Source organism: Rhinichthys klamathensis, unplaced genomic scaffold (assembly GCF_029890125.1).
Source record: "Rhinichthys klamathensis goyatoka isolate OS25496 unplaced genomic scaffold, OSU_Roscu_1.1 h1tg000108l_1, whole genome shotgun sequence".
In the NCBI taxonomy this organism is placed as follows: domain Eukaryota; kingdom Metazoa; phylum Chordata; class Actinopteri; order Cypriniformes; family Leuciscidae; genus Rhinichthys; species Rhinichthys klamathensis.
This window is the reverse complement of record NW_026606646.1, coordinates 1,013,433-1,157,611: the sequence shown is the minus strand read 5'-3', so window position 1 is coordinate 1,157,611 and position 144,179 is coordinate 1,013,433. Positions and strand designations below refer to the sequence as shown.

The 144,179-nt window shown below is 39.8% G+C and overlaps 5 protein-coding genes across 5 annotated transcripts in view; 2 read left to right on the top strand and 3 right to left on the bottom strand.

Moving 5' to 3' along the window:
- The window catches only part of si:ch211-217a12.1 (alanine aminotransferase 2-like), a 37,891-nt gene extending 918 nt beyond the window's left edge, over positions 1–36,973 (top strand). Inside the window, exons 2-13 of the mRNA XM_056253657.1 lie at positions 2,645–2,824; positions 18,483–18,572; positions 18,661–18,769; positions 21,598–21,731; positions 22,198–22,441; positions 23,044–23,123; positions 23,212–23,348; positions 24,419–24,593; positions 24,679–24,834; positions 25,795–25,907; positions 35,454–35,544; positions 36,756–36,973. Coding sequence (XP_056109632.1) covers positions 2,687–2,824; positions 18,483–18,572; positions 18,661–18,769; positions 21,598–21,731; positions 22,198–22,441; positions 23,044–23,123; positions 23,212–23,348; positions 24,419–24,593; positions 24,679–24,834; positions 25,795–25,907; positions 35,454–35,544 — 1,467 coding nt within the window. The 5' untranslated portion in view covers positions 2,645–2,686 and the 3' untranslated portion in view covers positions 36,756–36,973. The remainder of the gene's footprint in view (positions 1–2,644; positions 2,825–18,482; positions 18,573–18,660; positions 18,770–21,597; positions 21,732–22,197; positions 22,442–23,043; positions 23,124–23,211; positions 23,349–24,418; positions 24,594–24,678; positions 24,835–25,794; positions 25,908–35,453; positions 35,545–36,755) is intronic.
- A 3,837-nt stretch (positions 36,974–40,810) lies between these two features.
- Positions 40,811–44,020, bottom strand: buc2l (bucky ball 2-like). Its single transcript, XM_056253645.1, has 3 exons — positions 43,807–44,020; positions 40,963–43,374; positions 40,811–40,873 (listed from the first exon to the last, which is right to left on the bottom strand). The coding sequence occupies exons 1-3, from the start codon at positions 44,000–44,002 to the stop codon at positions 40,833–40,835; spliced, it is 2,649 nt and encodes an 882-aa protein (XP_056109620.1). The 5' UTR covers positions 44,003–44,020; the 3' UTR covers positions 40,811–40,832.
- Positions 44,021–49,661: 5,641 nt separating this feature from the next.
- Positions 49,662–64,300, top strand: kbtbd2 (kelch repeat and BTB (POZ) domain containing 2). Its single transcript, XM_056253655.1, has 4 exons — positions 49,662–50,115; positions 55,545–55,923; positions 62,092–62,257; positions 62,617–64,300. Exons 2-4 carry the CDS (start codon positions 55,751–55,753, stop codon positions 64,171–64,173), a joined length of 1,896 nt encoding a protein of 631 aa, XP_056109630.1. The 5' UTR covers positions 49,662–50,115; positions 55,545–55,750; the 3' UTR covers positions 64,174–64,300.
- Positions 64,301–69,304: 5,004 nt separating this feature from the next.
- avl9 (AVL9 homolog (S. cerevisiase)) lies at positions 69,305–137,257 on the bottom strand. Its single transcript, XM_056253656.1, has 16 exons — positions 137,065–137,257; positions 108,329–108,449; positions 106,846–106,931; positions 106,548–106,619; positions 106,375–106,464; positions 95,966–96,032; positions 95,135–95,175; positions 94,967–95,005; positions 94,801–94,870; positions 93,708–94,174; positions 92,660–92,794; positions 90,863–91,082; positions 83,972–84,089; positions 78,987–79,040; positions 77,066–77,154; positions 69,305–69,875 (listed from the first exon to the last, which is right to left on the bottom strand). The coding sequence occupies exons 1-16, from the start codon at positions 137,137–137,139 to the stop codon at positions 69,763–69,765; spliced, it is 1,857 nt and encodes a 618-aa protein (XP_056109631.1). The 5' UTR covers positions 137,140–137,257; the 3' UTR covers positions 69,305–69,762.
- A 4,493-nt stretch (positions 137,258–141,750) lies between these two features.
- The window catches only part of sult1st6 (sulfotransferase family 1, cytosolic sulfotransferase 6), a 13,953-nt gene continuing 11,524 nt past the window's right edge, over positions 141,751–144,179 (bottom strand). Inside the window, exon 7 of the mRNA XM_056253658.1 lies at positions 141,751–142,288. Coding sequence (XP_056109633.1) covers positions 142,173–142,288 — 116 coding nt within the window. The 3' untranslated portion in view covers positions 141,751–142,172. The remainder of the gene's footprint in view (positions 142,289–144,179) is intronic.

The window sequence follows — 144,179 nt, the reverse complement described above, 5'->3', positions numbered from 1 at the left end:
AACAAAAAAAAAAACACAAAAAAAACAGCCGTAGATAATCCAGGAAAAGGCACAGTATTAAGAATCACTTGTACGTACATTTTGAACGGGGTCATTTTTATAAATTCAACTTTTATTTTGTGTTGTTATATGTGTTAACATCTTTTATGTAAAATATCTTATTCAGGACAGTAATAAACAAAAAAATAACATGAATTTTGTATGATCCCTCTTATTTTGTTAAAATAATTAACATTTTGACATTATATATACACTCACCTAAAGGATTATTAGGAACACCATACTAATATTGTGTTTGACCCCCTTTCGCCTTCAAAACTGCCTTAATTCTACGTGGCATTGATTCAACAAGGTGCTGAAAGCATTCTTTAGAAATGTTGGCCCATATTGATAGGATAGCATCTTGCAGTTGATGGAGATTTGTGGGATGCACATCCAGGGCACGAAGCTCCTGTTCCACCACATCCCAAAGATGCTCTATTGGGTTGAGATCTGGTGACTGTGGGGGCCATTTTAGTACAGTGAACTCATTGTCATGTTCAAGAAACCAATTTGAAATGATTCGAGCTTTGTGACATGGTGCATTATCCTGCTGCAAGTAGCCATCAGAGGATGGGTATGGTGGCCATAAAGGGATGGACATGGTCAGAAACAATGCTCAGGTAGGCCGTGGCATTTAAACGATGCCTAATTGGCACTAAGGGACCTAAAGTGTGCCAAGAAAACATCCCCCACACCATTACACCACCACCACCAGCCTGCACAGTGGTAACAAGGCATGATGGATCCATGTTCTCATTCTGTTTACGCCAAATTCTGACTCTACCATCTGAATGTCTCAACAGAAATCGAGACTCATCAGACCAGGCAACATTTTTCCAGTCTTCAACTGTCCAATTTTGGTGAGCTCTTGCAAATTGTAGCCTCTTTTTCCTATTTGTAGTGGAGATGAGTGGTACCCGGTGGGGTCTTCTGCTGTTGTAGCCCATCCGCCTCAAGGTTGTGCGTGTTGTGGCTTCACAAATGCTTTGCTGCATACCTCGGTTGTAACGAGTGGTTATTTCAGTCAAAGTTGCTCTTCTATCAGCTTGAATCAGTCGGCCCATTCTCCTCTGACCTCTAGCACCAACAAGGCATTTTCGCCCACAGGACTGCCGCATACTGGATGTTTTTCCCTTTTCACACCATTCTTTGTAAACCCTAGAAATGGTTGTGCGTGAAAATCCCAGTAATTGAGCAGATTGTGAAATACTCAGACCGGCCCGTCTGGCACCAACAACCATGCCACGCTCAAAATTGCTTAAATCACCTTTCTTTCCCATTCTGACATTCAGTTTGGAGTTCAGGAGATTGTCTTGACCAGGACCACACCCCTAAATGCATTGAAGCAACTGCCATGTGATTGGTTGATTAGATAATTGCATTAATGAGAAATTGAACAGGTGTTAATAATCCTTTAGGTGAGTGTATATTGTAACATTTGTGTTTGCTAGACGTTAGTGGAACATCCAAATAGTTCATGTGAGGATGTGGTTCCTGTGTCACCTTGAGGGGAACTGACTTCATATACATCCATTAAAGTCATTTTACTCCAACTGTTTAAAAGTTATTAAGCAGAAATGGCTTGAAAAAGAGAATTTAATTCTTGCATGTTTCTAGCGTGTCATGGATTGAATGGCAGATAATTCTTCCAATAATGAAAACATACTCTAAGAGAACACAACATCAACAGTTAAAGGTTGTAGCAACAAAGATTTTACTGTATAACAGAATCTAATGAGAAACACCACTTACTCACTACTCTTAGTAGTACTGTACAGTAAGAAAGACATTTCTCTCCCCCGGAAATGAACATTTCTTAGAATTGATAAACAATTAACACAGAGTGTTCACGGGACAACAGGTGGATTGATTGTAATATTAATTTTACTACATTAAGTTAATTCTATTAACTGATCCAAATATTCATAATCAATTATAACAAGTTATGATTGATTATTAATATTTCTTTAATTTAAAGAATTTGGAGCTAATTTGCTACATACATGCAAGTACTTTATAGGTACACTATAATTACCGAAAGTTATGCTGTAAATTCGTCTTAATTAAGCAGTACTTTCCGGGCTGTAATCTAAAGCATTACCGAAATTACTATTGGGTAGATTGGCAGTGGGCGGGATAACACAGACCAAAACAAAAACAGACATTCGGACACTGAACGCACATTTCAAAGTAAAATAACTGGCTGTAGCATTGTTTTTCTGACAAAACTATGTGAGCATTTTTCCTAAATATGCAAACGTATTATGGTAGCCCATTTTAGTACAGTCAAAAAAATGACATACAGCACCTTTAAAGCTAGGACAGGCAATGTTTTTCAAAAACACTTTTTGTTGAAAAAATCTTCACATCCTGATAGCAATTAATAATAGAAGTGGTTTAAATATTTAATTTTTTTATATATTCTGTGGAAGTCTCAGAAACATAAAATGTGTGTCCAATCAATGCGATCGATCCAGGATTTTAACTAAAGTCTTCTTGCATAATAAATGGCATAGGCTATTTTTTTTTTTTTTTATCATTAAGTGCATTATACGTCCCTGATTATTGCAGTCTTGTTTTATTGCACGTCTGTTATCTGCAGGTCACACCAGAAAGTATCTGAAGCATAATACACGGAGATAATATGACTGAAAACGGCTGTGAGCACCGTGAGAGGGTGCTGACGATGGACACGATGAACCCGAACATTAAACGCGTGGAATACGCTGTTCGGGGTCCCATAGTCCAGAGAGCAGTTCAGATCGAAAGAGAACTCAAGATGGTGAGTGTCAGTTCATCTACTCATAAAATCATTGAAATTGTATAGGATATTCAAACAAAGAGTAGCCTAGCCTATGTTCTCTTCTTACGGTCACAATCAGCCATGCAATACAATCAGATCGAAATTGTATATATTGTAAAGTCGCTTTTAAAAGTGGACGCGCCGTCTAAATACAGCATATGCACACCATATTCTACTGTTTATTTTCCAAATGGTATGAAAATACCATGATGGCATAGTCTACAAGCGATTCACTCAGTAGCTGACCTCATTGTTGCAGTTAACACACACAAATAATAGTTAGCCTATTATTTATTAAACCAATTTTGGATTAGTGTTAACAATAAGCATCCTGAAAGAATAAAATGCACAACATGCCTGAATGAGCATATGAAATAAATAAATACATTTCTAAGGACAATTGAGAAATAAGATTTGTAGTCACTAAATAAAATAGTTGAATATGAATGATATTAATTTAAAATATACATAGCTTACTATAGCTATAATGCGTACGAAAACACATTAGTGCATAATAAAACCAATTGAACGTAATTTCTTACACTTGATGGTCGATTATGATTTCACTTTTTAAACTTTAGATAGTGTGTAATGTTGATGTTTGAGCTTAAACAACATCTGCAAAGTTATGACACTCAAAGTTCAAAGCAAAGGGAGATATTTTTTTTTACAGAAATCACTTTTTAAGGACCACAACAAACGGCTAGTAGGGACTACAATGAGCTTCTTCACGGATTAGTGACATCACTAACCCTAAAATTTACATAAACCCCGCCCCCGGGAACACGATTTATAGATTATCATGACATAATATCAATGACTAGAAGATTTATCAGCTACATAAATTCATCAACTAACCATTCAGAAATATCCTGTTGCATTCTACATGTTGTCACTTCTTCTTGAGTCTCTCCATCTTTGTCCGACTCCGGTTTGAATATAAAAGTCTAAAAGTTTTTGAAATTTTCAGTGCATGTCTGTGTGAGGTAATTGGAGCTACTAACACACATGCTCTTGAAGCTCCACCCCTGTGCCAGGGCAGGAGCTCATTTGCATTTAAAGGTGCTATCAGCGATTGTGGGTGACGCCACTTTGAAGCGAGATCCTAAACAAACCTGTTCAGCATAATGTCGCCTACGTTAGCTAGAGCTACCCAAGTTTAGTCGAGCTTCACTCATTTTTTTTAAGAAGGATATTTTCAACACAAAAAATTCAGCATTAGCAGCTTCTCACCTGTCAAGAAGAAACCTCGGCGTCCGATTTTAAATTTTTCAATTCTTTTAGTTCTCTCCACCTTTCAAAAGCCTTCCCGATCACTATTCATGTCTTTGAATAAACACGATGGTATTCCCTAATCCTCCTCCTCCTTTTGGGGTTTGACTCAGACATGTTCACATTCGGTCGTTGATAGACGATGGCCTCTTCTTCAGATCCGCCTCCGACTTCGCGTGCAGCCGTGGACGAGCGCAAAACCTCACAACACTCACGACCTGTCGGTGATTGGTTGGAACACTGTTTATTTTGGTTTTGAGTGTTGGTGAAATTGTTTTTGTGTGCAGATTTTAGAGCCTAGGCTGCCTACAGAGACGCGGTTTTTGGACGGCATGCTTATGGGGCGGGCAGCTAGCGGATCGTTAGGAAAGATTAGATGAATGTGAACATTTATTTTTGGGCCTGAAATCGCTAATAGCACCTTTAAGGGACAAACACTGTGCGTTTTTTCTCACCCACAAAAAGTGACAAGTTTAACATGTTATAAAAAAATATCTGTGGGGTATTTTGAGCTAAAACTTCACACACACACTCTGGGGACATCAGAGACTTATTTTACATCTTGTGAAAATTGCATTATATGACCCCTTTAAGTAATAAATAAAAATATTAATAGCCTATCAAGTGAATAACTGAACATCATTATTTTTTTTATTAATTTTTGGACATTTAACACTTAATTTAACTCATAATTACATTAAAGATGATTGAGAATATAGGGCAAGTGAAAATGTGTGTAAGAACAAAGCAATTAGGCTAATCGCTTATCTGTTTGCTAGCCTAGTATATAAGCTAACTAATACAGACATAAATAGTCGTTATAATGTAGTTGAAACAGCATTTATCATAACATGATTTGGAAGATTTGTAATCAGGCGCTAAAGAGAGTACCTATTAAAAGCAATTTGAACCAATTTAATTTGAACCAATTAGGACTTGGGGTCCTAAAGGAGAGACGATATCGGGGGGGACCCAATTTGTCACTACACCGGACGCGAGTGTCGTGATGCAACACACAATAAACTGATGCCTTGTTCTGTTTCTGACATACTCCAAAGCGCCTGCGCTTCTTTTTACATGAAGAACAAATGGATTTGCAATGCAACTTTGCATCCAGTGTAGACATCCTTTAGCTTTTGCGGCAAGGTGCGACGCGATAATGGTTGCGTCCGGTTTAGACACGGTTTTGCATGCTATATGCAGCATATTAAGTAATATTGCAATGATGTTCGAATGCATCAAGTAATATATTAATGATGTTCGCATTGGTTGGGGGGTGGGGGGTGCGAGTGAAATTAGATAAATGTAAATAAATAAAAATAAATAAACCCCGGCTAAAGTGGCATAATCTAATTATGAGATTAAGAGAGTCAAAGTAGTCATAGCAAAATAGTCAAAAAACTGGTAATTTGTGTTTATTGCTGTAAATGATAGATTATACCAGGGGCTTTGAGATCAAATTTTCATTTATAACATAATAAATACAGAAATTGAGAATTTTATTGACTACGTTTTTATTATTTTGAAAAAAATACCATAGTAATATTTAAATTGCCAAAGCTTAAACTTTTGTGAAGATGCAGCGCTTGCCTGTAAACTGTCCCGAGCATCGTTTATGTTTGTTCAAGTTCATGCATTGTTAGAATAAATAAAAATGTTACCGGCCAACTGGCGAGTGATAACAGTTCATATACTCGCCAACTAGGGTTGGGTATCGGTTGGGTTTTATCCGATACCAGTACCTACTCGGTATTTTTTAAACGGTTCTGGTGCTTAAACGGTTCTTGAAACGGTACTTAAGAAAACGAAACCGCACACACTTTATCAAAAAATAATTCCCTTTTATTTACAGGGCCAAACAATATTAACTTAAATCTTTAAACAATATAAATACAAGTAACATATGGTAATAATAAAACCAATATAAAATAAAACATTTTACATTACATTTTACACATATACATAATATCAAATAAAACAATATTGTATCAAACAATGTAATAATACCATAGACGAATAATACTGGAGATTAATAGAGATTACTAGCACTAGCAGGCAGAGCTGCCAACTCTCACGCATTGACCGTGAGACTCACGCAATTGACCCTTTTCACACGCTCTCACGCCACACATCCATTTTCTCACGCAGAGAAAAATCGCGGACAAAGAGGACACCGATAGACAAGACAGAGAAGGTTACTTTTGATATGGAACAAATCCACAGCTGTCAGATTCTGTCAATATTTTTACGAGATTCACACAATAAATAACGTTTTGGCTCTTTGAAATGTGACAGATCGCTGTAGCGCGTCAGTTCAAACGGCACGTGATACAGCAGCCTACAAATCCACTGCTTCTTAGCTACGCAGCGTTGAGTGAACCTATGAAAGAGAACATCTCTGGTTACTGGTGTAACCTATGTTCTCTCAATAGGGAACGAGACGCTGCCAAGCTCCTCGCGCTGCCGACCAGCTTCCTTTTTCGGCAGAGAAATCTGAGGAGCAGATGGCGCGCGCGCGCCAACATTATATGACAACGTAAGCAAGGGGGTAATCCATCAGCCGGAAGTTGAAGCTGCCTCCGGGGGCCGCCATTGTAGCTGGCTATCACCTGCTGTTAGCATCCCATTGACTCCCATTCATTTTGGCGTCACTTTGACAGCGAATAACTTTACATCTGAGGCGTCCAAAGACTCCATTTGTCCATTATTTATTTCTAAAGAAATACGACAATGTATAAAAGGCTCCATTACTTTGTATCTTACGTTATGGCCCCGTAGAAGCCATTCTTGTAAAAATAGGCTAACGATTGCGTCATAACCACGGGACGCTCTGTCACACAGTAGAGAAGTTACCGTATAGACAGAAGTAGAAGCTCGTAGGCAATCGTTTACTGTCTATGAGGCAATCGGGTGGACATGGAGGCATAAAGTCAAGGGAGAAGCCCATAGATAGAGAGTCCATAAAAGCAACGGGACAAAATATTTCAACAACAGATTTGTTTCAGATTTCAATTCAGATTTGTCCCGGCACAGCTACTAGAAGGTCAGAACGGTTGCTCACGTGACAACTACGTCGTCAAGCTCAGTTTGAGCCTGCGCAGAACGCTTGGCTATCAGGAAGTGAGTGCCCATGTTGGGCTTCAACTCTCTCCGTTGAAATCAACGGGGTCGCTGTGTCCATTTCTTTTACTGTCTATGGACGTAAGTGCGTCGAGGCGGCGCCCGCGCCATCTACCAATTGGCTTGATTCTATATGGAATTCAGACTATCGGCACACCCAGAGGGCGTTCTGACGCGTAATTTTACACGTGAAATGCAGCCAAACCTTGCGAGCAAGAGCGCGCATGCGAGACAGAAGAGACTGTGCGTGTGTGTGTGCTTGTGTGCCTAATTAAGTCAGGCACCGAAATCAGGCACCGAAATTGTCGTTCTTATTCGGTCTGGTTACTACCGTTTACGTCGGAACCGGTTCCCTATTGGCACCGAGTTTCTGTACCCAACCCTATCGCCAACGTTAATTTTTACTCGAATTTGGCACTTTGCAAGTGTTAATTTTAAGCCCTGCATACAAGTATTAAATATGCAGCAGTACTAGAAGTGTCACAAACTGCTCTGACATGGTTGAGGATCCACATGCAGCTTTACTAGTGTAGTCTAGAATCGTAATCGTAAAACCGGCAAATGGTCAAAACATAGGGCACTGGGCAGATAATCCAAATAAACAACCAGTCAGAAAACACAGTCAAACAGAGAAATCCAGGAAACAGGTAGAAGACATCATAAAGAAAGAGTGAAAAGACAGGGCTTATATAGTCAGGGCTTCACAAGCTAATGACACACAACTGAACCTAATAACAACATAATGAATCCAGGCAATGGGTTATGGGAAATTAAATTCATGATGATTTAAAATGGTAATGGCAGCATACCTTCTATGTGTTTTATGTTTACGTTAAAGGATTATTAGGAACACAATACTAATACTGTGTTTGACCCCCTTTCGCCTTCAGAACTGCCTTAATTCTACGTGGCATTGATTCAACAAGGTGCTGAAAGCATTCTTTAGAAATGTTGGCCCATATTGATAGGATAGCATCTTGCAGTTGATGGAGATTTGTGGGATGCACATCCAGGGCATGAAGCACCCGTTCCACCACATCCCAAAGATGCTCTATTGGGTTGAGATCTGGTGACTGTGGGGGCTATTTTAGTACAGTGAACTCATTGTTATGTTCAAGAAACCAATTTGAAATGATTCGAGCTTTGTGACATGGTGCATTATCCTGCTAGAAGTAGCCATCAGAGGACATGGTACATGGTGGCCATAAAGGGATGGACATGGTCAGAAACAATGCTCAGGTAGGCCGTGGCATTTAAACGATGCCCAATTGGCACTAAGGGGCCTAAAGTGTGCCAAGAAAACATCCCCCCACACCATTACACCACCACCACCAGCCTGCACAGTGGTAACAAGGCATGATGGATCCATGTTCTCATTCGGTTTACGCCAAATTCTGACTCTACCATCTGAATGTCTCAACAGAAATCGAGACTCATCAGACCAGGCAACATTTTTCCAGTCTTCAACTGTCCAATTTTGGTGAGCTCTTGCAAATTGTAGCCTCTTTTCCTATTTGTAGTGGAGATGAGTGGTACCCGGGGTCTTCTGCTGTTGTAGCCCATCCGCCTCAAGGTTGTGCGTGTTGTGGCTTCACAAATACTTTGCTGCATACCTCGGTTGTAACGAGTGGTTATTTCAGTCAAAGTTGCTCTTCTATCAGCTTGAATCAGTCGGCCCATTCTCCTCTGACCTCTAGCATCAACAAGGCATTTTTGAACAGGTGTTCCTAATAATCCTTTAGGTGAGTGTATATTTGATCTCATTGCTCTTCCACTCAGATCGCCCGTGGGCGGGGCATAGAGCTACGTCATTATATTTAAACTTATTTTTTTATGTTTCTGGAGAGACTATAACCCCATATATAGTATCATTTTAAATCTTAAAATCTCATCTTTACATAGAATATAATTATATGTGTGTATATGGAACACAAATAATTAATATAAAGCTTTAAAAAACAATCGTCACAAAATCGCTCCTCCCCCAAAATGGCGATGCAGATATGTAAATATGAATATGTATTTTTTTATGTATCTCACAAAACAGAAAAATCATATCAAAAGAAAGCTCTCATTCTCAGAAATGTGACTATGTAGTTTGTTTTATTGTTTTAACATCATAGTTCACATTATCTCCACAAGAATCGGGCAGTAAAATATGATTTCTGTGAAAAAACAAAGACAAACGTCTCATTTCTACTTCGATTACAGGTGCTCTAAGCTAAAATCAGCCACAAACTCTATATCATCTTTTACCTTAGGATGTTATCTTTCAAATGAGCCCATTTGTACTTTTCTGAGCTCCTCTTGGTAAATAATCCACTGTTATGTCGCGGATGTCCAGAACACAAAACGCGCTCGACGGGAGAAACACGCGATCTACACATCATCATCAAACCGTGCAAGCGTCCTCTAATCATGACGATAATATACATATCAGGCAGTGGTGGAGGAAGTACTGAATCTCAGTACTTAAGTAAAAGTACAAATAACCAGAGACATATTTACTTTAGTAAAAGTAGAAGTACCAAAATGACAACCCTAAGTAAAAAGTAAAAAGTACCTGATTTTAAATGTACTTTAAGTATTAAAAGTAAAAGTACTTGCATAACAATTTATTCTCTTAATGTCTATATTCTAATGATTAATAAAACAGTTAATTCTAACTCATTCAACCTAATACTCATATAATGATGTTCAATATGATGGAAAAGCAGTTATATTTTAAGTTTTTGTCACCATTTCTGAACAAGCTTGCAATTAGGCAATATACACATCAAGCTTACTATATACCCTTACTATATACGGTATATATATATATATATATATATATAAACACACATATTATGTTAAAACGCCGTATATGACGGCGTTTGGCTGTAAACGCGATTCATTTATGGCGTAATTCTGAACCTCTTGGCTTGCCATACTAAATACACACGCACCCCACATCACTACTAAACCTACCAATGCGTTTCCTATGCATGTAAAAACTAATTTTCGCGTATAAATTGCACGATAAACACACTGCGTGCTATAGAGACGCATTTAGTGTGACCGGGTTGATATATCTATGGCAACCAAACTTCACTGGTGAGACAGAAACGTGCGACGAACGGACGGCCAGGATGACGTTTTGGCAGGGGAAAAACTGATCAGAAAATTTAACGAAAATGTAACAGAACGTTGTAGAAATGTAGTGGAGTAGAAGGTATAATAATTGCTGCAAAATGTAACGAAGTAAAAGTAAAAAGTATGCACTATTGATTCTACTTAAGTAAAGTACAGATACGTGAAAAATTTACTTAAGTAAAGTAACGAAGTATTTGTACTTCGTTACATTCCACCACTGATATCAGGCACGTGTTCAAAGCTGAGGCTGTCAGCTTTCCAATCACATGTCAATCATTTATCTAGTCCAGTCCCATGCTGAATCAGCCAACGAATCAGTGGAGTAGGTGGGCGGGATCACGACCGGCTTTTGTACATCACGACGTGATGATAGGCGCGACTCGCGCGCGAGTAGATAGTAACAAGTGAATGACAAGTGACGAAGACGACTGACAGAAAATTATTGGATATATATTTGTATTTTTCGAGCGTTTTGATAAAAAAATGGCATCTGGAGAGGGAAAAGTAGCTAAAAAGGTGTTCTCTTGCGTTGAAGCAATAGAAGAGCTTGAAAGAGAAAGTGACGGTGCATCGTGTAGCGTGCATCTTAGGCCTAACGTTATCTAGGCCTACTTTCATATTTCTATAGTCTCTCATTTTTATTTATGTTTCAATTTGTACAAGTGGTGTGTTTTAGACCACATAAATTCTACAAGACAGTTTTTTAAGTGATTAGTGTCTCCTGAAAGGAGAATAGCCTACATTTGTTGTGCTTTTATTTACAAAACACAAATGTTACTTGGTCTCATTCCTTTATACCATTTTGCATTAAACCTGAATGAAAATGAAGAAAATCAATCGATAATTAAGTAAAGTGCTTTAGTATGTATTAAAAGTAGATTTTTTGGGGTAGTATTAGTAAAAAAAAAAAAAATTGCATTTGAGTATTAGAAAAATCCAAAGGACACATATATGCACTAAAAATGATACTTTACCTCCCTTCGGTTATATTTGAATAACTCTTGCTCAGAATGTCATAGAGAAAAAATCTTTTTTTTCTGGTGGATACTGCCACCTAGTATAGTCAAACAATATAATCAGCAGGTCCCCAGAGCAAACAATACCTGAATCACAGATTTTCAAAGACAGGATTCTATAAAAAAATAAAATAAAAGTCCTATTTTTTTAATGTTTATCGTAATATTTTAAAAGCATACAATGCTATTTATGAAGTTTTGCAATCTGATTTAATAAATCTGAAGGGTTTTCTGTACAATGACACTAGCTTTTTAAATTTCCTACACTGTATGTGTCTAGGGTGAATATTTAAACTTGGGTGTGTTAAATTCAGGCGGAATTCCAAAATATGCCTTAGAGTGGAAGAAGTTAAGGCAGCATACCTACTATATGTTTTTATGTTTACATTATATATTTTATCTTGTTTCATTACATTGCTTAGAAAGCTAGACATTTGTGTGATGTTCCTGCAGTGTTCTAGAAAGCAAATGGTAGTTTATCTTTGTTTGTTGGCTGTCTGCTGTCAGACAGTTTCTCACAAATGACAATATCTTATCTGCTGCAAGCACATGTTCTATGCATGACTCCTCCTTCTTCTTACATATTATATTTAAAAAAAATAACTTATCTGTGCTTAATATTAAGTTAATATTTTAATAATATATTTTATGAAAGATATGGAACAATCATAATGCCTTGAAACACATAACATGTTATGGTTAAAGTATTTGGTTGAACAAGAACAGAAATATAAATTTACTGTGAATTTATATTTTATTGCAAAAAAAATGTTGGGGGGGGGGGGGGGGGGGTGCGACTTGGTAATAGTAATTACGTTCGACGTAGTTGAAGTGTCGACTGATTGGGATCACGCTTAGGGAGCCTGTCATCTTCGAGTACTGTTAAAACGAGCCAATGCACATTGGCGTGCGAGATCTGCATCTCACACTCCGCCCCGCGGCGCGGGTATAAATACGGAAGTGGATGCACGGACCAGTTGTCTTTCGCTTCGGAGCCGATCGGTGTCGATGTCTCTAAAGAGTGTTGAAGTGTTTCAACGAGCGAGTGTGTCGGTGTTCTTCTGGAAGACTCCAGGGCTGGTGGTTCTACAGTGTGAGTGCAGCGGTGATCGCAAGCTTCTGAACTCTCAACTGCTGTTTTAACAGCATCATCTCTGTGTGTTTGTTGACGGTTAGTTAGAGGGCAAAGAAGTGAGTGCCTCACTGTTTCAGTTCACTTTTCAGTGTTGTCGCGGACCCATGGTCATTCCCCTGTGTGCTCCTGCACTGGTGACGGGTCCCATTTCCTGAAAGAGCAAGACGGGTGCGTTTGCGTCTTTTTCGAGATGTCATTCCATCCTTGCGTTTCTGGATGTGGCCGTTCCCTGTCCCCCTCTGACAGTCACAATGGTTGCATCACATGTTTAAAAAAAAAAAAATATATATATATATATATTTATATTCAGCACGCTGAAGCAGCTTTTGTGGATAGTTCATGTTCTCATTGTGAGAACATGACTATCGCGGTGTTGAGATCGAGACTCACCTCCATTCGTGAAGGTGGAATCCCCATTACCACGCCTCGTTACGGCGCCACGTGGGATAGGTGATCAGAGGTTCATAGTGAGGGTTCCCCGCCCGGTAACCAATCCTTACTCCTCTATCACACCGCAGCCGGTGGAGCATCGGAGGGTGAGCTGGCCTCTGGAAATGATGACTCGGCTGCGTTATCTCCCACCGGGAGTGTAACGATGCCCGAGCCCAGGGCCGGCGCTAGCCATTTGGGTGCCCTAAGCACAAATGCTTGGTGGTGCCCCCCCACTCCCCCCCCCCCCCCCCCCCCCCCCCCCCCCCCCCCACTTACCCAAGGAATAACAAGCATTCAGAATTTCTTAGTTAGGTTCTCTTTACTTCCAAAATAACTGCTGCAAATAAATCATTTTACATTAACAATGGCACCAAATATGAAAAGAAATAAATAATATAAAGGTTAAAATTATAAATACCAAAAACCACCACAATTACTAAAAACACAGATTTGGAACATGAATGATATATGTGTGTGTACTGTGTATAATTATTTTGTATATATATAAATACACAATTGCATGTATGTATTTAAGAAATATTTGTTATTTCTATATAAAATATTTAAATTTATATATAATATAAATTATATATAATTATATACAGTATATACATGCAAATATTTCTTAAATATATACATGCATATGTGTGTATTTATATATACAAAATAATTATACACAGTACACACACATATATCATGTAGACACAAACTTTTATTTTGGATGCGATTAATCTTTTCCCAGCCCTAATAATTTGACAACTCTGTGAATATGAAAATATACAAACACTGAGATTGTGTTTTTTTTTTTTTTCTAATTGCAGTTTCACCAACAGATGTCGCCCTTGGGCCTTGGCCTATGAACCTCTTGAAAATTATCCGCATAGAACAACAACGAAAAAACGTATCTAAGCGGTCTTCCTTTTCTTCTCAAACAAACTAACTGCATCTTAAACAGCCCAAGTTTCAAAATTCGAGAAACCCCCGGACCCCCGTTAAAATAAAAGATTCAACATGCAGGGCTAAAAAAGGGAGGATCATTTGCCGGATCATTTGCACTACTAGCGACGCACCCCTGGACATGCATACACGACGCAAGGGCGCCCGCGCTACAAAACTAACATTTTTATTTAAAACATTGTCTTACCTGCAAGTGACGCGCGAGTATCATCCCGCTGTCTCTTCTTTTTCCTTTTTTCCGCCCCCGACTCTTGGTGCCTTTTCGAGGCCATGTCTGAGGTCGGTGTCTGCCAAATTTGACATTGATTGAGGCATAATCGAACAGACCACTGGGAGGTGGGGAAGGGGGGGCACCAGAGGGAGACTGGCACAGGAGATTCACCTTTTTCTCGACCAATTTGGTCTAGGCCTACATTACTTTTGTATTGCTTTTGTATATTAACATGCTTTAGACATATTTTATTTGTTATTTATACTAGTAGCCTATTGTGATGATTTTTCACAACCCAGATTTTTTGGTGCCCCCCCAAGCACTTGGTGCCCTACGCGCAGTGCGTGATGTGCGTGTGCGGAGCGCCGGCCCTGCCCGAGCCAGATCCATAAAATGTCAGCTATGCTGAAACGGGCCGCCGAAGCTGTTGGGCTCGAGTGAAATCCTCCACCGTGTCCCGAACAGTCTCGGTTGGATGATTGGTATCTCGGAGCGGGCTGCGCTGGTTCTCAGCTCGCCGCCCCAGTGCCTTTCTTTCCCAGAGTGCATGTAGAGCTTACCAGGTCATGGACGCCACCTTTCTCTGCCAGAAACTGCATGAGTAGCTCCTCCCCCTCACTATCCTTGAAGGAGAGGCGGTGGTGGGTTACAAGACTATCCCTCCAGTGGAGCGGTCTGTCGCGACACAGGTGCATCTCCACCCAGCCTCCACCCAGGGCTTAGCGTGGAGCCAGCCGCAGGCAGGCCGCCCAGCCTGTGTCAGACACTGCCAATCCAGGTGGCAAGCGTAAGGCCAAGTATATTTAATATTCCTAATATTTAAATGCAAAATTTTTATTCCTTTAGCATCATTCATTCAGAAAGCAAATACTGGTAGTGTTACTACTGTCACTGCTCAAACATATGTTTAAAAGTAGTTGGATCCAAAAAGGTAATACACAATTGTAGAGATTGCAAGATTCATTTGATACAATAAAACAAAAACACACATCACATAAACCCACATACACAAATAAACACAAAAAAACAACACCCTTCAAGAAAGACCCAGCAACCCCAGACACCATGTTCCGGAGTATTTCTGTGTGTAAACAAAACTATGCGGGTAAATAACATCTATTAAGCTCAAGGCTCAGTCTGCATTAGAGTGAAAATAATGAAGAGTGTAGCTCAAAGAGAGAAGAAAAAGTAAAAAAACAAAACAAAAAAAACAAAGGTACTTCACAGGCAGCATTTAAAGTAAGTCAGTAGGGGGGCAGTAGTAATCATAAGCTAGGAGGCTCTGCCACACACACAGAGAAAAAAAAAAGAAAAAAAAGGAAAAGCGTGACGCAGTCAGCTTGTGACAGCAGGATGTAAACAAACAACAACGAAGAGCGATCACCTGTTGCATCTAACTATAACACAAGAAGAGTGTCAACAACACCTCAAGAAACTTTACAGCCACGTTATCACATATTATAAAGAAAAAGCTCATTTGCTGTTCTGCAGTAACTAACGTTAGCTCATTGGCCTCACCTCATCGGGTAACTTATTACATTGAAGTTGAAGTTGACATGAAGACAGCTTCAGCGTCTTTGTGGCAGCTGAAACGCTGCTGTTTGCCATCAACAATAACACACAGCGTACAAGGATACAGAAGAAAGTACTTCATATTGAGTTCACAGAGCTTACGTTTGACAGGATCAAAGTTCCGGCGTCTCCTCGTCAGATCGGCACTGAAGTCTGGATAAATGAAGATGCGACTCTCGCTGTATTCCAGCTTCTCTTTCTCCCTAGCAAGGCGAAGGATTTTTACCTTATCCTGGAAGTTAAGCAGTGTGATCATGATGGACCTGGGACTGGCTCTGTCACTCTGTCGGACAGACGGAGAGCAGTGGGCCCTCTCAATGATTGGTGTAGTGGGAAAGTTGCTTCGTCCCAGGAGTTGTGTAATCAGCCGAGACATGAAACCGACGATATCACCACCTTCAGCGGACTCATGCACTCCAACGAAACGGAGGTTACAGCGTCGGCTCCGATTCTCCAAGTCATCAACCTTGTCCAGCAGGTAAGAATTGCTTTTCTCGAGTTGCTGAACCCGAGCCACAAACTCCTGTACATTGTCCTCATTAGCTCCTACACAAGCTGCTCTAGTAAATTAACTTGTTCTCCCAAAGTTGTTAAAGAATTCTGAATGCTGCTCAGACTACTTTGTATGGGATCCACTTTTGCATCAAATCGTGTCAGCATGTCAGTCTTGATCTGTTGAATGGCTTCCCACAAGGTTTGTAATGAAATGTGCTGCTCCTCCATTGTGGCAAAGACGCATACGTCTCAAAATAAATCTCTTGACTGTGTAGAGCAACTTAGTTAAATGCTTGACTTATTTAGATGCAAATCAGGTCACAATCATGTGGATCAGCATAAAGGATCACTTAAGAAGCTACTATACCATGGACAAACAGACTTGAGCTTGAGCTACGTTCACTCACTCGGCAGCCATCTTGACCTGGACTTCTGCAAGAACACCCTCTAACGAGGCATGCTTACGCACTGGAGTGGAACCTGTTCATGAGTTGAGTCTTCTCTCCGAGAGGAGACCCCGAAGGTGTTCGATCTCTTCTGTGCATCCTTTCCTGCAAGATTGGCTGGAGTGAGGGCTGTCTCCCTCCACCCTCAAAATGTGTTGCCTCTATGAATTGACACACACATGATGCAGTGGACACAGCTCCATGGGGAAGCACGATTGATCGTCAGGTTCCTGAGGGGAGCAAGGAGACTGGTGCTACTGCACTTCAGAGACCTCCCTTGAGCCTCTGCAGGCAGTGAGTTAAAAAATCCTGTTTTTAACGAAACAGTTCTCCTGCTTGCTGGGTCTCTATCTAGAGGGTAGGGGACCTTCACGCATATTCAGTTGACGAGGGGAGCAAGGAGACTGGTGCTACTGCACTTCAGAGACCTCCCTTGAGCCTCTGCAGGCAGTGAGTTAAAAAATCCTGTTTTTAACGAAACAGTTCTCCTGCTTGCTGGGTCTCTATCTAGAGGGTAGGGGACCTGCACGCATATTCGGTTGACGAGGGGAGCAAAGCGACTGTTGCTACTGCACTTCAGAGACCTCCCTTGAGCCTCTGCAGGCAGTGAGTTAAAAAATCCTGTTTTTAACGAAACAGTTCTCCTGCTTGCTGGGTCTCTATCTAGAGGGTAGGGGACCTGCACGCATATTCGGTTGACGAGGGGAGCAAAGCGACTGTTGCTACTGCACTTCAGAGACCTCCCTTGAGCCTCTGCAGGCAGTGAGTTAAAAAATCCTGTTTTTAACGAAACAGTTCTCCTGCTTGCTGGGTCTCTATCTAGAGGGTAGGGGACCTGCACGCATATTCGGTTGACGAATCGTCTCACACTCTCACGCTATCCTGAGACCCCTGCCTGGATATGTGCCCAAGGTTCCTACCTCTCCCTTAAACAGGACCAGGTGGTGAGCCTGAAAGCGCTGGCCCGGAGGAGGCAGACCCAGCCCTGCATGGCTTTTCTCTGTCCCGTCCGCTCCTTGCAGTTATATGTGGACAGAACTCAAAGCCTTAGTACCTCCGACCAGCTCTTGTCTGTTACGGAGACCAGCAGAAAGGGAAGGCTGTTTCCAAGCAGAGGTTGGCCCACTGCACAGTGGTTGCCATCATCTTGGTGTGTTATCCCAAGGTGCACGTGCCCCCCTGGGTAGTGAGCTCCTCCAAAGAGAGAGTATAGCTCCTGCCTAGGTGTTGACACAGAGTGCCTCGCTGACAGATGCTTTAGAGCGTATTTTATTCTTTGATCTGAAGTCTGTGTGGTGCCCTGGTGGCCTGTATACAGAAGCCTGTACAAATGTCTAAAAAAATAATTTACACTAATGTTACATTTACACTAATGTATCATTTACACTATAATGCTTCCTGACCTGGACCCCAGTTAGTGAAGTATTAACACCAAGACTATGTACCAGATTTCTAGAAAAAAGTGATGCACCACCCCAGGATGGAGACCTTCTATTTTTAAAGGGTCAAGTCTGCCCCAAAATCTTGTCCAATTACCTACAAAACCTATATTATTCTGTGGACATCACTTAGACATCCAGACATTTAGTGTATGTTGTGTTTAATAGTTATTAAATTGACACTGTATCTTTACTTTGGGCATTCTGAAAAAACACAATAATAACAATAATACAATAACATGTGCAATGTATACCACATAGCTTTGTTTTGAGAGAACACAATTAATTGGATGCAAATTCTCTAATTATTTAAGAAACCCAGTTGTAAATCTTCTGTACTTTTTCCTGTCTCTCTCTCTTTTATTCTCTTTGTTTTCCTACCTTTCCCATTAACTACTCCATCAATGTAGGGTGTAAATAAGCCATTCACAGAGGTCATTAAAGCCAACATCGGTGACTGCCACGCTATGGGCCAGAAACCCATCACCTTCTTCAGACAGGTGGGTTTACGAGATATTGTGCTTGTCATACTGTATTCTGAGCAGTAGTTTTTGTACATACTGTACGTATGCTCCATTTATTTGTCAGGTCTTGGCAATGTGCTCTTATCCAGATCTTCTTGAAGACAGCAAATTTCCAGAAGATGCCAAAAGTAGAGCACGCCGCATTCTCCAAGCTTGTGGTGGAGGAAGTCTCGGTACTGGAAAAACCTTTTTAATTAGATATTACATACTTTAAATAAACATGAAACCAAATTTAACAAACTATTTACCTATTGTCAAAACATAGTATCTTGCTAAGCCTCTGATTTTCCTTTTTGACTGACATTACATGGACGGGTTATTGCTAAATGTTCTTCCTTTTATTCCTCTTCGCCATAGTGCTTACACATAATGATATTTTATAAAGTTCAAGAGCAGTACGTTCAGATAATCTACCCAATCAGCACGAGAGGATGCATGTTTATATAGCCGACTTATTTCTGTTCCACAACAGTTTTCCAGCATCCCTCCTCCACCCAAACTCTTAATTATTCCTATCCCAGCCAGGGATGGTGTGATGGTAGGCGGGGTGCTCTGGGATCAAACCAAATTCCGAGCTCGGAGCTCTCCCCTCAGACAGCACTCCATAGGAATCCATTGCTTATATTTAAACTGTTTCTGGTACAGGACATTTGTGCTGAATATTTGTGTTTGGTGTGAAGGGTCTACAGAGTACTTTAGCAATAATCAAAAAAGTGAAAACAAAAGTAAAAAGAGGGAGAGAGATGTGCATGTGTGAATTACCAGTGTCTGTGCAGTGTCTCTACTAACCATGACGCTGTGAGTTTAATAACTTTTTTTTAAAAAGCAATGTGACACGCAAGCATTCGAATGTTTACTTCAGTATATGCGCATTGTAAATCTGTTGTTATTCATATTAAGTCATCATGTCTCGTCAGAAGGCTTGGAGTTGGATTAGACCACTCTATTGATAATTTTACAATGCCTTTATGACATTTTTTGGATCTTTTAAATTTGTGAGGAATGGACTTTAAATGGAGGGACAGCAATCTCTTAGGTTTCATAAAAAATTTCTTCATGTTTGGAAGTTGAACGAAAATCTTATAGGTTTGAAACAATATGAGGGTTTTTGCATTTTTTTTATGCATTTTTGGGTGAATTATACTTTACATACAATAAGCTGAGCTTCAGATAAAACTAAATTGATATATTGCGAATCACATCGTTTATATCAACGATACATGTCGTCACATTTTTTTTATGACGATATCTCGATATAACGATGTATCATTACACCCCTATAAGTGCTTTTGTTCAGTCAAGTGCTTGAGGAAGAGGTGTGTCTTCAGTAGTGTTCATCTCAGTGTCTGAGACCATCATGACACCAGCATTGTTTACCAAGCATTTGATCAATAATGACTGGTAAGGAACAAATAAATGCCATAAATGAGAAAGAAACCTTTGGAGAAGCCATGCTCCTCTGGCTAGTGAGAACAGGATAGTAGATCAAGGACAGAAAACAAGGACAGTTCACAAAGGTTAGTATACAGAATATAATATATAGTATACATACAGTATGTTATTAACTTGGAATAGTATTGGTAGGAATCATGTACAACAGACAGATATTAATCAAACTGATTGAATACGTCCTTCAAAGGTCCATCCTTCATTGTCTGCTAAGGTGCATGTAGATGGAGTGTAACTTCAGAACAGAAACTTCTGGCCTGATTCATATAATAATAAAGATTTATGTTATTTGATGCATGTTTTCAGTTCCATTCGACCTAACTGTTTAGGTGATGAATTAGGTGCATGCTTGGTTAAAGAGATGACTCTTCAGTCTAGACTTAAACAAAGTGTGTATGATTCATAAACAATGCTGGGAAGTCCAACATTTTAGTCTGTTAACTTTAATATCATGTTTACATGTGTGTGCATGATGTGTGAACCTCTTATTCAAATAAAATGGATGACAAAATACAGATTTTGGTATAATTAAATAATAGATAAACTAGATTACGTTTTCCATCATTTACATTTACATTTATTCATTTAGCAGACGCTTTTATCCAAAGCGACTTACAAATGAGAACAATAGAAGCAGTTAAACTAACAGAAGGACAACAATACGTAAGTGCTATAACCCCTCTCAGTTTAATTTTAGTGCAGTTTTTTTTTTTTTTTTTTTTAAGAATAGAAGAGAAGAGAAAGTGTTAATTCTACTGAATCAAGTGCTGCCGAAAAAGATATGTCTTCAGCAGTTTCTTGAAAGTCATACTCATCTTCTTCTAAAAGCAGCAATATTTTAAATGCACCCACATAAATGCAATATTTGCATTTGCTTATATTTTGACTAAATAAATAATAATTTTACAATAATTTGATGGTGCCTAAAGGAAAGGAAGTTTTTTTTTGTTGCAGTGCAAGTATCTAGGCAGTCTATCTATACTGAGGAATTTGAACATCAGTTACTGTAACTGTGAACTACTCCAAAGTACTGAAAAGAAGAAGAGCACCTTTCTAGAGATTAACATGCTTTAAATAAAGATTTTGAGACATTGCAAATTATTGCATTGCATTTGAAACTGTCACTGTTCCATGGCACTACCACAATACTCTGGTATGGTTGAAACACATGAATACTTAAATAGAATGGTAACACTTTACAATAATGTGGCATTTGTTAACATTACACTTGTAAACATAAACTAACAATGAAAAATACTTCTAAAGTATATATGAATGTTAGTTCATGTTAATTTCAACATTTACTGATACATAATTAAAATCAAAAGTTGTTCATATTTTCTAATGGACCTGAGCTAACATGAACTAACAATGAACAGCTGCATTTATTTAACTAACTTTAACAAAGATCAATAAATACTGTAACACATTTTTTTGCTAATGTTAGATAAACATAGTAACTAAAGTTAACTATTACCAAGATACTTTTAATAGGCACTGTGTTTGATGCAATTGATCAAGTGTTTGTAATTTGGCTTTTTGGATCTTTCAGGGGCTTACAGTACTAGTCAGGGAATTGAAATGATTCGGCAGGACGTCGCTCGCTATATTGAACGGCGAGATGAAGGAATCGCATGTGACCCTGACAACATTTACCTATCAACAGGAGCCAGTGATGCGATCGTGGTAAGCAGATTCTACAAACAGACAACAGGAAAAGACAAAACAAAGCTAAATGTAACATTCATAAAAAATAAAAATAAAAAAAATAGACACAGATAACATATCTTGTTTAAATATCTCCATGGCAATATACATAGTTATATGCAAATTAGGCCATGGATATTAAAAAAGGCATTGTCAGCTCCGTATGTATGGTTATTTCGTAGTGTAACCAGACAGTGTGGCTAATGTGTAGGCTATACGCATGTTCAGGAACACTGATTTATAAAGGGAATTTGCATAAATTCTGGTGTACAAATAACTTTATGAAAACTTTTTTGTTTGGGCATAACCTACCTTTATGCTGAAATCTACGTAAAGTTTTATTCATATTTATTCACTTTTCATATCATTCATATTTTTGATTGTCATTGCATTAGAGAATTCAATATCAGAATTGGTTTTAAATATCTGTGTTTGTCTGTGTCAGACCATGCTAAAGTTACTAGTGTCAGGGGAAGGAATGTCTCGTACGGGAGTGATGATATCAATCCCTCAGTACCCACTGTACTCCGCTGCTCTGGCTGAGTTGGGTGCTGTGCAAATCAGTTACTATTTGGATGAAGACAACTGCTGGAGTTTGGACATCAATGAATTACGGCGCGCCCTGCAGGAAGCAAAAAAGCACTGCAGCCCTCGAGCACTGTGCATTATCAATCCTGGCAACCCCACAGGTGTGACGACAAATCTATCAGCTTTTATTGTGGTGGCCAGTTTGGGTTTAAAATATAAGTTACTTGATATATATTTTACCTCATCTTATAGGATCATTAAAAACAAATATCCCATCCGGACATCACTTTTGGCCACTACTGTATATTCCTTTATTACTGTGGGTGCTTCTCATTCCCTTCAAATTGTCCATCCTCTTTCCTCACTTCTTCATCTTCAAGTCCACGACCCGGAAACAGATCACCACCATGATGAAGGATGTATCAGTTGTCTAAATGCACCATGCAAAGATGAGAAGTGAGGAAATAGTCTCTTTTTGTCAAAACACAAATGCCTGAAATCGGAGGCAAATTCAGAAAAAAATCTAAATAACAAATACACCTTTCACTGATTCCTTGTTTCTTTTCCTTGCATCCCTCCCTCGCATTTTTGGAGCAAGGAAAGGAAATGATGCACGATTTAAGAAATGAGAAGCACCCTGGCTGAGTATGTAAATAAGAAGAATTGCTTAAAAATTGTTGTTGCAGTGGTGAAGGCTATGAACAACCATTGGGCTGGAAAACAAAAAAATAATCTGGCAACGCTGCTTACCTTTACTCGACAGGTCAAGTGCAAAGTCGGCAGTGCATTGAAGATGTGATCCGATTTGCTGCGACAGAAAACCTTTTCCTCATGTCTGACGAGGTGATTTGTATGATAGGCCTATACATATGGTTTTTAAATATATAAAAAACACAATGATAATGTTTTCAACATGCCCTGCTTTATCCAGGTCTATCAGGACAATGTTTATGCAGACGGGTGTAAGTTTCACTCCTTTAAGAAGGTACTGTTTGAAATGGGTCCAGAATACTCTGAGAAAGTGGAACTAGCTTCGTTTCACTCAACGTCAAAGTGCTACATGGGAGAGTGAGTGTCCAAAACAAGAGAAGTGCAAATGATCTGCAGGTTTTTTGGAAGAAGTATTCCGTTGATAATATTGTAGAATTTAATGAATCTGACTCCTCCTAATAACTATTTGTTCTTAAAGGTTTAGCTCACCTAAAAATAAAAATGCTGTCATTATTTACTCACCCTCATGTCGTTCCAAATCTATAAGTCTTTCATTTTTCTTTGATACACAAATGAAGATATTTTGAAACCTGAGATTTCTGTCTTTCCATTGAAAGCTAAAGCCATCACACCAAAAGGTGACACTTCAAAAGGTTCAAGATGTCTGAAGAGACTTGATCGCTTAATATGTTGAACAGATTAATTTAGACTTTTAATCACATTTAACTCTTTCCCCACCAGAATAAAAAAAAAAGTATATTGTGTATGTTGTATATTGTCTATTTGGTTTGACCAAATAGTAGTGCCCTAAAATAGGTCAGGTAAATAGTTAAGCTCTCCAAGACTGGTTCCCCACTGAAGCTAAGCAGGGCTGAGCCTGGTTAGTACCTGGATGGGAGACCTTCTGAGAAAACCAGGTTGCTGCTGGAAGAGGTGTTAGTGTGGCCAGCAGGGGGTGCTCACCCTGTGGTCTGTGTGGGTCCTAACGCCCCAGTATGGTAATGGGGACACTATACTGTCAAAGAGCACTGTCCTTCGGATGAGACGTTAAACCGAGGCCCTGACTCTCTGTGGTCACAAAAAAATCCCAGGATGTCTTTCGAAAGAGTAGGGGTGTAACCCCGGCATCCAGGCCAAATTTGCCCAGTGGCTTCTATCCATCATGGCCTCCTAATAATCCCCATATATATATACCAATTGGCTTCATCACTCTGTCTCCTCTCCACCAGTAAGCTGGTGTGTGGTGGGCGTTCTGGCGCAATATGGCTGCCGTCGCATCATCCAGGTGGATGCTGCACACTGGTGGTGGTTGAGGAGATCCCCCCTTCTGTGTAAAGCGCTTTGAGTGCCGAGAAAAGCGCTATATAAATGTAATGAATTATTATTATTATTATTATTAATAAACCTGTCTGTCTTTCTTCTTGAAGGTGTGGTTTTCGTGGTGGTTATATGGAGGTGGTAAATCTAGACCCGGAGGTGAAAGTTCAACTCACTAAGCTGGTGTCTGTGCGGCTGTGTCCTCCGGTGCCTGGTCAGGCTCTTCTAGATGTGGTGGTCAATCCACCTCAACCAGATGAACCCTCATATGACACATTCATCAAGGTATATAATGTCCCGTTCATTGTTTCCTTGTTGAGCTGTACCAGTTAAGAAGAAAGTAATCAAACATTTTCTCCATTGTCTTCAGGAACGCACAGAAACTTTGGCCACACTAGCAGAGAAAGCCAACATGACGCAAGAGATCTTGAATCAAGTCCCAGGAATAAAGTGTAACCCAGTGCAGGGTGCAATGTACACTTTCCCACGGATCCACCTCCCACCAAAAGCCATCCTGGAGGCCAAGGTAGAATCGGCCTGTACTCAGTTAAATCTAATATCTGTTCTTTTTATGGGCATCTCTAAAGGTGTGGTTACATTTACCGCTGTTCTGCAAATTTTCATGGAAAAAATCCAAATATTTCAAAAGATTTCCCCATGAAGATTTTTCATTAAGTCTGTTGGCAATGTGAATTTGCCATGTTGACTAACAAACAGCTGCCTGGTTTGAAAATGATTGTGTGAGCTGTGCTTCATACATCGCTACACCATTGACAATGGGCCTTTTTTGCTAAAGTGCTAATGTGACTGCACCGTAACTAACCTTTGTAGTGACTTGTTTGGGATTCATGGTGCGTATTCCACTTTTAAGTTACCATGACTCACTTTAAGTTACCATGGCTCATTAACTCAACACTATCCCTAAAGGCCAATTCACACCGCACCGACAGATGGCAAAGAAACTTCGTCGGGTATTGATTCCAAGCACAACTACGCAATATGCTTACAAAATCTTTAGCAAATTTTTAATCATATTTGAATAATTTCCTAGGCCGGACATCACTTTTGGCCACTAATGTACATGGTTAGGATTGTGTGGATGTTTATTATTTATAAATACCAATGTGTGTGTGAGAAATGGCCTACGCACCTTTTGCTGCCTGTAGCACTGCACAAATCCATTTTTAGGCTTTATCAGTATGATACATGCAAAGGATTCTACTCAAGAAGAACATTATTCTCATGTCAGTATAATGTTAGAATCAGGTTCTGAAAGTGAGAAATATATTGATATATATTGAGAATTTGAGAAGATGGTTTGCATTAAGACCTACACATGACCTTCACAATGATAGACAGATAGATGACAATAAGTTAAAGTAAACGTTTTTTAAAACATTACTTTTTTTTTTACTTTTTTTTTACCTGGTTGAATTAAACTTTATTATAAAACGCTAACTGAAATCCTTCATCCCCTCAAATTTAGGAGAAGGGACAATCTCCAGATATGTTCTACTGTATGAAGCTTTTGGAAGAAACAGGCATCTGTTTGGTTCCTGGCAGCGGCTTTGGACAGCGAGATGACACCTACCATTTCAGGTTACTCTCCCTTTAAACAATCCATATGAATAAAATCAACCATTGATATGTTTGTGTTTGGTTATATTTAACAACGAATTAACATCGGAAATAAAAGGCCATACAAAGTTACAATGCCCAGCAACACAAGAGGAAAGGAACAACAATATATACCGTATTTTCCGCACTATAAGGCGCACCGGATTATAAGGCGCACCTTCAATGAATGACCTATTTTAGAACATTTTTCATATATAGGGCGCACCGGATTATAAGGCGCATAAGATACTGCAGTCAAACGTTTGACTGGGTTTGCGTTATGCATCCACTAGATGTGCTAAAGGGAATGTCAACAAAACAGTCAGATAAAGTCTAACTTTATTAAGCGTTCTGACAACTCCGTTCACTCCCATGGTAACGTTGTTCAAACGTTAAAGGAGAACTCAGGTCAATTTTAACAATGAGCTCATTTTTTGTAAATTTGGAGTGCTGTCAGTACAGATAACAACGACAAAAACCGGTGTTGCCTACACCGTGTTATCCTCTTTTTAAAATTTGCACCCTGTTGACTTAAACGGGACAAGTTTTAAACCTGCTTTTAGCCTCTTAACAACCTTAATATGTCATTACAAGTGCACAGCCATGTGAGTAAACACGGTGAATCTGACTGCAGTAAATGTGAAAGATATGAACAAAAATGATGTTTATTCAGCCAGCTCACATACCCGTATTTTCTTCCTGTTTTCGGTCGAAGTCCACAGTAGGCGATTGTTGAGTGCGCGCGCGATCATTGGTAACTAAGCAACAGTGGAGACTCAGACTGTCAGCCGATGACGGTGCTGTGTGGTGTTCTGAGAATATCAGCTCAAATGAATAGTTCATCCGAATCAGATGTTGAACACACGGAGGAGGTTTGATCGCGCTCGCGCGAACTCAACAATCAACTACTGTGGACTTCGGCCGAAAACAGGAAGTAAATACGGGTATGTGAGCTGGCTGAATAAAGAGATTATTCCTGCCTTCGTGAAAGCTCGGATCACAGTTGAGACTGATATATCAGCCCAGGCATCCACGATCCATTGGCAGATAGTGGCGTAAATCGCCCGGCGCTGTCTCCCCGTCTTGGTGAATGTGTGTTCACCATCCATATATAAGGCGCTGCGGATTATAAGGCGCACTGTCGTTTTTTGAGAAAATTAAAGGCTTTTAAGTGCGCCTTATAGTGCGGAAAATACGGTAGGTGTAACGATCCACACACGGGGAAACAAGGGTAAGTTCCAAAAGCAGTAGTTTTATTAGGGATAATCCAAAATCATAAACCAGTCCAAAGCAAGGGTCAAAATCCAAAAGGCAATCAAACATGAACAGGAACAAAACAAGAAGCAAGGAAACTGGATGACAGAAGTAGCATGATACATACAAGGACTCCGTGACACATACTGAAACAGACAGGGTTATATACACAGGGAATCGACCATGATAATGGGGAATTGGCTGAGTGCAATGATGAGACAGAGGATCGTGGGAAATGTAGTTCATAAGTGAAGGACACCGTGGGAAAGGAGGACATCTAGTGGACATCAGGGGAACACAAACCCAACACTGTGACATAACCCCCCCTCTACGGAGCGGCTACCAGACACTCCACGACAACAATAAAAAAAAAAACTAAAAAAAACCCACAGAAAACACAACACAATACAAGAGGTTCAGGAGGGAGGTGGAACGGTGGAGGATCAGGGGGAGGGAAGGTGGGCCAGGTCCATGAAGGGAGATAGGAACAAGGGGTGAGGGTTTAATCGGGGACAAGGGCAAAACAAAAAGTTTACCGGGCATCCAGGGGGAAACACAAAGTCCATCGGGAGGCCAGGGCGAGACGCAAAGTCCATCGGGCGGCCAGGGCGAAGAAGACTCCTCGGGCGGCCAGGGCGGTGACCACCCCTCGGGCGGCCAGGGCGGTGACGACCCCTCGGGCGGCCAGGGCGGTGACGACCCCTCGGGCGGCCAGGGCGAGACGCAAAGTCCATCGGGTGGCCAGGGCGAAGAAGACCCCTCGGGCGGCCAGGGCGGTGACGACCCCTCGGGCGGCCAGGGCGGTGAAGTCCCCTCGGGCGGCCAGGGCGGTGAAGTCCCCTCGGGCGGCCAGGGCGGTGAAGACCCCTCGGGCGGCCAGGGCGGTGAAGACCCCTCGGGCGGCCAGGGCGGTGACGACCCCTCGGGCGGCCAGGGCGGTGACGACCCCTCGGGCGGCCAGGGCGGTGACGACCCCTCGGGCGGCCAGGGCGGTGACGACCCCTCGGGCGGCCAGGGCGGTGAAGAACCCTCGGGTGGCCAGGGCGGTGAAGAACCCTCGGGTGGCCCCGGCTCTGGAACAGGCGACGCCGGCTCCGGCTCTGGAACAGGCGACGCCGGCTCCGGCTCTGCAACAGGCGACGCCGGCTCCGGCTCTGCAACAGGCGACGCCGGCTCCGGCTCTGCAACAGGCGACGCCGGCTCCGGCTCTGCAACAGGCGACGCCGGCTCCGGCTCTGCAACAGGCGACGCCGGCTCCGGCTCTGCAACAGGCGACGCTGGCTCCGGCTCAGGAACAGCAGAGGCTGGCTCCGGCTCAGGAACAGCAGACGCTGGCTCCGGCTCAGGAACAGCAGACGCTGGCTCCGGCTCAGGAACAGCAGACGCTGGCTCCGGCTCAGGAACAGCAGACGCTGGCTCCGGCTCAGGAACAGCAGACGCTGGCTCCGGCTCAGGAACAGCAGACGCTGGCTCCGGCTCAGGAACAGCAGACGCTGGCTCCGGCTCAGGAACAGCAGACGCTGGCTCCGGCTCAGGAACAGCAGACACTGGCTCCGGCTCAGGAACAGCAGACACTGGCTCCGGCTCAGGAACAGCAGACACTGGCTCCGGCTCAGGAACAGCAGACACTGCATCATCAGCACGGCGATGTGCTGATTCCGTGCTGGACGAGATCAACGGCGGATGGAGTTCTGGACTGGACATCACCAGCGGTGGCTGGGGAAGAGGACCAGAACCCCCTACTGCTGGAACTATTCATGACTAGGGTTGGGTATCGTTTGGGTTTTATCCGATTCCAGTACCTACTCGGTATTTTTTAAACGGTTCCGGTGCTTAAACGGTTCTTAAATCGGTACTTAAGAAAATGAAACCGCAAACACTTTATCAAAAAATAATACCCTTTAATTTACAGGGCCAAACTGGACACAGTATTAACTTAAATCTTTAAACAATATAAATACAAGTAACATATGGTAATAATAAAACCAATATAAAATAAAAATTCATATTTACATAATATCAAATGAAACAATATTGTATCAAACAATGTAATAATACTGGAGATTAATAGAGATTACTAGCAGGCAGAGCTGCCAACTCTCACGCATTGACCGTGAGACTCACGCAAATGACCCTTTTCACACCGAAAAATCGCGGACAAAGAGGACACTGACAGACAAGACAGAGAAGGTTACTTTTGATATGGAACAAATCCACAGCTGTCAGATTCTGTCAATATTTTTACGAGATTCACACAATAAATAACGTTTTGGCTCTTTGAAATGTAACAGATCGCTGTAGCGCGTCAGTTCAAACGGCACGTGATACAGCAGCCTACAAATCCACTGCTTCTTAGCTACGCAGCGTTGAGTGAAACTATGAAAGAGAACATCTCTGGTTGGTGTAACATATCTCTCAATAGGGAACGGGACGCTGCCAAGCTCCTCGCGCTGCCGACCAGCTTCCTTTTTTCGGCAGAGAAATCAAGGAGCAGATGGCGGCGCGCGCGCGCCAACATAGTATTACGACGTAAGTGCGTCGATGCGGCGCCCGCGCCATCAGCCAATGAATTGGCTTGATTCTATATGGGATTCAGACTATCGGCACACCCAGAGGGCGTTCTGACACGTAATTTTACACGTGAAATGCAGCCAAACCTTGCGAGAAAGAGCGCGCATGCGAGACAGAAGAAACTGTGCTCCAAACTGTGTAGCACACGCACGGCGGAGAGAGAGAGAGCGAGAGACCTTGTGTGTGTGTGTGTGTGTGTGTGCGCGTGTGTTCCTAATGAAGTTAGGCACCGAAATCAGGCACCGAAATTTTCGTTCTTATTCGGTCTGGTTACTACCGTTTACGTCGGAACCGGTTCCCTATTGGCACCGAGTTTCGGTACCCAACCCTATTCATGACAGAGTCCTTCTGTAACGATCCACACACGGGGAAACAAGGGTAAGTTCCAAAAGCAGTAGTTTTATTAGGGATAATCCAAAATCATAAACCAGTCCAAAGCAAGGGTCAAAATCCAAAAGGCAATCCAACATGAACAGGAACAAAACAAGAAGCAAGGAAACTGGATGACAGAAGTAGCATGATACATACAAGGACTCCGTGACACATACTGAAACAGACAGGGTTATATACACAGGGAATCGACCATGATAATGGGGAATTGGCTGAGTGCAATGATCAGTGATAAGGAACAGCTGAGTGCAATGATGAGACAGAGGATCGTGGGAAATGTAGTTCATAAGTGAAGGACACCGTGGGAACGGAGGACATCTAGTGGACATCAGGGGAACACAAACCCAACACTGTGACAATAGGAAAGGCAAGCGGAACACATGTCCAACACAAACAAAGACAAAGCTATACACAACACAAACAACACTCAAGCACAACACAAACATTGCCACATGAAACTGATTTCAATAGTTCAGGTCAGGGAAGTGGAAGGAAGTTGGACTGCTTCTAGATCAATCTTTGAGGTTGGTTCTTCTGCAAGGAGGTAATCCAGGATAATCCAGGAAGAATGCAATCCAAACGAAACTGCAAATGCAACAGCTCAGTAAAACACAAGACAGTAACAGACGAAGAACAGATGAGACGGAGGGATATGTAATAAAGCAAGGAGCTAAAAAAAGAAACAGGTGAAGACCAGTGTTGCCAGATTGTGCGGGTAAAAAAGGGTTTGGGCGGGTGGACAAAATTTGGGCTGGTTTGGGGTTAGTTTGGCGGTTTTCAAACATTTGCATTTTAAAGTCTAATTGGTTAATAAACCAAACTAAAGTGTGCATGTAGTCCATTAAATCAGTCATCATGACATTAAACACACGCCCATGCAGAGTCAGCTGGCGTTGGTGTTGACGTCGCTGACGAGCAAGCAGCCAATCAGCGATCAGCAGGCGGGCGCAATTTAGTGCGATGATAACTTATAGCTGTATTTTCAAGTCATCACTAATGCCAAAGTGGCATAAATATACAGTAAGTTGTATCTACAGTAAAGAGTGAGATGGTGAGCAACTCTACAAACGTGGATTACACATGTGGTGGGAGCACAGTTGAATGACTTGAATTGAAATCGAATATGGGTCGACTCCTGTCCATGGTCATGTGCACACTGGCCTAACCAGACATCTGCAACCTTTACAGACTGCACTCTACTCCTCCCTGACAGCTGCTGAAAAAGGTTTGAATCAATGATGAATCAGTTTTGACTGCTAAATTCTGCGTTATGTTCTGCAATGTGTACATCCGAGGATTAAAGTCATCGGTTCATTTCTTGATTGCCGTTTTAAAAGTGTCCACCTGGACATTTTAGTCATATTTGCTAATTCTCCTTAATTATTGCCCTGTTTTAGGTCAGTTTTCCTGGAAAATTTATTTATTTTTATCATCGTTATTTTGTTTTAAGGAGACAAAAATGGTACTTTTCAACCTTGAATGACATGGCAATAAAATTACATCATATTATTTTCGCAGTAAAATTTTGGTCGGGTTTTTCTTGGAGTGGGTGGGTTTTGGTGAGCTTTTGGGCTGGAAATCACTGTCCCAATCTGGCAACACTGGTGGAGACAATGAATAAACAAGGAAACCAAATGGCAACAGGAAGAAACACAGGAAGTGAGGATAACTACACCAGAACTAAATACAACTTCATGTAAAATATTAACATAAGGACAGGTGACACCTATTGCTTTCGAAGTACAAACATACCATTGGTGGCATCCCAGCTAACACACAATGTAACATAAGTCTGTTTGTTGCCTTCCATTGTGTTCAGTCTTGAGCCCATTCATCCTGTGTATCCCGTTGCCTGGCTTCAAGTTAAGTGTATCTCTTGTATATATTGGACCCTTGTGTCTGTTTTTGTTTTCACTGTTTTATGGAAGCTTGGCTCTCTTAGATTATTTGTACTTTATATCTTTTGCTTCACTAATAAAGATTACTGATATTTTTGGAAGACTCAAGTCTCCTGGTTCTTTTGCTCTTCTGCTATTGGGTTTAACTGTTGGGGAGTTAGGTCAGTGAGTAATTTCACACACTTAGAGCACCAGAGACTAGGGTTCAATTCTCACCAAAGGCAGCCCCTTACAGCAAGACTGAACCATGGAAGAAAGCCCAGTAGTAGAGTTTAAACCACCCTCTAACGTTGAACGTATCCTGACTGCACTCTCTGAGCAAGCCACAACCATTCAGCGACATGATCAGGCTTTGTAGGAGATTCTCCATCTTCTGAACCTCCAGTCCTAAACCTCTTCACTTAGAGAACCCCAACAGTCTCTTGACTTGGTCCTATATCCAGATCCACACTGACACTCCCTTCTGAGCCCAAATAACCAGCCACAGAGCAGTTTGACGGTGGACTTGAGAGACGCAGATTCATTACCCAGTGTACTCTGGCCTTCCAATTCAACCCAGCATTTTTCCCACTGAGAGCAGTAAGGTGGCCTACATTATTACCCTCCTCATGGGGAAGGCGCTCGACGGGGCCTTGTGGGACCAGATGTCTCCTCTGTCCACGAACAGTCAAGATTTCATTGGAAAGATGAAAAAGTGTTTCAACATCCAGCCAGTAGGGGAGACGTGGATCATCGCCTGCTGAATCTCTCTCAAGGGACCCGGAGCGCCCCTGAGTTTGCCATCGAGTTTCATACTCTTACGACCAAGGGTGGATGGGATCAATGAGCCCTAAGAGCGACCTTTCACCATGTTTTGTCCCCCGAGCTCAAGGACAATTTAGCATTTCGAGACCCTGCTCCTGATCTCGAGTCCCTCATTGACGTGGCCATCCAGGTCGACCATTGTCTCAGAGAATGACAGCTGGAGCGACAGTGGGATACCAGCTTACTTGAGGTTACCAGTCCTCAAGTAAGTCCTGTTAAACTGTCTCCTCCCCCTGGTGACCCAGAGTAGGAAGGCCGGGGTGAGACTAGGAACCATCCCCTGCTCTGTGACCTTGGGCCCAGGGCCAGCAACACCATCAAATATGTGCCTTTGTTGACTAAGGGGCCTCCGGGAGTTTTATGGACTTTAAGATGGCCCAGAGTCTCGCTATTCCCCCTGTGATTCTCCCAAACCCCCCTTACGTACATTACAGAAGTCGACGGCAGCCCGCTGGGGTCAGGTCTGGTCACTCAGTTCACTCCGCCTCAGCTACAGGTGGGGGAACACTAGGAATGGATACAGTTTTTCTTAATTCATTTTCTATAATCCTTGGTTTCCCATGGTTGACTGCTCACAACCCACATATTGACGGGTCCCGAAAAGTCATTAGAGAGTGGGGAACCAACTGCCAGATCTTGAATACTGCTTTCTGCTGTTCCTCTGAGCTAATTAAGACTTTCCAAGAACTCTTGCCAGACAACTCCAAGAACAACTCCATCTTAATGCTCAAAGCCCCGTTCACGGAGATCATGGCCATTCCCAGGATGGAACCTGTCACTACCAAGTCCCCACCTCACCCTCCCGAGCCAACCCAGAATACACGGCCCTCATCGAATTCTTCAGTAAAGTCCTAGCTGCCACACTGGTCGGTCTGGATCTGGTCCTCCATCAGCATGTTCCACCCCCAGTCCAATGGCCACACTGAGAAGGTAAATCAGGAGATTGAGAAGACACTGAGGTATCTGGTCCAATCCACTTGGAGCTCTCGACTTATCTAGGTTGAGTTTGCTCATAATACCCTGTACCATTCCTCTTTTTAGGCGTGTCCCCCTTTGAGTGTCCGTATTGTTGTTCCCCCCCCCCCCCCCCCCCCCCCATTTCCTGGACAGGGGCCAGAGGTTAAAGTCCCAGCCACCATACAGCTCGTCTGCCGGTGTCAAAAGGTCTCATTTGGCCAAACAAACGAACGTGGTGTGATTATGGTTCCAGGCTCCAAGTCAGGTGGTGGCTTGATCATTCAGATCATTTCATCCAGTTTTTTCTGCTTGAAGATCAGGATACATCATACCATAGGTTCTGTGCAGGGGACTTGACTGTTTCTCATTGTCTTTGCTGAGGATCTTTGCCAAGGGTTGTCTAGTCAATGAGGTCTTCGCTGGTGATCTGTCTCTAAGGCTTGTCTGTCTAGTTGTCATGGCATCCTCTGACATTCAGGGCTGCGTTGTGGTCATCTCAGGGTGCAGGTCCACCATCTGGTCTGGATACACAGACGATTTTGATATTCTAGGTGTTATCAACTGGCCAGAATTTTGAGACTGTAATTGATGTTAAGAACTGTAATCCAATAGGAGCTCGCTCAAGCACTGAGGAGCTAAACTATTTAGAGTTTTATAAGTAATCAGAAAGATTTTAAAATGTATGGCATGTTTAAGGAAACCATGCAATGTTGATAAAACTGGGCTAATACGGCCATATTTCCTGGTTCTAGTAAGAACTCTAGATGCTGCATTTTGGACCAGCTGTTGTTTGAGTCTGCAGGTCAACCACCCAGTGAGGCATTACAATATGCTTTACAGTATGTGGCTTTTGGTGGAACTACGTGTGTGAATGATAGTTCAAGTTAATAAAGTCTGTGTAAAGTTTATCGTATTCCCATTACAGAAATTACGTCCAAATTATACTCTGCAAGACCGGGAAAATCATGTGACTGAGAACAAGGCATGTTGATTAATGTGAAGGGAGGGGGAAATAATTATGCCCCTGAGCTAAAGACAATAGTTATGCCCTGAGCTGGCCCTGTTGGGCCAAACTGTTGCTTAAAGGTAGGTTAGGCAATTTTCGGAGAGGCTAGCATTAGCGGGCTAGCTTTGAAAGCACAAGATCCCACCCTCCCTTCAGTGCACTCCCGAAGCCATGCCTCCTCCAAAGCACATGAACGCGTACAGCAGGATGCAAATAAAAGCGCCACAAGAGACGGCATTAAACTACTTCGCCTCAAAGCACATAACATTACAATAATAATGCACATAAACAACTTATAGAGCACTGACCTGTACCACCCGACTGCTGCATATTACTTTCGGCGTTGATAGTGTTGCCATTGAAATGGATATATTCGAGTCATAAACGTCAGAGGTTTCCATCTCTTCAAAATTACAGTAGTTATGGTGTGAATTCAGCATAATCTCGTTGTTTTGGTTCCGGAGGTCTGTCTAACTCTGCATAACTTGAAATGGATTTATGACATTAACATATGCGCTAAAAAAAATTCTGGTTAACGTGGTAAAAATATTTAACGTAATTAAGTACCATCCGTTTTTTTTCCTGGCATCCTCAGTCTTTCAATCCATTTGTTGATTAATACCTGCTTTTTGTATTCTTCTCCTACAGAATGACCATCCTTCCTTCAAAAGAGAAACTGAAGATAGTGTTGGCCAAGATTAAGGAGTTTCACCAGCATTTCACGGACCAATACTCTTAAAGGGATACTTCACCTCTGGGAAGATGAATGTGTATTTAATATTGGTCATTTATATAGTAGAAATGTGAAATTATTTTTGAAATTGAAGCATTCTAGACTGAGAAAAGGCAGAAAATTTATTTTTTACTCATGTGGCTGAAAGACAACAACTCCCAGAATGCACTTGCTTTGCTGCCCTTACGAGTCCACTCCCAAACCACGCCTACCGGTTACAGGCGGCAGAATCTGAAAAATGGATACAACTAGGCTTGCTTTGATACATCGTGAGTTATTTGATAAATTTCCGTCGAAATGGTGCTAAATTGCGTTGTACCGGGATGTACTAGCCTAATGTATATAACACAACTTAGACTTTCACATTAAAAATATGATGCAAGGCAGGACCATGTCAACAGAGTAGCTTAGTAGCTCTGCATATGAACTGTTTTCCTCCAATTGAAATCACTATTTCTCTAAGCTAATACATTATCTAGGCTAATCCATACTCTAGTGACACTAAAGGTTTATAAAAAGAACCACAACCAATGTGAGTTATAACTTTTAATTAAAAAAATAATTAATATTAACACTTTTACACTCAAAGCTCTGCGGATTCAGCGATCTCGTCCAGAAGAAAATGGCATCGCTGAGATTCGCGACAGCAATAGGACTCTGTATCTGTTTCCATAGGCGCACAGCGAGAGCACTGACACCGCCAGTCCGCCCCAGCTCGAGTCTGGCCGGGCTCAGGTCTCGCTCCGGCCGCCTCTTGTTCCTCCATCTCCCGCAACTGTTTATCGCTGTATTGCGGCTCGTACAGGTAGCCGCGAGCATCAGATTCTCGCAACAGATCTTCGAAATCCCCTTCTGCCATTTCAACTTCAAAACTACTTTCCGCCATCGTGATTAGCCTACAAACTTTCTACACAGACCAAGAGGCAAGAGCCTATTAGCTTAGCTTCTACAAAAAGATGGCTGACACTGTCTTTACATTCTGTGAGTGAGATCCCGCCCCATATGGGTGTGGTGAAAACATGCAGAACACTGGCTGTAGTCTTTAGCCTCTGGCACAAAAATCCTCCGATGATGCAAAATGACGATTTTTGCGTCATCGGAGGATTTTTTCCAGACTAAAAATTTATTTTTCTCTCATATCTACTACTGGTTTTCAAAATACTACTGGTTTTCTACTGATACAAAGCTTAATGCTAAATCCTGAAGTATCCCTTTAACCCTTGCCATCTCATTTTCTGACAGACTTAACCAAATCCTCAATTTCTCACATAAAGCTACTGCACTTTTGGGATGTGTTCTATAGGTAAATACCTGCAATGCAAATTAAGTCCTATCTCACAGCATGGACAATGTGAGGTGAACACGAGCCATGCTGAGAGGACAGTATTTTATCCACCCCGGCTTCTATAAATGGCAATGTCAAATGTTTTTGGGGGACAAAAAACGAACTTACATTTGTGGTGAGCAATTAAAATATTAATGCTTTTTTACTAGTAATATTTTAACACAGAATTATTCATTTCTATTAAGATTGGTTCTATTTGTTTATTGAATGTTTGTTTGTTTGTTTACTGTATACTGTAGTTCATTCTTGCTGTGCTAAAATAAATTACATTGTGAACTTGGAAAGGACAGCTGTTAACATCATTTATTTACAAAATATGATTGTGCAGTTGGTTAATATATATGAGTAAAATTTTTATTAAATATGAGGAATGAATTAAATACTTTTAAAATAAGATTATTGAGCTTGTGAACAGTGGTACGATAACATCATGCATTGTCATTGCCAGCAGTTCTGCCACACTCTTAGGCCAAAAAGTTCAGTGGGGTTTATTTATAGACCCTTGGGCCAAAAAGTTTCTATAAGGAGAAATGACTTTAAATGATTGCATAATACTTTCATGTTTAACAGGTAAAAAAATGTTCTAGTTTTAAAGTATGTTACTTAATAGTTAATTAATAAAATGTGATCAAAATTTATTTTTATATAATCCATAAAATGATCCCATGATGGGAATAGGATCCCTTATTCCCTCTGTCAGGTTCTATATAGAACCTTTTCTTCTAAGAGTGTAGTAAAATGTGCTGGGATTGGCAGTTGAGCAACAGAAGATCACAGCACATCTCAATTCTTGTACAGATGCATTCTGTGTCCTCATGTCCTTCCAAGTTAAATATTTTAAGGTATCCTGCAAGTCTGTTTTGTTTTTTTGCATTCTTAGAATTGAGATTCAGCCGCAATCTGGAAAAATGAGAGGAAATGGAAACATGACAGAACTTCAAACTAAAAATCATAACAAGAGCAGTCAAGGGCTGTTATACAATATCCGCTAAGAAACAAAACTGTGGTTCCATCAACAGTCAGAGAAACAAACATTCACACCAATTCCACAGGTAACAACAGTATTAAGAATCAAGTGCATCTAAACCGTAAAGTGCATGTAGTCTTTTTTGTCAATTCAGCTAATATTTTGTCTTTTGAACTATATGTAGCCCATATAACATGGAGGGCAAAGAAGGCTGGCAGAAGTGTGGATCTAAGTGCAGGCATATTTAATAACAAAAGCAAAACAGAAACCAATGAACACAAGGGGCAGGAGAACAAGAAAACAAGAATACAAGAACACAATAAAATACAAAAGTAAGTTTTGGGAGTTCATTTTTAGTCCATCTCTGCAAAATGGACTTCAGGGTATGAGATGGACTAAAAATTAACTCCCAAAACTTACTGCCAGATTCTGGAAGATAAATTCTTCAAACAGTTGTTGTTCAAGAGGATGTGGTGCTGGTCCTTCAAGAGTCACTCTCAAACTGTGTGTCTATAAAGCCAAAAAAAAAATTTGTTTTATTTTACTGCACTTCAGCTTGTGATTCTTATTAAGTCGGGGTAATTTTTTAGGATTCTTTACCTAACCTAAGTCTCTGAGATCCTGACTCCTTGCACTTCTGGAGACTCCAGGTAGGTTGCAGTTCTGGAAAATGGTGGCGCTGGAGACTAAAGGGTTCCTGATGGTTTCACACTTTTCACAATTCTTCACCTTAATTCTTAATTATTTTGCAGTTAACATGTGTCTTTTATTATCCACCTGCATGGTTTTGAATGACCCTGCTGACCCAATGAGCATTTCACTGTCCAATGGTCATGCCTTAGCTGCAATTTCTAGTATTGCATCATTCTCATGGGCATTTAACAATTTTTTAAGACTTTTCAGTCTGAGTTAAATCTCTTTTTTGGCTTATTTTATCTGTAAAAGAAAACGTGCCTATAATTATGCACACCTGAATATAAGGCATTTTTATTTCCATCGTTCATGAATAATTACATATCACTTATAAATGATTAAATACAAAATGAATAGTAGTTATTAAGATTAATGTGGTTTGGAATTGGTAAAATGTGCCTGGAAAAAAAATATGATCAGAAAATCAACGTGTCTAATAATTCTGCACGCATGCAGTGTAGAGAGCGTGCGCTTTTTTCCTCTGGGTTCCCCCCACACAACAGGATTTCTGATCGTAAATTTTCAACGTATACTTGTACTTTTGTACTTGTACTCCATTACATTTACAATGAAAAAAATAATAGGCCTACTTTTTACACCAATACAATACAGTACACGTCAAATGTCACCATGACAAATCTTTCCTCAATGATTTAAAAATAAAACGTTTTTTTTTTTTTTCTTAATTTTATGTTACAAGCAAATTAATCATGCTCACATAAGCTTTTATTTAAACAGCCAATGAAATTTATTAATGTAAATACTGGCAACATTTTTTTAGAAGAATAGTTCACCAAAAAATAAAATCCTTTTCATTACAAATGTGCATGACTTTGCAAAAGAAGAAGTTCTGAAGAATAAACATGCTTTTCAACGACCCCATGGATGGGGACCAGGGGCTTTAAAAAAACATCATTAAAATTATCCATACAAGTATTCCAAGTCTTCCGTCATCGTGGCCGATTTTTTAGATTGCACACTAAAAAATTCAGTTTTTTCGCATATTTCCCCATTCACTTCCTATGACATTTGACTGCGAACATATAACTTTAAAAAAAGATTTATTTTTGGCTTTTTTGCCTTATGACAGGACAGTGAGCTCATAGGAAGTGAAGTTGGAGAAAAAGAGGGGGACAGGATCAGTGAAGGTCAACTAGTCGAGACTCGGCCTTGGGACGCCTGAAACGCAACTGAGCTATATGCACTCCCCGCGAGGCAATTTGCGCCGACGTGTGACCATTGTTTAACGACCATTAAGATTATAAATAGCAACTGCCACAAATGTCACCAAGTTTTGTACCATTCCGATAAAGCATCATTTTATAAAATTTTCGAAAATGACCAAACACCAGAGAGTTAAGTCACTCTAGAGTCTAGACAGCACCACTATGTCAGACTGTCTTGTTGGTGAGATGATCAGATCTGTGTGGATCATACCTTCTGTTGTAGGACTCATTACAACATTTGAAGAAAAAAAAAAAGAAAAGAAAAAAAGGATGATTTAAACTCTAAATTTCAGATTTCCTCCTGGCACATCTATTCTGCACAAGCGTTTGCACAGTACTGTGTATTACATACATAGTTATTCACACAACGTATTACAATATGATTTAGTGACATTTCATTTCAAATGGAACTTTGGAAGATTCAGGCAATATGCAGTATGTTAGCAGTCATAAGTACTTTATTAAATCACTGCATAAAAATGTAAAAACAAGTATTTGAGTGTTGAAAGGATTTGAACATTTGTGACAGTGTGTCTTCACTCTCTCCATGGGGTGTGCATTGTGTCTCCCTGTTGTGTGAGCTCTGGAGAGAGAAAGAAAGGGGGATTAACAAAATAACAGCAAAAGATTAAGTGATTAAATAAAAGGAATTTTAAATGTGCATTAAATACATAAACAGATAGGGTATAATAGGGACACAATTCTTTCAAGACACAAAATGAAGTTCAAAACGTAGGTTCGGGAGAAGCCTAAACATTCAGTCCTGTCAATCATCATTACTATACAAGCAGCAGACACCACATCATTCCATTGACAAATTCTTCCTGCAGCCGCCCTTCCCACCTACTCCTCCTGTAAATTATCTCTATCCTCTTATGCTCAATTCCATCATGGGGGGTTTTAACTCGGAGCTCAAGCCAAGCCTCAGGTTCGAGCCTCTTCCAAGGACAGCAAGCCAAGTTAGTTTGCTATTAACATTTAAGGCTGAATGGGAAGGCGAACTAGTGAATTAACTTTCTTACCTTGCGAGTACGCTTTTCTTTTCTTTTTCTGGATCCTTCTTTCAGTTTTTAGGTGCCTGCATTCTTCCTTTCCATGCATTGTCTGCCAGAAGAAGATATAGGTAACAATATAGAGTATATATATACACATATACACAGAGAATTTGGGCAACAGTCTCTTGGCAGCCCTACCTTTCTGCAGTCTCTGTAACAATCTCTCATTTGGGTTGATAATACAGTCTTCCCCACTCTTTTCCCAAGTTCTCCATTCAAGGTCAACACATTTATCTTGAGCAGCGCTGGCATTAAGGCATTGGTAATTTTCGAACAGTCCCGTTTGATCTCTGATTTTAGGCTGATAAGCAGCACAGCCTTTTGCCACATGATTTCCCAAAATAATTTTTTGGATATCATGGACTCCCTCAGTAGCCCTTTTGTCATCAAAGGTTATCATTTTAGCAATCTCTTCTCTTTTGCAACAAAGACCATCTGAAAAAGAAAGCTTTCTATGATCCTTTCCTTTCATGTTATATCTACATGATGTGCAGAAGGGAAGCTTTTTCTCCAATGTGGAATGAGAAACCCAACCACACGTCATTGCAGATCCATCAAGCCTCGGACTGCTTTTTGCTTTGCGCTTGCAAGTATGAACCGAACCATGCTTCTGATCTGAGACATCAATTGCTGGTCTTTGGTTCCTGGTGTCTTTCCCATTTCTGAGAGAAGATTCAAGACCAATGGCAAGGGACATCTTTGGTAGCCGCCTCTCTGAAATGTTAGGCTGTTGTTGTTCAATGGGTAACTTACTGTAGTAATATACATTACCAAAGTCAGCCAGCCAGCTTGTTGAGGGACGGTATGGTGAGTGGGCCTTAAGTGAGCTAAGGGAGTCTTCACGTTTAGTTGATGCACCGGTTTGTTGACTTACCCCTACTGGAATACCATTAGTGGAAGACTGATTCATCTCTGACAGAACATCACTGAATTTAATCTGTGGACTCAGAGGTTTCTGAGGAGTTAAAAATCCATTCTCAACCATCCACTCATTTGAAGGCACATACGGCATCAAAGACTCTACTGACCAGGTAGAGGCCTCTAGTTGATGTGGAAGACCATGATATTTAGTAGATGCATCAGTTTGTTGATACTTCCCTACAGGAACACAATTTGGCTTTGAGATACTATGACTGGGTTCAATCAGTGGGCTCAAAGGTTTCTGAGGGGTTAGAAGACCATTCTCCATCATCCACTCACTGGACGGCACATACGGCATCAAAGACTCTACCGACCAGATAGAGGTCTCTAGTTGATGTGGAAGACCATGATATTTAGTAGATGCATCAGTTTGTTGATGCTTCCCTACAGGAACACAATTTGGCTTTGAGATACTATGACTGGGTTCAATCAGTGGGCTCAAAGGTTTCTGAGGGGTTAGAAGACCATTCTCCATCATCCACTCACTGGACGGCACATACGGCATCAAAGACTCTACCGACCAGATAGAGGTCTCTAGTTGATGTGGAAGACCATGATATTTAGTAGATGCATCAGTTTGTTGATGCTTCCCTACAGGAACACAATTTGTCTTTGAGATACTATGACTGGTTTCAATCAGTGGGCTCAAAGGTTTCTGAGGGGTTAGAAGGCCATTCTCAATCATCCACTCACTGGACGGCACATACGGGTTAAAAGACTCTACCGACCAGATAGAAGCCTCGAGCTGACAAGGCTGGTCATGGTACTGTATGTCAAACGGCAGCCGCAGAATCTTAAAGGGAACATTGGTAGAGTTTCCATCTTCCTTCTCCTCTGTATGAAAAGGCATCTCTGATTTTTTCTTTGCTTTAAGGCTTTGGGTAACGACAGATCTGCTTGGCTTAGGATACGTTTTAAAAGTTCTACAAGATGGAGAAGTTCTCACCACAGTAACTTCTGTACAAGCAGGGAGACAATGCTTACTGGAGTATCTTAACATCCCAGCTTCAACCTTCCGTTTATCCTTCCTTACTGCTAATGACTGGTAAGAGCACAAGACGACATCCTCTGAAGATTGTACAGATGCCAAGCTGCACTGCAAAAGGTCAGTTTCGTTCTGACTAACTAGCTCCATGTTCTGAAAGATCTTAAGCCCAGAAGGCATTTCATTGCATTTGATTTGTACCCGTTCGGCTTGGAGGACTTCAGTCTTGGGAACAGCAGATAAACCAGTAATGTCAATAGTATTGGTGGCATTGCAATTTTGAGTCAGTGTGGATGTACCTTCAGGGCAAGCTACTGATTTGTTATCTGAGGAGCAGGGGGATGTTGACACTGGACTGTCACAGCCAGTACCCCTACCTGATTCAGAACAAGTTTGGGACCTTGCTGCATGTCCATGTGAGTCTATGCTATGACAAAAGGGTTCAGTTTGCACCTCTGAGCTGACCATCACACGACCAACAGGCAAACCGTTTTGGAAATGGGATCGGTGGGTCTGGTGGGCAATAATTGGAGCCACATGGGGAGTCATTCGTCTGTAGTCCAATATGGGCAGTTGAGCATGAGGAATCATGTATCCAGGGACTTCCAAACACGGGGGAAGTAGTAGTGGCATCATGCCGTAACCTTGAAAACAAAGAACAGTCATATCACGTAAATGTGGGTGTCAATGAATACATTTTAACAGACTGCCTGGTAGCATTAACAGCTGGATCCTAGTATCCTGAAAATTAAAAATCCTCAAATCACACTTAATTCATGTAAAGTAAATATCACACTTCATGTTATGAAAAATTTGCAGATTCCTCCATATTTTCAATCGAGAGCTTAATATGCTTGAGACAATCCAGAAAACCCATCAGGAAGCTTTTAGAAACACTTTTTAGGAACATCATGTTCATCGGGTAAAATTAAATAAAAGGCACAATAAATAAAGTAAAATCCTGAAAAATTGCTCAGTTTAATTCAATTGAAATCCATATCTGAAGAAAAAAAAAATAGCAACCCTAACAATATTTAGTAAAATGAGAAAAGAAACAGGTATGGTTTAGAAGATACCTGATCCATGAAATCCACCGTAGGGAGCATATGGAGTTGGCATGGACCACTGATATGGGAAGAGAGGTTGGACATTGGGAACGTAAAAGGGTTGGTTTTGATGGAGGTGTTCATCTGGGTGTAACACTCTGGAGGGCAGAGGACCAGGGAGCGGATGGGCCTGTGCATACAGTGATCCACTCAGTACACCTGCCATAGCACCAGTGGGCTCTTGGGTAGCAGTTATACTTGAAGAAGAACAACAAGTCAAGAGAGGGTTTTAATAATTTGGTCAGACTAGTCTTTAAACTACAGTCAGGCTTTTGTTTTTGAAGTTGAACTGAAGCAGTTCTCATTTTTGTTTGGGATGATTTTAGAATGCTTGACCTTTCTTATATTATATAGTTCTTTCAAAAGCAAGATGAACTTTTACTTATCAATCCACACTTTATTATCAGTTTTATTTTACATGTATTTAGGCTTTGCTAGCATTTTATGACAAACAGTTATCAAATGTTTGATAGCAACTGAATGGTTTGTTTAAACTATTAAAACTTCAATTAAACAAAGTAGGTGGCTTTATTTAGATTTTACATCGCTTACCTGAAAAGCTTTTTCAGACCAGAAATAATCACAATAAAAGTTAACCTACAGTTTTCCACAAGTTTAAATCAATAGTGTGTTGTGAACCCAGAGAAAACCACACCCAAATAATTAGACCAATTAATTAGAATGACATTAATTAGAACGAAGCATGAGCTGATTAGGCAGTCCAGCTGACTCTATTAGAAAGGCTGTTGATTCCAGAAAAGTTGTTTGGTGTTAGTTTAGTTTACTATTAATGCACAACAACTGCAAACACAGAAAGATGATAGGCTTGTGTGAGATTCCAAATGCCTCACCTTAGACAAGAGTAGATAACTGCAGTCAGGGGATCCAAAAAAATGCAGTCAAAAGTGTTGATCAGCCACCCACGAGATCAAAAGTGGATATTTCTTGATTAATACTCCTTTGCCTTGTTTTAATAAATTGGATGTGATTTAGTAAATGTTATTCAATTCAACCCCCCAACCAACCAATTTTTTTTTTTTTTTTTTATAAAGACATGTATTTTATATAGCCTATGTGTGTATAGATGGTTTGAACAACCATGATGTTTTGTTCTCTTCTAAAATGCTTGATTTTAATACACACACACATATATAATATGTATATAATAATAATAATAATAATTCATTACATTTATATAGCGCTTTTCTCTGCACTCAAAGCGCTTTACATATGGAAGGGGGAATCTCCTCAACCACCACCAATGTGCAACATCCACCTGGATGATGTGACGGCAGCCATAGTGCGCCAGAACGCCCACTACACACCAGAGGAGACAGAGTGAAGCAGCCAATCAGGCTATATAAGGGGATGATTAGGAGGGCATAATGGACAGAGGCCACTGGGGTTACACCTCTACTTGTTTGAAAGACATCCTGGGATTTTTTTGTGACCACAGAGATTTAGGACCTCGGTTTAACGTCTCATCCGAAGGACGGTCCTCTTTGACAGTATAGTGTCCCCATCACTACACTGGGGTGTAAGGACCCACACAGACCTATATTTGGAGATGCCAGATGAAGCCTTATATTAAACTAAGCTTATGAAATGTCTAATGATTTAAACTTCACCATAATGCACACCGCACATTTGACACCTCAACAATATCTTGTAGTTCCAGACATTAACTGTTCTTTTGTCTTGCACTCTTATGGAGATTGTGATCTTGTTGCAACTGTAGCACATTTGAAGTATTAGGATAGTACAAATATAAAAAAAAAACATAACATCACTGACATAAAAAAGAGCACTGAGCACATACTATTTCATCATGTAACAGAAAAAACAGACATAAAGACATAAAAAATCGGAGATGAATGCATTGTACAACACAGTCACAGCAAACAAGAAGGACCCAACTGCGACAAACAGGATGTACAAACAGGATGAACTCAAATGTTAAAAATGTAGGCAGGCGCAGGCCACCAGAGCGGACATAAACAGGAAGATGAGGTCAGACAGGACCCGATAGCCTGTGTTGTGAGTGCCACCGTCTGGACAGAGCAGGTAGTTGGAAGAGAGAGCAGTGGAACCAGACTGGGTAAGGGGATCACGTGTCAGTGCCCCGCTGTGGTTTGCTGTCGCTGCTCTCCCACACAGAAAGCTCAAATTGTTCGATTGTTAAAGCAACATACACATACAGCCAACAGAACATGTGCCATATGGTCAGTCCTCTCCGCTGCTCTCCTTTGTCTGTTGAGCATTAAATCTCATCATCTGGTAGCTGAGATAAAACCCATTTAAACCAAACTCTCTCCAAGCACATGAATCTTTCATAGCGGTAAAGATGAATGTTTTCACAGTGTCTTCTCATGTTTTTCCGCTATCATCTTTCTTATCTCTGTGCTCAGGCGATGGAGGAAATGATGTCAGCACGATCCAAGCAGCAGACTGTGGTATTGGTATTGAAGGGAAGGGAAGGTATTTCTCATTAACTTAGATTGTCTTTTCCTGTTGCTGTAACTTTTCAATTTATCTTTAATTAACCATATTTCCCTCCAAATACATTCTCACTATTTGTCTAGGTGTTTTACTTTTTTGCATCTAATTCTTTTTGCCCCATTATTTGCACCCATTTGGGACCCACATGAGCCCATATAATGAACATCTAAATTGGTCCTACTTAGAGCCAACTATGGACCCAACATTTGCCACTATGGACTAACATTTATGGGTCCCACGTGGAGCCAATGGACACATTTCCAATGGACAAATTTGGGTTGCAAATGCAGGGCCTCAGTGACAGCCCATCAAATACCTACATGGGGTCCACAAGGAAATGTTGGCTGGGCAAGAACCACAGAGAGAATAAACTATACAAGTTTTTTTTGTTTTGTTTTTTGCTTAACTCATAATTTAGTTCAATTAATTAATACCACCTTAATCAATTCAGAATGATTCACTTTAAATCATAATAAAATGCAATTAGATTTGAATAGGATTTAATGCTTTCTCTAATGTGACTTGAGAAAGAAAATTAAACTAGGCCTACTTTGTTTATTGCACCAAAAAGTAAATTGAAAGGCAGCATTTACTTTTAAATAAAAATCTAAGAATCATTTTAGAATAAGCTATTTCACTTAACAGATGTTTATATATTGACCACAGGACAAAATAATAACTGAATTTATTAGGGGTGTAACAATATATCTTGTCACAATATATCACAATGCAAAAATGCAATAATATGTATTGTGGATATTGACATTGACATATGTATTGTGTATCGTTTACCCAGGAAAAAAATCTAATTTTCAGTTTTAGTGTTGGTAATACATTACACTGCCATATATAAACGTGAATATATATATATATATATATATATATATATATATATATATAATGCAATGGGGGAATATTTGTGGGTCCTGATAATGGCCTACATTATTTTAAATACAGTAAATCTGGTCAGTGACAGAGTGCAAACATATTCGTCTAAAATAATTCTTTATTTTCAGCCTCAGAATCATGAATATTTTTATTTTGGTGTCACCATTGTCCTGTGCATTGGGTTACTAGCACCAAGTCCAAACCTATTAATTTAAACCCACACTGTAATATCAAATTTAGCATTTTAATCAACAGTAAATTTTTTGTTAACCTTTTATCATATTGGAGTATCGCAATAATATCGTATTGTGAGTTTAGTATCGTGATATCGAATCGTGACATGAGGGTATCGTTACACCCCTAGAACTTACACAAAAGACCTAGTGTTTAGAAATATCACAATTAGGCTACATTGTGTCTGTTACATATGAACTAACAAATAGACATTTAAGTTTATTTGGTACTTTCCTGTTATCCGGACCCCACGATGGCCTACCCCTAACCCCGCCCCTAAACCTACCCGTCACTGGGGTTAAGACCAATCAGGGACGATGGCCTACCCCTAACCCCGCCCATGGTATATGGTGGGGTCCGGATAACAGGAAAAAAACATTTTTTCAATCCTAATCAAAAGTTCTACACTGGTCTTCACTCCCATTTAAACACTTGGGCCAAATACAGGAAATACAACCTCGGAGGACAAGTGGTCAAGTGCAAAGACTGCATGTATGGGTATTGAGACAGGCCCTCTCACAGAGACTTATTGACGTTAAGGCTATAGAGTGCTGCAGAGAAGACATATTTTTGTAGGCAAAAATCTGAAATCTGGTTATCAATTTAGCACTTCCGGTTCCACTGTCCTGAGGTCAGTGGGTTTTTTGAATGGGTTTTTGATTAAGTGCCGTCTTTGGTGGACACAAGCTCAATATATTTGCACGTTTTATTCGACGACATAAAATACATTAGTAATACCCCTTGTGATTTAAAAAAAAAAATTGTCTTGAAAAAGGCAGTTACTAACAAGTGGCTAAATGGGACTACAGAGGTTGTCTGGGACATTAAACGTCATCGCGCTGAACAGGATAACCCATCTATCTCAACTAGTCCGCTTTAACAGCCTTATTGTGTTTATAATCATGCTCTACCTCCATCTTTCAGGGAAAATGTTTTTTTTTTTTTAAATAAAGACTGAAAAAGTTGTCAGAATCTTAAGGATGGTGACATTGAAGTCATGAGACTGTGGTTCCGAAGTTATACCCTATGTTTAGCTTTTGCTTCAAAATTAATATAAGTTGTGTTAATTTGTGAAGATTATACAAAACGTGTAAGTATCATAAACTTTTGTTAGTCGCAGATCTTATTTTCTGCATAATCCAAAAGAAACTGGAAAAATCCTATTGGGGTCCATTCTTTGTACCTCGCTTAATACATCTGAGATGATTTGACAGCTGCCAGATCTTCTAATCGTGATAACTGATCTCTGGCTAATATCGTTCTTCAAATTAATTAAGTTCAAATTATCAAGGGCTGATATCGATACTCAAAACCATGATCAGGTAACACTTTATTTTGTCAAAAATAGTTACTAACTCTCATTAGATTATTAGTAGGCGATCTGCTTAATATCTGCTAACTTGTTATTGTGATGCTCCTCCAAAAGACATTCTACTGACTAAGTAATTTTGCAACTACATGTCAACTTATTCTACTAACCCTACCAGTCTACTAATACTCTACTCTACTAACACTCTAATGAGAGTTAGTTGTAGGTGCAACATTACTTATAGTCCATATAATGTGTTAAATGGACCATCAAAATAAAGTGAAACCATATAATGTAATAGCCTATATTACAAGGATTTCTGAAGGATCATGTGACACTGAAGGCTGGAGTGATGAAAATTTTGCTTTGCATCTCAGAAATAAATTATATTTTAAAGTATATTAAAATAGAAAACCACTATTTTAAATTCACAATATTTCTGTTACTGCTTGTTTTTCCAGATATTACTGTTTTTTCTGCATTTTTTATATAAAAAGGCAGATACTTTAAAAAAAAAAACATTTAAAATAGTAATGTTTCAAAACTTTTGAACTGTAGTGTATATTATGATTTTTTTTTTTCAATTAATTTTTTAATTATTATTATTTGAATTTATTATCGTCCCTGGTTCAATAAGGTAGGCTACTCTTGTAAGGAAGTAGCAGTGTCTGGGACTCCGCAGCTCCGCTTCAAAAAATGCAATCTAAAGGTAACATGCACGTCAGTGGTGGATATATTCGATTTCAAATAAGATTTAATAACCAACTTAATGATAGTTTGAACTGTAAGATGCCATATACAGACGACGTGTATTAGCATAATTTAGCAGATCATCCTGCGGGCCAGGCGGAAGAAGCTTGTCCCCGCCCCCTTCGGTGAAATGCTTGTCGCTGGTTCCTATCTACCGGTTTAATTCGGGCTGCTAGCATGCAGCTAGCTTTCCCGATCGAAGCGACTTCTTAAATTACGCTTCCGTAGCTCACTCGACGTCTAAAGGCCCGGATAAGTCACTTCATCGTTGCATACAGAGTGCAAATGTTTTAAGTGCACGAGCGATCTTCGATACATTTAATATCGATCTGGTTAATTGCAGGAAAGTATTGCTGTTCGTAGCTAGATTTGCTTATATATTTAGCAGCATAATTCTATATCAGTGATCAGTGAGTAACGTTAATATGCGCTTGAAATCATGATCAGGGCGTCAAGGTGTTTGTTGTAGGGCACCGGGTTTCGATCCGGAAAGGACCGAGCATTTCTAGACGACTGCTGTCTGAGAAAAAGCTTCGTCTTTGTGTGTTGTGGATCCGACAGAAACGCGCAGCAGCCGGAGTTCCAGCAACACATCGGAGGTAAGGTGACCTCTAGCAGGCCTGTTTAACAGCGTAGTGTGATTATGATCCGGATAGTCCCTGCTAGGCTCCAGTTTTGATCAAATGTTTACAAGATAAAACTCCGCATGTTTGCGTAGTTCAGTAAGATGCAGTAGTATGGCGTAAGCACTATAATCGGATATCAGCAATGATGCCGGATCAAAACACGTTCGTCACTTAAGAAATTAAGCTAATATAACGTTAATCTTTAACCGTATCTAAGATAATATAATCGTTTACTGTACTGTGTGTATAGTTGTTTCTAAGCTGCTTTTCATATATTTAGAGGGGAGACTGAGAAATGTGGGTGTAATGAGTTCATGTTGTTACATTAGCTACTGATCTCTGAATTAATGAGCTTTCACCGGAAAAGGCTCATGTCCCGCCAATTTACAAACCTCATAATAAGAAAGGCAGCCGATGCCGACTGATGTAACGTATTATTTCATAGGCTGCATCTCACGTTTTCATAACTCCTTCACGTGCTGAGTGGAGATCGATAACTACGACGACTGACAACGTCATATAAGTTTACGTTTGGTGCAGTGGGTGGTTAAAGGCCCCCTGAAATCAAAAGTTTTTTTTTTTTTTTTTTGCTTTTAGTATGAATATGTTAGCCTTAAGGTTATGAATAAGCTTAGGTGATCCAAATCAATGACAATTTTGCATTTAGGAGATATAAGCATCAAAAACTTACAGAGTCCTCACTTCCGCTGATTTCACTGATTTTTATGACATCATGCGGACTTCAGCTTCTCATCACATCAAAATTTCACTTTCATAATTTATTTCACGTCAACAATAATCTGGCAAATGTCTTCTTTAAAACAAGACCAACCATAGGTCTATATTCCAAAGCAGTGGCGGCTCCTGCAAAATCTCTCAGGGGGGGGCAAATGTTTGGATGATTGATAAGGATAAGGTCCAACCATGCAATGGATAAATTAACAGCTTAAGCATGTAAAGGCAACTTCACTACTTTAAGATTGTGTCGCAGACCTGACAAAATAAATACATTTATTTTAGTTATAAAATAATTTATTTATTATAATATAAATATAGAGATACAAGGTTTCCATCCCGACAGCAACAATGTATCAGGCAGAATCCATATTGAATTATCTCCCATTTAAAAAAAATAAAAATTAATGCTATTGGTCACCCTTTACATCTGTCAATGTGTTTTACAAATATTTTACCAACGGAAAGCATTAAAAGATCTTGGAAATTATTTTGGGAAAAGTTATTTTATTATTTCCTGAAAAGTAACAGTTTTGGACATACACGATTGTGTGGGTGTTCGAATGGAAATGTACAAATTTCAAAGTACAATGCTAGGAGTAAAAAAGACTGCTACCATCCTTTCCTAAACTGATTGTAAAAACAAAGTGAGATTTTCCAACACTCGAGTATTAAAATGTTCAGCAATACCTCTTTAGACAGCCTCTGCTTGTCTTCTTCTCCCAAGGCCCTCCTAGATCTTGTTGTTCCTGTTGCTACTTGCTCCTGCTCAATGTATGCTGATTACTACGACGGGCTGACTGGTATTTATTTTAATGACACGATTATGACTGCGTTCGCCATGACGTTGTTCAAGTTCAGCTGGCCTCAACTCGCGAGTCGCGAGATGTCCCAACAGTCTCTCTCGCTCTCGCTCTCGCTCATTTTTATTTTTATTTTTTTAATCACATTTGATAAATATATTATATAGTAGTGTTTCATTTTTTCTTGTTATTCAAATTCAAAATTGTTTTTTAATATTATTTGTCACTTAATCTTAAAGATATTTAATAGTGTAGGCTCCCACCAATCGCTGCACAAGTTAAGGGTACGTATGATGACGTAAGCACGTTAGTGCGAGCCCTCCCGGAACCCATAGAGAATGCATTGCAGTGCCTCCAGTTTGAAAAAAAAACATCTTTGAATGGAAGTCTATGGGAACACTCGGGGCGATTCTCAGCCAGAGTGAAATCGCCCAAAAAGAGGCGGTACTCCACAGAACGCGACATGACGCTGATTGGAGTATAGCACTATAGTGACGGCTAGCGTAACTCTGTGGTTGAATGAGATTGTGAATGTGATTGAAAAAGTCACTTTCGCACTTTGGTGGTGCGTCGCCCAATCGCCCTAATGAAGAAACCGCCCCTGTTCCAAAGCATTCTTGAATTACAACCATTTAAGTTTGGATAGTGATTTTCATGTCTATGCAGGAAAAAAAGGGGAGGGTGGCAGTTAAAGGGTTAATTTAGTGATAACAATGAATTAATAAAGCGGTCATTTGCCAGGTTAGGTGTTCATATTTATCTGGAAATTTGCGATTTAAAAAGCCCATTTCATCTTGACTCAATTTCGACCACATACATAACGTTAGCTAACTGTTACTGCGGTTATGAGATAGCTTACATTAACGTTACAGCACTGACGTTAGCTCACTTTGACGTTAATAAAAAACCTTTCCTACTTTACCTCTCTGGATCTTTGGAGAATCTATGAAATGCTACTGTATTGTTTGTACACTGATAGTTGTTGCAGTTGATGGCAGAACACTGTTTTCTTTGTTTCCAAATATTTCCAGACATAATTGGATACAATCATAGACGGATACAATGTATAGTTGTGATAACGGTATTACCATAGACAGTATAAGAAATGGACAGAGCCATCTCATTGGAACTCAGTTGAGACAGTTGAAGCCCATTTTTAGCGATTTCTGAGCACTTCCGTTCCTGACGCGCAGACTCAAACCGACTCAAACTAAGCTTGATGACGTGAGCAACCTGTCTGACAGACGTTAATCTTCTAGTAGCTGTGCGTGAAAATTGCCACCGTTAATCTTGCAGAGACGGGGAACTTGAGCAAAGAGTTCTTTGGCATGAGTGAGCAGGAGTAAGTATTCCGTTGCTTTTATGGACTCATTATCTATGGGCTTCTCCCTTGACGGGACGTCCCCCCGATTGCCTGCGAGTTTCTCCTCCTGTCTGTGCGGTAATTTCTGTACAGCGCGACAGAGAGTCGAGTGGTTATGACGCAATCGTTAGCCTATTTTTACTAAAACTGTTTCTACGGGGCCATAATGTAACATAGAAGGTAATGGAGCTCTTTATACATTGTCGTGTTTCTCTAGAAATAAATAATGGACAAATGGAGTCTTTAAACGCCTCAGATGTAAAGTTATTCGCTGTCAAAGTGACGCCAAAATGAATGGGAGTCAATGGAAATGCTAACGCAAGTGAAGTTCTGCTACAACATGGCGGCACCCGGCCGGCTTCAACTTCCGGTCGATGGATTACCCCCTTGGGTATTACGGTAAAGCCGTTGGTTCAGTCCAAAATGGCGTCAGCGCGACAGCAGCGCCATCTAGCGATTGTTACCAAAACTGCAACGGAGTTTCGCCTCTTGTTACTTCTATACTCTTTGGTGCAGGTCTCTACATCCATAGACATAATAAATACATAGGCTAGACGCCCTATTGGCCGCTTTGGAACGTTGCTGCGATACGTCAACGGGTCCGCCATTTTGCGGAGGGCAAGACTGCGCTGTGAACAAATGTAAGTAAACGGGGGAGCTGCGTTTTTTCTGGATAAAAACAAACTGTTTTTACATTTATCAACCGATTTCAGTGGTTTGTATGTGGTGTACAAAAAGTTCCATCTCTAGTTATTTAAAATCTCGATAGTTAGACTTGTAAAATATTTTTTTTAATAAAGAATGGTCAATTAAGCTCAGGCTTGTCATGTATCTGGCTTTTTGTTCTTGGATAAGAATGGTGAAGACCCCCATACTGAGATATAATTTAAGTTTTCTTATTGTGGAAAAAGCATTTTCTGTGATTGACCAGCTTTTAGCAATAACAAAGATAATTGATGGATCCTTTATAATAATACGTTATGGTACAACTACAGTGCAATGCAAATAGTAAATATAACATAAAGTGAGAAGTAATAGTAAATAGTTTAGTCAATAAAATAAACAAATAGTATACAGCAAATAAAATAGTAATGATTAGTATAATTATATAATATCATACGTACAATAATAAAATCATAAAAATATTGATAATAGCATTTATTAATAATACTATAATAATAGCAATAGAATAAGAAATATAAATTACAGAATATACACAATAAAAATTAAGTTAAATAGTGACTTTAATATTTAACTCTTTTTGTTAAATTTCAGTTTTATTGATCAGTAATAGCCATTATAACAGAAGTAGCTTCAGTCAAACATACAGCAGGATACAACGTTAAAATAGCTTAAATATAAAGTTATGAAACTTCACTTTGCCCTCAGCCAAAACGATTTACCAGGGAACCATTTATAGATTAATGAGACCAAAGATCGCCCGTTAAATATACACAAGACGAATTATATCTCATGTTTAACCACTAGACTACAGACATCCGAGTCAGCGGCAAAACTTCAGAAGCACTGGCCGAGGTACGGCTGTTCCAGGCGGGGTAGACGAGCGCTGAGCGCATCTTACAACTCCGAAAACGTCAGATCAAATTTTTAAATAGGCGCTATCTTTATAAACAAACCACATATTTGAGCTTTAAACAACTACATTGTCAACTGAAAAGCTATTTAAACTACATTTCGTGACACAATAACAGTAGTATTTTTAAATGTATCCTCTGAACGTAATTAAATTTTGACCAAATACAACCAAAAACAAACGTTCAGTCTTGCTTGTGAAAGGTAATTCCTCGAAAGCTGTTTTCAATTGTTGGGCGACGTGTACAGCCCCAAACAGCGCACAAAACATGCATTTTTCTCAATTCCCGGTATGAGAGGTATGGGAAAGTTGCCATCCCCAACATGGCGGCGCCGTTGACGTACACTCCAGCGGCCAATAGGGCGTCTATGTATTTATTATGTCTATGTCTACATCCATTGACTGAACACGAACAGCATTTTCTCAACATGTTTCCGTGTTGTTGTTGCTCGGCAACGATGTTGTCTGGGGTTGGGCAAAAGGAGGGAGGGATGGTGGGCAGTGCATGGGGTGGTGACTCAAGGCGGTGACTGAGTAGTTCTGACATCACATTTTTACGGAAGTCACAACGGCTCATGAAAAGGCACAGCTACTTTATGCAGGCTGTGTGCATTTGCCTGTGGATTGACTGTTTTGAAACGTATATGGTAGTTACATAGCACCTAGACCTCTGCTATCATGAAAAAAAGCCAGGAAATGAAATTTTTGACAATATGGGACCTTTAAAGACTTCCTGCGGTTTTCACCCAAAATAAAAAAGCTGTTTTAGCGTTTGAAAGCAAAAAAAAATTGTTTAGTAATTAAGTGTTAGTGCTGTAATTTTACATTTGTTCTATAAAATATTATTATTGTTATTATTATTCAATACTGTTGTTAAAAACGAATATATATTTTTTCTCTGATGTAGATATCTCCCTCTACCTCACGCTTCCTTTTCTCTAAATCCCAACATCCTCCAAGACAGCTGAACACCGGGGCGTGCTGTAAAAGCTGTGACTCAGCATGGTAGAGGAATAACCTTAATTGCAAAGTATTCTGGGAACAGGCCATTGCAGAAAGGAACCTTTACGCTTTGACATCAGTAAGCTGGTTGAAAACTCATGGGATACGAACATGTCGGAGGCTGGAGAGCGTCGGCCAGTCAACGCAGATTATGCAGTTTCTGTGCTGGAACAGCTGAAGTATTTCTACGAGCAGAAGTTGTTGACTGACATCACTCTGCTGGTGGAGGAGAATGAGTTCCCCTGCCATAAGATGGTGCTGGCCACCTGCAGCTCTTACTTCAGGTGGGTAGAGCTGGGCTTTGTGAATACACAGTAATAATTTGTTACATTTATATAGGCTACTCTCCAGATTAACTCATGTTTCTGTTAAAGGGTGAAGATCATCCTTTATGCCTCTCATGCCAGAATTCATTATTACTGAAGCATTTTTTGATGGACTGTGATAGATTGAACTTTCCGTTATTTTTTTATTTGACTCTTATGAAAATATTTTTAATGAAGTAAGACCAGGGGCCGTTTATTTTAAGCCACTCAGAGTAAAATTTTAGTCTTAAATCTGTCAAAATTCTAAGAATGATGTAATTTTACTCTTATTCCTAGACTTAAGAATAAGTGTGATTCATAAAGGTTCCTAAGTGTTAAGACTAGGTCTCAGCTCCTAAATTATTTAAGAGAGCTGAAGAGGTCTCCTAACCTAGTTAGGAGTTACAAGATGGCAGCAGAGAGGAGGAGGTCGTGCACTTTTCAACGAAAATATGATGTATTGGGGTTAAATGATGATGGAGTTGATCAAACGATAAAAGTTTGATCATCAAGGTATTCTTTTTGTAACTGACCTTTAAGAAATTTTATAGCAATTATATGAAAGGAAAGTAATAATTACATTGTTGTCGACTGGAAAAAAGCAGCAGTGCACCGGTGATGATTTGAGCTCATCCGTCCACAAAGCAGGGTCTTGATAGCACTATTGTGGCACTGACCACACCAAATACAGTAGTGGCTAAAAGTGATGTGCGGAGTTATTATTATTTTTATTTTTTAATGACCCTACAAGTTTGCTTAAACCATCAAAATATGAGTAAAATAGTGTTTTGTTGTTCCCTCATATTTTAAAATATTTAAAATATATAAATATAAAAATAAACTTAGTGAAGATATTTATCTGACAAAATTATTTCAAGTCAAGTCGCTTTTTACATTACAGATTGTTTCAAAGCAGCTTTACTGTGATAACAGGAAAATAATGCAACAAAGTTAGTTTTGGCTGTACAGCAGCTCTAAAAGGAAATAGTGTCATTTGTCCAGCTGAAGTAAGTCAATGATGATTCATTTCCATTGTAAAAAATCATTAGTTATCTATTTAGTTCATTAAATAGCCGCTCTGGAACAGTGATGTCATCGTTCAGCTCAGTTCAGTTCTCAGACAATGGTGTCAATGCAGGCAGATCAATAATATTGTTGAAAAAAGGGCAAACTACAGCAACAGGTTTAAAAAACCCCAGAAAAAGCTCACAGGGGAAAAAAAAATCATACATTGTCTTAAACATAGTCAGTTATTAATATTTCATTGTACTCTCTTGTTCATTTGTTTGACAGCCTGGCTAAAAATTATATCTGTACAATTTGGCATGTTTCATTGTGTTATCACAAATAAACAATTGACTCCAAGCACATCACAATACGCGTTAAAAATCTTTAACACATTTTTAATACTATTTGAATAAAGGGTAAATCTGTAAATTTTCCTTTGCCTCACTTTTGGCCACTATTGTGGCAGTTGATTGACTTTCCAATTGATCTTCAAATCTCGCAGCAAAATAAAGCCACTTTTATGAGACTTTCGGGCTTTCCTGAGTTGTTGGATCCATTGATGGAACTCATGTTTGCATAATTGCTCAAACTGTAAATGAGACGACACACATCAATAGAAAAGGATTCCACAGCATAAATACTAATTTGTGATAATTTTGCACAATGCAAAGCATTTAAAAAAAAAAAAAAAAAGTAAATATTAAAGCTTCATTGTCTTAATTAAATGATTTTATTATAATTAGATTAAATGATTGGTGTCATGCTGCAGTGACCTCACCCTTGTAGGCTCACTATTGGCTGATTCAGTGGTTGAGGGCGGGCATTTTGGGTTGACATCACTGTAGTCCTTAGTTCACAGCACTTAAGTGCCACTTCAGTCAGCACTTAAAGGATTAGTTCACTTTTAAAAAAACTTTTGCTGATAATTTACTCACCCCCATGTCATCCAAGATGTCCATGTCTTTCTTTCTTCAGTCGAAAAGAAATTAAGGTTTTTGATGAAAACATTCCAGGATTTTTCTCCATATAATGGACTTCCATGGGAACCAGACGGTTCAAGGTCCAAAAGACAGTTTCAGTGCAGCTTCAAAGGGCTTTAAACGACACCAGACGATGAATAAGGGTCTTATCTAGCGAAACGATCGGTCATTTAAAAAATAAATAGAAAAGTTGAAGTTTAAAAAGCACAAATGATACACGTTCGTGACTCTCCTGTTCGAACTCGTTCATCAAAATGAACAAATCTTTTTTCGAGTCATTTCGTTCATTCAACTAACGAAATGAACGAAATGACTCGAAAAAAGATTCGTTTCGCTAGATAAGACCCTTATTCATCGTCTGGTATCGTTTAAAGCCCTTTGAAGCTGCACTGAAACTGTCTTTTGGACCTTGAACTGTCTGGTTCCCATGGAAGTCCATTATATGGAGAAAAATCCTGGAATGTTTTCATCAAAAACCTTAATTTCTTTTCGACTGAAGAAAGAAAGACATGGACATCTTGGATGACATGGGGGTGAGTAAATTATCAGCAAAAGTTTTTTTAAAAGTGAACTACTCCTTTAAGAATCAGTCTTAGACTTTACTGAAAGTTGAAAGTTCTTTATAAAAGTCTCCTACTCATAGAGAAGTCCTACTTTTTACTAAGAATTTTTTGACACTTAAAGCTGCAGTCTGCAGTTTTTCCTCTTTGTCGCCATCTCTGTTCGAAATCTGCAATTGCAGTCATTCGCGGAATTATCAACTTTACGTGAGTTGTACTTCAACACCCTCGACACGGCACAGCGCGGATGAATCCAATGTTTGAGGAGAGTGTGAGGCTGTCAGTCACCGCGCCGGTGTGGATACTGGCATTCAGAATCACAGATTATTCTTTTTGGAACTATGACCAACATAAGAATTTTCACCGGAAAATGTCATCTGAACTAGTAAGAAACATCCACTTTTGTTCTGGTTCTGACATTGCAGTAAATCACGCTGATTAAATCTAACAATCGCTTATAAGTTATCATATCACGCAAAACCGTGCAAATAATACTTTGTTCTCAAATTGTTAATGTTAACAACGTAAGCAAGCATTGCGTGACTACATGTAATGTCCTTCCGATATGTATCCTTGTTTTTGCATGGGTCCGGTTACAGTCTCTTTTTTTTCTGTAGCCACTCCGAAGTCCGAACGAAGTCTTTTGCATTTTACAGCGGGTGAATCTGTTGTCACTGGTGATTGTCGTTTGAACCTTTCTGGATCCGCCATCAAATTGATAAGTTTAATTATATCAAGTGCTGTGAGAAAAGGCTATAAATCTCCACCTCAACAGCAGATGGAGATTATGCTCGGTAATCTACTACTTTTCCTGCAGCTCCTGGATGTCAACGTTGAATTTACTGTCGAATTTGAACCACTGAATTTGTGGAAGCGAATTTGAAAGCGAAATAAAATGGACCGAAACCCGCCTGTTGAATATTATAGGTTGTATTTTTAATCAGTTTGAATATTTTGTAAGTGAAATATGAAAGGTGAAAATGGATTATTGAAATTTTACTAATGAAAATGTGTTTGAAATGTTTTGAATTGAAATATTCACAGCCTTAATATTCAACCATGCTAAATTTCAGCCCATAAAAATGCAAGCCCTAAAAATACAATGCATTAAAATACAAGCAGGGTTAATGCAATGCATATTTTTTTCAAGTAGTACAATTCAATGTTATGTATTTTCTCAAATATGTATTTTGGATAATTTTTAACCCAAAGAAAGCTACGGACTGCAGCTTTAAGTCAAAGTTTAAGACTATTCTTAAAAGCATTTCTTAGAAGTTTTATACATACGGGCACATATCTAGTTTTAGAATTTTTTATCTAAGATAAAGTTTAAAAACCTATTTTAATCGCTTTTTTTAATATTTTTTTTTATTTTTTTAATCTTTCTCACCATGAAAATAGCCGAGGTAGCTGGCATGGTGTTAAACTGTAAACAAACAAACAAAAAAGAAAGCTTTAGAATTTGTGTATGTATAAAAATGTTACAAAAATGTGAAATTCTTTAAAATTCTGCTTTTTACAGGTAATTCCATTTTCAATTATGCTATTTCACAATTTTGAGTTTTATGCATCACAGAAATGTTGCTCTAGTCTAAATACAAAAATAAAGACAATGTTTTTGCTAATCAGCTCTCATCAGCCTCAGTTAACCTTAGACTAGTGTTGTCACAGTACCAAAATTCCAGTAGTCGGTCCAATGGCAGTTAAATTTCACGGTTCTCGGTACAAATTATGGTACCATAGCAAAAACTGTTGAAACTATTTTATTTAACTGTTTCAAAATAAAAATATTAATTAAATTAGATTATTTATGATGATGATGATAATTTAAGTAAAGAAAATATTTAACATTTAAAAAAAAATTTCCCCATAACAGATTTTGTAATCATTTGGTAATTTTAGATTTTACAACAAAAGGGGCAGGTTTTGAAAGGATTTATAACAGTGCTGTACTGTTTTCAGAAGCAGAAAATACTACTACTTATTTTTTAAAAAAAATTTTTTATGCTTTGTTTAGCTTCCTTCTCATTTTAGAAAGTTCTGTTACTAATTCAATGATTAATTGTTGTTTAATTCTTCAAAATTTATCTCACAACCAACTATTATCATTAAATGTATAGAAAATTGTTGTTTTATATCTGTTTGGGGCAGGGATTAAAATGGTTCAAAGAACCAATTTATTCATTTCAGAATTTAATTAAAAAAATGTTTTATAAGTAAGGAATAATTGATGATGGGACTTTGAATTATTAAAGTACTCAGGTCTGCATTATTTATCTAATATTACAACGGCCCTGGGTCAATTATTCCGCTTATACTATGGTTACCACAGCTCATGAAATTGTGGGTTTTTGTCCTTAAACTCACTTGTGTAATAATTTCTTATGCATCTCATCCCAAGCCTCCTTTGCCAACTCCAAAACATAATTTTAAAGATGGTAACAGAGGCTTGATCATTTGATATGCTGTTATTGGAGTGAAGACATTGATAGATTACTTAAGTGTGTGTGAATAACCTCAGGCTCAGTCTGTGCGTCTCTCAACAGTGTGCGGCAGCAGCGTCTCTATTAAAGTCTAGGGCTGTGCATTGACACAAATTTCATGATTCGATTCTAATTTGATTAACAAACTGGTAATTTACATCTTGGTGAACATCGCTAACTACTAGGCTATAGTGCAATCCTTTTTTTAATTGATTAAAGATTTAGAGAATCTTAAAAGATACAGTTTATTACCGTGAACAAAAGTAATATTGTTTGTTTTGATGAGAAATATAAAAACTAAATAAAAAAACAGCAGCCAATGCTTGCAAAGATATCTTTATAAGTTTATTTTTTGTTTTAGCCATGTTGCTTCCACATTTGTTGTAAGGTAAGATGCATCACATTTGCATAGAAATACATATAGAAAACACCCCATTGCAAAAAACAAACAAACTTTTGAATGGAGCCTCATCAATATCGCACAGAAGCACTGAATTAAACTAACTCTGAAGTGGGATGTGTTCTGAGAATAAGTTGCTATGGCTAATTAATAAACCTGAAAGTTGCCTCAATTTTTGGAACTGAGAGTTGAGTTTACCGTTTATCATAGGCAGAGAGTGTGTAAGGCAGCTTTTTAGTTACTATAAAGTGAACACTTTCTAGGGGATATATAGTCCATTCAGAATTTGAATAAAACTTTTGTTTTTCATGCTTGACCAGCTGCCACATACACTGCAAACTTTCAGGAGTGGCATGGCATCCGCAATAGTTACTTATTATTCGTATTGGCTGCCATGCCAAATCATGCATACAGTAATGCTTGCTTTTCTGTTATAAGTTTGAGAACGTACTCACTTTAATAAATAATTTATAGGGTGCGGTTATGCTCCTAATAAATTATATTTATATGTTAACATTTAAATTTAACACATCAGCAGGGCTCAACACTAAGGTTTTTCTACTGGCCTGGTCAAACCAGTGGTTAAAATATTTACTTGCCCTGCCAATATTTTCACTGGCCCTTTAATCGAACTTTAATCGATGAGTCAAGTTTTTTCCATATGAAATGTAGTTATTTGTTTTGACCTGTGTTGTTTTTTGTTTGTGTTGCTCTAGGGCCATGTTTATGAGCGGGCTCAGTGAGAGCAAACAGACCCATGTTCATCTTAGAAACGTTGACCCCATCACACTGCAGACCATCATAACATATGCTTACACCGGCAACTTGGTCATCAACGACACCACTGTGGAACCTCTCTACGAGACGGCCTGTTTTCTTCAGGTTAGAAAGACATGCACACAACACAGTCTTCCACAGGTTAATTCGTTAAATATATCCGTTTACACGCACAATGCTCACACTGACTTGTTTTAACAAGTTTTCCATTTGCTTCAATCACAAAACCTTTGGGTCACATATTACCGGCGTCACAACATGCCATTGTTGCAGACTTTGAGCAGCATTGTGCATTGTGTACCAATTTTTTTTTTCAGAATTAGCCAAAAGGAGCTTTTCAATAAATGTTTCTTACTAAAACCAACTACTTTTTAGAAGCGGGCCAGTTACAGAATCTCAATATCTACAATACAGTTTCAATTTTTATGTCTACTTATTTCTTTCTTTCATTGATTTCCTCTCAGGTGGAAGATGTTTTACTGCAGTGTCGAGAATATTTGGTTAAGAAAATCACTGCTGAAAACTGCGTCCGCATGCTAAGCATCGGTGACCTGTTCAGTTGCACAGAGTTGAAGCAAAGTGCTAAGCGCATGGTGGAGCACAAATTCTCTGTCGTCTACAGACAGGAAGCTTTCCTGCAGCTCTCGCACGAGCTCTTGCTGGACCTCCTGAGCAGCGATAATCTCAACGTGGAGAAAGAGGAAACGGTACGTGAGGCGGCCATGCTGTGGCTGGAATACAACATGGAAGCACGTTCTCAGTATCTATCCTCCGTCCTCAGCCAGATTCGAATTGATGCGCTTTCTGAGGTGACCCAACGTGCCTGGTTCCAAGGTCTTCCACCGAATGACAAATCAGTGGTAGTGCAAGGCCTGTACAAGTCAATGCCAAAGTTTTTCAAGCCCAGACTGGGCATGACCAAGGAAGAAATGCTGATTTTTGTAGAGGCCGAACCGCCAGCTGAAAGCCACCCCGTCGTAATAGGTCCACGTCACACAGTGGTCTGTTATAGTCCTCAAGCGGAGAAAGTCTATAAACTGTGTAGCCTGCCTGGAGACTTGCAGAAGGTTGGGACATTGGTCACCCCAGACAATGATGTCTACATTGCCGGTGGACAGATACCACTGAAGAGTGCGCTAGCTACCCACGGCAGCAAAAGCGGAAAGCTGCAGGCTGCCTATTGTTCAGTGGACACCTTCTACTGGCTGGATGCCCAGCAGAATGCATGGGTGGCTAAAACGCCCATGCTTTACGCTCGCACTAAACCGTCACTGGTGTATTGTCAGGGTTTCATCTACGCTATTGGCGGTGATAACGTGGGCGGCGAGTTGAATAAACGCACAGTGGAGCGATACGATTGCGAGCAGGATGAATGGAGCGTGACCAGCCCTCTTCCCTGCGCGTGGAGTTGGAGCACAGCGGTAACAGCCCGGGACTGCATTTACGTCATGACACACGACCTCATGTACTGCTACTTCCCTCGTGCTGACACTTGGGTGGAAATGGCCATGCGGCAGACTAGTCGTTGCTTTGCTTCCGCTGCTGCGTTAGGAGATCTCCTCTTCTATATCGGTGGTCTACATGTGGTGGGCAACTCGGGTTTGCGTTTGCCGACGAGCACTATTGATGGCTCCTCTGTTACGGTAGAGATATACGATGTCAACAAAAATGAATGGCGTCTAGCTGCCAACATCCCAGCCAAGCGGTACTCTGACCCCTGTGTGCGTGCCGTGGTGCTACTGAATACGCTATGCATCTTCATACGTGAGACGCACCTAAACGAACGGGCAAAGTATGCTCTGTATCAGTACGACCTGGAGCTCGATTGCTGGTCCTTGCGGCAGCCTGTGTCGGAGCGTGTGCTCTGGGACCTCGGCAAAGATTTCCGCTGTGCCGTGGGTAAATTATACCCGTCCTGCCTTGATGAATCGCCCTGGAAGCCACCCACTTACCTCTTCTCACCTGATGGAGCTGAGGAGTTTGAGGTGGATGAGGACATGGTGTTACTGCCTCATGTATAGTTAATGGCATCATCTTTGAAACTTGTCCTGTAATTTATCCACTGTTCTGATAGGTGATTGAGCCGATGGGCGGACTTCCCTTAATGCCTAATGTGCTCATGGAGAACAAATATTTAATTGGAATCTGTTAATTGGAATTTTTTTTAATTTTGACCCACCTCAGACATGTGTAGTTTTGATTTTCTCATAGCAAGTTTGAGAACTTCGAGAATATTTCATTTATGTCACCATTACAAGTTTGGTATTCTGTTTTGGCATTTCTGTTTTGGCATACTGTTTAATTTGATGGGGTAAATGGATCATGATGCAATTAAATCTCCTTTGGTGGAAAATGACAACTGTACACCCGACTTATTAAATTTATCACTGTTCTTTTGTCTGGTTCATTTTCCAGAAATGTATTGCTCACCTTTCTCCCAAATGTCAGCAGGGTACAGTAGGGTCAAGGGTTTGGTGAGATATTTTGTACTGAATGTTATTTGATGTTTTGGTTTGCTGCTGGTTTGGTGACTTGCTTGGCATTGATGTTGTTGTCATCTGTATCATCATAGTTCACATGTTATATACAAACATACATACATAAGCATGCATTCATAGTGTTTCTTATTAATTACCTACACTGTTGTGGCTCGCCATAGTCTTATCTGTGCCGCCACAGCTTCATAATGAACCGAAGATATTTAAAAACTTCTCATAATAACATAAAAGGTTGCTATTGTTGATTTGCGCCATTGCTTTGGCAACATATCTGTCAGACGAACTAAAATCAAAAGCTCAACTGCAATTTCCGTCAAACTAAAAGCACAAGGGTTTAAATCTATTTCAAGTGTAGTACAGTACAAAAGTATTGTATTTTCCCTTCTGTAGCGTAAAGTAAAATAATATACATGTGAAATCTTGTGCATTTGTTTTAAAATATATTACTATTACAGTCATACGAATAATAATAATACAAAATTACTATTATATTCTAATTGTTTGGCTTCCTAAAACACTAGTGTGAACGTAATGTAGATTGAGGCACTAAAAAGAGGTTTGAGTTCCCTTTGATGTTCAGGTACAAAATGCACAGACTCTTTTCTTAGTTCAATTTTCACATTGAACATGGGTTGGAGCTCTTTGAACTGTGCACCACATTGATTTTAACTTGAAAATGTAAAAAAATTTTTTACGGGGCAACCCTAAAGGGACCGATGTCCAACCACCATAGTCTCAGTAAATCCGAAACTCCCTTTTTCAAGATACTGTATTAAAGATAATTTTGTAAAATGGAAGTAAGCTTTACAGATTTACATTATTTGAAAGGGTTTAAACCATGTTGTTTATGCTCAATGTTCAATGAAACAATCATTGCACATGCATCTGTGGAACAGTCCTTAAGACACTAACAGTTTACAGTTGGTATACAGTTAAGGTCACAATTCCAGTAACTTAGGGCACTAAAGAGAAACTCAATTGGAATCTACTGACTCTGAAAAACACCAAGATGCCCAGGGTTTCTGATCACCTGCATGGAGGCATGAGGACTGCAGATGTGGCCAGAGCCATAAACTGCAGTGTATGTAATGTAAGACACCTAAAACAGTGCTACAGGAAGGACAGCTGATCGTCCTTGCAGTGGCAGTCCCAGACGTGTTCGAGAATTTGCAAGTCCCTTGGTGGAAGGAGTGGAGTAACATCTCACGGCAAGAACTGGCAAATCTGGTGCAGTCAATGAGGATGAGATGCACTGTACACTTTACGCAGCTGATGGCCACACCAGATACTGACTGTTACTTTTGATATTGACTCCCCGCCCCATCTTTGTTCAAGGACTCATTATTCCACTTCTGTTTATATGTCTGTGAAATTTGTTCAGTTTATGTCTCGGTTGTTGTGTCTTTTTATGTACATACAAATATTTACATATTGTTCTGGGGAAAAAACTGTTGAAAGTGAGGATGTTTCTTCTATACACACACACACACACACACACACACACACACACACACACACACACACACACACACACACTGCCATTCAAAGGTTTGGGATCGGTAAGATTTTTAAGGTTTTTAAAAGAAGCCTCTTATGCTCACCAAGGCTGCATTTATTTGATTAAAAATACAACAAAAAACTGATATTGTTAAATATTATTACAATTTAAAATAACTGTTTTCTATGTGAATAGATTGCAAAATGTAATTTATTCCTGTTATCAAAGCTGAATTCTCAGCATAATTTCTCCAGTTTTAGTGTCACATGAACCTTCAGAAATCATTCTAACATGATGATTTGCTGCTCATATATGTATGTGTGTATATATATATATATATATATATATATGTGTGTGTGTGTGTGTATATGTATGTGTAATTTATTTTTTTAATTATTTTTTTTTGCTGTTATTGTTTAATAGTGTGTACAAAAATGTTTTTTTTTTTTCCTGCTAGATTGAACCCTCACTTTAGGTTATTATTATTTCATACTACTGTTTTTAATAACTTGTTATAAAAGAATATTGCCGACTCTTTCTTTTGCTTGGGACATTCATGTGAGTATGGGCCCAAAACATCAGGTTCACATGGATGGCCGTTTCCTGAGAGCTTTGTGTTTTTTTCAATGAATGGTAATATATTATTTTAAAAAGAAAGAAACCTGAGTCAATACGAGTTGTAAGCTCGCATCATTTATTTTTTATTTTTTTAATGTGTTAATTCAAGCTTGTGTACCTTGAAGCATTTGTGTTCAACAAAAGAAGTTTGCATGAACTGATTTTCTGCATATTTATATTATTTTGGGCCCAGTCTTCGACTGCTGACAGCTGACAATTTCCTCCTGGTGTGGCTGCGCTTTTACCAGTTTTAAAATAGGAAATATGTAATTACCTATTTATTAGAGAAAGAAAAAAAACATTTATAAAGTCTCTTGTTCTAAAACCTGATGGCTGCATTAAGTGATTGTATATGCACAGTTGCTTGACAGATATGAGTACACACCTTGCCCGCCTCCAAAAAACTATTTTAAAACAGTAAAATACATTACAAATCATTGTTTTCCAGTTAATTAATCAGATCACATATAACATCAATTAAAAAAAACGTTTTTATATAAAATGTATATTTATTTGCAACAGTTATGTTAACAGCAATAATAAGACATTTCGGTTTATAAGAACAGCTAATCGGTTGTTGGACACTGTACTGTGTTGTCATGGTGAAGATAATGAGGAAATTAAGTTGTCTTTCGTTGCTCCCCTCGCCCAGTGCGTTCCAAACGGCAACATAATGGCAAACAAGTGCCCTGCTCCCTCCAAAGTCCCAACTTCAAGGGCTCTGCACTTTGAAGGGAGTAGGGCATAGGGACGCTCACTTCTGTTTGGAATTTGCCCATAATAGACTGATAGTATACAGAGATCATACTAGCCTTACTAATAGAGATATTAAACACAATTTAAGGCTTAATATAAAGACATGTGCATTGTGCAAAAAAGTAGGCTACTCCAAATAAAGTTTAATTATAATTATATTAAGTATAAGTCTCAAGCCATATGTAAATAGATTTGTAGTATACTTAGTTGAAATGAATTTTAAATACATTTTGGTATAGGTTTTTTTCACAACGGTGGGCATTGCGTTCATAAATTCAACATATGTATGTGACTGGCTACATTGCTCAACACAGAAAAAAATGTTGTAAATAGAAACCTTTGATGCACTCAAGAGCCTAATCACCAAATTTGTTTCGCCAATATGCTATTATTACAGAGAAAACTGATCTTTGACCAGCAGTTATGGGCAGATTTTCCCTCTAAAAACAATCAGAAGTAGCACCAGTCAGTGGTTTGAGTGAGAAAATTCTATGCTAGTCTCGAGCCCGTGGCAGGGGAAGGCCCAGCCTTACACATGCTCCACCTATGGAAATAGCATTAGGTGTGTTCGACTTCATGCGGTGTATGACATCAAAGTACCACGAGAGCGATTTGAAAGCGGAACCTTCTGCTCTCTAATCGCTCTCACGGTACTTTGATTTCATACACCAATCGGTCTGCGCAGGAGCCACATGAAGTCAAACACACCTATTATGACTCTCTGTAAAGCTGCTTGGAAACGATTGTGTATTGTGAAGCACAGGATGTTAAAGACAGGATTTGTTGGTGAAATGAAAGTGGCGCGGACATCAATGGATATTCTGGATCGAGGTTTCAAAAGGCTATTTTTTTTTTTGAAACTTCAAGCATGCGTTAGTTCTGGTAGGTCACGTCAGTCAAGCTTGCATCAGCTCAATCTCAGCTTATCCACGGCTATAGAGTATGATGCTTATCACAGCATCTCTATATATAAGGTCCATTCAGTATTATCAGCAGCTTTATCGCATTGCTCAGGAGCTAATTACCCTCCTCCATCCCCAGCTCATCCTTTCTTCCAGTCAGGACTTGGCCTTCTGATATTCCTCTCCAAATCAGACTCTTTTTTTCTTGAATCATGTTGTACATAAATCACTGAACATTAATAATATTTGAAATACATTTATGTTGGTTCTGTTCTGATTACCCTAAGAGAGGATAATCACTGCTCTCCCTGCCATAACATACCGCCAATCCAAACTATACAAATTTTCATTGTCAGTCCATCCATCTGTCCGTCCGTCCGTCCGTCTATCTATACTTTGCAAGGAAAACTGGCTTAGTCTAACATTATCCAACAATTTCTCTTTGTAGAACTCATAATGGACTTGTTTTTAAATAGATGCTTATAAACATTAGTTATGTGAACAAACAAGTATATTCTATGAAAAATATTGTTTCAGTCAATATGCATTTTTAATAATGTTTATAGTTCAATATTTATGAATTTGAATATGCACTCTATTACAGTGTGCTTGCAGAGTCCGCCCTCACGTTCTTCTGATTGGTTGTGATTTTTTTTAATGATTTTGTTGTGTGGAGTCTGGTGTGGACCACAGTTGGGGACAGACAAATTGCTTGCCATCTTATCGCATATCTTCTGGTTAGGACAATGTAACTCCTGGGTCATTTTCATCAATAAATGAAAACTACAAAGATTTGTGCAATATTTGTTAAATAGTATTCTCTTTATTGCATTATATGACTGATCTAAACAAGATGTAGCTCCAATTTATGCACAGACTCTATATTGCCACTGTTTCTTTATTTGTGAGAAAAGTGGACAGCGACAGCTTTAAGTAACATAGGCCGATTGTGACCATAATGTTTGTTTTTCATTTGCCATTAGAGATAATCAGTGTGATATTTGTAGGAAAAATACCTATAAAAACATTTGGTAACCTGATCTCAGAATAGACAGGTTTTATGACTTCCCATAACTTCCCAGTCCCATAACCATTAACAATCCCAAACGGAACACCTGAAAATAGTGTATTTTGTCAGAGGTAAATGCATTTATTACAGTATTTATTACCATTAAACTACTACAATGAGTACTAAATCTAAAATCAAGCTGCTGTAATCCTCTTTTTATCTTACATGTTCTCTTTCTCTATAAAAATCTTCATTGTTATATTTCCTAACAATAGAGATGTGTGCAATGTCTGCAGTATTGTCTTCTCTTTAGTACTTAGAAGTAGACGTCAGTCCGTAGACTGTGGAGATGCACTGACTGCTGCGGTCGGCTGAGCCAGCATGGAGAACCAGGACGACATGGCTGATTTAGCGACGGTCAAAGCTCCACCTACTGACTGACCTAAAAATAATAATAATAACATTTAAGCCAAGCAAGAAATAATTGCAGGAGCTACAAAACATGGTGCCCAAAAATAAATAAATATAACCGTTAAACCAATAATTACTTAAAGTTCTAGGATCACAACTAGTATATGAGCCAAGACCTGTTTGCACACTGGAAAGCATCACATTCTTATACATAAAAAATCAAACAATTTCCTTTTCCTTGTTTCAGCACCTTGCAAAAGTATTCATTTTTTTCATTTTGTTATGTTGCAACCTTGTTAAAATGCTTTAAATCATAATTTTGTTTTTCATATCAATATACGCTCCATACCCCATAATGACAATAGCAAATACCAGATTAGTGATAACTTAGCAAATGCATTAAAAAAATAATAATTACATTGCAAACTTTGACTGGAGTTAACCTGTGACAAATTCTACCATGATTTGTGACATGATTTGAAAAAGACACACACGTTTAAATGTCATGATTGTGTTCTGTTATGTGGAATTTTATTTTGACGTTTTGTTCGGTTTCCTTTAGTTCCTGTTTCTCCGCTGTTTAGTTTCAAGCCGTTTCTCAATATGCGTTCTTGTCTGTACTTGTGTTCTTGTGAAATGTCATTAGTCGCTGCCGAAGTACTCTTTCAATTCAAAGTTCACATCTAGCCAAGTCCAGTTCAAATCCCCAGATGTGTTCTTGATCCGCCCCTTTTATCAAAGATGCATCAAGAGGTGACTTGTGCGGACTTGAGTCAGCTAGGTATCCCAGAATGCATCTTGTACCTACCAGCATGCAGCAATAGCAGAGGAGAAAACCTATTTAAATATACTACTGTTAATTTAAAAATACTGTTATTGTGTCACAAAATTTTGTTTCAAGTTTTTCAGGCAAGAATGTAGTTGTTTAAAGCTCAAATCTGTGGTTTATTTAGAAAGATAGCACCTTTTTGAAAATTTAGCTTATACCTTTTTCTCAAGTTTTATAATGGCTATTATCATTAAAACTGACATTTAACAAAAAGAGACAGGGTTGTGTTTAATGTTATATTTCATTTTATTACAGTGAAGATTATCAGAGTACATGTGCACATATGGCCTGAACCACATATTAATTTGTTTAATATTTTTAAAATGTAAACGGAAATAGTCAGGGTTGTGTTTTATACTTCGTTTTGTTATAATAAATAATATACATGCAGCAGTGATAATCAATGTACACATTGCCTGAACCACATTTGTGCGGCTATTAATGTTTAAGATTTTTTAAATGAAAACGAAAAAAAGACAGAATGGTGTTTTATAACATACCGGTATTTAGTTTATTGTTGCCTAAAATATACATAGGCCTACTGAGTGAGATAACCAGAGTGAGCTGAGTGACGCTATCAAGAACGCTGATGTTCCATTTGCAGAATTACCGCAAAAAATAACACAAGTATTTGGCCATTTACTCATTACTTCCTTGTTAGTGTAGCAAATTAGCTCAAGAGAAATATAAATAATTAATTATAATTAGCAATAAGGTTCGAGACTGAGGCTCCGCTTCGCGTCGTGCCTAACAACGCCCTTCAGCCGTGACTTATGCCGCGTTCCAGGCAACCTGTAACCCGTGTTTTTCCAACTCGTAACTGGGAGTACATCGTTCCAGGCAACCTGTAACCCGTGTTTTTCCAACCTTATACCCGTGAAAGTGCACTGGAACGGCAGTCAAACCCGTGACTTCCCACCCGTGAATTCGTACTAGATCGATGTACTCCCAGTTACGAGTTGAAAAAACACGGGTTACAGGTTGCCTGGAACGCGGCATTATTCCACAATACAGCACTAGCCTCGAGTACCTTATTGCTTTTATAAAACGTTTACCACACAATAAAAATATTAAAGTAAAAAAAAAAAATGTATTAGTGCAACTTTCATGAAGTAAAATCACTAAAAGCCTTCCTTCCGCTAGAAAAAAAATAGTCCCTGACCCTGACCGTGAACAGCAACAACGTTCCAATGTGTAATATGCATGAAAGCTCAAATAAAAACAACATAGGAACCGTTCTCAAACTTTGTTTCATTTTTTTTACAACACAGAATGTAATATTTCCTCACACAAATATAGCTTATCTCTCAGCATGAGACAATTAATGTTAATTTTCCGTTTATTCCGTTAATTTCTCTCTGCAGTTATAAATAAACCTCACTAAATATTTACATAAATAAAAACACAAGGGCACATATTTTGATAGGTAGCCTATTTTATCTATTTAATGTTATTAATTTAGTTGCTAGAATGCTGCCAAACAAGAGATACATTTTTTTCATTGTTGTTTATTTAAAATTATTTGAACGTTTATGTTGATACGGGTGGTTGCTAGGGTGTTGCGCAGTGATAAATAGAACCGTTGGGTGAAGCGGTCATAGGCGTGTTTTATCATGAATAAAGCACAGCTATTGAATCAGAATCAAGGATTGGAACTAGCTGTTTTATAACTTGTTATAACTAATTATAAATATTTAGATCACCCATTGATCTAACCCTTGTCCAGCGAACATGCAGTATGAATTATTGATTAATTTTAAGAAATTTTAATTTCCGGCCTAAGGAAAATAACTTTCTTACTGTACAGTACCACTCATGTAGCCAAAATCTGCATGATCCAGTATATGAGCAGCACGAACCACAAGCAACTTTACATGTGACACGAACAAGACTTTATTAACTAGACTAAACACTTAGACTAATCTAACATACACACACATAAATGCATACAGTTTACCAATGGAGAGAGAGCTGAAGCAGAATACAGGAAAGCAATAAGTTATAGCATTGTTTGAAATTCAGCAGATCAACAGCCTTGAGCAAACCAACGGTTTTTAGTTCTAACACACCCTTCTTAAGAGGTAGGGATACCTAAAGCTGCAGTCCGTAACTTTTTTGGGTTAAAAATTATCCACATTTTTGAAGGTAAGCTTGTAATAATGTTTTTAATTCCAGTGGTACTGGTGGATTTTCGTGGGAGATTCAAGCATGTCTTTGTGTCATTACCTTACATCTGTACACATAATGAAGGAGTCTCGGCTAGTAGGCTATATTGCGTGTGAGGATGTTGGAGGTGGAGATTTATAGCCTTTTCTCACAGCACTTGATATAAACTTATCAATTTGATGGCGGATCCAGAAAGGTTAAAACGACAATCACCAGTGACAACTGGAGATTCACCCGTTGTAAAATACAAAAGACTTCGGACTGCAAACGGGCCCATGCGAAAACAAGGATAAATATTGGAAGGGCATTAAATGTAGTCACGCAATGCTGATGTTGTTAACTTTGACAATTTGAGAACAAAGTATAATTTGCACGGTTTGGCGTGATATGATAAGCGATCGTTAGATTTAATTAGCGCAATTTACTGCAATGCTTTTTTCCCCTTAGTTGGTCAGAACCAGTGTTGAGCATGTTACTTAAAAAAAGTAACTAGTTATAGTTACTTCTCACAAATAGTTACTGAGTTAGTAACTGAGTTACATCATTATAAAAGTAACTAATTACCAGAGAAAGTAACTATTGCGTTACTTAAAAAAAAAAAAAAAAAAAAATTAAATAGGCCTATGTCAAATAATTTGGATGCCCCCAGTATTAAATATGTTAAATTAATTAAATGGACACTTAATAGTGTAGATTAGTGTTCAATGTTTTATAATAATAATTTATTCTATTTTAATGTTGCTGTAGGACAATGTGAGAGACGCCTATTAAATTCAATATATATATTATTCTAAATATTAGCATTACTATAGTAGAACAATAAAACATTATAGATGGTTTATACTTAATATCGCACAGACCCCAACTGGCCAACAAATAAGTTTAAAAATAAATTATGCTTCTTAAGAAATGTACCAAAAATGAATAAATAATAATAAAAAACATACATACTCTTTGTGCATATTAAAATGATAAAACTGTTACACAACTTCACAACTAGTAGACATACTGTAGCCTAAGTATTTTCTTCCTAACAAAAGTAAACAGTTTAACAAGTGCTCTCTCAATATAATACTGCACAATTTACAAAAAAAAATATATATAATACTAAAATATAATATTTTGGGGGTTTATTTTTATAACCTATAGCGAACGTCATCATCAGAGGTTATTTAAGCCAAATTCTAGACATGTTTCCCGCACGTGTTTACAACCGGTCAAACAAAGATGTTTTCTGTGAATGTTCCCTGCAGGTTATTTTCGGGTTTTATTTTATAACCTAAACAGAACGTTCCCTGTAGGTAATTTTTTAGATTTTATTTGGATAACCATGTAAATTAATTAACGTTGCTCTCTTGCGCAACTGTTGAGCGCGCTCTCGGACACACTCGGTCTCTCTCGCGCATTGAGCGCGCTCGCGCCGTTCGCTTCGCTTTTGTCCACTCCGGCGCCTCATAAACACACACACACCAGAGAAAAAAACTTTGCAGGTCCTATGGCGGAGAGAGAGCCTACTCGGATGAAAACCGTTTCAGTGAGTTCAATTATAGTAACGCCACATTTTTTTTGTCAGTAACGGTAACTGCGTTGTAACGGGGGAATCAGTAATTCGTTTGATTACTTGTTACTGAAAAAGATAACGCCGTTTATTTATAACGCCGTTATTCCCATCACTGGTCAGAACAAAGGTGGATGTTACTTGTTGAGATGACATTTTCCGTGAAAATTCTTATGTTGGTCATACTTCCAAAAAGTAGAATCAGTGATTGCGAATGACAGTATCCAGCCCCGCCACGGACTCAGGGACAATACACAAGTCTGCCACGGACCCCACACTAGTGCCTACTCTTGCTATGGAGTCAGAGTGAGCCACCATTTCCATCCTGGAGCAAGAACCGGCAACCATTTCTGGATAAACGTGGGCCAGAGCCTACGTCTATCCAGTAATCAGAGCTTGTGGCCCAGTCTATCTCAGAGCCAGGGAAGGATCATTACTTTATTGATTTGTGATCCACGGATGCAGGTCTCACCCTTGTCCCCACCCTCGAACTATCTTCTTCTCCGCTGGTCCTGCACGGCAATTTGGACGGTCTGGTTCTGCCTGGAGTCCTTCCTCCTCCTATGATCCTAGCTCCTTCGTTGGTCCAGTCTGACACCCTGGTTCTGTTCTCTCTGCTGGCTCTGTCCACTTCTGTGGATTCGCCTGCTCTGCTGGTGTTTCTCAGCTCCTCGGCTCTGCCCTCACTGGTGACTCCCTCCAGCTCTCCGGCCCTGCCTCTGGTTTCCCCACCAACAGCTAGGCCTTGTGAGATGGTTCCCAGTGACTCCGCCTTGGCCTTCCGGTCCAGCGGTCGTGTCTTGCTTTCGGTGTCATCTGCTTACAATTAATTTTAGCTGTATGAAACAGCTCGTTATGCTGCTTGATACTGCAAACTTGTTTTTCTTACCATATTATTTTAATGTACTATCATAATTATAAACACATTGGTTTGTAGCGCAAATAGTTTTACAGTTTACTGCACTTTGTTATTCTTCTCGTTACTTCCCTATAGCAGCTAATGAATTGGAAGTCTCGCACATCGCACACTGATCTGGGAAAGGGTACAAAAAAAACATTTCTGCTACATTGAAGAGAGCACAGTGGCTTCCATAATTCTTAATGGAAGAAGTCTGGAACAACCAGTACCCTTCCAAGAATTGCCTGCCCAGCCAAACTGAACAATAAGGAAAGAAGGGCCTTGGAAAGAGAGGTGACCAAGAACCTGATGGTCATTCTGGCTAGGGCTGCACGATTAATCCAAAATAAAATCGAAATAGCGATTTAGCTTAGTGCGATAATAAAATCACAAAGGCTGCGTTTTTTTAATATATGCGCATTTATTTGAAAAAGGTAAATGCACCAAACATCGATCCAAACTTGTGATGAGAAGCATTTACAAGCCTGTTTTTACGCACTCACTTTATAACATCAAACAAGTGTTTTAAATAACTTCCTTTTGTGATCTGATGTGGCTTCCTATCACAGAAAGAGGCATCAATTATATTATTTTATAGTATTCTACAGTGATAAAGGCTATGTTGATTAGCATTGCATTATAAATATATTTTATTCTTATGAAAATACCCGAGATGGCTTGAAAAACAAAGATAAACCATATATTGACGCATATATTGATGTATGTTTATTGTCTTCATTTCATTGTTCAATACGTCTCTATCGGCGCTTTATTCAGCTGCTGCTGCAGCGATATCTGCATGACTTTGTCCATATAAGGGATTTCCTGAAACCTCAAGTTTTATGACTTCTAGGAGTCTCACTTGTGGACTTACTGCATGAGGGCACCCTCCAGCTTCCAGCATGAATGAAACAGACATTACATTACATGTTTGTACTCAATAATGCTCACAATCACATCATCCTATTTTGGGTGTAAATAGGAAAAATAGTACTCGTCTCTAAAGAAATTTATATGTGAATTTAGACATATGCGAATCATTACGTTTTTTCTAGTGTAGAGGTTTATAGAAGTTTTTTGTTAAAGATTTCCTGACAAAAAATGAAGAAAATATTGTCAAAGATTTTTATAAAAATAATATATATTTATATAATTTTTTAAAATTGAATTTCCCTAAATCATGCTGCCCTAATTCTGGCTGAACTCCTATATCTGGAGATGGGAGAAACTTACAGAAGGAAAGTTCAGTTAAATCGGCTCAAACATGAATTTTATTCTGGGACTAGGCTTAAGCCTTGTCAGTGAAACCGGGGGTGAATGTTCTTGAGTGGCTTAGCCATATCCAGAAGGTGAACCCAATTAAATCTAAGACCTAAAAATGGCTGTTCACTGATGGTCCCAATTAAGATGTGCAAAGTTTGGGTGCTTCAACTAAGCACTGAGTTAAGGGTTGTAATCATTTCAGTTTTTGCTTTTTAATAAATTTGCAATACGTTTTCACAAATATGTATTTTGCTTTGTCATTATGTGCTGTGGAGTGCAGATTGATGTAAAAAAAAAAAAAACACATTTTAGCATAAGGTTGCAACTTGCAAAATGTGGGGAAAAAAATGCAAGGTATGAATACTTTCACAAGGCACTGTAAATGGCATGTACTACATGCACAGTGTGGCTGTTTTGTACTGCTGGAACAGATTGTATGGGAAATAAGTTCAATGTGAAATAAGAAAGAATTAACAAGTGAACTATTGAATCTATTGTTAATCTTACCGACAGCCTTTCCTGTTTGCACGACACTTCTGCTCGTTGACATCACAGCATTCCCAATCTTCTTCCCACGCTCGCTGTTCTGCATTGAACTGAAATAACAGGAGTGAGCTATCACAAAAACTTCCAATTTTACAATTTCTTGTACAATTCCATGATTAACCCCTTCTGAGACTGAGACTTCTGAGAAGCTGTCATACATGGGGGTGCACTCCTTTACATGTATGCTCCCTCCCACCTCCCACCAGTGAACAAGTGGCACCTGGTTGATCTTTCACAACAAGGCACAAAGTAACTTTTCAGACCCTTTAGTGTCTCTGTTCTTCTCTGGTGGAATGAGCTGCCAACCTCCATCCAAACTGCTGAGACCACCACAACTTTCATGAAGAAACATCTCTTCCACAAGCACTTGACTAATCCACAACCATAAACAAAGCACTTACTCTAACTCCAATTAAATTCTATTCTGTTCTAGCTTTTGTATTCATCTAACTTAAACTTTAAACTTGCCAACGACTACTATGAATATTGTTGCTCTTATGAAAATTGCCTGTGATGTTCCCCATTTCTAAATTGCTTTGGGGGAAAAAAAAGGTACTGCTTAATAAATAAATAAATACATTAGCAACTCTGGCCCTGTACACATTCAATTCATTTTTGGATTTGTTGTCTTCAAAGGTTGGGCCTTTGTACAAAAGGACATGGTTGTTGTCATTTAATTCAGAAGAAGAATTTCCTGAACGGTGAATAGAAATGCCCCGTACCGGTGCACACAAACCCACTTCAAGCACAGAATATGTATGTTTACACAGAAAATACTGCAGGTTTTAGCGACAAAGTTTTAGTAATGTCTAGAGATGTGGTCTGAAGTGACTTTGCATCACTGAACTATTGAAAACATATGTTCCTCTGAGTCAAATGTGTCTTGCAGTCTTTGTCAGAATTTTTTATGTATTTTATTACATTTATTGTACCTTCTACTCTCAAAAGCCTTCAAGAGCTTGCTGTAGAGAAGATCCCAACTGCATCATGATAGACATGGTTTGCTTTCATTTTAAACAAAAGATTCTCATTTAATATGTGACCTCTGAAAATATAAATCTGCCGCACTATTTATGATTTAGGTGTCTCAGATTTAGGCAGTCAGTGCTAATGAAATGTATTATTTTAGATTTATTTGCAATTATTTTAGATGACTGTTCACTGAAGTAGTCTTTGTCTGCTGATTTGTGGCAAGAAAACTATAATAGTGGCCAAAAGTAATGTCTGGACTAAACAAATTGACATCTTCACCCTTGATTCAAATATGATTAAACATTTGTTAAAGATTTTGTAAGCATATTACATAGTTGTGCGTTCAGCCAATTGTTTTATTTGTCGCAATAAAACATGCCAAATTGTGCGGATATAATTTTTGACCAGGCTGGCAAACAAAGAACTTATGAACGCATGCAAAAACAAGAGAGACATTTTAATAACTGATGAAGCTTTTTCCGGTGAGATTTTTGTTTTTCTATGCATTTTCTTTTTTGCACAGTAAAATAAGATCTGTAGCTGTAGTTTGTCTTTTTTGCATACCTTAACCAAGTTGAGAGTTTTTACTTTCCTCATATTTAAAATAATTTAAAAATATAAAAGATTTCCCTCATTTTTGATGGTTTAATCGAACTTGTAGGGTCATTAAAAACAAATATCCTTTTGGCCAATACTGTAGGTCCACTTTGAAAAAATTTTTTAAAGTTCAAGTGGGGAGAACACCTTTTAAAAGTACTGCATATTCACTAGTGAACCATTTTGGATGTCTACCTTTTTATATTCAACATAAATTACTAATTAAACTAAAGTTCTACAGACATTTTATATGGATATTAAAAGTACCCGATGAAGGAGTATGTAAACAAGAGCATAATAGTGTAACACTTACTGTGACAAGCGGATCTTTACATCGGCCACACTGTACTGACCCTGGAATGGATGTCTATGAACAGAGAGTCAAAGTTCAAGTTGCCTATCTGTCGCTCACGTTTGACGTAACGTCGACGTGATGACGTAATTGGGATCACTTCAGGGAGCCCTATCATCTTCGAGTGTCTACAGAACGAGCCAATGAACGTTGGTGTGCGTGAATCGCGCCACGCGCCCCACCCCGCAGCGCGGGTATAAACAGGAAGCGGACGCACGCTCTCATTGTCTCTCACTTCTGAGCCGAGCTTCCTGTTCATCTCTGAATCTGCAGACTGCTGTTGTTCGTTGAAAACTCTACAGACAGTGTTGGTGTGACGGCGTGAGCAGCGAGTGGCCGTGAACATTTCTTTGATCAAACAACTGCTGTTTTTACAGCAAGAGAGCTTGTGTCGGTTCGGTGGGTGTTTACCATCAGTGTACACAGTACACATCGGCCATTCCCTGGGTGCCTCAGCACTGTGAGAGTTCACAAAGAGCATATTTTCTTTCACAAAAAGAGCAACACAAGCGTGACCTTGCGTCCTTTTAAAGATGTCATTCCGCTTGTGCGTTTCTGGATGCGATCGTTCCCTGGCCACAATAGCTGCCTCTCGTGTTTGGACATTAAGCACGCTGAGGCAGCCTTTGTGAATAGTTCATGTTCCTATTGGGGGAATATGACTATGGCAGTGTTGAGATCGAGACTTGGTTACCTCAAGGGAGGTGCAGTCCCCTCGCCTATGCCCCGATCTAGTGCCTATTCTGGACCTCAGAATAGGCCTACTTCGGGCACTTAGCCAGGGAGATCCGAGGATTACCGTGAGGGCTTCCCCGCCGAGGCAATCTCCGACCAGTCGTGTCCTTTGGAGCTCCAACTGAAGACCAGATGTTGGTTGCAGCATCGGAGGGGGAGCTTCAGTCCTCTAGAAATGAGAATTCGGGTGTTACCCCGTTCGGGGGATGTAGCGTTGGCCGAGTCCGATCCAGAATGGGCGGCTATGCTTTCCCGGGCCCCCGAGAAGGTCAAGCTTGTGTGAAACCCTCCACCACGTCCCGAACCTTCTCGGTTGGACGATTGGTTTCTCAGCGCGCCGCCCCAGTACCATTCTTTCCGGAAGTGCATGAGGAGCTCACTAGGATGTGGACGGCGCCGTATAGGGCCAGAAGCTAGTGGCTCCTCCCTCCTCACCACCCTCGATGGCGGAGCAGCTAAGGGGTATGTGGATGTCCCGCCGGTGGAGCGTGCCATTGGGATGCAACTGTGTCCAGTGTCCGCTTCCTCCTGGCGGGGTCATCCACACCTCCCATCCAAGGCTTGTAAGTTTTCGTCCGGTCTTACAGGCTGCTTCTGCCCTCCCTGCCATGGCGCTCCTGCAGGTCCACTAGGCACAGGCGTTCATGGACATGCACGAGGGTGGTTCTGACCCAGAGCTCCTCCGGGAGCTCCGTGCGGCAATTGACCTCACCCTCCGGGCGACGAAAGAAACCGCACGTTCCGTCGGTCGGGCGATTTCCACCTTGGTGGTCCAGGAACGCCACCTTTGGCTCAACCTGGTGGATATGAGGGACACAAATAAATATCGGTTCCTGGATGACCCTCTTTCCCAGGTTGGGTTATTCGGCGATGAGGCCGAGAGCTTTGCCCAGCAGTTCTCGGCTGCCCAGAAGCAAACGGAGGCCACCCGGCACATCCTGCCCCGGCGGACCGCTGCTGCCTCCACCCGTCTGCTCGTCGCCGAGGTCAACCTCCTGCGGCGTACTCCGCTCCCGCTAAGCCACCGCAGCAGCCATCACCCAGGCCTCAGCGTGGAGCATGCAGCAGGAAGTTGGCCCCGCCCGTCCAGGCCGCTGCCAAACCAGGAGCCAATGCGGAGGTGCAAACGACCCTGAGACCCCTCTATGTGTTGAAGTGGAACCTGTTTGTTGAGTGGTGATAATCTCACCAGGAGAACCCCTGAACTTGCTCAATCAGAGCTATACTTGCCTTCAGTCAAGTCAAGTCACCTTCATTTATAAAGCGCTTTTAACAGTATGGATTGTTTCAAAGCAGCTTTACAGTTATAATAGAAATAGGATAGTTATACCGTAACAGATAGTTTAGGCTTTACAACAGCATTAGGATAAAGTTATTGTCCAGCTAAAGTTAGTTTTGATTGATTCACTTCCGTTGCGAAGATCATTAGTTATTAACTTAGGCTCCGCTAACACGACACCGTTCTAACAGAAAAACGCCCATTCGTACAAAACAGTGCCTGGTGTCTCGAGAACACACTCCTTGAAATAGGTTTGAGGGTGCAAACGATTATCCATTATCTCTGCGCATCACGTGTTCAGTCCATAGGTATACGTGTTTTAATATATATGTGCGCAGGCGTGTAGTCCTTCTTCACAAATCAACCCTCAACAAACTACTTGTCTGGTCTTAAAAATGTATAATACAGAAATTTTTGTCGCAAAAAAACGCAAAGCCTCAGGACCTCAGACCAGCTCTTTGTCTGTTACGGAGGCCAGCAGAAGGGAAAGGCTGTCTCCAAGCTGAGGATGGCCCACTGGATAGTGGATGCCATCGCCTTGGCTTACGAAGCCCAAGGCGTGCCTTGTCTGCCCGGGTTGATAGCCCATTCCACTAGGAGTGTCGCTTCTTCCTGGGCGCTGGCACACGGCGCCTCGCTGACAAAAATCTGTAGAGCTGCAGGCTGGGCGACACCTAACACGTTCGCTAGGTTTTATAGCCTACGTGTTGAGCAGGTTTCTTCCTGTGTGCTCGCTTCAACCAGCCGGTAACATCGAAGTTCCCGCTCTAGTGTCGGCTTGCTGCGCCACTCCCCTCCACATGGAGCAGATACGTGTGCTTTTTGCTCCAGTCGAGCTCCCCACTTAGGCGAACCCTATAGAGATCCTCCGTACCCCTTCGGCAGTCGGACATTGCAGAGCGTCCGACGCCAGGTCTAGTGCTCGTATGCTTGTGTAACTTGTGCTAGGCTGGGTTGCATATGTTGTGATCCCTACGGCAACCCCATATGTGTATTCTTCCACGACCAGCTCCCTGCAGTGAGCCCGTGTCTTTCCCTTGGCAGAGTCCGCTCTGCCGTCACTGCCCGGTGTTGCCTCCCCCTTCTCAGGCTGGAGCCACCCCAGTGACATTCCATATGTTGCACTGCCCCTAACCGGCCAGTCCATATGTGTATTCTCCACGTTACCTCCCTTCGGGCAGGATGTGGCTTCCGCAGCGTCCCTCTCCCCTGGAAAGGCACGCTTTCCCAGTGTTATCAAAGAGTTCCACTGTGTGGGGTATAACGAAACAGCAGTTTGAACTCCCTTTACGCAGGCCTTCCACCCCAGTCAATTGGGGGTCTGAGAGTCTTGCATAGGGCGCTGGATGTGGCAGCAACCGTGGCGTTTTCCATAGGGATCCCAATTACGTTGTGAGCGACTGATAGGGAACGTCTCGGTTACTAATGTAATCCTCGTTCCCTGAAGGAGGGAACGGGAGACGTTACGTCCCGTCGCCACTGTTGCTGACCATAGCTGTAACGGCCTTCACGATCTCGGCTCCTCAGCGAAAAACAATGTGCGCCCGCTTCCTGTTTATACCCGCGCTGCGGGGCGGAGCGCGTGACGCGATTCACGCACGCCAACGTTCATTGGCTCGTTCTGTAGACACTCGAAGATGATAGGGCTCCCTGAAGTGATCCCAATTACGTCGTCACGTCAACATAACATCTCCCATTCCCTCCTTCGTTTTCTGTGTTATGGTAAAACATTTGTTGAAAATTATTATTGAGTTAAACAAGCTTGGCATCCCTTTGAAAGTTTAAAAAAAATTAATTTGAAAAGTAACAGCCAACTGAGCAACACATGCTATTGATGCATAAAAGATGACAAAATTTAATTACCAGAAATGGGTAAAATGGTAGTTGGTGAAGGAGGGTGCAGGTAAGTCACTAAACACATTTTTCCTTTATAAATGAGTAAGTTTGTAATTATGTTTGTATAGTACATTCATGTCCACACATGCTCTACTGAAGGTAGTTTACATCAAAGTTCTTTAAATATTCCTAACAATTTGAGACCTAGTGTTCTGAGTTGCTTATATAATAATGCACGCCTTCCATGTTTGAATAGTGGAGACCAGGGACTATTGTAACACAATTTGACCAATTGAAATACTCGAAATTAGCGACAGGGATGAAATCGTTATTAAACATGACCATCATCCTTTTGAGGTTACAGTAGAAGTTTGAAAAAGGGAAAAATGATCTGGTTTAATATTTAATTTGCAATGCCGTGAATAAACAAGAATAAACCTAATGTTATAAAAGGGAAACAAAACATTCTGCAGATGAAATTTAATATTGTGTCTGCATTACAATAATCTAGCCTTGATGTCACAAACGCATGAACTAATTGTTCCGCATTTGTCATTGAGAGCATATGACGTAATTTAGATATATTCTTAAGATGGAAGAATGCGGTTTTACAGATACTAGAAATGTGACTTTGCTGTGCCATTATTTATAAAGATTACTTTATAAATATTAAATATTATATTTAAAATGTACTGAAGTATACTTGAAATAGTTCTACTTTAGCACAAATAAGTATATTAAATACAACGTTAGCTGAACTTCAGCAATACTTTTGGACAACTAAAATGCAAAATTACAAAGAAATTGTGCTTAAGTATATTATTTTTTCACTAAAGTGGTTACAGCCCACCCAGCCTTCTGTTACAACTCCTGATGTGGGAATATTAATATCAAAGTTTGAGACAAAAAAATACAATAATGATTTACAAATGTTAAAGCAAAATGTGTTGCCACCATCCCCGGTCTCACATATTTTTCTGAATGAGCCAGCTCCTTTTTAAAATATGGTTGACTTTATTTAGGCAAACTATAAAAAATAGTAGTAGCAGAATTACTGCTAGTATTCTATTCTGATTTTTTGTCTCAGTTCTCATACCCTGGAGTGATCTCGGCCATTGCTGGATGCTTGTTGCTGATCCACAGTCTGTAGTTGTGTGTGATTTTCCAGGCAGATGTGAACGCAGCTCCATAATCCGCCAACAGCCGCTCATGATCTGATAAACAATATTCAACAAAATAAATAAATAAATAAAACCTCAGAGTCACAACGACACAACAGTACACATACATGAACCTGGAGTGATGTGTGTTCAGTTGGTAACTTGACCTTGTATACAAAATAAATAAATAAATTTAAAAAAGGCACTGAATTCCTGGATGTGGTAAAATAGTGATACTCTAAGTCAAAGATAACAGATGATTTAAAGGGATAGTTCACCCTAAAATTAAAATGAAGTCATCATTTACTCACCCTGGTGGTGTTCTAATGTCATATGCCCTAATTTTTTTTTTTTGGGACCACAAAAACAGATTTTTTATTTTTAAATGTCCCGCTTGCGCTCATCCATATACCGGTAATGGCAGTGAACACCGACCGACCAGCATGAAGCTTTTAAAAAAAAATAAGACGCAAAAGTATCTCAGAATGGTGATACGACACGTGTAATTTATCCCAAGTGTTCTGGGGTGTACAATAGGGTTTGGTGAAAAACTATCAAAATTTATTGTATTATTTAATGAAAATCCTGATTGGCGAGCGTTCATGACACTTATTGGTGCCACAGTTAACTCCGATTTGCCCAGAAAAATCACACAAGAAATCAAAACAAAACATGAAATACATTCCATGTACTTTCTTCTTTGAGGTGAATATATCTGTTGTTTTATCGCGTTCACATCTGTCAACTGTCATTCTGACTGTCACCTGAGAACTGGAGTTCTGGTTCGGATATGTTTAGCTTGGTGAAGAGAGTACACAGATACGTTTTTTGGGGATTTCTAGGAGTGTATTACTGTCAGGATTCCATCCACGTCACGATCGCCATCACCGCCCACTCATTCCCAATCACCCAGTCGGACACTCCCCCGTTCACCTGATTACTGATCACCGTCACCTGTGTCCCATCACCCACATGCACTATAAAGCACTCACCTTGACTGCAGTCACTTGTCTGGTCTCGTCGTTACATGACTCACAGACTCTCCTTCCACTCACCTGCTACTTACCAGATTCCCGATCCTTCCGTCTCATCCATCTCCAGTGTGACTGCTTCTAAACCAGCTGCAAGAGAGAAAAGGACATTATCATTTCAGCTAAGCCTGTTCTATGTTTCCATATCATTTGATCCTCACCTGTTATCTCCGACTGAGTATTCCTCTGCACAAATAAACGACTATAACTTACCATCCAGTCTGTTTCCTCTGTGAACCCTGACAGAAGACCAGACCAGTAAAATGATGCAGAATCAGCCGGAGCCTGTGGAGGATCTTCCTCTCAGTCAACCACCAGCAGATGCAGCGATCAATACACCACCATCACTTCCGCAATCACTTGCTGCTTCGTTCACTGCCTCCGCGAGTCCCATGGCCCGGCCAGCGACCTTCTCTGGAGAGGCGGAGAACTGCAATGGGTTTCTGTTGCAAGTATCGCTATACATCACTATGAATGAGCATCAGTTCCGCACTGACGAAGCCCGTGTGGCGTTTCTGATTTCCTTGCTGTCCGGTCCAGCGCTTCGTTGGGCAAGGTCATTGTGGGATTCTAATTCACCTGTGATTAAGTCTTTTAATTCCTTCAAACAGCACTTCAGAGAGGTATTTGAGCAAGCTGTGTCCGAGCTGTCTATTCATGACCAGCTATTCAATCTTCGTCAAGGTAATTCATCTGTAAGTTCATATGCCCTGCAGTTTCGCACTCTCGCCGCTTCCTGCGGCTGGAATGAGAGTGCTTTGATCTCTGCCTTCCGTCATGGCTTAAACTCGAGGATGCGCCATCAGCTGGTTGTATATGATGAAAGCACGGGGCTGGAAAACTTGATCCAACTAACACTTCGGATTTCTCAGCGTCTCACTGCCTACACCTTGAGCGAACCCACTGTAAGTTCTCCGCCTCCGTCTCCATCTGTCACTCCTCCAGCACCCATACCAATGGAAGTGGATACTACACATATATCCGCAGTGGAGAGACAGCGTCGAGTACAACATTCTCTTTGTCTCTACTGCGCCTCCGACAAGCACCTCATCAGTTCATGCCCAGTGCGTCCACCGCGTCAAGCGGTAAGTGCCATCCAGTTTGCTCCGAGGGTAGAACGTTTGATTCGTACCAGTGTGCATATTCTGACCCCTTCTGTCTGTCTCCCAGTGCAAGCCCTTGTTGACTCTGGTTCCGCGGGGAACTTCATCTCCAGCCTCTGTCTTTAAAAACTGAACATCCGTCAACGGCGCTTATCACAAGACCTGCTCATCCATACCATTCAAGGCAAGCCATTAGGAAGAGGTCGTATTCGCCACTTTACACCCACTCTCATCCTTCGGATCGGATGCTTACACTCGGAGGAAATCTCTTTTATGGTGCTGGAGGAGTCCACCGCAGATATCATCCTGGGACGACCGTGGCTTATCCAACATCAGCCAGTACTCCACTGGGCAACCGGAGAGGTACTCCAGTGGGGTGATAACGGTCATCATTCCTGTCTCGGTTCCGTTCAGAAAAGCCCTTCCTCTCTTCAGTCCACGCCAGTAACGGGCGAATCAAGAATTCCAGTCTGCTCTACATCCGTAGAAAGCCCCGAGGTCCAGAGCCAGGTCGAGATCCCAGTGGAGTACCGGGTGTTCCAGGATGTCTTCAGCAAGCAACTGGCAACCAAGTTACCACCGCACCGGCCATGGGACTGCGCAATCGACTTGCTACCCGGAGCTACCCTTCGCAAAGGTCGTATCTACCCTCTGTCCATCCCGGAACAGAAGGCCATGGAGGAGTATGTGGAAGAAGCACTCAACCAACACTTTATTCGACCATCGACCTCCCCTGCCGCTTCGAGTTTCTTCTTCGTGGCCAAGAAGGACGGAGGCTTGCGGCCGTGCATTGACTATCGTCACCTCAATTCCCAAACCATCAAATTCAGTTATCCCCTTCCTCTGGTCCCTGCCGCTCTGGAACAGCTCCGTGGAGCTCGCATTTTCTCAAAGTTAGACCTAAGAAGTGCATACAACCTGATCCGCATTCGTCGAGGTGATGAGTGGAAGACCGCCTTTGTGACCCCTACAGGCCACTATGAATATCAAGTTATGCCCTTCGGATTGGCCAACGCTCCTGCCGTCTTTCAGGGATACATGAATGAAGTCCTCCGTGAGTTCCTCAATCGCTTTGTGGTGGTCTATATTAATGACATCCTCATATACTCTTCATCCCTGGCGGAACATCATCAGCATGTCATTCAAGTTCTGGAAAAGTTAAGAGAACATCAGTTGTACTTAAAGTTGGAGAAATGCGAGTTCCACACCTCCACCGTCCACTTCCTGGGGTACCTGATCTCCCCACGCGGGGTAGAAATGGACCAGAGGAAGGTGGAATCCATCCAAGACTGGCCACAACCCAACTCCATAAAGGAACTCCAGCGTTTCCTTGGTTTCGCAAACTTCTATCGAAGATTCATCCGTAACTACAGTCTGATCAGTGCTCCTCTCACCTCTGCGCTCAAAGGCCGGCCCAAGTCTCTGTCCTTGTCCTCTGATGCTGTCCAGGCCTTCCAGCGGCTGAAGGAGACCTTCATTACTTCATTATTATCTCAGCGGCAGGGTGAGCCATCCAAACTCCTTCCATGCACCTTCTTCTCGAGGAAGCTGTCCCCGGCGGAGCGGAATTATGACATCGGTAACCGGGAACTGTTGGCCATCAAGCTGGCCCTCGAAGAGTGGAGGCACTGGCTGGAGGGAGCGAATCATCAATTCACTGTCATCACTGATCACCGAAATTTGGAGTACCTCCGCGAAGCTAAGAGACTGAATCCCCGTCAGGCCCGCTGGGCTCTGTTTTTCACTCGCTTCAACTTCACTGTGTCCTATCGTCCAGGCAGCAAGAATTGTAAGGCAGACGCCTTGTCTCGACTCCATCATCCCTCCTTGGAAGATGTTCGTCCGGAACCTATTCTCCCTCCAGCCGTAATCCTCAGTCCCATCGTCTGGGAAATTGACCAGCAGATCAACCAGGAAATGACTCACCAACCTGCTCCGCCGGGAGGTCCAGAAGGGTGTATCTTCGTGCCACCTCATCTTCGGACTCCCCTTCTGGACTAGCAAGGTAGGTTCCGGGTAGCAAGCGTACCCTCTCGCTCCTCAGTCAACGGTACTGGTGGCCATCCATCGCCAGAGATGTCTCCAGGTTTGTCCGCGGGTGCTCAGTCTGTGCCATTAGCAACACACCGAGAAGACTTCCAGAAGGTAAACTGGTGCCGTTGCCGATTCCCAGACGACCCTGGTCCCACATCGGGATTGACTTCATGACCGATCTACCCAATTCTGAAGGCTTCACCTGTGTTTTTGTGGTAGTGGATCGATTCTCTAAAGGATGTAAGCTGATCCCCTTACCTGGACTCCCTACTGCATTGGAAGCAGCGGAAGCTCTATTCCAACATGTCTTCCGGAACTTCGGTCTTCCTGAAGATATCGTCTCAGATCGGGGTCCACAGTTCATCTCACGTGTGTGGCAAGCCTTCTTCAGACTTCTCGGGATCACCATCAGCCTTTCTTCAGGTTACCATCCGCAGACTAATGGCCAGACTGAGCGTAAGATACAGGAGATCGGTCGTTACCTGCGGACATACTGCCACCAGTACCAAGACAGCTGGAACCGTTACCTCCCCTGGGCGGAGTACGCTCAAAACTCCCTGCGACAGAACTCCACCGGGCTCACCCCCTTCCAGTGTGTCCTTGGATACCAGCCTCCACTCTTTCCTTGGTCGGGTGAGCCCTCGGAGGTTCCAGCTGTCGACTTCTGGTTCCATCAGAGCGAGGGGGTATGGGACTCAGCTCACGTGCAGCTACAACAGGCAGTTCGGAGACACAAGGAGCAAGCTGACCGTCACCGACTCGACACTCCCTTATACCAACCAGGTCAGAAGGTATGGTTGTCGACTCGGGACATTCGTCTCTGTCTGCCTTGCCGTAAGTTGAGTCCTCGATTCATTGGACCTTTCACCATCCAGAGGCAGTTGAACGAAGTCACCTACAGGCTCAATCTTCCCCGTCATTACAGAATCTCTCCTTCTTTCCATGTATCCCTACTCAAACCCTTCACTGACCCTGTCACTCCTGTCCCCGCAGATAATCCTCCCACGGATGTACCTCCTCCTCCCGTTCCCGTCGAGGAGGAGCCCATCTACAGTGTCCGCTCCATCCTGGATTCCCGGCGGCGAGGTCCAAGGCTGGAGTATCTGGTCGATTGGGAGGACTACGGGCCAGAGGAACGATCTTGGGTCCTTCGTGACGACATCTTGGACCCTGCCCTTCTCGTCCAATTCCACAATGATCATCCGGATCGTCCCGCTCCCAGGGGTCGTGGTAGACCTCGCCGCCGGCAGCGCTCCTCTCAGGCGTCAAGAGCCGCCTCGGGAGGGGGGGGGGGGTACTGTCAGGATTCCATCCACGTCACGATCGCCATCACCGCCCACTCATTCCCAATCACCCAGTCGGACACTCCCCCGTTCACAATCACCTGATTACTGATCACCGTCACCTGTGTCCCATCACCCACATGCACTATAAAGCACTCACCTTCACTGCAGTCACTTGTCTGGTCTCGTCGTTACATGACTCACAGACTCTCCTTCCACTCACCTGCTACTTACCAGATTCCCGATCCTTCCGTCTCATCCATCTCCAGTGTGACTGCTTCTAAACCACCTGATAAAAGGACATTATCATTTCAGCTAAGCCTGTTCTATGTTTCCATATAATTTGATCCTCACCTGTTATCTCCGACTGAGTATTCCTCTGCACAAATAAACGACTATAACTTACCATCCAGTCTGTTTCCTCTGTGAACCCTGACAATTAAATGTTGCGTTTTTATTAATCTTGATTTTTCACAACTTGTGTGCTTTTTTTGGTTGAGTCAGAGTGAACGACGGTGCGCTAATAGAGTGTCATAAACGTGCGCCGTGCACAGAAGACCTACTGCCAAGGTCAGGAGGATTTTTGTTAAATAATACATTACATTTCAGTTTGTTTTTCCACCAAACCCTATCGTACATCCCCAGAACATATGCAATATGGAATACATGCAACGTGTCGCATGGGATCATTCTGTGATAATTCTGCTTCTTTTTTAAAAGCTTGATGTTGGTCGCTATTCACTGCCATTATATGGACTAGAGTGAGTGGGACATTTTTAAGAAATTCTCCTTGAAAAGGAAAGAAGGGCATATGGCATTACAAACAACACCAGGGTAAGTAAATGATGACTTAATTTCATTTTAGGGTGAACTATCCCTTTAAACAAGTATATGGCTCAATGGATAACACTCTCGCCTCAAAGCAAAAAAGGGCAACGGTTGGAGTCCTGGCTGAGCCAAGAGGCCATTTCTGTGTGCAGATTGTATCTCCCCATGTTGGTGTTGGTTTTCTCTGGGTACTACAGTTTCCCCCACAATCCAAAGACATGCAGGTTAGGTGAACTGGAAACTAGATATGAGTGTAATTGTTTATGTGTGTATGTTACATCCACTGGCCATCCATCCATGGACATACTGTAGGAGATTAGATGCATGGATGTTTTGCGCTGTATTGTTGGGTCACTGTATCACATCACAAGTTGGAGATAACAGATTGTCTCCATTTCAACACTCAAAACATTTCATCATATGCACCATTATTCCATCACTTTAATTACTATTGTTCATTGTTAATTCATGTTCATTCATAATAAAAACAGGTATTCTAAAACATTTTACACAAATTAATATAAATGTGTGTGTGTGTTGTGATGCACCTTGCTGTAGAGCAGAAGATAACAGCGAGTGTACATATAGGCCAAACTGTGCCCTTATCCACTCGTCTCCACCCTCCCAGCCTGTCCCGTCCAGAAACACATCCTCTTTATTTTCAGTGACATGTTTCACCAGGTAATCAGCGAATCGCAGATCAGCTGTACTTAAATACAGCATTTTGCGCAGCTCTGGGTCATGGATCTGAATACGGGCTTCATCCACCTGCACACAGGCAAATTTAAAACAATTAACTCTCAACAGCTATACATCCGAGAAGGTATTTGGTTTAACAGCCTCATGGGTTAACTTAATACCTCTCCCTACAAAACAGACCAATTTCATATTTCAAACATAAGGAAATAAAAATGCGTATACATTGCAAACAAAAATTAAGCCTATTTTAAGGGCCATTAATACCGTATTGTGTTTTGCATCATGACATTATTTTTATGACAATTCAAGAATAGTTTACCCAAATTAACAAAATATTCTGTCATCACTGTGACTGCCAGTCGCTCTTTTCAAAGCAGTCACAATGAATGGGGACCGAACCATTCAAGCTTTCAAAAGGATGCTAAAGCACCTTAAAAGCATAATAAAAGTGGCCAAACAATTTGTGTTATATTCCAAGTCTTCTGAAGCCAATGCCATACTGGTAATTTAAGTCATTTGTTCACTGAAAATCTTCAAATAAGCCTTATCTATTCTTTACATCTTTATAAAAAGAAATAGTAATGCCAGAGTTGCTTTAAAGCAAGCCTCCAAGGAAAAAAAACCCCACTGGGGTGGGGAGATAGGATGCTGTTTTATTTTAACGGATGGCTTCAAAACGCTGAATAAACTGATTTTGAAACAGCTTATCACTTATTTACAGCCTATTGGCTTATATTCAACCTCCCATTCATTTCTATGGTATCGACAACAGTGATTAAATGTCGCACTCTGAAAGCGATTCAGTGACATCAAGGTTATAAAGTGATTAGACAACATGATCCAAGTTGGCCGTTATCCTTTCTGTGATGGTAGAGAGAGATGGCAGTTCGGCATCGAGATGTCGTCCTTGGTCATATTCAGAGCTTGGGGTTAAAACTCAACATGAAGAACTACGTTCCTGGGCGTGATATGGGACTCGACTACGATGCGGGCACAAATGTCTCCCGCGCGTATGGTGTCCAGGATGAAGCTAGGCCACGCCATCACTGTAAAGCAATTTCAAAGACTGCTGGGCCTCATGGCAGCTGCGTCCAACATAATACCCTTGGGTCTCCTGCACATGCGACGGGGGCATCCTAACGACGCAGTGCGAGTTCCCTCGAAAGGGAATGTCTCGGGTTACGTCTGTAATCCTTGAGACCCGAGACGTTTTCTTGATGTAATACGCCATCAGCCGGCAGGTCAGGTGCATAATGCAATGCGTCGCGACTCGTGTAAATTTTTTAACTATTTACAATAGTGTAAAAAGACAGGAATTTTGACCACATAATCATTCGGTCGATTGTGGTGCGCACCGATAATGAAAAGTGACAGTAGCCGGCAGGCTGTAGACGGTAGTTTTCTTATTCCCAGCGAAATAACAATACAACCTCATTAAGAACGTCTTGATCGACTGGGATACAACTCTCCTGGCCTACCTCTCCTTCTTTTCGTGGCGTTTCTGGTCCCTTGATTTATGTCCCAATAAAAACAATTGAGTTGCACACATTCTTGACAGGCTTTGTGAGATTCACCTAATATCATCTCATGTCTGTCTCCATAATTAGAGTGTTTACAGAACAAAGAAAAAAAATTGATGGACTCACGTCCACAACGGCATCACTTAGGTGGCGCTGTTGACGGAAGAGGATGTTGGTCGCACCGGCAACAAAACCTCGAACACTTATATCTGATAGCAGGTGGTGCTGTTGGAGTGCCATGTATGGCATGCACAGGTAACCCTGGAAACAGGACAAAGAAGTCAAAAGGTCATGGTGCATGTTTAATCCAGTGGTCAGGGTTGGTCAGCAGTTAGTCCCTGTTGGTAGAAGTTCTAAATACTTTCTGGAGTAAAAAGTTGAGAATTTGTTGAAAAATTGTCAGTTACTACATTGCTACTCAATGTGCATGTCTGCTAACATTTTGACTTCATGAGGGGTTTTTCTTTTGTTGCCACTTTATTAAATAGCATGATTAACTAATTTTATTGGGGCGATACAATAAATATGGCTCTATCACAGTACTTGCTATCTCAAGTTTTAAAACACAGAGGATACTGTAAAGGAGGGTCGTGGATACAGTGCGATGAAGTTAGCCAATCACAGCAGTGGGACATTTTTTGGTGCAAAAAACTTTGCAAACTTTATAAACTAACCTCGACTGCATTTTTTACAGAGGCCCTAAAGCAGGGGTGGGGAACGTTGATCCTGGAGGGCCACTGTCCCGCAGAGTTTAGCTCCAACCCTGAAAAAAACATTCAGCTGCCTGTAACTTTAGTAATCCTGAAGACCTTGATTAGCTTCAGGTGTGTTTGATTAGGGTTGGAGCTAAACTCTGCAGGACAGTGGCCCTCCAGGATCAACGTTCCCCACCCCTGCCCTAAAGGGACATGGTGATATGAAATGGGAGGGAATATGTCAATGCTTTTGCATTCGTTTGCAAAATGTTTGCGTTAGACTAAAATAAAAAATGCAAGTCTATCTTCAGTCATTTTTCCTACTGTATAATTACCAATTAAAATTCTGAATCTGAATTAAATAAAATAATTTAATCTTGAATCTGAAAAACAAATATATTCAAGCTTTTTATAATTACTGAACTTGCACAAGTGTAGTTTTACTCTAGAGTATGGTGGATGGTTTCTTGTGTGCACACCTTCGTAAAGATAGCGAGTGGTAGTCCATACTGGTCTTCTTGCAATCCAGATACAATGCCTGAGGTCAACGTTCCCTGTCCTGTGGCTGACTGTGGCTGTACTGTTATTGGCAGACCTGAATCTGTGTCAAACATCTCTGAATGATCTATGTCCACATTCTCTTCCATTTCATCCATAACATGAGGCTCCAGTGTCTCCCATTCACACTCTGAGGAGTCCAGCAAGCTTCCCGTGTGAGGCTGAAGGTAGTGTGTGTCCAAAGCAGTGTTACAAGCCTTTGATTGATCTGGCTGTTCACTGACATCATACCTGCCCTCAAGCTCTTTTGGTATGTCAGTAACATCTGTAGCAGACATGGAGAATGATTCTTCATCTGCAGATATGATTTCTGGTGAACTGAAGTCCTCTGAGATGCTCCTCCGGGGCTGGTAGTGAGAGGAATCTGCCATCCCATGCTCTATTATACCTGAAAAAAAAAAAGGAATTTAATAAGTCACTTTATATAAGAATATTATTCATAAAAAATTCAGTTTACTTTTTAAAAGAATTCCTTCTACATAAATACCAACATAAAATCTACTTTGCAGCTTACTCTAACAAGCAGAGCTGACGTTATGGCAATGGCCGTTTTTGTTTTCGACGGACACGCGCGCTGTACGCTGTAAGGCAATCACAACAGACTGAGCTGTCTGGCCAATCAAAGCAGAGTTGCTCACGGAAAGGAGGGATTTAGAGAGATTGATTCATCTGACAAGTCGTTTGAGAATCATTGAAAATGTGGTGATGAGCAAATGTATATTATGAGGAAATGAAACAGTTTTAGACCTTTGATGCATGCATGTAAACCTGTTGTAGGAGACTCTAAAACAACATTAGGAAACCTTAAAATAGCATAATAGGGGCACTTTAAGAAACTGTTTGTATTTTTAGATCATTTAATAACATTTGTAGTATCTTGTTAAAGTTACTCAGCAGTGTTACTATTTCTTTATTAACTTTTAAGTTAGTGCTTCAATTTTTTTTGTTAGAATAACACACCCACCAACATAAATCTGGCACAATATCAAAAGACCTGTTTTAAAGCATTTTTACCTGGAAACAATGACAGGACAGTCATCAGAGTTTCAACCAATCTCTTCACCGGAGTCACATAAAACAGGATCTATAGGGAGATAGTAAACATGAGTGTATTTAAGACTGGACTCATCGTTGAGATCCCACTTTACTACAAAGTGTGTATTGAGATGGTAATAATTACCTTCTTTTCTAGCAGAATCAGTTTAAAAATAATCAGAACCTACAGCAAATAAAGAGAAACAACACAAACATTTAGTCCAAAATCAGACAAGTTTCATAATAAAGATCAAAATAAATATGTATTATCCAAAAGGATGAAGCAGCATTTAAAATGAGTCCAGTCCTTTACCTTGTGTTTAAAGTGCAGGATCAAATCTCTGGCAGACAGACCTTCAGAACAAAAAAACAAAAAAAAGATTGGAAATGGCAAATTTATTGAGTTAAGTATATATATATATATTAATCATGTACATGTACCCATTTCTTTTTAATTATTTGACTTGTTAAAAAAACAAACATTGGCTGCAGATTCATAACTGGTCTTTGTGTAGTTATTCAAAATACTCCTAAAAAGCATTTAAATGCAACATAAAACAGTTTTTGCAACCCATTTGAATTTTGTAATTAGGCATGTTTCAGTATAGCACAAAATAGTCTATGACAAAAAATATTGTCTTTTTTTTTTTTTGCAATAATGTGCACTGGTCAGTCACACACAATAAGACTAGAAATGTGTATTTGGAAAGTAAATGGGGTCAACTTTGACATCACACTCATCCAATTAGGGTCAGTTAAAGGAATATTTCATTTAAAAATGAAAATTCTGTCATCTACTCACCCTCAAGTTGTTTTAAACCTGTATGAATTTCTTTATTCTGCTGAACACAAAAAAAATATTTTTTGAAGAATGTCGATAACCAAACAGTAGATGGACCCCATTGACTTACACAGTATTTATTTCCCTACTATGGAAGTCAATGGGGTACATCAACTGTCTGGTTACCGATATTTTTCAAAATATCTTCATTTGTGTTCAGCAGAAGAAAGAAATTCATACAGGTTTGAAACAAATTGAGAGTGAGTCAATTATGACAGAATTTTCATTTTTAAGTGAACTATTCCTTTAAGGGAGAAATGATCTACTATAGTTGTGAAAAGCAGATGTGTGTTTTTGAATTACCCAGATAAATCTGTGATCCCTCCAGCGCTGTACAGCTTAAAGATCTGTTCATATGATCATAGAGCTCCTACAGAGAACCAAGAACAATCATACAGTGATTTTTTGCTACTGGCTGATTTAAAAGTGGTCTTCTTTATACTGACATCTGTGTTGATGCAGCATTATACAAAAGCAAATGTTTGCAGTTACTGATGTCACCGTAAAAGTACAGATGTATTTGACACCTTGATTTAATTTATTCTGGAAATGAAAGTAGGTGGATAATAGACCTTTTGCACACATCCACAGTCTGTTAGTTTTATTGTGTTAATTTACATTATATTTACAGAGGTGTATACATTCCTCAAACTCCCCTAATATGTGTGACAGTTTCATCATTTATTTGATGTTTTACTAATAACTGTTATTTTCTCATAGGATTCGAAAGCAATGTAAGTTAGTCTTACAAACATTTCATACATAAAACATAAAAATAAATGTACCTTAATTAAAATAAATGTACTAAAATTGTTTCAGTCATTGACATCCATACTTTTTTCTTTGCAGGAGGTGTGACTTGTAAAAAGTGAAAGTGACATGTGAAGGCCGAGTATGGTAACCCATACTTGAAATCTGTCCTCTGCATTTAACCCATCGAAGTGCACACACACACACACACACACACACACTGCAAACCATGACAGACACACCCGGGGCCCTTTGGTTACTGGTCAGACTCTTTAACCATTAGACCACAACTGCCTACTTGTAGTAGTAGGCGTAACTTACAGTGACATGGTTGTAGTACTGCGGAACACAGACAGACCTTTCAGCTGGTAGGGTTATTTTGACCCAGCTACTGGTTTATTAATTTTTCATTCTTTGTCGAACTTTCTGGATTCTTCACTTGGCTTCAGACTTGAGGTTCACGGAACACATAGAGGGCAGGATTTTATGGTAAGTTAATTTGAATATTTACCTATATTTTTTAATAAGTTGTGATAACTCCAAGCTCATATATTATGGAATCTTTGGACATTTAAAAGAAAAAACACATGCTCCGAGTCCGTACTAAATCTGTATTAAAGAGTGCCGCATGTTCCATATTTTAGCGCTTCTCACGCAACACGCGCTTCTCAGTGAGCCTACGTTCTGACATACAACCCAGAAGCGCTGCGCTGTTACACTACGTGAACTCACTCAGAGGCCCACACAGAAGAAAATGAATAGATGAATAAAGTCGTTATTTTTTATTTTTTTGCGTACAAAGTATTCTCGTCGCTTGATAAACTTATGGTTGAGCCACTGGACTATTTTAAACATTGTCTTTACTAACTTTCTGGGCCGGCAAGTTTCAAATACATAGAAGCCTATGGAGGAGTGAGAGAGCTCTCAGATTTAATAAAAAATATCTTAATTTGTGTTCCGAAGATGAACGAAAGTCTTACGGGGTTGGAACAACATGAGGATGAGTAATTACTGACATAATTTTCATTTTTGGGTGAACTAACGCTTTAAGTATGTGAATCTTTAAATGACATATATTTTAAGAAGTTGCTGTGTTTGGCAGCTGGGAAACCCCATCTCAGTTTTTAATCTTGCGAATGATTGTACACTAAAAAATCATGGGTCGTTTCCCATGCTTGGGTCAAATATGGACAAACCTAACCATTGGGCTTAATTTCATTAAAAAAATTAAACCAATGGTTGGGTTCGACCATATTTGACTCAAACATGGGTTGAAACAACCCAGCATTTTTTATAGAGTAGCAACTTCTCTACCTGATTCATTGGATCCTTTACTCTCATGCAGATTGCCTTATGTATCTTCCACTGTCTGAACCGTCTTTACTCCTCAAAAGACTGTGTTGGATGGGGTAAAATATGGCCAAAACTTTTCTCTTTGTGTAATATGATTTGATGCAAAAAATAATGCAGTATTCCACTATAGTATGGAAGCATTTGGGTAGCAATATTCAATTTGAAATGTAATATGCAAAATGACAATGCAATATGTAAAATGGCTATGCATTTCTGTATTTAAATGTACTTGTTCCATTACATTTGAGCAACATTGGTGCAAAAAGAAAAAGAAAAATCAATTATATAATTTACATTTGCCATTTTTTCATACACTAGTTTTAATTTGTAAATTGAATTCTGATTTTAACGCTTTATAAGTTGCAAAATTAAAATTAAAATGTATTACAGAAATGCTCAGATATGTTCAAACATGTTCAAGCTAAAATTTTAGCAAAATGTTAATTTTAATGTTATTTTTCTTAATTGCATTTACACTCACATTTAAGGCACTTAAGATTGCATTTTCATTAAGTGTCCCGCAATGAATGTAGCAAAATTCAATTTGCTAATTGAAAATTAATTCCGAGCCGATCACATGCCCGCCCCCTCCCACCCTGTCAATCACTGCGTGTAGGCAGGGCTCGGCAACAGGTAAACATAGGCTACGTGTTTTGAGGTGTTGGAATGATACAAGGCGGACGGCTGCAGAACTGATACGAGCGTTAAATTCACTGGCAGATGAAGTGGAGCGTAAACAGAGAAATTGTAGTGTTTCCGAAGATTATTACGCGTCTGGAGGTGATAGAACCAGTACGATGTTGGAACGTCTGGGATCATTTTCTGCCTTATCAGGCATATCACCCCACCGTTTGGTGTCAACATTATCCTGCGCTGCTGTTGTCTGATGCTGGACTGTGTTAATGATGGTTTCGTTTTGTATAAAATATTCTCATTGTCTGATACACATATGCTTATCTTTATTCTAATTACTATTAACTATAATTACCCTATAATGTTGGAGATCATACAGTTTTTCCTTACAAATGCATAGGCCTATTAAAATGTCCCGCTCTTTATTGCTTCATAACTAATGTTCAATAAAGTGACTCATGTGATGTACATGTATGACCATCTCCCATTTCTATTTTATTAAGCATATTGATCAGATATTGATAAATCTATAGGTACAGGGTCACAGTGTGTTCAATACTCACTGCTGTGTGTGTGCACTTGGATGGGTGAAATGCAGAGCACAAATTATGAGTATGGGACACCATATTGGTTACAAGTCACGTCACTTTCACTTTTTTCACATTATTTTTTTAATAATTCAATGGTCTGGAGTCAATTATTCCACTTATACTACAGTTACCATTAGGCGGCGAGCTACATAGGCCTACCGTGCACCCCCCCCACCTCCCAACAAAACCATACTTTTTTGAAAGGTCTGGATGTGTAGAATATGAATCTGAATGTTAACATTGAAAATTTTGGGTTGCACTACCTGTTTTAGGCCTGTGAATAGGGAAACCCTAAAAAACGATTGTAAGCGATTTTAACACGTCGAGATTGTCCTAGTCAATCAGAACAGCTTTTAGGGGACCCAATACACACTCAAACTTAACATATGATGACTTAGGTCAAATATCTACCATGCTGCTTATTGGTAGGTGTCTAAAATTAAAATAGGTAAGGCTTTATGTTGATATAATGAGCCCATTTCATGCATAGGCCACGACCTAGATTCGCCTATCATACACCCCAACCCCCTCCCCTGACTAAATCATGCTTTTCTGAAAGGTCTGGATGTGTAGAATATGAATATAAATGTTAACATTGACATTTTTGGGATACACTACCTGTTTTAGCCCTGAATAGGGAAACCCTAAAAAACGACTTTAAGCTATTTTAACACGTCGAGATTGTCCTAGTCAATCATCACAGCTTTTAGGTGACCCAATACTCTTACTACACTACATTGATAGTTACTTTAAATAGTTGTTTTTAATTATTTTTTATTTAATATAGTTAAGGCCTTGTATGGATATAATCGATCAAGGTCCATTTCCATAGTATCAGTTAATATGCTAACGTGCTAACATTCCAACCCTCATTACCCTTTCCATCAAAGGTGTGTGGCTCACTGACAAATCAGAAACCTGTCTGGATTGTTCATCCAATGACAAAATAAGATATTTGTTGAATTTTCATTAATAGTTTCCTCTGTCAGACAGGTATATAAAGACTGTCCTGAAAGACTGTTCTTACTCACACAGACAGATCCTCCAAGTCTGCATCCTCTGCCTATACAGCAAGAAATTTGTTTCACTGAATTGCTCGATGTTTGATATTTTAGTTTACAATTTAATATAATTGACCCGTCTTACTACACTACATTGATGCTTACTTTAAATATTTGTTTTTAATTATTTTAAATGACATTTGATAGATTAATAGATATACTTTATTCATCCCTAATGGAAATTTTAGACGTCCAGTAGCTTATACATACACACACACACACACACATATCTCATACACATAGATAATCTAGTCGGTAGTTGGTTTCTTCAACATAGCTGAACTGCTCAGTTATGTCTGAGTCAAGACATGAGTCAGTGGGCCAAGTGACTGCAGGTCCTTCAAGGCATAGGGGATGTCATGGGACAAAACCAAAGTCCAGATGCATTGTGCATGTCCCTGGTCTTGTATATGGACCACTCGTGCAATTATGGGCAAACGCAGATTCTGATGCAAGATTAGCCAGAATGAAAGAAATACGTGACAAGAGATTGGCTGAACCACTGGAATCTGCTCACAGAATGACTGTAACCTGTGAACTTATACCAGACACCATTACAGAAGGTGATGGATATCACAGAGAATGCTACCAAAGATTCACCATGAATCTCAAAAGACTCGACCAGAAGCCTGAACTATTAGCAGCAAGTTCAAGGCGAAGTCAGAGGGCCTCAACTGGTGACAAGGTGCTCTTCACACCTGACTGTATATTCTGCAACTCAATTACACGGAAGAAGGTAAAAAATAAAGGGATATGGACGACTGAGGGGTTTAGAGAGTTTGAGTGTGATGGGCGGAGAACAGTCCTCAAAGTTGCAGAACAAAAATTTGATAAATGTGCTTCACAGAATTAGAGGAAAGGATCTATTTGCTACAGAAGCTAAATACCACAAATCATGTAGAGTCCAATATACACAAAAAAATTGAGAAAAATGGAGAAGTGCAAGCACAGAAAACAAGGCCAAACAAATCCAACTAGTAGAAGCTCACGGTGAGGCATTTGGTGCTGTATCTCGAGTAATTGACAAGGAAATCATCGACAGCAACAAAATGATGAAATTGACTGATCTAACCAAAATCTACATAGCTCATCTGGAATGCACAAACTTCCCCAATCCCAAATTTCGTGGGGAAAAGCTCAAAGCTAAGCTAGAAACACATGGACAATACAGGTCCTTCTCAAAAAATTAGCATATTGTGATAAAGTTCATTATTTTCCATAATGTAATGATAAAAATTAAACTTTCATATATTTTAGATTCATTGCACACCAACTGAAATATTTCAGGTCTTTTATTGTTTTAATACTGATGATTTTGGCATACAGCTCATGAAAACCCCAAATTCCTGTCTCAAAAAATTAGCATATTTCATCCGCCCAATAAAAGAAGTGTTTTTAATACAAAAAAAAAAGTCAACCTTCAAATAATTATGTTCAGTTATGCACTCAATAGTCAATACTTGGTCGGGAATCCTTTTGCAGAAATGACTGCTTCAATGCGGCTTGGCATGGAGGCAATCAGCCTGTGGCACTGCTGAGGTGTTATGGAGGCCCAGGATGCTTCGATAGCGGCCTTAAGCTCATCCAGAGTGTTGGGTCTTGCGTCTCTCAACTTTCTCTTCACAATATCCCACAGATTCTCTATGGGGTTCAGGTCAGGAGAGTTGGCAGGCCAATTGAGCACAGTAATACCATGGTCAGTAAACCATTTACCAGTGGTTTTGGCACTGTGAGCAGGTGCCAGGTCGTGCTGAAAAATGAAATCTTCATCTCCATAAAGCTTTTCAGCAGATGGAAGCATGAAGTGCTCCAAAATCTCCTGATAGCTAGCTGCATTGACCCTGCCCTTGATAAAACACAGTGCACCAACACCAGCAGCTGACATGGCACCCCAGACCATCACTGACTGTGGGTACTTGACACTGGACTTCAGGCATTTTGGCATTTCCTTCTCCCCAGTCTTCCTCCAGACTCTGGCACCTTGATTTCCGAATGACATGCAAAACTGAGCAACAGTCCAGTGCTGCTTCTCTGTAGCCCAGGCCAGGCGCTTCTGCCGCTGTTTCTGGTTCAAAAGTGGCTTGACCTGGGGAATGCGGCACCTGTAGCCCATTTCCTGCACACGCCTGTGCACGGTGGCTCTGGATGTTTCTACTCTAGACTCAGTCCACTGCTTCCGCAGGTCCCCCAAGCTCTGGAATCGGTCCTTCTCCACAATCTTCCTCAGGGTCCGGTCACCTCTTCTCGTTGTACAGCGTTTTTTGCCACACTTTTTCCTTCCCACAGACTTCCCACTGAGGTGCCTTGATACAGCACTCTGGGAACAGCCTATTTGTTCAGAAATTTCTTTCTGTCTTACCCTCTTGCTTGAGGGTGTCAATGATGGCCTTCTGGACAGCAGTCAGGTCGGCAGTCTTACCCATGATTGCGGTTTTGAGTAATGAAACAGGCTGGGAGTTTTTAAAAGCCTCAGGAATCTTTTGCAGGTGTTTAGAGTTAATTAGTTGATTCAGATGATTAGGTTAATAGCTTGTTTAGAGACCCTTTTCATGATATGCTAATTTTTTGAGACAGGAATTTTGGGTTTTCATGAGCTGTATGCCAAAATCATCAGTATTAAAACAATAAAAGACCTGAAATATTTCAGTTGGTGTGCAATGAATCTAAAATATATGAAAGTTTAATTTTTATCATTACATTATGGAAAATAATGAACTTTATCACAATATGCTAATTTTTTGAGAAGGACCTGTAGTTCTTTTCCATGCTGATTTTAGATTTTGTATATAGGCCTAGTTATTTTGTGTGTCTGTGTGCATGCTGTAGCCTATATAGTTATTTTCCATGCTGATTGTAGTTTTTGTATATAGTTATTTTGTGTCTGTGTGCATGCTGTATATAGTTCTTTTGAATTTGTGTGTGTGTGTGCATGCTGTATATAGTTCTTTTCAATGCTGTATGTAGTTCTTGTATATAGTTATTGTGCGTTTGTGTGTTTGTGTGCATGCTGTGTATAGTTCTTTTCCATGCTGTATGTAGTTATTTTATATAGTTATTGTGTGTGTCTGTGTGCATGCTGTATATAGTTCTTGTGAATTTGTGTGTGTGTGTCAAGTCAAGTCAAGTCAAATATATTTATATAGCGCTTTTCACAATACAGATTGTATCAAAGCTGCTTCACAGTATCAATCAAAACAACTTAACAGTGTTTGTTTATTACTGGAAAAGACATCCAAGTTTGGTAGAGCTGATCAGTGGTATGATGGGTCATTTAATTTGAATATCCCCAATATTGTGTGCATGCTGTATATAGTTATTTTCCATGCTGTATGTAGTTCTAGTATATAGTTATTGTGTGTCTGGGTGCATGCTTGCATGCTGTATATAGTTCTTTTCCATGCTGTTTGTAGTTTTTGTATATAGTTATTGTGTGTCTGTGTGCATGGGAAATCCGGAAATTACAAAGGTAAACAACAGCACGACACACGTAGATGGTACACGTGTCAGCAACGTCTTTGTTATTAAACATTGTGAAGTGCTGTTCCAATCCCATCTATACCTATCTGAGCCCATGTGGTCTCACACACTCACTCACTTACTTAGCACCTGAGATCAATTAAGTCTGTGAGTCTTTAGTCCTTAGTCCTCAGGGCTCACTTTGGGATTGGCCCTTCATGTGTGTATATGGGCTCATTAAATCAACATAAGGCCTTAACTATATTAATTTTAGTCACTTACCAGGAAGCAGTATAGGGTGCCCTTTGACCTAAGTCATCATATGTTAAGTTTGAGTGTATAATGGGTCACCTAAAAGCAGTTCTGATTGACTAGGCCAATTTCGACGTGTTAAAATCGCTTAAAATCGTTTTTTAGGGTTTCCCTATTCACAGACCTAAAACAGGTAGTGCAACCCAAAATTTTCAATGTTAACATTCAGATTCATATTCTACACATCCAGACCTTTCAGAAAAGTATGGTTTTGTTGGGAGGTGGGGGGGGGGGGTGCACGGTAGGCCTATGTAGCTCGCCGCCTACATACCTTAGACATTTTTTCAGGTTTTTGTCCTAAAAATGCTCTTAATTTCTTAAATAAGAAATTAATAATTTCTTACGCATCCCATCCCAAGCCTCTTTATCACCCCTTCCCATTTTAAATTGACCCTACATAAAAAACTTTGAGGGATCTTGATCATTACCTTGTATGTACATCCACCTTGTAATGTGTTCTAGAGATCATCCCCCCCCCCCTCATGACGTCATAAAAAGTGAAGCCACTGTGCCATATTGGTATTCTCTATATAGCATTCCCTCACATTCTATTGAATTAATAGGAAATCATCTGATTTCAGTGAGAAAACATTATCTAACGAGTCAGTGTTTTTATATCTGAAGTCTTCCTGTACATTCTTACAATGCAAACGTCCCAAACAATTAAATGGTTTAATTTGGTAAAAGTCAAGAATTTCCCCTGCTTATTAATAGTTACGTTCATCTTCATTACAGTAGCGAATATCATATCAGCTGACGGACGAGACACCTCAAAATTTGTATTACATATGTCAAAGTGATTCTTCTCAAATCTGGACACAGATTTATGTTCTGTAAGGCATGCGCTTACAGCTTAATTCGCCATGAACAGTTATTCACAGGGGGTTTGTAATTATGTTGTGTTATGTAATATTTTTTTATTTGTACAGTGACTGTAAATTATTCAACAGTGTTTTCACTTACAGCATGTATTTTGAAGCAGTAAAGACAACAGTTAAATGTTTGTTAAATTAATAATTAGCTCAACAATATATACAAATAACACTTAATTCATATGCAAACTGTCATGCTAGTAAAAAGCCATAAAATTTTAGCTGACCTGTAGCTTTTTAATGGTTTCCAAGATCTCCAAGAGTCTGAAGTGGATGTTGGTCCACAAAAAGACATCAGGAAATAATATACACACTTCACATCTTATTCAGAGAAATAACGCTGACTCCGTATAGATTTAAAGACATGACGCTTTATTTCCAAGCATTTATTGTCGCTCCGAGCAAGATGCTGCATGGTAAACCTTGGATTTCCATGCAATATAGTGCAATATAATATTAGGTGTTTGTATCTATTGTAAAAATAATTGTATATTTGGCTATTCATGCTTAATATTTCCTGCATAATTAATTTGCGTTCATAAAGAAATGTATTCTGAGTAGGTCAGTTACCTGTGTCGACAGTGTGCAGTAGACACACTCATCTGAACGATTTCTATATAGCATTTAACCTGCCCGAAAAGACCATAAACATTACAGATAACGTCTGAAGTAATTAATTTACATACATATATCCATAAAAACTAATCATGTCCTACTGATACACAGCAAATCGGGTGATTTTAGGTAAAGGGTTTGGCTGTAAGTTAATTATGCTCTCTGTCGGTAGGGAATACCAATATGAACTGCTGGCAGTTTAACACACAATGAACAATCCAGTCATTTATATAGATTTGAGAAGTTGCCCCTACAGCAAAGCTGTAAGTTTATCTACTTCAAAAAAATAACAAAATTATCTCAGTACTGATAAATGTCATGTAACTCTTTAGTGGCATTCGTCTCTGTGTACGTGTCCAAGTGTGTACCTTAGTGTGCTTTTCATAAATAACAAAATGCATATTTATTTCAACGTCTTTTTGGTTTTTGGTTCTTTTTCTGTGCTAGTCTGCAAGGGTCTTTAAAATAAGATGAAATAATATTGCTAAGTGATATGGAACTGTAATGCTGTCAAGACCTGCCTGAAACTACTTTAGCTCTGCATATAGTAGAGCACGTTGCAAACATATGCCATATTTCCAGCTACATTTAATGTCAGATTTAGCTGTTGTTGGCTATAATAGATTTAGTACAACAAATGAATCCCAAATATACAAAATGCGATTTTTTTTTACTCTTTACTAAGAGTTTCTTAATTTTAGACCAACTGACTAGTCGATTAAAAATATCTGTTTAAACAACACTTACATTAGTGATTGTGCTCATTCCTAATTTAAAATCCACTGGTTTAAAGAACCAGTGTGTGAGAGGAATTATGTGAGATGAATGCTTGGGGGACATGTGCACTAATCCCTGGTCAAGACATTTTTAACTTTAGACGTGAGTCTACAGATGGAATTTAGAATTTAAAACAGAAAAAAAATCATTTAAAAAAAAAACCTACACCACTGATATGACTGGAGTTCTTAATTTCATAAGTGTAAAACATTTGAACTTACTGGTCCTTTACATATTCTAGCTGTATTAGTTCTTAAAATATCTGAAAATGTAATGTGTGTGAAAGATCTTGCCTTTAGGATGGAGATCTGAGAGAAATCTTTTTCTTCAAAGTAAGCGTGAGTTATGAGCTGAAGTTTAGCCTCTATCATACCAAACAGTGGCTGAAACAACAATACATAACATTAATATTAATAATCAGTATTTTTTTATGTAAATCAAGGCTTCTCTAGCATATGCATCTCACCAATCGACTGAGAACGCAAACACTCTTCTGAACTGTCTCTCTCGTGATATCTGCCTCTCGTACTTTCAGTGCCTGTAATACACAGCATTAAAATAATATCAGACTAGATATAATGTTATTCTTTAACAGTATCTATAAAAAAAAAATCTGCTTATTTATTTATTTAGAGAAATTTATGTTGGATTGAGGAAATTGTTTTACATTATTATGATGGCACCAGACAGCATTTCCCTGGGTTATGCTCAATTAAAAAATTAAATCTTACACAAAGCATTAGTATAAATTATTGTGGACAAACCTTAGCCTCCATCTGTCTGTAGCAAGACACTCCATAAACACATTTCAGGTGTCCATCCAGAGGAGGCAAATGAAAGTAGACAGTGTCTGTCCATAAAAAACATAACAATATACATTTTAAAACAGATATGCTGATAAAATACTTCATTGATTATATCTATGATCATAGCTCAGTCTGAACATACTGCGGCGCCAGGCATTGCGTAGCAAAAATATTTATAGATGTACTGCTTGCGCACTTTAACCTTTAACCAGATCAGTTTCCTCTGTGGAGAAGCATTCAGTCTTTCCGCTTGCAAATTCCGTCAAGTAATAGCGAATCCGCCATGCCGCGAACGCAACTGGCTTTAAAAAGGGAATGGGAGATGAGACTCTGATTGGTTTATTACACATTACGCCCAAAACACACCCATTACTCATTAAGAGAATAGGGACAACCCTTTTAGACCATACGCCGCACGCGCCGACCATTTTCCCCATCGTTTAACTATCAAAAGTGGATTCGGACACGCCCTAAGTGCACTTGCGCCGTGCGCTTTAGACCATGCACTTAGATCGTTAAAATAGGGCCCTAAGCGTTATGGGGAAATGTTTTGGCGCCATTTCAGCAGGCTGGTAACATAAATTTGTTAACTTTAATGGCAAAATGGCAAAGACAGTTAATTAATTATTTGCAAATTTATAATGGCATGTACATTCAAATGATTGCTTGTGCTGGGGCTCACAACCTCTCGACTTTCAGAACAGCCCCATGTACGCCTGCCCAAAATGTAGCTTATATGGCCTGATATTGTGTTAGCCAGATGTGACTGGGCCACATGGAAAAAAATCGATCTGCTAGGAAAATGTAGTTCATATTTATAAGAATATGAATGCTGGTGTTTGAATGTGTAGCTGCAGCCTTGTTACCTAACATTAACTGTTAGGAAAAGGGAAATGAGCTATGGTATCGCTACTGCTTTGTGTAAAAGTATTGTAAAAGTCAATAAAACAATATGCATTATGCTGCATTTGTCACAGGTGGTTGCAGGCAAACAGGCGAAGAAGACAAAGATATTTCAACACAAAGTTTTAATAACAATAAACCTACAGATAGGTGAACTTGAAGCAACACACACACTTAACATAGACATTACCGGACCATGAACAGAACACAGGCAGGAACTTAAATACACAGAGATAATTAACTAAACGACGAACAGCTGTGATGACTGTGTTAGTCCATGGTGACAGATGAGTGGCGGGCGGCAAATAGGAACAAGGAACAGAAGACAGGAAGAACAACAAACTAAAAGTCCTTGAATTGAATTAATAAACCAGAGCTTGAGTTATTTCCAATAGGCTTTTCAAGATATTTTGTACAAATGGTACCAGATTGTTTAAAAATATGAAGAAATATGAAGAAATAAAAGTATTTAGGTAGAATTTCAAAAACTCTTCTCAATTTGTACTAAAGTGTAGTGTAGTGTAGATTGAGACTTTACCTTCCTGATAATTGTGCGCTCCGTCGGGCAGTGCCAGGAAAGGCAGGTACTTCCATTCCTCTGGGAGTGTGTTACTGTCATGACCCGCACTGGGAATAATGGGAGGATATGAGAATTCTACCTGAAATAAAAATAAAAAGACAACAGTAGACTGATTTGAGGTTAATGATGAAAAGGGGCTATCTGAAAACTATAAAAATCTAGCATATTTTTAGCACAGCTCAAATATTTGAACAGCTTTGTACTCATCAATTTTAATAAAACCAAATGTATTTTTTACCAAATTAACCTGTCATGTACGGAAGCCCTGAACCGCAAAAAAAAAAAAAAAAAAATCTGTAAAAAAAAAAAAATCTAACATTTCGAGATTAAAGTCGAAAAATTTCTAAATTAAAGTCGAAACATTTAGAGATTAAAGTCGAAACATTTAGAGATTAAAGTCGAAACATTTAGAGATTAAAGTCGAAACATTTCGAGATTAAAGTCGAAACATTTCGAGATTAAAGTCGAAACATTTTGAGATTAAAGTCGAAATATTTCGAGAGTACGAGAATACAGTCTTCCGTAGAAGTTGCGTGTGTGCTTGCCATTGTTTCACATTGCCGCACACACAGGCATTCATAATGGTGCGAGTGTTTCACACTGTGTGTGTGTGTGTGTGTGTGTGTGTGTGTGTGTGTGTGTGTGTGTGTGTGTGTGTGTTTTGTTTCAACAAAAGGAAATTGAACAGGTGCCAACCAGCATTAGGCTACCATTATAGGACGTTATAAAATATACTGCGCCGGAATAGACTTAGCCTATAGGAAAACCAACCCGGAAAACACTTTTCAGACTGGATGGAGATATCCAGCTTTATTTATTTATGTATGGATGTATGGATGGATGTATGGATGGATGGATGGATGTATGGATGGATGGAGAGAGAGGCATTTATATAGCGCTTGCATATGTCTACTAGGCCTACACTCAAAGCGCTTTACAATCATATCAGAGAATCTCTCCTCAACCACCATTAGTGGTTATTAAATCTGAGGAAATCACGGGATCCGGCCAAATGATTGGATACAGAATGATGCACTTAAAATGTATCCAGAACGTATTTACGGTGAAGAGGGAGACAGAACGGTTACTGTTGTGTTTTCGACCCAGATAGTGTTGCCTAGACGAGCACGAAAACACCTCAAAAACACTGCCACATAAAGTTTGGACCAGATTGTGATACTCCGGCGGAGTCTGTGCGCTCGTCTATAGGCAACGCCATGGTAATTCTTGTTGGTAGATAAGCACCTGTGTAGAATTTTGTTGAAAGCCCAGATAAAAGTAAAAAGCTACTATTTTGTGTTGATCCATGGCAGTTCGACTTCACAAGTGCATTTCTTTACACACACACACGCACGCTCTGAGCCAGTGGACGTGCACTGTTATGAATGCACACACTTCTATGGAAGACTCTATTCTCGAAATGTTTCGACTTTATTCTCGAAATGTTTCGACTTTAATCTCGAAATGTTTCGACTTTAATCTCGAAATGTTTCGACTTTAATCTCGAAATGCTAGTTTATTTTTTTTTCGGATTTTTTTTTTTTTTTACGTTGCGGTTTCGACTTTAATCTCGAAATATTTCGACTTTAATCTCGAAATGCTCGTTTTTTTTTTTTTTTTTACGTTGCGGTTCAGGGCTTTCGTAGTCATGGGCATGGCATGTGGTGTGAGCTTAATATGCATTGAAAATAATATAATACCTTTGCATGTATAACATTTTAATTAGTTTTACAATGAAGAGTTTTGAAAATTAACTTAATTTTTTTTTTACAGTTGTTTTTCAGAGCAGTCTCTCAGGTGTTTGTAAAATGTACAGATCCTTTTTTTATTTTAAACAGGCTAGGTTTATACTTAAAATAATTAAGAAATAACTGACGACAAGCTAAGTTATTGGTAATATAATAAGATAATGTACCCTGATTTTTTTGCTGTTTTGTTAATTAAACTGCAAATTTCCATTGATTGTATAATTCGACATGGAACACAGCAGATCAAATGCATGAACACTTAGGAAACCATATTACTGCATGCTGTAAGTGAAGCACACGACTCACTATACGAATATAACAAAAACAGTCCAATAATCCAGAACAAGAAAAAACTTAGATGTAAACATAGAGGACAGAGAACTAGGGAAAATCAGGGCTTGAATACATGGGGAGACATAATGATTGATAGGTGAACATAATCAGTAACCAAGGGAACAAACTAGGGAAGACAGGCAGGCAGACAGGCAAACAGGGAAACTAAAACACCATGAGAATAAAATATTAAATACTATGGTAATGCCGTATATGAGTCTACCTGTCGAGACATTACCTTCTCTGCCTTCTCTTATAAAATAACCTTTTTATCATAGTAAAATCTACATATCGTTCCAAACAAAAGTATTGATTAGCGAAAAACATGTTAAAAATTAGTGGATAGGCAGTCGATTCATTAAATAATAAGCTATTTTCTCACAAAAGCGGTTTATTCAGTGTAGTGAAGCCTCTTCTCCATAGACATCCATAAAAAAAGCCTCTGGTCTCCTTTCCTGCGTACCGACACAGCCGCAGCGTTAACATTAGCCATTACGCTTTTTTGGCTAAAGGTTGCAGGCTTGTCTAGTGGCTTTGGTTGAACAGCCATATCATGTGACATTCCAGAATCTCCTTCACATAAACAAGGCTTCCAGAGATGTTCTTCAAGCCATGTCGGGTATTTTCATAATAATAGATTATATTTATAATGCAACGCTAATCGACATAGCCTTTATCTTTGTGCAGAATACTATAAAAGAATATATTTACTGTCTGATTTTTTTATCGGAAGCCACCTCAAATCCAGAAGGTTATTTTAAAGGGATACTCCACTTTTTTTGGAAATAGGCTTATTTCACAACTCCCCCAGAGTTAAACTGTTGAGTTTTACCGTTTTTGAATCCATTCAGCCGATCTCCGGTTCTGGCGGTACCACTTTTAGCATACATCATTGAAGTGGACAAGACCATTAGCATTTCTCAAAAAAAAATGACCAAAGAGTTTCGATATAAAACTTGACTCTTCTGTAGTTACATCGTGCACTAAGACCGACGGAAAATGTAAAGTTGCGATTTTCTAGGCTGATATGGCTAGGAACTATACTCTCATTCCTGCGTAGTAATCAAGAAACTTTACTGCCGTACCATGAGTGCAGCAGGCGTAATGATATGACGCAGCGCCTGAAAATAGTCCCCAGCTCGGTAACTTCCAACATGACCGGGACTAAGTGCCTGCGCCTGCTGCACTCTTTGGTCATTTTTTTTTGAGAAATGCTAATGGTCTTGTCCACTTCAATGATCTATGCTAAGCTATGCTAAAAGTGGTACCGGCAGAACCGGAGATCGGCTGAATGGATTCAAAAACGGTAAAACTCAACAGTTTACCTCTGGGGGAGTTGTAAAATAAGCCTATTTCCAAAAAAAGTGGAGTATCCCTTTAAACACACGACTTGCGTTATAAAAGTATGTTTGGAGCAAAAACATGGTTTTAATCTCTTAAATTGTCATGTATTGATGGTGTGCTAAGCTAACATGCTAGCTAGGCCTAAGATACTCCTCCCACCTAGCTGAGCAAATATGTTATCTTTATTAATCATGTTGAATAGTAAAGCTCATTGAAATGTTTCAGTAATTATAATGAAGACAAAAAAAGAAAAAGAAAAATTAGAGCCATAACCAGGCGGAGAGGTGTTGAATGTGTGCAGGGAAGACTGAAACTGAATGGGGCAGTTTGCACCACAAAACAATAGAGACAATACACTGAATGGTTGCTTAGAAGAGACAATAAACATCAGTTAGCATTTTAGAGTCTTCTCAAAATAAAATCACCTGACATACAGTGCTTAGCATAAGCGAACAAACCCATGCTAAAGTTGACTAAAAATAGGAATAAAAAATCATCTTTTGGATATTGATCTTAATGCCTTAATTAACAAAATGAGGAAAAATCCAACCTTTAAGGACACCAGTTTTCTTTGTGAATGAATAATGTATCGTAAATAAATAAATGTTCTTCCTTAAAATACAGGGGGCATAAGTCAGGACACCCCTATGTTAAATTCCCATAGAGGCAGGCAGATTTTTATTTTTAAAGGCCAGTTATTTCATGGATCCAGGATACTATGCATCCTGATAAAGTTCCCTTGGCCTTTGGAATTAAAATAGCCCCACATCATCACATACCCTTCACCATACCTAGAGATTGGCATGGGGTACTTTCCATAAGATCATCTCTCAATGCAAATCAAACCAGCTATTAGGCTAACTGAAATAAAACCATGACAATTTATAGAAAGTGTCCTTAAAGGGTTAGTTCACCCAAAAATGATAATTCTGTCAGTAATTACTCACCCTCATGTTGTTCCAACCCCGTAAGACCTTTGTTCATCTTCGGAACACGAATTAAGATATTTTTGATGAAATCTGAGAGCTGGATCACTCCTCCATACTAGTCCATAGGCTTCTTCAGGGATTGAACTTGCCGGCCTCGTAAAGTTATTAAAGACATCGTTAAAATAGTCCAAGTGACTACATCGGCTCAATCTTAAGTTTATCAAGCGACGAGAATACTTTTTGTGGGCAAAAAAACCCCAAAAATAACGACTTTATTTCAACTATTCATTTCCTTCTCTGTGGGCCTCGAGTCAGTTCACTAGTGTAATAGCATAAGCTTCTGTTGTTGTACGTCACACGCATCACGCACATGACCAGCGTCGGCCAATAGTGAGCCTACGTGTGACGTAGCTCTACGGAATCACACTACGTTAACTGACTAGAGGCCCAAAGAGAAGGAAATGAATAGTTGAAATAAAGTCGTTATTTTTGTTTGTTTTTGCGCACAAAAAGTATTCTCGTCGCTTGATAAACTTAAGATTGAGCCACTGTAGTCACTTGGACTATTTTAACGATGTCTTTAATAACTTTTCGAGGCCGGCAAGTTCAATCCCTGAAGAAGCCTATGGACTAGTATGGAGGAGTGATCCAGCTCTCAGATTTCATCAAAAATATCTTAATTCGTGTTCCGAAGATGAACGAAGGTCTTACGGGGTTGGAACAACATGAGGGTGAGTAAATACTGACATAATTTTCATTTTTGGGTGAACTAACCCTTTAAAGGTTGGATTTTTCCTAATTTTTTTTTATTAAAGCTGCAGTCCGTAGGTTTTCCTCTTTGTAACCATCTCCGTTCAAAATCTGCAATTGCAGTTATTTGCGGAATTATCAACTTTACGTGGGTTGTGCCTCGGCACGGCACTGTCATTCAGAATCACAGATTCTACTTTTTGGAAGTATGTCATCTGAACAAGTAAGTAACATCCACTTTTGTTCTGACCAACTAAGGGGAAAAAAGCATTGCAGTAAATTGCGCTAATTAAATCTAACGATCGCTTATCACGACAAACCGTGCAAATTATACTTTGTTCTCAAATTGTTAATGTTAACAACATCAGCATTGAGTGACTACATTTAATGCCCTTCAGACATTTAGGGCCCAAGCCTTGAAAAGTGGAAGGCCCTATTGTTTTCTTTAGGATTATTAGGGCCCAAGCCCTGAAAGGGCGCAAAGCCCTATTGTTTTCCTTAGGATTATTAGGGCCCAAGCCTTGAAAAGGCGAAGGCCCTATTGTTTTCCTTAGGATTATTAGGGCCCAAGCCCTGAAAGGGCGAAGGCCCTATTGTTTTCCTAAGGATTATTATTATTATTATTATTTTACTACCTTTTTGGCACTTTTGGGGCCCTTAACGTGCTCAAAAACTCTTGAAACTTTGCACACAGGTCAGAACCCGCGGCCATCAGGGCCGGGCTGAAGCTGGTACCCGGGCGTGGCAGGGGGGCTCGACAGCGCCCCCTGGAACGGGGTCCGAAAACTTGGTCCATAAATCAAACACGCTTGAATGTAATAATATGAAACTCGGTACACATATAGATCTCATCGGTTCATATATCCTTCATGCTTTTACTTTTACCCCAGCCCAACAGGAAGTCGTCTATTTAGGGTTGTTTGGAAAACGCATGCAATGGAATTCGAAATACTCCTCCTAGAGAATTCAAACACACGGCACGAAACTCGGTCAGCATGAAGTCAAGACATTGAGGATGAAAAATTGCCAGGGGATTTTTGATATTTCGAACGCTTTGGCCGTGGCGAGGAAACGAATTTATGGCGAGAAACGTGAAACAGGAAGTGTGTTATAACTTCTGCATACATTGACTGATCTCGATGAAACTTCAGCAGTGTGTTCGCTGTAAGAGGCCGATCACATGGATGTGACTATTGTGAGTCAAAGTTATAGCGCCACCAACTGGCAGCAGGAAGTGTGTCACTTTCAAAATGCTTTGAAATCACCCTCTTATTTTTACCCGATTTGCTTCAAACTTCATCTGTATAATGTAAAAACACGGCAGATGTAGACCTGTGAAAGGATTGTTTAATATCTAAGATAATGTTGCCATGGGAACGCATCAAACTTTAATATTCTTTTTTGATGCTTTTGAGACTCTTAGCATGCTTGAAATTGCATGAAACTCGACAGACACATCTCATTTATTAGCTAGTAGACACGTGCAAAGTTTCAGAAACGGGCGTGGTGAGGGGCTCAGTAGCGCCACCTTTAGTCAAAAATGGGGTATTAGTTTTACCTACAGTAACAAAAATCGGTATGGATATTCGTCTCCTCGAGCCGGACAACTTTCTAATTGACAGTCATTAGCTCCGAACAACACAAAGTCAGATATTTTGGTTTGAATATGATTTTCAGGAGAATTTTCTCCCTCTGTCTCTGTGTGTGGGGGGGTTGGGGAATTTGACTATTATTTTAATGGTGTTCAAGGTTTCAGGGGCTTTTGGGGCCCTTAACATGCTTGAAAACTCTTGAAACTTTGCACACAGGTCAGCGCCCACAGCCATCAGGCCCGGGCTGAAGCTGGTATCCGGGCGTGGCAAGGGGGCTCAACAGCGCCCCCTTGAACGGGGTCCCCAAAACTTGGTCCATAGATCAAACACGCTTGCATGAATTAATCTGAAACTCAATACACATACAGATCTCATCGGGCCGAACAACCTACCCTCGGTCAAGTTTTACGCCAGCCCAACAGGAAGTCGGCTATTATGGGTTGTTTGGAGAACGCTTGCTCAGGAATTTGAAGTACTTCTCCTAGAGATTGCATCCGTTTACCGCCAAACTCGGTCAGCTTGAGGTCAACACATTGAAGATGCTAAATTGCGGACGGATTTTTGATATCTCGAACGGTTTGGCCGTGGCGAGGAAACGAATTTATGGCGAGAAAAGAGAAACACGAAGTGTTATAACTTCTGCATACATTAACTGATCTTAATGAAACTTCAGCAGTGTGTTCGTGGTAAGAGGCCAATCAGATGGATGTAACTATTGTGAGTCAAAGTTATAGCGCCACCAACTGGCAGCAGGAAGTGTGTCACTTTCTAAATGCTTTTGACAAAAGTGGGGGGGTTAGTTTTATCTACAGTAACAAAACTCGATATGTATATTGTACTCTTCGAGCCGGACAACTTTCTAATTTACCGTAATTAGCTACGACCAACAGGAAGTTAGATATTTTGGTTTGAAAATTGTCATTTTATGTGTCTCTCTCTGAGCCTACGTCTCTGTGTGTGTGTCTGTGAGTGTGGGGAGGGGGAGGGGGGGGGGAGGGGGGCTAGATTAACCATTTCACTGCTGTGTGGTTTTGCCTGCATTAAAAAGGAAAATAAATGGCTTACGCCTTGTATTTTTTAAATAGGTTTTATTAATAAGTAAAGGCATATAACCAAATTAATTGTAGTGCATTGAAAATAGTTTTATATAATTAGTTTATTAATTAAATTAACTTGGTCCATAAACTTGGTCTGAAAATTTGGTCCATAAATCAAACACACTTGCATGTAATATTATGAAACTCGGTATATAGATCTCATCGGGCCGAACAACTTTAAGCCAGCCCAAAAGGAAGTGGGATTTTGGTCTGAATGTGAATGTTTTGCAAAACCAGCCTCTACATTTTTACCCACTCCTCTTATGTGGTTTATTTTATTCCCACCAAACTTTTTTAACATGATGAAAATACATTAAAGAAGCATAATTGTGAATATCTATTGAATATCTCAAATTGTTTTGCTATGGCGAGGGATTCAAATCATGTCAAAAAAATAAACACTAAAAGCCTCATATCTTTTAAAAATTTAATTATACACCATTTATTTCTAGATACAATTATAGAAATAACAGAACTAAACCCATTTTATTCTTGTTTTCAATTTAAGAATAATGTAAAAGTTTAAAAACAGCCAGGATTCACTATTCAGTCAAAAAATAAATATATCAAGTAATACATAGGGCTATACTGCCCTCTTGTGTTCAAAATCAGGTAGGCCTATTGTATTTAAATATATTAGGTAGCCTATGTGACTCCGAGAACATTTTCTCACTGGTTATTTGACGTGTAACACCGCCGGGGGGCTTTTAAATCGCTAAGTTAAAAGTGAAAGTAAAGTAAGGACGTCCGCACGGATATTTATAGTGGTGGCGCTCGCAGTGCGCTCGAATGAATTTCTATGGAAGTAGAAATGAAAAAAAGTTCGCTCTGTTTTGCTCGCTTGTCGGACGCGCACCGTTATGAATGCCAGTGCAGCCACATACTTTTTAGTGTCACCAAAGAGTATAGAAGAACAAGAGGCGAAGCTCTGATGCTTTTTTGGTAACAGCTAACCGCTTCGGTAGCGCGGCCGCCATTTTGGGGTGAAAATTCCAACTGGAGTGACTGAACAACAACACAGATAACAGTTTTTTGAGGTAGTTTTTTCTTGCATTAGTGAGTATTTCCATTTTATGCAACTTTACACATCTACTATTATTAGTTACCAACTCCACTAGGCCTGAAATATATTTTGTACGTTTTAATCCCCTGGATCATGCTACAAACATGATGACCTTAACATGATGCATTGCTGTGTCCGTTATCATATAATTGCCACTTTGGACAGTGGCTATGTTTTTTTTGTTTACATAGGCTTGCATGAATGAGACAGTGGATGTTTATGGATTGGTCATTGACTCTTTGAGTAAATCTATTCGTTCAAAATGCTGAATCATTTGTGTCTCTTACAGCGACAAGAGTTTAACCCTTGTTCAAGTTTAAGGCCTTGTCTTTTTGGATATATATATTTTTTTTAAATTCCAAAATATGCATACAACCCATATATTTTAAATGTATTGTTTGCTTTAAATTAAATTAAGATTGTATGTTCATCTGAATTATAAATAATTTATTCCTGTATAAAATAAAAACACATTTGAACTTTCTTTCTTAATCAATGTAGAATGTGTAATTGAAAAATAAACAGATTAGGGCTCCGAAGACAATAAATGAAAATCAATGCGATATGGTGAATGTCCAAAAGATGGCTCCCACAGACTGTTTTTAAATGAGGTTGGATAAATATGTTTTGCTTTTAGACAGTGTGTGCGTGTGATTTTAGTTGGGTGACAGTTGTAGGTTACAGTTTGACAGGAGTTTACAGTTTGACAAAAGCACTTTGTTGTGTTTTATTGCGACTGTACACACATATAAGTAAACAATTTGCAGTTTGAATGATGTCCTCTATGAACAAAATGACAGAGTATGTTTTTATGTGTAACAATGTTCAATCTCACACACACACACACACACACACACACACACACACACACACACACACACACACACACACACACACACACACACACACATATTGCATCATTGCAATCTTGACATCGCAGCCTGTTCATTATAGCCTTAATAATATATAATGATAAAATAGTCAACCTAACATTACCTAACACTAGTGCCTATTCTTTAGATACTAGTGCTTATTCTTTAGATATTCTTTTGAATACGTATTAGTAGCTAATGAATAAGTACTGGTATCTATTTAATAGGTACTAGTATCTAATGACTTAGTACTAGTATTTATTGAATAAATACTAGTATCTATTAATAGGTACTAGTATCTAAAAGGTCATTTTCTCTCTCTCTCTCTCTCTCTCTCTCTCTCTCTCTGAGCCAATATGGCAAGCCGTTTTAACATTTAATCATTTTAACCTACTAGTCTCTATTTTCATGCGACTAGTACTTATTTTTTAGATACTAGTATCTATTCCATTAAGTACTAGTACTTATTCATTAGCGACTAGTGCTTATTCTGTTTAGAATATTCAAAGTGCTTATTAAATTTTTATGCTTATTTATATTTTCAGAGCAGAAAATCCGATTTTTCTGCTTATTCAATATTGCATCTAAAATGTAAGTGACTTGACGTGTGTGTGTGTGTGTGTGTGTGTGTGAGAGAGAGAGAGAGATTGTGTCTGTTACAGTGACAAGAGTTTAACCCTTTAAGGCCTTGTCTTTTTAGATATATATCTTTTTTTATTACAAAATGTGCATACAACCCATATATTTTAAATGTATTGTTTGCTTTAAATTAAATTAAGATTGTATGCTTGGTAATTTAACCTAAATAAATTTAAAATGAATGTGCTATATTTCAGATTAATATAGCCTATTTGTTTTCCTTCATTTTAATCAACACTAACTTTATTCTCATCTGAATTATAAATAACTTATTTCTGTATAAAATAAAAAATCCCGAATAATCCAGACCAACCAGAGCGCACTATTTCTACAACATCATCAGTGCTGAAGCGGAACTACCAAAGCCGTTCGGCAGATAGCGAGAAGATATTTTGATATTTTGTGTCACGTTGTGCACAATAACCCTAAAGGCACCAGGGTGGCGGTGCCACCGGCTTTTTATATATATATATATATATATATATATATATATATATATAAATATAGCTGCGAGCAGCGATGAAGGGCCAAAGCCGGCGGCACCGCCACCCCGGTGCCTTTAGGTAACTAAAGGCACCGGGGTTGCGGTGGCACCGGCTTGGGCCCGTAATCGCTGCTCGCAGCTATATTTATTATTATTATTATTATTATTATTTTTTTTTTTTTACTACCTTTTGGACACTTTTGGAGGCCTTAACATGCTCAAAAACTCCTGAAACTTTGCACACATGTCAGAACCCGCGGCCATCAGGGCCGGGCTGAAGATGGTACCCGGGCGTGGCAGGGGGGCTCGACAGCGCCCCCTGGAACGGGGTCCGAAAACATGGTCCATAAATCAAACACGCTTGCATGTAATAATATGAAACTCGGTACACATGTAGATCTCCTCGTTTCATATATACTTCACACTCTTACTTTTTACCCCAGCCCAACAGGAAGTCGGCTATTTAGGGTTGTTGGTAAAACACACGCAATGGAATGTGAAATACTCCTCCTAGAGAATTCAAACAAACGGCACGAAACTCGGTCAGCATGAAGTCAAGACATTGAGGATGAAAGTTTGCGAGGGGATTTTTGATATCTCGAACGGTTTGGCCGTGGCGAGGAAACAAAATTATGGCGAGAAACGTGAAACAGGAAGTGCGTTATAACTACTGCATACATTAACTGATCTTGATGAAACTTCAGCAGTGTGATCGCTGTAAGAGGCCGATCACATGGATGTGACTATTGTGAGTCAAAGTTATAGCGCCACCAACTGGCAGCAGGAAGTGTGTCACTTTCTAAATGCTTTTGACAAAAGTGGGGGGGTTAGTTTTATCTACAGTAACAAAACTCGATATGTATATTGTACTCTTCGAGCCGGACAACTTTCTAATTTACCGTAATTAGCTACGACCAACAGGAAGTCAGATATTTTGGTTTGAATGTGGATTTCAGATTCTGAGTTTTTAGCTACTCCTCCTAAGTAGTTTATTTTATTCATGCCAAACTTTTTCAACATGATGAAAATACATTGAAGATGCTAAATTGTGAACAGATATTGAATATCTCAAACGGTTTTGCTATGGTTGAGGGATTCAAGTAATGTCAAAAAAAGAATCAGGGCATGTCTCATATCTTTCTAAAATGTAATTATACACCATTTATTTTTATATAAAATTATACAAATATTAGAACTAAACCCATTTTATTCCTTTTTTTCAATTTAAGAATTATTTTTAAGTTTAAAAACAGCCAGAATGGTTGTTTAGTCAAAAATAATAATAATCCAAATCATATATAGTGCTATACTGCCCTCTTGTGTTCAAAATCAGGTAGGCCTATTGAATTTATATATATTTATATATTAGGGATGTTACTATGGGAATATTTTCCCACCGGTTAATCAACGTGTGATTGTGTAAACCAATTGTGTAAACCTCCCGCTGGGGGGTTTAAAAACACTAACTTGAAAGCGAAAGTATAATATGGACGTCCGCACGGACATTGAAATGGTGGCGCTCGAATGAATTCCTATGGAAGTAGAAATTAACTAAACGTTCGCTCTGTTCTGCTCGCTCGTCGCCATGGACGCGCACCATTATGAATGCCAGTGCAGCCGCATACTTTTTAGTGTCACTAAAATTAGTGCAATTTCGGGGGCCGATTGCTTGAATTGTGAGTTCAATAGTCTATTATTTTTCACGGAAAACACAACAATAAAAGAGTACAATGACAGATTCGCTTAAATAGGCGTTTTTACATAAAATAGCCTATTCCGTCATCATCTTTTCAGTCAGCTCTTCACTCTCGTGATTAATGAAATTTGACTCCTGTTGCTGATATTTGCTGCAACTTTCGTTCAGCTCACAATTTAGTAAGCAAACACATTTCAAATGTGTTTTTATTTTATTTTTGTGTATGTCTGTGTATATGTATGTATATATATAAATATAGCTTATGTTTCAAATATGAGTTAATTAACAATCGTTGGAAAGAATGATACTTTTAAACATAACACTAAACCGTCAGTAGGTGTCGCCAGGCGACCGTCTTAATGAGCGAGTCATTGATTCATTCGTTTGAACGACTGAGTCATTCATGAATGAGATAGATGTTTATGGATTGATTGGTCATTGAATCTTTGAGTCAACCGATTCGTTCAAAATGCTGAATCATTCAGTAATGAGAACGCGTTGCTGTGAGATGCGCGATGGTTCTGCTGTGATCTTTGTTTAACTATTTTCGCTGCTGAAACAGAAAAAAAGTCAATATTGCATGTAAAATGTAAGTGATTTGACTTGTGTGTGTGTGTGTGTGATTGTGTGTGTGATTGTGTCTGTTACAGTGATAAGAGTTTAACCCTTGTTAAACTTTAGGCCTTGTCTTTTTGGATATATATCTTTTTATATTAAAAAATAGTCATACAACCCATATATTTTAAATGTATTGTTTGCTTTAAATTACATTAAGATTGTATGTTTGGTAATTGAACCTGAATGAATTTTAAATGAATGTGCTATATTTCAGATCATATATTTGTTTTCCTTAAAATTTGAACTAACACTAACTTTATTCTCATCTGAATGATAGATTATTTATTTCTGTATAAAATAAAAACACATTTGATTTTTCTTTTTTAATCAATGTAGAATGTGTAACTGAAAAAATAAACAGATTAGGGCTCTGTTTGATGACAAGAAATGAAAACCAATGCGATATGATGAATGTCCAAAAGATGGCTCCCACAGACTGTTTTTAAATAGGATTGTTTGATATTTTTTGCTTTTAAACTGTGTGTGTGTGTGTGTGTGTAAGAGATTTTGGTTGGGTGACAGTTGTAGTTTACAGTTTGACAAGAGTTTATAGCTTGACAAAAGCACAATGTTGTGTTTTATTGCAAGTGTACACAAATATAAGTAAACACTTTGCAGTTTGAATAATGTCCTGTATGAACAAAAGGACGGAGTATGTTTTTATGACTACATTGTTCAATTACGCCACACACACACACACACACACACACACACACACACACACACACACACAAACAAACACTATTTTTCTAATCAGATCAGGCAAGTAATATTCTGTCTTGTCTCTTAAAAAAACAATATATATATATTTATGTATATATATATATATATATATATATATATATATATGTGTGTGTGTGTGTGTGTGTTTGTGTGTGTATATATATAAATATAGCTGCGAGCAGCGATGAAAGGGCCAAAGCCGGCGGCACCGCCACCCCGGTTATAGCGCCACCAACTGGCAGCAGGAAGTCTGTCACTTTCAAAAAGCTTTGAAATCACCTGATTGCTTCAAACTTCACTACTATGATGTAAACACACGGCAGATGTAGACCTGGATGTAGACCTGACCTTTCAGAAGGTTGCTCTCGCATACTTTGTGGTTGATATGTGCCCTCAATGCACACTTTTGCAGAGCCCACACTGATACAAGCTCTACAGCACACTTCTTTTCGACAGTCAAAGCAGGGTTACGTTTTTGCACGTCGTGCACAATAACCCTAAAGGCACCAGGGTGGCGGTGCCACCGGCTTTATATATATATATATATATATATATATATATATATATATATATATAAATATAGCTGCGAGCAAAATTTTGGTTTTCCTGATCTCAACATTTTAAGGTGTTTTGAAGGCCAAAAAATAAAATAAAAATAAATATAGCTGCGAGCAGCGATGAAGGGCCAAAGCCGGTGGTACCGCCACCCCGGTGCCTTTAGGTAACTAAAGGCACCGGGGTTGCGGTGCCACCGGCTTGGGCCCGTAATCGCTGCTCGCAGCTATATTTATTTTTATTTTATTTTTTGGCCTTCAAAACACCTTAAAATGTTGAGATCAGGAAAACCAAAATTTTGCTCGCAGCTATATTTATATATATATATATATATATATATATATATATATATATATATATATATATATATATATATATATATATATATATATTTATTATTAGGGCCCAAGCCCTGAAAGGGCGCAGAGCCCTATTGTTCTTCTTAGGATTATTTGCTATTCTTCTTATTCTTATTCTTTATTAGGGCCCAAGCCCTGAAAGGGCGAAGGCCCTATTGTTTTCCTTATGATACATTTAAAAAAAAATTCTAACGACTATTCGGGCACTTTTGGGGCCCTTAACATGCTCAAAAACTCTTGAAACTTTGCACACGGGTCAGAACCCGCGGCCATCAGGGCCGGGCTGAAGCTGGTACCCGGGCGTGGCAGGGGGGCTCGACAGCGCCCCCTGGAACGGGGTCCGAAAACTTGGTCCATAAATCAAACACGTTTGCATGTAATAATATGAAATTCAGTACACATATAGATCTCATCGGTTCATATATCCTTCATACTCTTACTTTTTACCCCAGCCCAACAGGAAGTTGGCTATTTAGGGTTGTTTGGAAAACGCATGCAATGGAATTTGAAATACTCCTCCAAGAGAATTCAAACACACGGCACGAAACTCGGTCAACATGAAGTCAAGACATTGAGGATGAAAAATTGCCAGGGGATTTTTGATATCTCGAACGGTTTGGCCGTGGCGAGGAAACGAAATTATGGCGCGAAAAGAGAAACAGGAAGTGTGTTATAACTTCTTTATACATTAACTGATCTTGGTGAAACTTCAGCAGTGTGTTCGTTGTAAGAGGCCGGTCACATGGATGTGACTATTGTGAGTCAAAGTTATAGCGCCACCAACTGGCAGCAGGAAGTGTCACTTTCAAAATGCTTTGAAATAACCCTCTTATTTTTACCCGATTTGCTTCAAACTTTATGTGTATAATGTAAACACACGGCAGATGTAGACCTGTGAAAATATTATTGATATCTTAGATACTGTTGCCGTGGCAACGCATCAAACTTTAATATTCTTGTTTGATGCTTTTGAGACTCTTAGCATGCTTGAAATTGCATAAACTCGACAGACACATTACATTTATTAGCCAGTAGACATGTGCAAAGTTTCAGAAACGGGCGTGGTGAGGGCTCAGTAGCGCCACCTTTTGTCAAAAGTGGGGGGATTAGTTTTATCTACAGTTACAAAAATCGGTACGTATATTGTTCTCCTCGAGCCGGACAACTTTCTAATTTACAGTCATTAGCTCCGACCAACAGGAAGTCAGATATTTTGGTTTGAATATGGTGAGCCTCTCTCTGAGCCTACGTCTCTGTATGGCAAGCCCTTTTAACATTTAAAAGCTAAGTTTGACTATCCGGAATTAACATTGTAGATATCAACAACGTCTTTCTGACAAGTCGTAATTACATTTTGGATAGTTTGTATTATCATTTAAGACATCTGTAACGTAATTGACCTATGGCTAAGCCACGCCCCCAAACGCGATGAGCCAATCACAGTGCGCATAGCTAACCCAATAAAATGAAAGTTACAGATATCAAATTTCAGATATCTCTAATCAAAATGAATTTCAAGATATCTATAACTTGATAATAGATATCTTAAATTAAATTATCACTATCCCTAACTCCAGTTTGAGATATCTACAACGCCATTCTGACTAGTCATAATTTAAATGTATTTAAATGTATTGTTTGCTTTAAATTAAATTAAGATTGTATGTTTGGTAATTTAACCTAAATTAATTTAAAATTTATGTGCTATATTTCAGATCAATATATTTGTTTTCCTTCATTTTAATCAACACTAACTTTATTCTCATCTAAATTATAAATAACTTATTTCTGTATAAAATAAAAAATCCCGAATAATCCAGACCAACCAGAGCGCACTATTCCTACAACATCATCAGTGCTGAAGCGGAACTACCAGAGCCGTTCGGCAGATAGCGAGCAGATGCAGCATATGTGTTGTAACGAGGCAGGGTCAGGCCAGGGGGATCCATTTGCAGCTTTTTATTAAGAAAGGTCAAGACAGGCAGGGTGAGCAATGGCAAACAGGGCAGAACAGAAAAGGCAGAGACAAACCAGGTCGACAGGCAAAGGGCAAAGACCTCCAGATAAATACTGGGCTTCTGGATTTACACATTTAAGTGCTGCAAAACAGATTGACCTATGACATCCTATGACATTAAAAATGATTCTAAATTTAAATTATCTCATATATGTGGCTATTGTGATTCACGATCATAGGCCCTGTCCAAAATGGTACACTTCATATGAATTTTCGGTCTTGTGTACTTATTTCATGAGTCCGTTAAATCCATGAGACCGTAGGGCGACAGTGAAAGCGGGGTTACGTTTTTGCACGTCGTGCACAGTAACCCTAAAGGCACCGGGGTGGCAGTGCCACCGGCTTGTTTATATATATATATATATATATATATATTATATATATATATAAATATATAGCTGCGAGCAGCGATGAAGGGCCAAAGCCGGCGGCACCGCCACTCCGGTGCCTTTAAAGGCACCGGGGTTGCGGTGCCACCGGCTTGGGCCCGTAATCGCTGCTCGCAGCTATATTTATCCTTGTTTTCGCATGGGCCTGGTTGCAGTTTTTCTGTAGGCACTCCGAAGTAGGGATGCAAATTATCGATTAATTCATTAATCGTTAGTTGATCGACCTTATCGATCGATTAACTGATAAGCGGCTATTTTCCTGAAAATTTAAATTTCTCACGGTATCAATAGTGTCTTTAACATAAAAAGCTAAATATTGCTTATATACTGAATAAAAATGCATGTTATATTGCTCAATTGATGTTTTATTGTAACAGTTGGGATACGGTACAGATAATGGCATTTATGTAGTTTAACAAAATAAATGATGCACAGAAAATTAAAATACATAAAAAATTATTGTGCACTGGCTCGCCTGTTGCATGTGAAACATTAAGCAACATAAAATACATTTTAAATAAAAATCTATATGGGTAGGATTAGCCTACACTATATTAAGCCAACATATAATAATCTAAACTACTTGCATGAAAAACTTGAAACATTAGCAGCAGCACTTATAATCCCCCTTGGTCTGAGAAAGGTAAAAGTAAAATTACTAGACCTGGAAACTTCAAATATAGAACTGAACACAACTTAAATCATCCCTGAGGAAGGTGACAGTAAAATTAGAGGGCAGTGTTTCCCATACGTTCATTTATTTGTGGCGGCCCGCCACAATATCAACGCTGATCGCCACACATTGATTTTTTGATATTTCTTTTTTTACTAAGCCTTTTTAAAATCGTATTTGATTGCAGAGCGCCGTAGCGAATTCGCGCAGCACTACCTCTCGCGCTCTCACTCACCCGTACCTCTCGCGCTCTCTCTCCCTCATGGAACACCGCTGCACAAATCTGTCCAACACAGCGCTGTTAATGTTTGAGACCCAGCTTTAAAAAAAGTTTTTAGCCAGCATGCAAGGAGCCTAGCTAATAAGGAGAGCTAAGTTATTGTTTGACCGCCTCATGTTTGGTTTCTTTTTTTGCCACCTCAAGTTTGAGTCGGGTCTCTCGCGTGAGAATCTCGTGTCACGTTCGCAATGTTCAATTAGCCGACATTTAATTTAATCTAGTAAATTCTTGTCGACAATTAATCGACAATCGATTAATCGTTCACATCCCTACTCCGAAGTCCAAAGTCTTTTGCATTTTACAACAGGTGAATCTCTAGTTGTCACTGGTGATTGTCATTTGAACCTTTCTGGATCCACCATCAAATTAATAAGTTTAATTATATCAAGTGCTGTGAGAAAAGGCTATAAATCTCCACCTCCAACATCCTCACACGCAATATAGCCTACTGCCGAGACACCTTCTTTATGTACAGATGTGACGTAATGACACAAAGACATGCTCGAATTTCCCGCGGAAATCCACCAGTACCACTGGAATTAAAAACATTATAACAAGCTTAGCGTTTTGAATCGAGCTACGGCAAGCAGATAGTTTTGAACACTGGCTGGTTATGTACTTGCTCAATTTATTTTGGATAATTTTTAACCCAAAAAAGTTACGGACCGGAGCTTTAAGGCATTAAGATCAATTTCCAAAAGATGATTTTTTTATTCCTCTTTTTAGTCAACTTTAGCATGGGTGTGTTCACTTAAGCACTGTAGTCTTGAAACACATTTAATAAAATTCTAAGTTTTAGACTTATCTTCAGATTTGAAATATAATATGGTCAGGCATGTGGCTTTAGCTGCAGTGCATTTCTATTTTAAAACAATGCCTTTCCTCTTTTCTTAGGTTGGTTTTTCTATTTTATATTTGAGTCTGATATTGTTTTGCCACTCCTGTTTTTCCATTCTATATTTGAGTCTGATACTGCTCTGCCACTTCTGTTTTACTATTTTATATTTGAGTCTGATAATGTTTTGCTACTCCTGTTTTAAGGTTGCTCTTAGCTGTGCTGCTTTTATTTGTGTTTTATGTGGGTTAGGGTTAGGGTCAGCGGACTGAGGAGGCACACTTTTGAGGACTTCAAAATTCTGGGAAGCAAGGAATACTGCATTGTGCCATCATGCCTTTTATTTCAAAATAAATGCACAATTTTTGCACATCTTTCTTGACAAGGTATTCTTCATTTATATACGGAAGTGAACTTTGGCAGCCCACTCCCTGGAGGTCTTACAGTCCGAGATGGAAAAAAAATTACAATGATGGCCTGGCTCGCAAATGCACTATGGTGTTTTATTTATATACAGTGAGGGGTGGTTCCCCACGGGGTGCGCAGTATATGGCTAGACTACGAATGAATGAGAGAAAAGTGCAATTTTCACCAGTTTTGCTTGCACTTTCTTGGACACATGTGGGCTTTTCACACTGCGCTTAACCCTGGGTTATCGTCATTCTAAACACCGCTTTTAACCCCGGGTGAAGGAACGTTTCACACTTGTAATTTAGAAGCGGGTTAGCACCGCTTTTTACCCGGGGTTATGAAACCCTTTACCTTTGCCAGGCAAAGTTTGCAGATTGCCTCATTAACGTTTTCAGGTTCCATTTTTGAATTTGGTTTGAACCCAAAATATTGCCAAACAGGCGCTTTTGCATTGCGTTTTGACACCAAATCTTCCGCCATTATCTTGCTTTTCTGTAATTTGACTCGTTCTCATCTCCACACGTGCTAAATGGAATTTGACTCCTGATGCTTGCTGATCTGTGACGTGACTGGCTCTTGGCACGCACTGCGCAGTTCAGTTTTTAATTATAATATATGCTCTCTTCTGAACTAAATAATTGATAATTATTATTTTTAATTAATTCAAATAAATATTTTAGCAAAAACGAATACTTAAAAAAAGTCAAGACATCGCGGTGTCACGTGGGAAAGTGATGTCACCGGTGATGGGGCTTAAAACCGGTAACACCGTCAACACCGTCTATCGCGGCAAGCCTAGTCGAGAATGAGAAACTCGAACATTCTCGTGTTACGCAACACGTTTGAGCTTCAGCAAGAACCAATGAGGTTCATTCTCGTGTTACGCAGCACGTTTGAGCTTCAGCAAGAACCAATGAGGTTCATTATCTTGTGTTACGCAGCACGTTTGAGTTTCTGTAAGATTCAATGAGGTTCATTCTTGCATTACGCAGCACGTTTGAGCATCCGCAAGACCTAATGAGGTTCATTCTCGTGTTACGCAGCACGTTTGAGCTTCAGCAAGAACCGATGAGGTTCATTATCTTGTGTTACGCAGCACGTTTGAGTTTCTGTAAGATTCAATGAGGTTCATTCTTGTGTTACGCAGCACGTTTGAGCTTCCGCAAGACCTAATGAGGTTCATTCTCGTGTTACGCAGCACGTTTGAGCTTCAGCAAGAACCAATGAGGTTCATTATCTTGTGTTACGCAGCACGTTTGAGCTCCAGCAAGAACTAGGGCTGGGACAACGCGTCGACGTCATCGATGACGTCGACGCAAAAAATACGTCGACGCAAAAAATACGCCGACGCAAAATATGCGCGTCGATTCGTCAAACCCAAAACAAAGATGGCGGCGCCGGAGAGTAGTAGCAACAGTGGCTCCTCAGACTTTCAAAGTGCAAGGTGCAAAGTGCACTCATTCCTCGTAGAGATGCACCGATTGAACGGCTGGTGACCGGAATTGGCCGATTTTCCCGTGATCGGCCATGACATATTCCGATTTTATGCCGGTCAAATGCACTCGGGCGCCGCATGATTAACATCACGCAACATTAGCATCACACGTGCACACGGAACGCACATGTAGGGAACCTCGTGAATTACGGCCGTTTCACACCGCAAGCATAAGCAGTGCGGAGGTTTTTTTTTCCGGCGTGCATGCAGGAGCAGCGCGTGAGCAGCAGTGAAGTACGGTGACCGGGAGGGGACATGTTCGGTTCACTTATTTTTGTCGTGGCCACAACATATAAACTCGTGGGAACGTGATATTAAGTCGTGGGAACGTGATAATATCTCGTGGGAACGTCATATTAAGTCGTGGGAACGTGATTATAAGTCGTGGCCACGAGATCATTTTGTTGAGGTAACGACATAATTATGTCGTGGCCACGCGATGCAAAGTCGTAGCCTCGAGATCATATGTTGAGGAAACGATATATTTTTCTCGTGGCCACGACTTCATATTTTGAGAGAACGACATCTATTTGTCGTGGCCACGAGTTATGTTGAGGAAGCCACAGCGGCCAATACTGTAACCGTACCATAGCATAGACTGGGCTACAGCAGAGATGGAGATGACAGAAGAAATAACATTTTACTTTAAATTAGGAATGTCATATAAATATATAGTGCGTCTTTGCCATTAAGACATGGGTACGTTATAAGTGAAAGACACCTGAAGCGCATTCTTAAATTGAATGGGCTTTTTTGTCGCAGTTTTGCACTGGCATGAAGTTGGTTTGACGTTGGACGTTCGATATTCTGTAATGTAATTTTGAGACGGTCCCTTAAATGCGAATATCGAATGTCCAACGTCAAACCAACTTCAGAAACCACGAGAAAAATATATCGTTCCCTCAACATATGATCTCGAGGCTACGACTTTGCATCGCGTGGTTATAAGTCGTGGCCACGAGATCATTTTGTTGAGGTAACGACATGTCGTGGCCACGACTTATAATCACGTTCCCACGACTTAATATGACGTTCCCACGACTTAATATCACATTCCCACGAGTTTATATGTTGTGGCCACGACAAAAATAAGTGAACCGAACATGTCCCCTCCCGGTCACCGTAGTGAAGCGCGGGTTTCGGCGCAGAGTATTTTTTTTTGCTGCACTGCTCTCAATTAAAGTGAAAGCACACTTTTGATGGACAAAATAAATATGATTTCACTCAAAAAGTGCCCAAAATGCACAGAATTTGCATGTCTGGTGTGTTTTAACAAGAACTGGAGTAGGCTATGTCAGAAAAGAAAATGAAGACTCAAAAATATTTATAGAATTTTTTTTTATTGAATGCTAGACATCAAGTTGTTATTTTCATCTGAAAGAAGAATTACAAGATGCACTATTTTTCAGTAAGCTAGGCCTAAGTGTTTTCAAGGCTTCAAAGTTTTATTGAATACTACCTTTGACTAAGAATGCATTACTTTGCACTTGTATATTTTTTTATTTTGGAATTTTAAGAGCAATAAACATATATTGCAATGTTAAGGAATTCATGTTTTTTTTCATTCAGATATATAAATCAACGTATAAATTGCTATTAGTCAATTAATGGGGAGATAATCGATAACAGAATCGAATCGAAATCGAATCGGACAGAAAAATGAATCGTTAGATTAATCGATGCATCAAAAAAATAATCGCTAGATTAATCGTTTAAAAAATAATCGTTTATCCCAGCCCTAGCAAGAACCAATAAGGTTCATTCTCGTGTTACGCGGCACGTTTGAGCTTCTGCAAGAACCAATGAGGTTCATTCTCGTGTTACGCAGCAAGTTTGAGCTTCAGCAAGAACCAATGAGGTTCATTTTCGTGTTACGCAGCACGTTTGAGCTTCCACAAGAACTAATGAAGTTCATTCTTGTGTTACGCAGCACGTTTGAGCTTCTGCAATAACCAATGAGGTTCAATCTCACACGTTTGAGCTTCCGCAAGAACCAATGAGGTTACATTTGTTACGTTGAACACTTGAAAAAGTTCCAAATTGTAGGTTAGTTTAAATTACATGTTTAATCAGCATCATAAACTAGTTATATTTGACTAAATTGACCCTAACAGAAAGGCTTGTAATAGGAGTCAATAGGTCTAACCGGTTACACCATTTGACATTTCAGTTTAAAATCAAATTTGACAGGCATTATCATGGACACCTGTATAAGCATGTGGCCTCGGTGGTAATATTTAAAATGTAATTTTAAAAGTTAAAACTCATTTTTATAATAATGATGAATTATCAATGTATTCCTGGGGTCATACCATTTGACATATACTTAAGAATACCTGACCATACCCTAAAAATGTCAAATTATCTCACATTTTAATGAGAGTTACTAACATTTGCATGCAACAGTAAGTGTCACCAGGTGTCCTTCTCTGTGATATAATTTCCTGTAACATGGTCTTTTTACACAATATTAACAAATGACTCCTTGAATGGTGGTTACACCACCTTGACACTTCAGGAATTTGACTTGAGTCACATGATTCCCCAAATTAATTATAATATTTAAAACAATGGTGTTCCATTTAATTTTATTTACTGTTAAATAGTTCTGATGTAAGATTATGCCAAACTAGTTGATATTGTGTTTTATTGAGAATTTCACCTTTTTTAAATAAGATCAATTATTTGGTAAAATGTTTTTACGGTTAGGGTTAAACATTAACATTTTTGCAATCACCCCCCAAATATACTCTCAAAATGAATTAAAACCAGAAATTTTAGACTTTGTCCTCAAAAAAGAGAATGTATGCAGGTAATTTGCCATTTTATTTTGAAAATTTAACCCTATTAAATTTAATTAAACCATATGGACACAAAAAAAAATTATGATTTTTTGCAAGGTTGTAATTGCAAGGTTAAAGAAAATAGTGGGGAGAGAGGGAAAATAAAATTTTGTCTGTCTGTATGTGATGTTATTACTAAGCATGAACACTAGGGGGAGATATAGATAGAGAATAGAGGCTTGAATGTACAGGGTAGTACCCCAGAGTGCAGTCTGGACGATAGGGCGGGGCGACACTTTTAGGCGGGGTGACACGTGTCGCTCCGCCCACCCCCAATTTAATTGGTTTATAATACCGGAATCTTATTGGTGTAAACGATTCAGGTCTGAGCATGCGCATTCCTTTATGTACGATTTTGTGAATGATTTGGCCGTATCAAAGAAATATTAAATGCTAACTTTAATCGTATCTTATTATCAGTTTACCATGGTAATTTTTGTTAATATCTATTGGCTAATACTTTTTTATACTTAAGACACAGTATAAGTTATTGTTTAAAAACGAACGCTTGGTGACGTTACTTGTACTTCAGGGAGATGTTTTACATTAGATTAGTGCGTCATTCACTTGGCTTCTTCATATTTCTATCAGGATCGGTGGATCAGCACAAACTCGGGATTTTACGCAAATGATGATAATTGACTGTAAGAATGTAAGCAGCTGATTTTAAATTCTAAAGCATGACCGTTTTTTGTTGTCATTTTTTTTAACGAGATTGTCCAATGCTTGATTTATTTGGTACAAAGTGCAAATAAAATGTTTAATGGCAAACACGTTTCCTGGTTGATTACCTGTTCATACAATATGAGGGCCTATTGGTTCTGTAAAGCCCTATGTTATATTTTTTAAAGATTCATGTTTTCTAATAAGTGTCAACCGGTTATGTACGACTGTCTATCTGTGACTGTGACATCAGGTATATTAAAAATCCAATTGTTTATTCATCCACCATCGCATCGCATTGCGTGTTCATGTTCATGTAGGCTACTGGATAAAAATGGTTACAAATATTAACACTCACATATAGGCTAGCTGCATAACCATAAAAAAAACACACTGCTATAAATCTGTGCAATTATAATAGGCTGTAATAAAATAAATAAAACACCCAGCAGAGAAGTGATATGAACATGTAGGCCAATTGCTTAAATACGCTCTTAAGCACATAGCCTACATTATAATATTTGCTATAGATCAACATAACATCTGTTTTAGTAAAAAAAAAAAAAAAAAAAATCTTTTTTTTCCACATTGCAGCGCTGCACGGATTTTATTCCCATTGTACGCACATAACCCAATGGCCAGGGCTTGCTATTTGGTAGCCTGTCTTATTTGTCACCGTGGTTTTGCTTTAAAATAAAATAAAACACACTTTCGGATTTATCCTTTGTGTTACTGAAATACAGGGAATTATCATAATTTGTGTAAAATCCCGAGTTTGTGTTTATTCACTGATCCTAATGGAAAAACGAAGAAGCATAAACGAATGATGTAAAATTAAGGAGCTCTGCATGACATGCGGAAAAATATTGTCTAAATCAGCCCACATAGAAATGATCTCTCCTTTGATCTGCCAGTAATTTCATGCAGTCATGCTCATTGCCCACCAAAAGTGGCACTGACTTATCTGCAGGGTAAATTAATATAGTATAGCTAGGCTAAATCTCAAACAGTGTATTATTTATCAGCAACATATTTTGTGATATCGCCAAGCCATACAACTGCTCAATATTAAAGCTTACAATATGACTTTTTTAGTGCTGGGCAACGATTAAAAAATTTAATCGCGATTAATCGCATGATTTTCTTGCGATTAATCGCGATTAATCGCATTGTTACGCGCAATATTGAATAATGAATTCTAAAGTAGTGTATTGCGCACTTTTGATTTAAATGTACTGCTACAAAAGTGCAATAACATGTGGTTTGCAAAAACTTTAAACAAATAAGGTGCTTTTATACCAGCAGTATTCCCTTTACACAGTATCAATACAATATTTCTTGTAAATCTCAACTTAAACATTAACGTAATCAAATCAAATATTTAAACAAAGCTATTTGCCACTGCCAGGGCATTACCTTTTATCTAGCTTGTTAAAAAGAGTCCAGTTTTCTTTTCTTTTTTTTTCTGAACAGGTATCTTGTATCAGGGAGCAGCAGAAACAGTCTAGTCAAAGGGTCATGATCACTACTACAGATATAAATCGACCAACGTTACTTCTCTGATAGCAGCTTAGCATGGCATGCCATGGTTTCCCACGTAAGATTACATTAAACAGAGGTAAAGCCCAATTTATACTTCTGCGTCGAACTCACGCCGTAGCTGTGTAGCGCGCGTACCCTGACGTGCATCTCTCCAAAAATGTAAGGTCAATTCTACGCGTACTGCAAGCGCTGTGATTGCTAGAACCGCTCCCCGGGTTTCACACTCTCCCTCTGCATGTGTAATTGCGCGTCAACGCGGACAACGACGCAGATATATAAATGAAAACCAACGCGTAGTGTATAGCGTAGAGGCTCCGGCTTAGGTCCGACGCAGAATTATAAATCAGCCTAGAGTGAGGTGAAGTGGTCGAGCAGGTGCAGCGACAAGCGGGTGCGTTTCTGTGAAACTGTTGCGGTCATGCTCGCCTCACGCACGCGCGTTGCCGAAGTTGAATTGTCTAACTTTTTGTACACGACGCGCAGCACAAATCATTGGAAGAGAGACTGATCCTCGGCTCGCTGTTTGTGAGTTTCCAGAATCTAAATAGTTATCAGGATATCAACAGGAGGGAATTCACATGGCAGAGCATCCCCGCTAAACTAAACGCAGGCCTATCAGGTAAAGTTATGTATAATTTTAATTTAAGTTAAAAAGGCTACAGCTGCGTAGCGCACAGAAGCCGTTGCATGGTTACTATCCATGGAGCGCCTGTCATTCACTCGCGGAGCGCTGTCTCCCTTTCTGTTCACCTGAGAGAACCTGCCAAAGCCTCTCCACTGCTTGTTTGGGTTGGTTATTTGCTGGCTGACCAACATCCCACCCCTCCTGTGATCATGGTTTGACTGTAGGCCTATGTGTATTCAGAGCCAGTGAGCAACGGACTTTCAAAATAATAATAATAATAAAAAAACTGCGTTAACGCGCGATAAAAAAAATTGTCGGCATTAATTAATAAATGCGTTAACGCGATAATAACGCGTTAACTTGCCCAGCACTAGACTTTTTGTAAAGCTGCTTTGAAACGATGTGAATTGTGTATACATTTTGACAGTAACTTCATCTAACTTGATTCGTAAGTTCATCAAAACATTATCCAATTGATCGTTACTGAAATCGCAATGGTTATCACTTAATATAGTACGGCCAAACAGCGTCATAGATAATTCATAAACTCGTACATAAAGGAAGGCGCATGCTCGTGCCTCAAGCGTCTATGCCAATAAGATTGCTGTATTATAAACCAATAAAATCGGGTGTGGGCGGAGCGACACGTGTCGCCCCACCTAAAAGTGTCGCCCCGCCCCATCGTCCAGACTGCACTCTGGGGCTACTCTGTACAGGGGTTGCACCAACTAGTGGACTTTAATCCTCTGCCATGACGCTTTAAGCTTGAAGTCGACTAGTCGCTGGTCATGGCCTATAGAGGGCACAACAGGATAAGAAATACACTTAAAGTCCACTTTAAAGCTTCGTGTCCAAACAGTTAAAATGACAAATAAATGCATACTCTGAGAGCACTCCATAAGATGTTTGATTATACTATGCTCAAAATTAATCGAGAGAATGCACGTTTTAAACAGCTTATTGTACACCTAAGTTTATTTGCCGTTCTAAACTAATGGGTGCTACATTGTAGATTGTGATGCGTGATCTTCTGTATGAGTGTACGTTACAATGCAGCATCCATTAGTTTAGAGCAGCGATTAATTTACGTGTACAATAGACAGAGAATCATTCAGTAGTGCAAAAATATAAAAGCTCTTCCAAACTTTATAATGGCAGTGAATAGAAGACGAAATTTATAAGCCCAAAAAGTGCATCCATCAATCATAAACATAGGCTACTCCACACAGCTCTGAGGGGTTAATAAAGGCCTTCTGAAGCGTAGCGATGTGTTTGTGTAAGAAAAATATCCATATTAAAAACTGAAATAAAGCTTCCGGCGGCAGACGGCCTACGCAAGCGGACTTACGCCAAAAGAGTAACCCCTGACGTGATGTAGGAGTAGCGTAAGCTTTGACGCCTCTCGCGGTTCAAACAAATAGGGCTGGGCAACAAACTCAAACTTTTGAACAGGATGAAGGTTTAAAATGAAAACGCACTAGTGTAACATATTGATTTTTTTTAAACTGATTTAATTTGATTTGTATCTACCTTATTACAATGTCTTATTATTCTAACTGAATTTGATATTCCTACTATATTTTGATCCAATAATTGAATTTGTATGTGATGCCTTGATATTACTATCTCTTATACAGTCAGTGACCATTATTCATCAGGTCATGTGATATCAACATGGCAGCCACCATGAGGGAGGGACCTTTATAAAGAATAAAAGAGCTTTTGCTACTACTAGCCAATGATATAACTGAAATCTTCTTATGTGAGAGGACATCATACAATAAGTGCCATTCATTCAAAAATAAAAGAAATGTGTTTTTTGTTGTTTTGTTTTTCTGGATGGAATGAAGGCAGAAATGCTAGATCTCACACACATCAGCATGGAATTACAGGCGATGTTGATAATTTATGACCATTCATCATTTAGTGAAGTCGAGCTCCTTAAGCAGATTTAATTTTGCTTATTGTTTTTTGTTGCATTTCTACACCAAAGTATCAATGGTAAATAATAAATTATACAATAGTAAAAACATAAATTATTTGTACGGGTAATAGAGAAGCGCACGACACGTTTGAAGCAGATTAATATTAATAAACAAACATGCGGACAGTCTCTTACCTGACAACCCTTTTTATGGTGAAATCCCACAACTACGATGTGCAGCACCGGTTCCTCTTTGCACTGTGACTCCATCCGCTCTATTACAATCAAATCAGAGTTCAAAAGAGAAGAAATAAAAAGTAAAATATTTGTTTAATGTGCGGAGCCTATAACTTCCGCACTCTTGACCGTCAGTTAGTATGTCACGCGATGCTCCGCCTCCAGGACAAACAAACACACCAGACGAAAACCTGTCATGACAGCCGAGAGAGGGCGCGCCATGGCTCGAATAGATAGATCATCCATCAATCCATCTAGCCATTCATTTTCTAAGCGCTAAATCCTGTGTCGGTGGCCAGTTCATTACAGTCTCAAATATCATATTACATTGATATTTTTATTGACAAAATAAAAACCGTATAACAAGAACACTTCCCAGCAAACACACGACGTCGCCAGGATAGTAGTCCTTGTTTAGTCTATATGACAACGTTTTGTATTGATATATTTTTTACATTTTGTGGTTTACATGCAAAAACATGCTTTCATTTATTTTGGAGTTGTCCTCATTCAATTAGGCTAGTTTTTTGGTCAGATTTCTTTTCTTTTATTAATGCTCACATCATGCCTAGCTTTCAACTGTGTTTTAGAAATGTTTTATTTGTTTGTTTTTTGCACATATTTATTTGATGTTTTCTCAACATAATTTATCTCCGTTCTCCGGTCTGTAAAATGTCTGCTAAAGATCTGTTAATCTGAAAAGCGATAGCACACGTAGCCTAGGCCTACATCTCGGAGACGTCTATTTGATGTGCGTGTTTATATGGAAGATGTATTTTTTTAGAGTGTTTGCTCATCTGCAATACGTCTATAGGACGCTTCCTGTCAGATGTCACATACACATTCAGAAAATGTCTTTAAGATGTTTATAATTTAGAATGTATGTAAAACTGACATCTTAAAGACGTCTATCAGATGTTTGTACACATCAGAGGGTTTCCAGATGAAGTGATCTTTAACAGACATCTTGCAGACGTATGTGTGCTATCTGTGTAAAAACATCTCAGTCTCAGAAAAAACAGTTTTACATACATTCTAAATCTTAAACATCTTAAAGACATCTTCTAAATGTCTATATATGACATCTAATGATATGACGCAGCGCCTGAAAATAGTTCCGTTGTGTTGATGGAAGGTGGCCTATTTTCAGGTGCTGCGTCATATCATTACGCCTGCTGCACTCATGGTACGGCAGTAAAGTTTTTTGATTATTACGCAGGAATGAGAGTATAGTTCCTAGCCATATCAGCCTAGAAAATCGCAACTTTACATTTTCCGTCGGTCTCAGTGCACGATGTAACTACAGAAGAGTCAAGTTTTAAATAGGAAAAATATCGAAACTCTTTGGTCATTTTTTTTTTTTTGAAAAATGCTAATGGTCTTGTCCACTTCAATGATGTATGCTAAGCTATGCTAAAAGTGGTACCGCCAGAACCGGAGATGGGCTGAATGGATTCAGAAACGGTAAAACTCAACAGTTTAACTCTGGGGGAGTTGTAAAATGAGCCTATTTCCAAAAAAAGTGGAGTATCCCTTTAAAGCAGCACTAAGTAGGAATTCCGTTTTTGTCAAACAGCGACCCCTAGAGTCGCTGTGGAGTACTTGTACTGTCGTGAATAGCACTCACGCAGAGATGGCTCGCACTCACGGCCGGATCCCCTCCCCCTGTACACCGGTACCTGTTCAGTAGGATGGACGCTGTAACGAGTGGAAATAAGGTATGGCCCCTTTAAAGGCCAATTTATACTTCTGCGTCGAGTGTACGCCGTAGTGTACGGCGTAGGCTACGCACGTAGGCGACGCCGTCATGAGCATTTATACTTCTGCGTTTAGGTCTGCGTTGCTCTGCAGTACAGCGCCGAAACGCTAGTTGGCGGCGGAGGGTTTTAATGTTCCACTGTGTTTAGATTCCTCGCGGCAAGAAGAAGAAGATTCCTCGCGGCTGTTTTGAGTTTAGGTTACTACAAGCAATGGCGACTGAAAGAGAGCAGATCATGTTGGAGTTGGAGCTTATCGAGGTGGAAAAGGTACATTTTTAGTTTTTTTTTAACAGTTTCGCTGTACTTAGAATTTAAAAATGGCGGGCGGTGCAGAAGAACACGCCGGAAATGCATAGGAGGAAACGCGATGCTACCAAGCCGACCAATCACAGATCTTGCGGTCTGCGTCGTCGCGACGTGTAGTTACATTTTTGAGGAGGTGCGCGTCAGGTTACGGCGAAGGGTACGGCGTATGGTACGCGTCTGTGCGTATGCTACGCCGTACCTACTGCGCGCACCCGACGCAGAAGTATAAATTGGCCTTAACCCTTTGACGCGTACGATCACACCGGTGTGATCAGTCTTGGCTGGTCCCTGGAGCGTACGATCACACCGGTGTGATTAGAACGGTCAGTGCATCACGTGATCAACTGCTAAATTCAAACGTGCTTTCGCGCGTTGGCTGGCGCTGAGCCAGAGACGGACGCACTCAGTGCTGTCATATATCACAACTATTGAGTATTTTAAACCACATAATGTTTATTTTAGGGTTCAGACATTTAAATACACATAAGTACTAGCAAAACAGTGATTTTGAATTAGTAAAATAGACACTGATGTCTATGGAAACGGCAACAATAATCATTTCCATTATAATAAGACGAAACGTTTTATTCATGTCAGATACACATTGTGTAAGTAGCTTTACATTTGACCCTATTCTTCTCCCAGTTCACCGGCCACTTACTTTCATGTATTTCGTGAGAAACAACAGATCCGATTCTCTGAACTGTGAAACAAACTAACATGGCGCCGCCCATCGCGCATCCAGCTCAACTAACGCGATCGTTATAAAGATGTTTAAACAACAAAACACATCCACTTGCACATATTTGACAATCGGAATATCAGTGTTTCATGCTGTAGGTAATACATTTGTGAATATTTTGAATAGAAAAGGAAAAAAGACATAAAAGCAGATCATCATTCAGCTCTGTGTTGTGATTGCGCTGTGTCACGTGACAAGAAATGACGCGTCACCATGGAAACATTAAAGTGACAGGTTCTAAATAACGGTCGCCTTGAAAAACTCACGCTGGGGGGTCAGTTAGAATATTTTAAACTTACGTGTGAAAGGGTTAAGAGCTGCGCGCGCCCTGTTTAACTGTCTGCAGTCTGTATTGTATGTGCGCCTCGAACACCACATGTATACGGCGCCGGGTTATTTCTGTTTGATGCTCATTTTATCAGAATTTTATCAGATCTGTTTTTTGCCTAAAGCAATTCGTTACATCGCGAGACCTGATATCACCATAGACAGTATAAGAAGTGGACAGAGCCATCTCATTGGAACTCAGTTGAGACAGTTGAAGCCCATTTTTAGTGATTTTTGAGCACTTCCGTTGCAGACTCAAACCGACTCAAACTAAGCTTGATGACGTTAGCAACCTGTCTGACAGACGTAAATCTTCTAGTAGCTGTGCGTGAAAATTGCCAACGTTAATCTTGCAGAGACGGGGAACTTGAGCAAAGAGTTCTTTGGCGTGAGTGAGCAGGAGTAAGTATTCTGTTGCTTTTATGGACTCATTATCTATGGGCTTCTCCCTTGACGGGACGTCCCCCCGATTGCCTGCGAGCTTCTCCTCCTGTCTGTACGGTAATTTCTGTACAGCGCAACAGAGAGTCGAGTGGTTATGACGCAATCGTTAGCCTATTTTTACAAAAACTGTTTCTACGGGGCCATAATGTAACATAGAAGGTAATGGAGCCCTTTATACATTGTCGTGTTTCTTTAGAAATAAATAATGGACAAATGGAGTCTTTAAACGCCTCAGATGTAAAGTTATTCGCTGTCAAAGTAACGCCAAAATGAATGGGAGTCAATGGAAATGCTAACGCAAGTGAAGTTCTGCTACAAGATGGCGGCACCCGGCCGTCTTCAACTTCCGGTCGATGGATTACCCCCTTGGATATCACGCGACACTTCCTGATGCTGCGGCCGGCGGGTCGCCGGCTCAAAGTTGCAAGTGGGATTTTTCCGCTCACATGTTCACCTTTAACTTGATTTTGTCACTGTTTAATTAATTTATTTGTTTTATTCCTGTTTATTCAATTTACCACAGGCTGTATTTGTAATTCTTTAAAACCAATACAAAATAAACTAAAATAAAAAAAATATGCCGTTGTGATGGTCAACCAAACAGTATGAATGAGATACCGAGATAGTAATGCAACGTGAATAAAAGCCTAAATTCAATCTGTTCATCATATAAAGAGATCGTGTCTCTTCAGAAAGTTTTGACTAAACCGCTCAATTCATATGGATCAGTTTTACGGTCTCTTCATGAACTTTTTGAAGTGTCAAAGTGGTTGCATAGATGTAAATGGAGGGACAGAAAGCTCTCAGATTTCATCAAAAAGATCTTCATTTGCATTGCGAAAATGAAAGAAAGTCTTACGGGATTTGAAACAACATGAGGGTGAGTAATTAATGAAAGAATTTTTATTTTTGAGTGAACTATCCCTTTAAATAACAAAAACCAGGTCATCATCCTCCAAAAAGCAATATCATTTTCAGAGAGGAAAACAACATACAGTAACAAACATTAAAGGATTTGATTATTTATGTGTTTATTTAAATTTTATGGTATTAGTTTAATATTGGTTTGTGCAAATTTAAAACATTACATCCAGTTAGATAACAATACAGAGTATTGCATTATAATATCAACATTTCAAAAATGGTTATAAAGAAAATCTAAATAACCTTAAATTGGACACCATCATGTCCTCCATTTCTCAGTCCCTCACTGGACAATGGCTAACTTTAGCTCTTTATTTCTATCCTGGTAATTGTCTTGACCTTAACTGTAAATTAATCAAGCTATAAATTATAACGTTTAAGTACCTGAGCCTGAAAGCATAATGCTCTAAGTCTGATATAGGTCTAAACTTTTATAGAAATGCTGACATTTTATTTGCTCTGAAAAAAAAGAAGTTATTTTCTGTAATACATATTTGTAATTAGAAGAGATCAGTTGAATAGCATGTGAATGTGATATTATATATGTAATGTTGCACAAATTATTAATGCATGCTAAAGCGGAAAGGAATGTCTGCATCTTTCATTTGGTTTGCATAGTCTTCATCAAACATCTTGGATTGAGCTGGGGTGAAATGGTTAACCCAGTCACCGACCTCTCCTGTGAAAACAAACATACTTATTCATTAATTTTGAACACAATATGCTTTATATAATTTCTTATTACATGAGCCTCAGAATATTTGATTATGATTGCTCAACTGCCATGAGTGGTTTGTATAATGACAGCTAAACTATATTTCACTGTTGTATTGTAATGTATTATATGGCTCTGGTGTGTTTTAAAATGGAAGTTGTTACCTTGATGTTTATTCACTAAAGCAATAGCGAAAGCAAAAGCAAAAGCGAAGCCGTGTTTTACAGTGAATTTAGAACAGCTAAGGGGCGTTGTTAGAACTCCTAAAAACCCCTTAGCTGTTCTAAATTCACTGTAAAACACGGCTTCAAGGGGCTTATTGCTTTTATAAAACGGTTATTCCATACAAATATTCATTTTAATATTTATTTTATTATATTATATTCTCCTCCTTGAACTGCCACCTTAACGTGGTGGAGGGGTTTGAGTACCCGAATGACCCTAGGAGCTATGTTGTCTGGGGCTATATGCCCCTGGTAGGGTCTCCCAAGGCAAACAGGTCCTAGGCGACGGGTCAGACTAAGAGCGGTTCAAAAACCCCTTATGATGCACAACAATACAAGGACTGTGACGTCGCCCGGTATGGCGCAGCCGGGGCCCCACCCTGGAGCCAGGCCCGGGGTTGGGGCTCGTATGCGAGCGCCTGGTGGCTGGGCCTCTCCCCACGGGGTCCGGCCGGGCTCAGCCCGAAGGAGCGACGTGGGACCGCCTTCCCGTGGGCTCACCACCTGCAGGAAGAGCCGTAAGGGGCCGGTGCAGAGAGGATCGGGCGGCAGTCGAAGGCGGGGGCCTCGACGACCCGATCCCTGGACACGGAAACTAGCCTTAGGGACGTGGAACATCACCTCGCTGGCGGGGAAGGAGCCTGAGATCGTGCGTGAGGTTGAGAGGTTCCGACTAGAGATAGTCGGGATCACCTCTACGCATGGCTTGGGCTCTGGAACCACACTCCTTGAGAGAGGATGGACTCTTCACCACTCTGAAGTTGCCCATGGTGAGAGGCGACGGGCTGGTGTGGGTTTGCTTATAGCCCCCCAGCTCAGCCGCCATGTGCTGGAGTTTACCCCGGTGAACGAGAGGGTCGTTTCCCTGCGCCTACGGGTCGGGGATAGGTCTCTCACTGTCGTGTGTGCCTACGGGCCGAACGGCAGTGCAGAGTACCCGGCCTTCTTGGGGTCTCTGGGAGGAGTGCTGGAAAATGCTCCGACTGGGGACTCCGTCGTTCTACTGGGGGACTTCAACGCTCACGTGGGCAGCGACAGTGACACCTGGAGGGGCGTGATTGGGAGGAACGGCCCCCCCGACCTGAACCCGAGCGGTGTTCAGTTATTGGACTTCTGTGCTAGTTACAGTTTGTCCATAACGAACACCATGTTCAAGCATAAGGGTGTCCATCAGTGCACGTGGCACCAGGACACCCTAGGTCGTAGGTCGATGATCGACTTTGTGGTCGTTTCATCTGACCTGCGGCCGTATGTCTTGGACACTCGGGTGAAGAGAGGGGCGGAGCTGTCAACTGATCACCACCTGGTGGTGAGTTGGATCCGATGGCGGGGGAGGAAGCTGGACAGACACGGCAGACCCAAGCGTACTGTAAGGGTTTGCTGGGAACGTTTGGCCGAATCTCCTGTCAGAGAGATCTTCAACTCCCACCTCCGGCAGAGCCACGACCGGATCCCGAGGGAGGCTGGAGATATTGAGTCTGAGTGGACCATGTTCTCCGCCTCCATTGTCGAAGCGGCGGCTCGGAGCTGTGGCCGTAAGGTCTCCGGTGCCTGTCGAGGCGGCAATCCCCGAACCCGGTGGTGGACACCGGAAGTAAAGGATGCCGTCAAGCTGAAGAAGGAGTCCTATC

Excerpts from the sequence above, each read along its gene's own strand:
- avl9 (XM_056253656.1), bottom strand. The coding sequence starts at position 137,139 with ATGGAGTCACAGTGCAAAGAGGAACCGGTGCTGCACATCGTAGTTGTG. Across the intron at positions 94,871-94,966 it reads TGATTCTGCTAGAAAAGAAG|ATCCTGTTTTATGTGACTCC; the intron begins GTAATTATTACC and ends ATCTCCCTATAG. Across the intron at positions 94,175-94,800 it reads TGTCCTGTCATTGTTTCCAG|GTATAATAGAGCATGGGATG; the intron begins GTAAAAATGCTT and ends TTTTTTTTTCAG.
- buc2l (XM_056253645.1), bottom strand. The coding sequence starts at position 44,002 with ATGGCAGGTGTACTGAGTGGATCACTGTATGCACAGGCCCATCCGCTC. Across the intron at positions 43,375-43,806 it reads CGGTGGATTTCATGGATCAG|GTTACGGCATGATGCCACTA; the intron begins GTATCTTCTAAA and ends TTTGTTTTCAAG. Across the intron at positions 40,874-40,962 it reads GTTACAGAGACTGCAGAAAG|ACAATGCATGGAAAGGAAGA; the intron begins GTAGGGCTGCCA and ends TTCTTCTGGCAG.
- kbtbd2 (XM_056253655.1), top strand. The coding sequence starts at position 55,751 with ATGTCGGAGGCTGGAGAGCGTCGGCCAGTCAACGCAGATTATGCAGTT. Across the intron at positions 55,924-62,091 it reads ACCTGCAGCTCTTACTTCAG|GGCCATGTTTATGAGCGGGC; the intron begins GTGGGTAGAGCT and ends GTGTTGCTCTAG. Across the intron at positions 62,258-62,616 it reads AGACGGCCTGTTTTCTTCAG|GTGGAAGATGTTTTACTGCA; the intron begins GTTAGAAAGACA and ends ATTTCCTCTCAG.